The sequence below is a fragment of the Pleurodeles waltl genome, chromosome 9 (genome assembly GCF_031143425.1).
Source record: "Pleurodeles waltl isolate 20211129_DDA chromosome 9, aPleWal1.hap1.20221129, whole genome shotgun sequence".
Lineage (NCBI taxonomy): Eukaryota > Metazoa > Chordata > Amphibia > Caudata > Salamandridae > Pleurodeles > Pleurodeles waltl.
Window position 1 is genome coordinate 806,001,322 of NC_090448.1, and position 144,179 is coordinate 806,145,500.

Sequence of the window (144,179 nt, forward strand, 5' to 3'; positions counted from 1 at the left end):
TCCTATTTTTAGATGTATAAACTATTCGGGGGTTATATTGATGGGAAGCGTGCACACAACAACTAATTTTTCTCAGCCGAATTAATAGCTTCTTACACTTTTCGAATTATACTTGGCAAGGAGCAGGTGTTCTAATCTAACACTGCTCCATTGGATGTCAGCACTTCCAAAAGATTTGAAGCTTGGGGAACAGGTGGATTTTGAGCTTTGTGTTTTTCATGCAAAAGTATAAACAATTAATTACACGAGGAACACAATGATGCTTACGTATGTTATCCAATAGACAATATTACCACCATTTGCAATCGATTCTAGGTAGTGAAGTCGACAATGTTTCGACCCCTAACAAATCATGGGATCATCATCAGGACATACTATTATGCCTGAGAGAAGAATAACGAAATTGTAAACCTAGAATGGCACAAGTTCCTAGGAACACAAAGCCCAAAGGAAGAACCAGAATGGCAATTAGGACCTGACAAGGTCAAAGTCTGCAAGGAGCCATCAGCATTCAAGAAGTAAAGGGAGAATTCCCAAGATCACCAGGTGTCATAATGCAGTATTAAACTTTTAGAAAAATGCTACTGAGGCGCACTGATATACCTGTTGAAACAGTCCACAAACCTGAATATGCAACACAATTTTTCATATTTAAATGTTCTGAACAATGGTGCTTATCTATAGGGAATTCTTTCCCTCTGCCCTGGCACACAATTAGCTGCCTAGCACTAATGCAGGCACCCTTGCACCATGTTGCAAGGGTGCCTGTGTTGCATGCAGGATTGTTTTTGTGCAGGAAACGGGCAGAATGCAGTCCACATAAAAAGAGAAAAAAGAGAGGATAAAAACAACGGTTTCTCCTCGTTACACCTCCCCTGGGAGGCTTAATGTTTTAGTGCTTCCCCAGCTTTACATGATTAAGTACATCTGGGGCATCGTCAACACCCATGAGTGTTGCGTGGGAAAACACACCACAATGCCCATGAAATGCCTTCCTGGTGTAGAGTAAGGCAACACACCGACTTGCGCTGCTTTTTCTTACTCCATATCTCTGAGGCCATTTAAAGCTGTGTAAGGTGGCTTTGCAATGCCTCATAGATATGGTTGAGATGTTTGAGCCATCAGAGCATCTGCAAAGGTGACACTGCTGCTGCACAAACCTCTCATAAATAAGCCACAATCTTCTTAGTAGCAAAAACGGAAAAAAACACATTTTGCCTCATGTTTTGAATTAATACACCACTTTCGTGTCATTTTATCAGTTAGTAACAAATTAAAAATAAGCAAAAGAATTGTCATGCCAATTAGGGTAAATAAATAAAAATTGGAAAATGATTACAAAGATACCTTTCATTTTTGCCTGCTTTAAACGCCAATGAGATACTATTCCAGAAACGGAAACCCTGAGCCCAGTATCTCTTCCTCTAGTGTACAACTAGAATCAATTTGGACTCTATGAATCAATTCATTCTTCAAAAATAAGAGCTGTGATCACATTTTACAGTAACTACTTTAGGGGAGCCGAAGTTATTGTTCACAAAGTTTATGCCAGTTAGAGCAGCAAATATCTGATTATTTTGGGACCTGGTCGTGTGCATATTTTACGATATTATTTTCAGGTATGGCATGGCAGCATAGCTGCCTGCAATGGCCTCTTGTTACTAATTATTTGCAGTACATATGGTGGGGAGAGGCTTTGTCTTTGCTCAGAGAAGAATATCTCGCTCTCCTGGTGATATTGGCTGCTTGGAGTATCATTCCGCGTCCCATGGAGTGCTTGATTTGAAATTTGGGAAGGACCATTTTACATCAGAAAAGTACATAGAATAATCACAAATTAATTTCCTTAGCTTATAGATGCAATTTATACAGAAAGCAAAAAAAAAAATCGAAGCAGCAGAACTCAGAATGTAGGCAAGAAACAATGTTGCTCATTTTTAGGTCGAGCGTTAGCGTTCAACATGTTGTATACTTTTAAGTATACTTATACTGTGGGTTCAAGTGATTTCATTTGTTGGTTCCAGTGACCTTTAAAATACTTGCTTGCTACTGATTAGTTCTGCCTCTTTGTTGTGCCTTTTTCTCTTTGGGAGTAGCACAAAGTACTGTAGAATTACACTATGTACTGTTTATCTCTTCTGTAAGGGATTTTTTTTTTAGTATTTGCCTGTTTGTCTTACACTGTGGGTGTGTGTTAAGTCCCTCCTCCCCACCAGCTCCCTCTGTAAACATAAAACAAACAGCAGAGGGGGGCTTATCCAGGGCCAGCTCACCCTCGCTCTCTTTCTCTTGTTATTTTCAGTCTGTGTGGCTAGAAAAGACCAGTCAGTAATTTACAACACTAGGAGCTCTAACTCGAGCAAACACAAGACCATTGCATTCCAAATGCTTGTTTTTATTGCTTTTTAAACATTGAAGTTTTTGTGTGTTTCAGTAACTTGCTTTTTGGGTAAATATTAACATTTATCGGCTTGGTAGCAGGATGAAAGCTACATTGTATTTATAGGTATGTTCATATGGTGTTCAATGTGAGTTATTGGCATTAGGTAGGCTGCATGGTGATTTAATTTTATTTATTGCAAAACCAGTTACAAACCTAAGCAAAACAACACATGCCATAAAATAAAGTTCACTTTTTAACACACAGCAAAGCTCATAAATTATTTAATGTTCAATACAATGTGGAAATTTATAAAGTGAATACTTTCTTTTGAAATAATCTCTTTAATATGTAGCAGGCTGGAATACGTTTTCTTCTTAACAACTTAAAAGCTTGGGAAGTAGCGTTGTGTGCTAGTGTGAAGCTCAGCATCTGCGCATTCGGCCGTATCACTCACCGTCTTTCTGAAAAAAACATTCACAGATGCTGGTTCTAACAAATCTTTACGTCTGGCTGTTTAAATTCTCTCTTTCTTCATGAATAGCTGTCTGCTACTTTAACACATTGACAGACTATTTAACTTTTTCACACCATTCCATATGTAGATGCAGGGCTGCTTTAGCGCTGGTGTTGCCTTGTGTGACAGTGTTTTTTGGTGCCCCTCCACCCCATGACTAACTCCTTAGAATTCCTTACTACCACTGGGCAAATGAGCCCCTCATTTTTCTTCAGCCCCAATTTCACATACATTTATTTGTTTTAAAGCACTTGTAAAATATGGCTTTAATAATCCACTCAGTTATTTACATAAAATATTGTTCTGTTCTTTGCAGCAGGCACGTTAACTCTCTAGACTACTGTATGGTGAGTTATAGCTGCTTTGTACAAAACTCCCATCTTTTTCCTTAGCAGGAACATTGACCGCAAGAGGTATCTTGATACTTGAATTGTTTCCTGAAGGCTGAACGCAAACAGAACTTTTAAACAGGTGCTTTAAAATCGCACATTTTGTAAGTTGTTTCTAAACTCAGCACCTCCTTGAGGTTAGCGCCCCCAAATCGAGGCTCACCACACGGTGTGGCTGCACCACTAGCACCGCTATGTAGCCGAGCCTGCGTAAATTCACTTTTAAATGCAATGTTGATTTTTTTATTGCTTTTTAAACATGGACATATTTGTGTGTTTCAGTAACTTGCCTTTTGGGTAAATATTAACATTTATCGGCTTTGTAGCAGGAAGAGAGATATTTGTATTTATAGGTATGTTTATATGGTGTTCAAAGTTAGTTATTGGCATTCGGTAGGCTGCGTGGTGATTTAACTTTATTTATTTATAGCAAAACTGGTTACAAACCTAAGCAAAACAACACGTGCCATAAAATAAAGTGCCATTGTTTATCACACAACAAAGCATATAAATTATTTAATGTTGAATGCAACGTGGAAGTTTATAAAGCAAATGCTTTCTTTTGAAATAATCTCTTTCTTATGTAGCGTGCTGGAATACGTTTTCTTCTTAACAACTTGAAAGCTTGGAAATTAGCATTGTGTGCTAGTGTCAAGCTTAGCATCTGTGCATTCGTCCATATCACTCACCGTCTTTCTGAAATAAACATTCACAGGTGCTGGTTCTGACAAAGATCCAAATCTTTACGTCTGGCTGTTTAAATTCTCTCTTTCTTCATGAATAGCTGTCTGCTACTTTAACACTTTGACAGACTATTTAACTGTTTCACACCACTCCATATGTAGATGCAGGGCTGCTTTAGCGCTGGTGTTGCATTGTGCGACAGTGTTTTTTCGGTGCTTCCCCACCCCATGACTAACTCCTTAGAATTCCTTACTACCACTGGGCAAATGAGCCCCTCATTTTTCTTTAACCCCAATTTCACATACATTTATTTGTTTTAAAGCACTTGTAAAATATGGCTTTAATAATCCACTCAGTTATTTACATAAAATATCATTCTGTTCTTTGCAGCAGGCACATTAGCTCTCTACGCTACTGTATGGCGAGTTATAGCTGCTTTGTACAAAACTCCCATCTTTTTCCTTAGCAGGAACATTATTCACAAGAGGAATCTTGATACTTTAATTGTTTCCTGAAGGCTGGACGCAAACAAAGCTTTTTAACAGGTGCTTTAAAATCACATGTTTTGTAAGTTATTGCTAAACACAGCGTCTCCTTGAGGTTAGCGTCCCCAAATCGAGGCTCGTCACCCGGTGCGGCCTCACCACTTGCACTGCTATAAAGCCAGCTCTGCGTAAATGTATTATTAACTTTTTAAACATATATATATATATATATATATATATATATATATATATATATATATATATATATATATATTAAGAGAGACCCCAAAATAGTAATATAAAAGAAGAAAAAAAACATTAACAACATTTTCTGTTTCAACTGCAGATAAAGGAGGGTAAATAGAAATGCTTTAGTTATATACAGGGCTACTAGATTTTTATGGCAACAAGGACCTCAGTGTGTAACGGAGTTGATCAATTTATATGTAAAAAAAAGTCCACTCATGCATTTACAACACCAATTGCTCTAACTCAAAAACATGAGAGACCTATTGCATTACAAATGCTTGTTGTATTTAGTCGTGAGTAAATAAACTACAAATGTGTAGAAGCATGGCTCGATTTGATAACTTTAGGCAAGTGCCCAACGTTACTACTTATATTGATGGTTTTTTTAACTTTAAATTGTATTATACAGGTTTACATTTAAATTCAGTATAATATTCTGCCTCTGCAACTTATGCTGACAATGCTCTCGGTACATAGGGCCAGATGTAGCAATGTCAGAATTTGCGATTCTGAAATTGCGAGTCGGTGCGACTCGCAATTTCAGAATCGCAAATCCTGATGCAGAACGGTGTCTCAGACAGCGTCTGTGATTCACTATGGGGTCGCAAAGACCCACCTCATTAATATTAATGAGGTTGGTCGCATTTTGCGACCCCATAGCGAGTCCCTGCACTCACAGGGATGGTGGCCTGCTGAAGTCAGCAGACCTCCATGTCTGTGACTGCTTTTTAAATAAAGCAGTTTTTTTATTTTTATTTTGCAGCCCGTTTTCCTTAAAGGAAAACGAGTTGCAAAATAAAAAAAATAACGAAACCGTTTGGTTTCGGTTTTTCAGAGTAGGCAGTGGTCCATTGGACCACTGCCTGCTCTGAAAAATCCTTTTTGGCAACATTCAGAAAGGTGAAGGGGTCCCATGGGGACCCCTTCCCTTTTGCGAATGGGTTACCACCAGTGTGACACTGGTGGTAACTGCAAATTGATTTGCCACCGCATTCACGGTCACAAAGCAATTCTGCATTGCAATGCGAGTCGCAAATAGGAAGGGAACACCCCTTCCTATTTGCGAGTCGCATTCACAATTTGCGAGTCGGTACCGACTCGCAAATTGTGAATGTGCACCGCAAAAGGCTTTTTGCATGGCGCAAACTGCGATTTTCGCAGTTTGCACCATGCAAACAGCTTTCTACATCTGGCCCATAATTACTTACTTTAAGGACACATCGCTTACTACTAAAGTGGTGGCTACTTAGCCCACAGTTGGAAAAGAAAAACTCCAAAGTGCCTCCAAAGTAGCTTCTCTTGTAGAGAAATGAAAGTACGTGGACTGGAGGTGGTTCGTGGTTTAGATGAATCCGAATCCAAATCACATGATGCATTTTCGTGTATTTTATTTGTAACACTCAAACATGCAAGGCCATGTCATGCTTCGGGGTGCATCAGATTTTCTCGGCCCATTGACGACTATTCAAAATACTATGTCGGTTTATTTTTATTTTCTCCCATTGTTACAATGGTGAAGTAAAGGGGTTGGATCCTTTTAAATTCTACGGCCCATATTTATACTTTTTGACGCTAAACTGCGCTAACGCAGTTTAGCGTCAAAAAATTTTGCGCCGTCTAACGCCATTCTGAAGCGCCATGCGGGCGCCGTATTTATGGAATGGCGTTAGACGGCGCAATCAGACCGGCGCTGCCTGATGTGCGTGGAAAAAAACCACGTAGACCAGGCAGCTCCGGCGTTGGTAAAAAATGACGTTAGGGCGTCTTAAAATGGCGCAAGTCAGGTTGACGCTAAAAAATCGTCTTAACCCGATTTGCGCCATTTTTTCGACGCCCAGACGCCATTTCATGACTCCTGTCTTAGTAAAGACAGGAGTCATGCCCCCTTGCCCAATGGCCATGCCCAGGGGACTTGTGTCCCCTGGGCATGGTCATTGGGCATAGTGGCATGTAGGGGGGCACAAATAAGGCCCCCCTATGCCACCAAAAAAAAAAAAATATAAAAAAAATTATACTTTCCTGAACTTACCTGTACTTCACTGGGATGGGTCCCTCCATCCTTGGGTGTCCTCCTGGGGTGGGCAGGGGTGGCAGGGGGGGTCCCTGGGGGCAGGGGAGGGCACCTGTGGGCTCATTCTGAGCCCACAGGTCCCTTAACGCCTACCCTGACCCAGGCGTTAAATTCAGGCACAAATGCAGGTTTTTTTGACCCGCCACCTCCCGGGCGTGATTTTTGCCCGGGAGTATAAATACGACGCATTTGCATCGCCGTCATTTTTTTAGACGGGAACGCCTTCCTTGCATCTCATTAACGCAAGGAAGGCGTTCACGCTAAAAAATTACGCTCTTTCTTCATACTTTGGCGCTAGACGCGTCTAACGCCAAAGTATAAATATGGCGTTAGTTTTGCGCCGAATTTGCGTCGAAAAAACGACGCTAATTCGGCGCAAACGGAGTATAAATACGGGCCTACGTATCTTTGAAACTTTTCTAGCCATGTTTCCTAGTATTGGGGCGCCCTCCAGCGGCAACGTTTGATATTTCCCTGCCTGAACCCACGTAGGTGGTTTGAATGCATTGATGGAAAGAAAATTTTATTGTTGGCGAAAGCGTTCAGATAAAAATTACACCAAATGAACGCAAGTTTTAGTTTAGATAGTTGAGGTGAGTAAAACGAGCTAATCCCTGATTCTCCTGTGTCCTAATCGTATACACTTTTTTGCTTAGTGTTTTTTATTTTTTTCTATTTTGAGCCCTGATTAAAAAAACCTAAGTATGGCTAAAAACATGATCTGTGTCTGGTGAGACATTGGAGTTTACTGTTCCTTAAATATTTTTAGATTGGATTTTCCTTCTTAGGTTGTTTTGTATTTTAATTTCACTCCAGTTTAAATGTTTACGCCATTTTAATCACTCTGCAGTAGTGCCAAATTAGGGCCCCACCAACGCTACCATGTGTGCACTGAATTTAAAATACGGGGCACCATGGTGGTAGTCAGGGGACTAGCATCATGATTTTTTATGTTAGTCCGCCACTTTGCAGGACTAACGTAAAATAATTTGACACTAATCCTGCAAAGCACCCAGAGGCCCATTGAACACAAATGGAGCTCCCTGCTAAACGCCTGCCTTAGCAGACGTTAAAAATGCTGATAAAAATGGCACAAAGGGACCTCATAGATTCCTTTACGCCATTTTTATGGCTCCCCTAGTGCCCCCCTTTCATACATTATGCCTGGTGCAGGCATAATGTGGCGCAAGGGGTTACAAAGTGGGGCAATGTAAGTATTGAGTCACTCTGTAAATGTGTCTCAGAGTTTTTGCCCTTCCAATAAAAGACAATGGCCCTCACTTCATTCTGCTTGCATGTACTTGTGTGATTATGTATGCATATGTCATCATGCATGTGCATTTTTCTTTTTCTGATGTGTATTGTGCTTTTTTGCTTTCCTAGCTCTGTTGCTCAACCAAATATGAGTGAACCTGCGTTTTTCTGTTTTTGACATCATCATTTGCTAGAAAAGATTAAACCTTTGTTTTCTGTCTCTGATTTTCATGATTTCACCTAAGCCCTATGTCTCATGAATGGCTACTATTTATTTCTTCTTGGTTTAACCACTTCTTTTACATTTGCTCTCCAGGCTTTGTCCCAATCTGACATGTAGGTCTTATCTTGGACACTGAGGCTCGATTACATGGGGGGGCATGGCTTGTGCACAGAGGGGAATGGCAGTAGGTTAACTGAGCTCCGCACCAAGTCGTAGGCCTTTTCATCAGGTGCTACATAAATATTGATTTCCCTCATACCAGAAGTGAGGGGAATGTTGCGGAGGTTGCCATTGTGAATTCCAGCATATTTTTAGCTCCCTGCATTGCCTCATTTGGCCGTGAAGTTTGAGGTTTTCACCAATGCATCTTTCTTTCACAGGCGCAGCGGCCATCTTATCAACACAAATGCTCCCTTTGATGTTTCCCCACATTGCGCCTCATGTATTCCAGGAATTAATCATGAGCACACGGTCATTCCAACTAACATTTTACTGTCTTTTCTTCTGCTGTTGAGGTTTGACAATTTTTGATCGTTGTCTCACACTTCTGCTATGTGATTTTTTTAAATTTTCTGCTTTTGCCTGCTTCTCCATATCTGGTTGCCTAACTTTGAGTTCATGACATATATTATTGCATCTGGCTTGTTCCTTCTTCATGCCAGACTACGTTTATGGAGAAAACACGCAAGCTCAAACTAAATAAAAAAATGCCATTTGTTCCCATGGCACCCATTCCTCTACTGACGTCATGGCTTCAGCGATACCCAGAAAAACATATATATTAAAATCTCAACCAGCTGGCTCATTTAAATGACTTAAGCAAGAACCGCCATCTCTAGAAAGATCTTCGCCGATATCCATGTAGATTTCACTTGAACAAATTTGCGCTTTGCATCCTTTTGTAGAATAAACTAATACTAGAATACAAGCATTTTATCTGCAAAATGGTCTGCTATGAATTTTCATCTTATAGAATCTGAGCAGCATATCAGTGACCTTCAAGATAAATCCTCGAAAATATCTTCTCTGCTGCAAAAATGCAAGCTCTTCAAAAACACGCTGAAGATTTAGAAAGGAGAAATTGCCTTAATAATCATCACATTTATGGTCTCCTGGAGAAGGCTGAAGAGAAGGATCCTGTCCCTTTATTTGCTAACTTCTTACCACAGCTTTTGAATCTGCCCAAGTCTTTTGCCCTCAATATTTTTAAGGGCCCATAGGCTTGGCAGCAGGTCTCATATGCCTACTCCTTAACTTAAATGCAGAGGCATTATTATCTTGTTCCTAGAATATATTTTTCTCCTCAAGGTTATACAAATACAAAAAAAAAATTGCTCTGGCCCTAAGCTCTTCGTCACACAGGATGTTGCTAAACTAACAGCAGATAGACAGCAGGATTTCCTTTCTCTTCACCCAGCATTGTGATCCTTGGCACATTTTGGCCTTCTTCACCCCTGTACTTTTAAAGTCACCTAGAAAGAACAATTTTACACCTTTGAGGACCCTTCAGACGACCTGAGGAAATTCCTGAAGGCAAACTCTACAACTTCCATAAAAATTGCTGTTTCTCCTATTTGAAACATTATACTTTTGTTTCATTCACATTGTTTCTTACTGTCTTCTAACTAATCTATTTCTTCTTGTCTCATTTTAAGCATGTATTGTCTTGTTTCACCCCATACCATCACTTCATCACTAATGTTTCTGGCCTTCTGTGCTGTGTGGTGCTCTGAATCTCATCCTTATGATGTGCCATACCAACCCCTACCCTGATGTTTTAATACCCACAGATACATTGTTCAGTCATAACGTTTGTGGATTGTGCTGTCTTTTGTTGCTACTTCTATTTCTTCCTTTCCTTTTCCCCCTTTCCTTTTATTCCATTACTGGACTTTCCCTTTCCCCTCTTTTTCTCCCTTTTCTTTATATACCTCTACTTTTCCTTTTCCTTATCTTTCCCAGTTATCTTGTACCGATTTTTGGTCTGTTTATTATCTTATCTTGAACAGTTGTTCACATTCAGTTATAACTTGGAATGTTAGGGGTTTAAATCACCATATTAATAGACAAAGAGTTATTTTTCACAAAATAAAATATAAACCGGATTTAGTACTTCTCCAGGAAACCCATCTCACAGACCCAGAGGCATAGAAACTGTAACAATCCATTGATGGTAAGGTACTTGTGTAGGAGGTTGGCCTGGTTTGTAGTGGGTACCTATGGTACTTACACCTTCCACCAGGTGCAGATATCCATTATTAGTGAACTGCAGGCAGTGTCTAGAAGCCAGGCTGTCTAGAGGTAGCTGTAGGCAGAGCAGCCAAGACTGAACTAGGAGACATGCAAAGCTCTTGCAATACCATTGTAGTCACACAGTACTCACACACAAGATAGACAATACTCAGTGTTACCAAAACTAAAGGTACATTAATTCAGTGACACAAGACCAAAAATATCTTAGAGGCTACACTCCCTTAGGAGGTATGTAAATCCACATAAAATATACACTAGTAACCAAAATCAGGTAAGTACACAGTCACAAAATAGTGCAAATTGTGAAACTCACAATAGGTTGCAATGGGCCGAGGGGCGACACAAACCACATACTAAAATAGTGGAATGTGAATGTCGGTTTACCACCGAGGGAAGTCTAGTGTGTAGAGGGGTGCTGGGAGTGTAAGAAAACACCAAAGGTAAGTAAAATACCCCACCCAGAACCCAGAAAAGCTTGAGTAAAGAACAGCAAGTTTCCTAAAACACACTAGAAGTTGTGGTAGAAGACAGTGCAAGAACTAGAAGAGACTGCAAGACACCAACGATGGATTCCAGGACCTGAAGACCTGTGGAAGAAGGAGACCAGGTCCAAGAAGCACAGCGGAGTCCAGGGAGAACAGGAGACCCTGCTAACCCAGATGAAGGTGCAAAAGGAGAACCACCAGTGAGAAGACACAGTCAGTATTGAACCAAAGAAGATAGATGCAGGTTCCTGGTTGGTGCAGAAGATGTCCCACGCTATATGGATGAATGCAGTCTGGTTTGCGTCGCTGGATTCTGCCAACAAGCCTTGGTAAACACAACACTTGCATTTCGCAAAAAATGGCACTGACCGGGCCGAGGAAGGATCAGGTCGACTCTACGCAGGAGGGGGAGACAGAAGGGGCACTCAGCAACTCAGACAGCCCTCAGAAGAGCAGGCAGTGTGCACAGGAATCCCACAGCACGGGGACAAAGGAGTTGTAAATGGCGGTTGTTGCAGCACTACACAAATGGATCCCTCACCCCCGGGGAACAACTCACGGAGCTGAGCATCACAGGATAGAATGCTGGGGACCTGGGCTACACTGTACAAAAAGTATTTCTTGGAGAAGCACACAGAAGCCCTAGGAGCTGCAAAACATGTGTTGCACAGGGGTACTGACTGTCACGGGGAGGCAAGCTCTTAACTCCACCAAATTTGGACACCTGGACCTATGGAAAGTCAGGGCCACTTAAGTCCTCCGTCTGTGTTCTAGAATCCACGCTGGTCATCAGTAGAGGGGACCCAGAGTACCAGTCATCACTGTAGAGAGGTGCCTGCTGAAGCAGGGAAGTGACTCCATCACTTCACTGGACATTCTTCTGGTGCAGAATGAATACAGGCAGTCCTCAGAGCATGCACAACCTGGAAACTGCTGCGGTTGCTGGCAGGAGCTGAAATTACAGAGTTGCAGTAGCCTTCTTGGATACTTTGTTGCAGTCACAGTGTTCCTGGTTCCGACGCTCAAAAGCTGAAGCAGTGGATGTAGAGGAGTCCTGGTGTAGTCTTGCAAACCGAATCTCAGGAAACACCCACAGGAGAGACCCTAAATAGCCCTCAGAGGGGGATTGGTCACCTAACCAGGTATGGACCTATCAGGATGGGTCTCTGACGTCACCTGCTGGCACTGGCCACTCAGATGCTCCCAGAGATCCCAGACCATCCTGAAAACAAGATGGCAGAACCCAGGGACACTCTGGAGGAGCTCTGGGCACCACACCTGGGGCGGTGATGGACAGGGGGAGTGACTTGTCCAGTTTCGTGCCAGAGCAAGGACTGGGGGACCTTCAAAGTGCTTTCAGAGGCTCTGGGAGGAAACCCCTCCCATGCCTGTAACACCTGTTTCCAAAGGGAGAGGGTGTAACAACCCTCACCTAAAGGAAATGCTTCGTACTGCCTTCCTGGGATTGAGCTGCTCAAGCCCCAGGAGGGCAGAAGCCTGTCTGTGAGGTGGAAGCAGCTGTGGCTGCAGTGAAAACCTCAGAAGACAGGTATGGCAGTAGTGGGGGTACATGGTGGAACTCCCAGGGTGCATGGAATTGCCCCCCAATACCAGAATCAGATTGGGGGTATAATTACTCAATCCTAGGCACCTCAAACGGCCATATTTGGAGTTACCATTGTGAAGCTACATATATGTGTTGACCTATATGTAGTGCACACTTGGAATGGTGTTCCCGCACTCACGAAGTCTGGGAAAATGGGCCTGGATGACATGGAGGTGCCTCTGCTAGAGCAGGGGTGTCCTCATTCACAGGTACTATGCACCTAGCCTTCAGGGTCTAAAGGTTAGATATAGAGGTGACTTATAATGACCTGGTGCAGTGAAAATGGCTGTGAAAAAGTGCTTACACTATTTCACTCAGGCTGCAATGGCAGTCCTGAAGAAGTGTTTATATGAGCTCCTTATGGGTGGCAAAAGAAATGCTGCAGCCCATAAGGATCTCCTGGAACCTAGGTACCATATACTATGGACTTATAAGGGGGGTCCAGTATGCCAATTTGGAGTGGAATACTGGGTTACCAGTATGTAAGTACGGATTAGGAATCAGAGAGAGCATAAGCACTGGAGTTCTGGTTGGCAGGACTCCAGTGACACAGTCAAGCATACTGACAATACAGTAAAACATACTGTAGGCCACAAACTATGAGCCCTGGTGTCCTGACTAGCAGGAACCCAGTGAGGCAGTAAAAACACACTCACAAACACTGACAAAGAGGCCCAAAATGGAGGTAACCATGCTAGAAAGAGGCTACTTTCTCACAAATTGTCTCCCCAACTCTACATAACAATAACAGTGTTATTTTTTGCAATACACATCTTGATATCTCTGTTCTTTCACAGGAAACAATCTCATGTGGTAGATGGATTTCCATTAAACTATTTATTAACAAAATACCTAGTACTGTTTTTGATGTTTATGCTCCGTTTGGAGCATACACTGATTTTTTTGTACTGGACTGATCTTGAGAAAAAATGCCTTCAGTTTATTGATGAAAATGTTCTTTTAGGTGGATATTGCAGTTAAATATGTGACCCATTTCATGATAAACAATCAAACATCAAAATCATTCCAAATAACATGCACAAACAGTTTTTTCCTTTATTTCTCATAGAGCCCTGATTGACTCCGGGATATTAGCTCTTCCTCAGCACGAAAGTATACATTCTTCTCTCCTGCTTGTAATTCCCTTACCAGATTAGACTATATATTTGTTAGTAAACCTCTATTTCTTAATCTTATTAAAGAACATATTAAACCCAATTTACTATTAGACCATGCACTAGTAATAGCAGATTTTGATTTATTCCCCCCTCAACCACCCTGCAATTGATGAAGATTTAATAATTTTTTACACTCAGACACAAGCTTTTCCTCCTCTTTACCAACATTTATTTTTCCAGACATCAAAATCCTCCTTTACAACCCCTACTCCTTTGGGATACCTTTAAAGCCACAGCATGAGGCTTCATTATTGCTTACATTGCCAAATAAAAGAAAGCCTCCCTTGCCCCAACATACCACTTTGTTATCTGATGTTAAGAAATTAGAACACAAGTACGACACTTCCCAATCCAAAGATGTTTTGCAAGATTTAATTGCTGCTAAAATACATTTTACATTACTAATTACTTGTTATAAAGCAGCTCTAAATATTACAGAAGTCTTAATAAAATGGGCAAACTTTTGGCTAACTATCTTAAAGTTGGGGAAGATCGCCAGAAAATTAATTCTCTACAATTTCCCAGAAGTACTTAAATTTATCAAGATTCAAATATCCTTTAAGAGTTTTTACAAATCACTTTATAGTCCAGAAATTAACCCAGATGAAAATGGCATTGATTCTTTCTTTTCCTCAGTTCATAAACACCCTAACTCTAACTTGGATTTCTCCAGTTTAGATCAGGACTCTTCTGGAAATCAGCACAGCTTTATCTTCATTAAAAAAAAAGGTAAATCACCCAGTACAGATGTTTTTTCTGTTTAATTTTACTGTCATTTTTCCACCTTTTTAATACCAAGATTACTCACCCTTTCTTCAGCCCTTTCTGTTTCTCCTTCTTCCAAAGGTACTTTCTTAGAATCAACAATCTGCCTTATTCCTAAATCAGTTAAATATACCACCTTATGTTAGCACTATGGACCCATTTCCTTGGTTAATGTTTGTAGAAATGGGTTCTTTGGTTGGCAGTCAGGTTACCCTCTGTCCAAGCAAGGACCCTCACTCTAGTCAGGGTAAGTCTCACACAATCCAAATTATCCTGTGCCCACCCTCTGGTAGTTTGGCATTGAGCAGTCAGGCTTAACTTAGAAGGCAATGTGTAAAGTATTTGTGCAATAAATCATGCAATAACACAGTATAGCACCACAAAAATACACCACAGTGTTTAGACAAATATATAATATTTATCTGATAAGATGCAGGTCCAAACAATTAAAATGCAATAGATATATGTTGAGATATCACTGTAAAAGTGATATAAAGTGTCTTTAGTCTTTTAGAAGCAATAAATGTCTCCTTCAAGCACAAAGTACCTGGTTTGTGTTCAGAATCTCTGCAAAGAACCGCAGAGGAGGGGATGAGTGAAAAACAAGGAGGTGTGCGTCAATTTCTCGGGACGCACACGGTGATGCATCGTTTAGTTTTCACGCAGGGACGGCTGTGCATCAATTTCCGGTGCCCGGTCGTGGATCCTCTTCAGGTTGCGGGGTCTTTGGGCACCCCAGGGATGATGCATGGATTTCCAGGGCTGATTGGACAAAGTCACAGGGGCTGCGACGATCCGGTGGGCGTTGCATGGAAATTTCTACCACACGGCAGATGCTGCGTCGATTCCTCTCTGGAAGTTGGGCTACGTCGGTCCGGCTCAGCTGTGCGTTGATTCAGTGGCCCGTGAGTCTAATTTCTGGTTGCTATGCTGCCGCTGCGTTTCTCTCGTTGCGAAGTCGGGCTGTGTCGTTCCAGTTCAGCGTGATGTGAATTTTTCACTGAGGTGCAGGCTGTGCGTCGTTTCTGGCAGGCTGTGCGTTGATTTTCGCTGCACCAGGAGTCCTTCTTGTAGAAATGAAGTCTTTTTGGTCCTGAGACTTCAGGAAACAGGAGGCAAGCTCTATCGTTTCCCTCGGAGAACACTTCTCACCACAGCCTGAGAGAGGCAAGGCAGCAGGGCAACAGCAAGGCAGCAGTCCTTCACAGAAAGCAGTCAGGTGAGTCCCTTTGGGCAGCCAGGCAGATTTTCTTGGCAGGATACAGGTTCTGGTTCAGGTTCTCGTCTCCAGGAAGTATTTTGTCAGGTAGAGTATCTACCTCTGAAGTGTCTAAATTGGTAGGGTCAGAGACCCTGTTCAAATACCCAAATGTGCCTTTGAAGTGGGGGAGACTTCAAAGAGTGGCTTAGGAGTGCACAAGGTCCCCTTTCAGTTTTATCCTGCCTGCCAGTCTCCCTGTAGGGGGTGTGGCAGTCCTTTGTGTGAAGGCAGGGTACTGTCCTTTAACATGTAAGTGCCAAGCCCTCCACCCTCCCAGCTCAGGAAGACCTAGTCAAATTACAGATGTATGCAACTGAGGCTGAGTATCCTGTGTTTGGGGTGTGTGAGTGAATGCACAAGGGAGCTATCAACTAAACCTAGGCAGATGTGGATTGGAATGCACAGAAGGATTTAAGTGTAGAGAAATGTTCACTTTCTAATAGTAGCATTTATAAAATAGTGATATAAAATCCAACTTCACCTTTAAGCAGGATTTTGTATCGCCATTCTGGCCATAGTAAATATGACCTACCTACTCCTTTCAGATCAGGATCTACCACTCAAACAGTATATGAGGGTAGCCCCAATGCTATCCTATGAAAGGAGCAGGCATCATTAGTGTAAAAATGAATTTAGGAGCTTTACACTACCAGGACATATAGAACACACATGTTTATGTCCTGCCTTTTACCTACACAGCACCCTGCCCTATGGGCTACCTAGGGCCTACCTTAGGGGTAACGTCTATGTAGAAAAAGGGGAGTTTAAGGCTTGGCAAGTACTTTTAAATGGCAAGTCGAAGTGGCAGTGAATCTGCACACAGGCACTGCGGAGGCAGGCCTGAGACATGGTTAGGGAGCTGCTTATGTGTGGCGGCACAACCAGTGCTGCAGCCCACTAGTAGCATTTAATTTACAGGCCAAGGGCACATGTAGTGCACTTGACTAGGGACTTATAAGTAAATTAAATAAGCCAATTGGGTATGAGCCAATGTTACCATGTTTTAAGGAGAGAGCATATGCACTTTAGCACTGGTTAGCAGTGGTAAAGTGTGCAGAGTCCTAAAGCCAGCAAAAATGAGGTCAGAAAAAGAGAAGGAGGAAGGCAAAAAGTTCAGGGGTGACCCTGCAGAAAGGCCATTCCCAACAATATTGACTATAACATTTTTCTCCTAACTCTATGTATTGAATCTCTCTTGCCTCACTTAATTGAACCAAACAAGAAGGCTTTTTCAAAGGCCGTATGGGCCCAGATAACACCAGAATATTCTTTAACACTTTAAGCAAAGCTCCAAACATAGATTATCCTCTTGCGGCCATTACTATTGACACCAAAATAGAATTTGATGTGATTAATTGGCCATTAATGCTTGAAGCTTTGCAATAGCATGGTTTTAGCTTAACACCTCTTTCTTTAATTTCTATTCTTTATGAGTCCCCGATGGCTTCAGAATTGGTTAATGGCATATCTTCAAAATAATTGTTTCTTCATAGAGGTGCATGGCAAGGTTGACCTATGTTCCTATTATAACTCCTTCTTGCCCTAGAACAGTTTCTTGCTAGAATCAAACAAAATACCCAGGAATATGGTTCCCTAATTCCATTACCTCCTGTGTCATCCTTAATCTTAAAGACCTTTGGATCCAAATTGAAACCTTACTTTCTTCTTGGTCACCTCTCTTAGTTTCCTGGTGGGTTTGATTGGATTCATTTAAATGATGATTTCTCCTATAATTCTTTAGACCTTATCTATGATGCCCATTCGTATTAAGGATGTGCGAAACTCGTGGAGTTGTAGTCTGCGGAATTCAATGGAGTTAGAAAAAAACTCTGTGAAATTCCACAGAGTTCCACCCATGTTGTAACCGCCAGCACAAAACACAGATGGCTTTCACTATCGTTGCTGAAGCAATTCTCTCGTTCTTTCTCAAGGTGAAAACAGGGATAGGCGAGGAAATGTAACATTTACAGAGGCAAATGCCAGAAATGTAGATAGTATGGAAGGAAAGTGGATGAGAAAGGCCGCCTCTTTGAAAACAGTGCTTTGTGTTTGTGAGAAAGTAGCCTCTTTCTAGCATGGTTACCCCCATCTTTGGCCTGTTTGTCAGTGTTTGTCATTGTGTTTTTACTGTCTCACTGGGATCCTGATAGTCAGGACCCCAGTGCTCATAGTTTGGCAGCCTATATGTCAGTGTGTTTTACTGTGTTGTTAGTATGCTTGACTGTGTCACTGGAGTCCTGGTAACCAGAACTCCAGTGCTCATGCTCTCTCTGTTTTTGAAAAATTATTAATAGGCGCAGTCAAGATTAAATGTTGTTCATCGAATGGTTATAAATTACAATCTATACGGTACTGTTGCAGTACCATATTGACTGTATTTCTATTCAAAAGAAACGCGGACAGACAGGAATATATAGAAATATTTCTGTATTTCTGGTAATGGAAAACTGTGATACTAATCTCACAATAATGGGTTTACCACAGGGGTGTAGGAGACACTAAATTTCTGGGGGGGGACAGGGACAACCTTGAGGCAGGCCCCCTGCACAAAGTTTGCACCTAGAACGGTTCCGGGGGGGGAGGGTTGTAGGGGATATGGACTGGGGGCGTTGGTGTTATGGGAAATGGGGGGAGGATACGCTCCCATATGGAGGGACCTACCCCAGGGCCACTTAGCCAGAGGGGCGGATCCGGGTCTGGGACTTATCGGGGCCAGTCATGATCTCATCTGCAGTCACTGAAGTGGAAATGCAGCAACCAAATTTAGATAACATTAGCAAATCAGATTTATTAGCACTTCTGTTAAGGCCAGACATCGACACATGTAAATTAAGCTGTAAATATGATGAGGTTACTGTGTATAAATGTTTTAAGTGATTATTGATCTTAATTTGCTGTTTCACAAATAAAATACAGTCAGTGGTTTACGACCCCTAACCCAAGAAGTGTGTTTTATTGACTAAAACGTTGTAATGGGACATTGGGAGGGAAAACTCTGGGATGGATGGGAAGCCTCAGCAGTACCTTGCCATATTAGGAGAGAGAAAGAGGGTTGAGAGGTTAGTGACAGGCCTGGCTGTAGGAAAGTACCATCTTGCCTGGCATGTTACCCCCATTTTTCCTTGTGTGTCAGTTTGTTTTTGCCTGTCTCACAGGGATCCTGCTAGCCAGGACCTCAGTGCTCATAGTTTATTGCCTGAATGTGTGTCCCTGTGTAGTGACTAACTGTGTCACTGAGGCTCTGCTAATCAGAACCTCAGTGCTTATGCTCTCTCTGCCTTTAAAATTGCACCATAGGCTAGTGACCATTTTCACCAATTCTAATTGGCACACTGGAACACCCTTATAATTCCCTAGTAAATGGTACCCAGGGTATTGGGGTTCCAGGAGATCCCTATGAGTTGCAACATTTCTTTTGCCACCCATAGGGAGCTCAGACAAATCTTACACAGGACTGCCACTGCAGCCTGAGTGAAATAACGTCCATGTTATTTCACAGCCATTTTACACTGCACTTAAGTAACTTTTAAGTCACCTATATGTCTAACCCTCACTTAGTGAAGGTTAGGTGCAAAGTTACTAAGTGTGAGGACACCTTGGCACTATCCAAGGTGCCCCCACATAGTTCAGGGCAATTTCCCCGAACTTTGTGAGTGCGGGGACACCATTACACGTGTGCACTACATATAGGTCAATACCTATATGTAGCTTCACAATGGTAACTCCGGATATGGCCATGTAACATTTCTAAGATCATTGAATTGCCCCCCATGCCAAAACTGGTATTGGGATGCCAATCCCATGCATCCTGGGTGCTCCAGCATGGACCCCGGAACTGAAAAACCAGCTCTCTGGAGTTTTCACTGCAGCTACCGCTGCTGCCAACCCACAGACAGGATTCTGCCCTACTGGGGTCTGGGCAGCCCAGTCCCAGGAAGGCAGCACAAAGAATTTCCTCTGAGAGAGGGTGTTACACACACTCCCTTTGGAAATAGGTGTTAAGGGCTGGGGAGGAGAAGCCTCCCCCAGCCTCTGGAAATGCTTTGAAGGGCACAGATGGTGCCCTCCTTGCTTAAGCCTGTCTACACCAGTTCAGGGATCCCCAATCCCCTGCTCTGGCGCAAAACTGGACAAAAGAAAGGGGAGTGACCACTCCCCTGTCCATCACCACCCCAAGGGTGGTGCCCAGAGCTCCTCCAGTGTGTCCCAGACCTCTTCCATTTTAAATGCAGAGGTGTGAGGGCACAATGGAGACCTCTGAGTGGCCAATGCCAGCAGATGACGTCAGAGACCCCTCCTGATAGGTGCTTACCTGACTAGGTGGCCAATCCTTCTCTGAGGGCTATTTGGGTCACTCCTGTGGGCTTTTCCTCAGATAACGACGTCCAAGAATGCACCAGCGTTCCTCTGCATCTCCCTCTTCGACTTCTACCAAGGATCGACCGCAGACTGCTCCAGGATGCCTGCAAGACTGCAACAAAGTAGCAAGAAGACTACCAGCAACATTGTAGCACCTAATCCTGCCGGCTTTCTCAACTGTTTCCTGGTGGTGCATGCTCTGGCGGCTGTCTTCCTTCACCATGCACTGGAAGACAAGAAGAAATCTCCTGTGGGTTTACTGAATCTTCCCCCTGCTAACCCAGGCACCAAACTTCTGCTCCACCCGTCCTTTGGGTCCCCTCTCATCATGACGAGCGTGGTCCCTGGAACACAGGAGCTGGATCCAAGTGACCCCGACAGTCCAGTGGTCCATCTGTCCAAATTTGGCGGAGGTAAGTCCTTGCCTCCCCACGCCAGACAGTAATCCTGTGTATGGCGTGAACTGCAGCTGCTAGGGCTTCTGTGCACTTTTGCAAGGAATCCTTCGTGCAGAGCGCAGCCCAGGTCCCCAGCACTCCATCCTGCATTGCTCAACTTGCTGAGTTGACCACTGGCTTTGTGGGACCGTCCTATGTAGTGTTGAGACGACTGCCGTGCTCAGTTTTCCAGGAATCCGTCTTCAGAGCTTTGCAGTCAGTTGTGGTCTTTGCAGAATCTCCTATCACGACTTTAGTGTGTTTCTGAGGAAATAGGGTAACTTTACTCCTACTTTTCAGGGTCTTGGGGTGGGGTATCTTGGACACCCTTAGTGCTTTCTTACACTCCAAGCAACCCTCTACACACTACCCTAGGCCTGGGGTCCCTAAGTGGTTCGAATTCCACTTTCTTAGTATATGGTTTGTGTTGCCCTTAGGCCTATTGCATCCTATTGTATTCTACAGTGTTTGCATTATGTTTCTAACTGTTTACTTGCCTGATTTTGCTTTGTGTGTATATTTTGTGTATTTTACTTACCTCCTAAGGGAGTATATCCTCTGAGATATTTTGGTACATTGTCACTAAACTAAAGTACCTTTATTTTTAGTAACTCTGAGTATTGTGATTCTTATGATACAGTGCTATATGATATAAGTGGTATAGTAGGAGCTTTGCATGTCTCCTAGTTCAGCCTAAGCTGTTCTGCTATAGCTACCTCTATCCGCCTAAGCTGCTAGAACACTACTAATCTACTAATAAGGGATAACTGGGTCTGGTACAAGGTGTAAGTACCATCAGGTACCCACTATACGCCAGGCCAGCCTCCTACACTGGCCAGCCAGAATAACTAGGCATCACTCAAATATGATTGATCAAGACGCCCCCTATGTCACTTGTGAAGCCATTTGTTTTACTAGAGTCTGTGTGACCCTATGTTGTTTATCAGGTCCCGTTCTGCCTGTGAGCATTAGGACTTCTATAAGGTCTAAAGCAGTGTGCCAGGCACAGTGCCTCTGACTGTAAGGTCCTTTGGTGAATGCCAGGTAGTGTCAGGCTGCCTTGCACCACCTGCCTGTGAAACCTTCTATGTCCTGTGCTGCCTGCTAAGTAATGTGCATCTTCCTTGTTAACTGGTGCTTGGCAGGCATTTCCTGGCAGGCTCTGCTCCACTGGTTGAGCCCTTCCTGCTTGTCAGGCGGTGGGAGACTGTGTTCTGGAGCCTGGCGATGATGTCCTTAAAAGGCAGCGCTGCCTGCTGAGCCCAGTGCTTCCAGTCGAGTCCTGTGCAGCCTACAATTCCCTGTCTGGTGGGCCCTTTACTGCATGTTAGGCAGCGACAAGCTCTGTGCTGCTGTCTGCCTGTGAAGTCCTAAGAGGCCTGTGCTGCCTGCTGGGCGCAGTGCTTCCTGTCAATTCCTGTGCTGCCTTCCATGCACTGTGCTGCCTGTTGTGAGCTTTCTTTCTAGTCAAGCGGTGTCAATCTCTGGGTCCCCACCTGCCTATGAAGTCCAGTAAGGCCTATGATTGCTGCTGGGTCCTTGTCTGACCATCAAGTGGCAGTCTCTGTCCTGCCGCCTTCCTATGAACTGTTGTGCTGTCTGACAGGGCCGGCCATAGCGCTGGTGGCACCCTGTGTGACAGTGTTTGTTGGCGCCCCCTCAATGACCACCTCCACCACAGATTACCTCACTACCATCCATCATCACTCTCTCTCAGATGCATTTCATTAGTTTTATAGCACCAGTCATACAGGGAAACATCACTTACAAGGTAATCAATGCAATGCAATGCATTGACCACGCTGCTATTACCAGACATATGGGTCTAGCACGCATGCCTTTACCACACAGGTCTTTACCATGCATATGCGTGGTTACAGCATAGAGAGCAGTCTAGCTGTCTGGGTAGAAAAGGAAGGAGTAGAGGAGAGAGAGGTAAGTAGGGCTGGGTTTGGGGTAGGAGGTTGGGGTAGTTTTTAGGACAAGGTGGGGTAGGTGTTGGAGTTCAGGATGAGAGCGTGGGTTCAGGGTAGTTTTAGGATAGTGCAGGGTAGGTTTTAGGGTAAAGGGTGTAGGGTCGAGTAGCTTTTAGGACAGTGTGGGGGTAGGGTTTAGGGTACAGGGTGGGGGTAATGCAGTTTTTAGGACAGAGAGGGGTAAAGATTTAGGGTTCAGGGTGGGGGTAGGGGCATCAAGGTAGTTTTTAGGGCAGTTCAGGGTAGGTTTTAGGGTTCAGGGTGGGGTGGGGGCCGGGGTAGTTTTAAGGACAGGGCAGGGTTACTGTGAGAAAGTAGCCTCTTTCTAGCATGATTACCCTCCCTTTTGGACTGTTTGTGAGTGTGTGTCAGTGTGTTTTTACTGTGTCAGTGTGTTTTTACTGTGACACTGGGATCCTGCCAGCCAGGACTCCAGTGCTCATAGATGAAAACCTGTATGTCCGTGTGTTTTGCCTGTCTCACTGAGATCCTGCTAGCCAGGACCCCAGTGCTCATAGTTTGTGGCCTAATGTGTGTGTTGTCAGCAGTGCTTAACTGTGTCACTGGGGATCTGCTAACCATAACCTCAGTGCTTCTGCTCTCTCTGCTTCTAAATATATCACTATAGGCTACTGACTTCATTTACCAATTCCAATTGACACACTGGACCCCTCTTATAATCCCCTAGTATATGGTACCTAGGTACCCAGGGAATTGGAGTTCCAGGAGATCCTTATAGGCTGCAGCATTTCTTTTCGCCACCCATAAGGAGCTTAGACAAACCCTTTCACACAACTGCCACTGCAGCCTGCATAAAATAGTGCACACACTATTTCAAAGCCATTTTCACTGCACTTAAGTAACTTATAAGTCACCTATATGTCTAGCCTTCATTTACTGAAGGCTAGGTGCAAAGTTACTAAGTGTGAGGGCTCCCTTGCACTAGCAAGGTGCTCCCACACTGTCAGGGCCAATTCCCCGGACCTTGTGAGTGCAGGGACGCCATTACACGCATGTACTACATATAGGTCAATACCCATATGTAGCTTCACAAAGGTAACTCCGAATATGGCCATGTGAGGTGTCTAAGATCATGGAATTGTCCCCCCCCCCCCATTCCAAATTTGATATTGGGGAGGCAATTCCATGCATCCTGGGGGCTCCACCATGGACCCCCAGTACTGCCAAACCATCTCTCTGAGGCTTGCACTGCAGCTCCACCTGCTGTCACCTCACATACAGGGTTCTGCACTCCTGGGGTCAGGGCAGCTCAGTCCCAGGAAGGCAGAACAAAGCATTTACTTTGGGAGGAGGGTGTTATACCCTATCCCTTGGGAAATAGGTGTTACAGGCTTGGAAGGGGTAGCCTCACCCAGTCTCTGGAAATGCTTTGAAGGGCCCAGATGGTGTACTCCTTGTAGAAGCCAGTCTACACCAGTTCAGGGAACCCCAGTCCCTGCTCTGGCATGAAACTGGACAAAGGAAAGGGGAGTGACCACTTCCCTGTCCATCACCACCTCAGGGGTTGTGCCCAGAGCTCCTCCAGTGTGCCCCAGACTTTAGACATCTTGTTTTCCAAGGTGTGAGACACTATGGAGGCCTCTGAGTGGCCAGTGCCAGCAGGTGACGTCAGAGACCCCTCCTGATAGGTCCATACCTGATACGGTAGCCAATCCCCCTCTCAGGGCTATTTAGGGTCTCTCCTGTGGGTTTCTCTTCAGACTCTGCTTGCAAGTTTCCATCAGGAACCCTCTGCACTTACTACTTCATCCTCTGACCTCAGATCAGCCACAGACTGCCCCAGTAACTGCTGTAACAGCAACAAATTATCCAGAAGGGCTACTTTGACTTTGTAACTTCAGCTCCAGCCAGCGAATGCAACAGCTTCCCTGCACCAGAAGGACTGAAAAAATCTCCCTTGGAGTGATGAAGTGACTTCCTTGCTCCAGCAGGCACTTTCTAAGAAGATGACCAGTTCTTTTGGACTCCTCTCCTGATGATGAGCATGATCCTTGGAACACAGGTGGTGGACCCCTTCAACACAGACTGTCCTAAGGTCCTGATGTCCAAATTTGGAGGAGGTAAGAGCTTGCCTTCCCTGTTTGTGACAGTATTCCTGTCTACTGCGTCATCTTCACCTCCTGAGGCCTCTGTGCACTATTTGCAAGAACCCTTCATGCACAGCCTGGCTCAGGTCCCCAGCACTCTATCCTGTGATGCGTAGCTCGCTGAGTTGTTCTCCGGTGGCGCGGGACTTTCTTTTATAGTGCTGCAACAACCGCAATTAGCACCTTCTTTGTCCCCATGTCCTGAGACCTCCATGGGTGCTGCCTCCAGTTTTGGGAGCCCCCTCTACCTCCTCAGTCCAAAGTGAGGCCCCCAGGTCCCTCTTGGGTCCAGCCAGCGCCATTTTGATGCAATCTGTGACTTTGCTTGAACCAAGGCTTGTTAGACGAATCCAGCGCCGAAACTCACCTGCATCCAACATCTCTATCTGGGACATCCATTGCATCATGCAGGAACCCGCAGCCATTTTCCTTGGTGCTCTTCTGCAGTCCTCTTCCAACCAGAGACTCCTCTTTTGCACCTTCTTCTAGGTTGGCAGGTCTCTTGTCCTTCCTGGAATCTTCTGCGACTTCTGCACTTTGTCACCTCTCTTTACAGGTCTTCAGGTCCAGGAATCCACCATTTGTTGTTTACAGTTTTGCTTGGTTCTTGCAATAACTCTAACCATGACTTGTAGTGTGTCCTAAGGAAACTTGCAGTACTTTACTCCTACTTTCCTGGGCTCTGGGGTGGGGTATTTTACCCATGTTTGTGGTTTTCTTACTCTCCCAGCGATTCTCTACCGACTACACTTGTCTAGGGGGCAATTCTTGACTCACATTCCACTTTCTCAGTATATGCTTTGTGTTGCCCCTAAACCTATTTTCTGCTATTGCATTCTATAGTATTTCCTATTGTTTTGCACTATCCTATGACTATTTACTTACCTTATTTTGGTGTCTAGTGTATATATTGTGTATAATACTTACCTCCAGAAGGAGTACTGTCTCTAAGATATTTTTGCCCTTGTGTCACTAAAATAAACTACCTTTATTTTTGGTAACACTGAGTATTGTTTTTACTTGTGTATAAGTACTGTGTAACTATAAGTGGTATTGCAGGAGCTTTGTATGTCTCCTAGTTCAGCCTAAGCTGCTCTGCTATAACTACCTCTATCAGCCTAAGCTGCTAGAACACTACTACATTTCACTAATAAGGAATATCTGGATCTGGTATAAGATATAAATACCCAAGGTACCCACTACAAACCAGGCTAGCCTCCTACATTGGCGGTGCAGTTGTGGGATAATTACTTGCAATTGCTTTACCAATTTGATACTAGTGCTTTTCACAAGAAAGGCTTGCTCCAATACTTAGAGCTATAGATAATTGTACGTAGAAGTAATTTCTAAAAAGTTCTTTAAACTTTGGAAAAGTTTTTTAAAGTTTCTGAAAAGTTTCTACTTTTCTCTAAAAAGTTAGGCCTGCCAGTCTACTAACTTTTTACTCTTTTTCCTAAAACTCTTTTTCTTTCAACATGTCTACTGTAGAAGCTACCCCTAGAGTTGTGAAGACAACATATGAGAATCTAAACTTTAAAAGTTTGAGGGGTCTCTGCATTGAAAGGAGTTTAGGGATTGGAAAGAACCCCAATATGGAATTCCTTTTAAATCTTCTCCTGAAGGATGACCAGGAACTTAGCAGGACATTGAGGAAGATTCCAACCAGGCAGGCTCAGAGGAGCGTTCTGATAATCTTGGGGAGGGTCCTTCCACTGATCTTTCTGACAACAAACCCACTAGTGTAACTGGGAGTGGTAAGAGTTCACACACTTGTAGGACTCCCTTCACACCCAGAGGCCAGGTCACTAGGGTGGCTCCAGTTAGGGAAATATCAGCCTCTGCCAATTCCAAATGTTACCTCTGTATCAGAAGCATCCCACACTTGTAACCCTGAGGACCAGTCCCTAGATAGGAAACTCAGAAAGCTGAGGTTATGGGAGGCCAGACTGAGGCTACAGCACCAACAGTTGGCCTTATACAGGGAATCCCTGGCTGCGGAAAGGGAAAGGCAGGGGTTGGGGTTAGTTCTTCATGGTGGCAGCAGCAGTTTCTGAAATTCTAGTGTTAGGGAACAAACATTTGATTCCAGAAATCTGCACAAAGGTATCCCCCCTTACAAAGATGGGAATGACATCTACAAGTGGTTTGCTGCACTGAAGAGGGCCTGTAAAGTTCAGAGTGTCCCTCAGGTTCAGTGGGCTGCTATCCTGTGGCTATCTTTCACTGGCAAGGGGAGAGACAGACTGCATATTGTCAGAGTCTTCATCAGGCCCACAAAAATCCTCTGGGGGTGGTGGGTCCAAATCCTCTTCACACAATCATAAAAAGCCATGGTGTTATCTCTGTAAAGCTAAAGGTCATTGGGCGAGTGACCCCACTTGTCCAAAAAGAAACACCAAACCTCAAACTACAAATAGCCAGTCAAAGGGTGTAGCTGGGCTCACTTTTGGCAATGTAGTGGGGGTTGGTATAGTTAGGGAGACCACTGAGGCTGTTTTACTCTCTGATGGGAGCATTGACCTTGCCACCTTAGTTGCTTGTCCTCTTAATATGGATAAGTACAAGCAACTACACATAATCAATGGTGTTCAGGTTGAGGCCTACAGGGACACAGGTGCCAGTGTCACGATTGTGATGGAAAAACTGTTAGTCCCTGAGCAACACCTACTTGGTCATCAGTACCAAGTGACAGACGCCCATAACAATACTGTTAGACACCCCACAGCTGTTGTAAATCTCCAATGGGGGGGGTGGGTTACTGGTCCAAAGAAAGATGTGATATCCACTGACTTACCTATAGAGTGTCTCTTAGGAAATGATTTGGAGAATTCGGCTTGGGCTGAAGTGGAGTGGGAGGCCGATGCAGCAATGCTGGGAATTCCAGGGCATATCTTTACTCTTACCAGGACTCAGCCCAAGAAGCAAAGAGGACAGGGAAACTTGGATCCTGGAAAAATGGACCAAGTGCTCCCAAAAACTAGGGGTAGAAAGGGCAAACCCTTGTCCACTATCCCTCACTCCACAGATGATTCCCTTTTTGATGAGAAGGAGTCTTCTCCCTGTGCAGAACCTACACCAGAGAAGCTTGAAGCTGACAAAGCTGAGCTTTTGGATGCCGGGGGCCTGCCAGGGAGGAACTGAGTATGGCACAGCAGACCTGTCCCACAGTAGAGGGTCTCAAACAGCAAGCTGTCAAACAGCAGAATGGGGGTGTCAATGACAGCCACAGAGTTTACTGGGAGAATAATCTCCTCTATACTGAAGCAAGAGACCCTAAACCTGGTGCTACCAGGAGACTGGTCATTCCCCTCCAGTATAGGGAATTCCTCCTAACTCTAGCTCATGACATACACTTGGCTGGACATTTGGGGCAAAGTAAAACATGGGACAGACTTGTTCCCCATTTTTACTGGCCCCATATGTCAGAGGACACAAAGGAGTTTTGTCACTCCTGCGTCACCTGCCAAGCCAGTGGCAAGACTGGTGACACCCCAAAGGCCCCTTTAATCCCACTGACAGTGGTTGGGGTGCCCTTTGAGAGGGTAGGGTTGACATTGTTGGACCCCTTGACCCTCCAACAGCTTCTGGAAATAGATTCATCCTTGTTGTAGTAGACCATGCCACAAGGTATCCAGAAGCTGTCCCCTTAAGGACCACTACAGAACCTGCAGTGGCAAAGGCCCTCCTGGGAATATTTTCCAGGGTGGGTTTCCCTAAGGAAGTTGTATCAGACAGAGGTAAAAACTTCGGCCCGTATTTATACTCCGTTTGCGCCGAATTAGCGTCGTTTTTTCGACGCAAATTCGGCGCAAAACTAACGCCATATTTATACTTTGGCGTTAGATGCGTCTAGCGCCAAAGTATGGGCAAATAGCGTCATTTTTTTGCGTGAACACCTTCCTTGCGTTAATGAGATGCAAGGAAGGCGTTCCCGTCTAAAAAAATGGCGGCGACGCAAATGCGTCGTATTTATACTCCCGGGCAAAAATCACGCCCGGGAGGTGGCGGGTCAAAAAACCCCGCATTTGCGCCACTATTTAACGCCTGGGTCAGGGTAGGCGTTAAGGGGCCTGTGGGCTCAAAATGAGCCCACAGGTGCCCTCCCCTGCCCCCAGGGACCCCCCCTGCCACCCCTGCCCACCCCAGGAGGACACCCAAGGATGGAGGGACCCACCCCAGGGACATTCAGGTAAGTTCAGGTAAGTATAATTTTTTACATTTTTTTTTTTTTTTGGGGTGGCATAGGGGGGCCTTATTTGTGCCCCCCTACATGCCACTATGCCCAATGACCATGCCCAGGGGACATAAGTCCCCTGGGCATGGCCATTGGGCAAGGGGGCATGACTCCTGTCTTTACTAAGACAGGAGTCATTTAAATGGCGTCTGGGCGTCGAAAATAATGGCGCAAATCGGGTTGAGGCGCTTTTTTTGCCTCAACCTGACTTGCCCCATTTTAAGACGCCCTAACGCCATTTTCCCCCTACGCCGGCGCTGCCTGGTCTACGTGGTTTTTTTCCACGCACACCAGGCAGCGCCGGTCTGCTAGCGCCGGCTAACGCCATTCCATAAATACGGCGCCCGCATGGCGCTTCAGAATGGCTTTAGACGGCGCTAAATTTTTTGACGCTAAACTGCGTTAGCGCAGTTTAGCGTCAAAAAGTATAAATATGGGCCTTCATGTCTGCATACCTCAAGGCAAAAAATCACCCCCCTTTATCATCTACAAACAAATGGATTGGTGGAGAGGTTTAATAAAACTCTCAAAGGCATGATCATGGAACTCTCTGAGAAACTCAGAAGGAGATGGGATGTTCTCTTGCCATGCCTCCTTTTGGCCTACAAGGAGGTACCCAAAAAGGAGTGGGCTACAGCCCCTTTGAACTTCTCTTTGGTCACCCTGTTAGGAGTCCCCTTGCTCTTGTGAAGGAGGGTTGGGAGTAACCGTTAAAGCCTCCTAAAGAAGACATTGTGGACTATGTACTTGGTCTAAGATCTAGAATGGCTGAGTACATGAAAAAGGCCACTAAAAACCTTCAGGCCAGCCAAGAGCTCTAAAAGCAATGGCATGACCAGAAGGCTGTCCTGACAGAGTACCAACCAAGACAGAAGGTGTGGGTATTGGAGCCTATGGCCCCAAGAGCACTCCAGGACAAATTGAGTGGATCCCATCTCATTATGGAGAAGAAAGTGAGGTCACCTATCTGGTGGACCTGGGCTCTGCCAGAAGTCCCCTTAGGGTGCTTCATATCAATCACCTTAGACCTTACTATGATAGGGTTGACTTAACCCTGCTGATGGCCACAGATGAGGGGCAGGAAGAAGAGAGTGACCCTCTCCCTTACCTCTTCTCTAACACTGAAGCTGATGGCTTAGTGGAGGGAGTGGTGCTTGCAGACTGCCTCACTGCTGAGCAGAGGGAGGACTGCAAAATCTCCTAGGACAGTTTTCTGACCTCTTTTCTCTCATACCTGGTACAACTACCTGGTGTGAACACTCAATTGATACTGCAGACAGTGTATCTGTCAAGAGTAAAATTTACAGGCAGCCTGGCCATGTCAGAGATTGCATTAAAATTGAGGTACAGAAAATGTTGAATCTAGGAGTTATTGAGCCCTCTGATAGCCGCTGGGCCAGCTGTAGGAGACTTCCCTGGTTTGTGGTGGGTACCTAGGGTAATTACACCTTACACCAGGTCCAGTTATCCCTTACTAGTGAATACAGTAGTGTTCTAGCAGCTTAGGCTGATAGAGGTAGCTATAGCAGAGCAGCTTAGGCTGAACTAGGAGACATGCAAAGCTCCTGCAGTACCACTTTTAGTTACACAGTACTTATACACAAGTAAAGACAATCCTCAGTGTTACCACACATAAAGGTACTTTAATTTAGTGACACAAGGCCAAAAATATCTTAGAGGCAATATTCCTTCTGGGGGTAAATACTATACACAATATATACACTAGACACCAAAATAAGTTAAGTAATTAGACATAGGATAGTGCAAACAATAGGAAATGCTGTAGAATGCAAAGAGAGAAAATAGGTCAAGGGGCAACACAAACCATATACTAAGAAAGTGGAAAGGGAATCACAAATTCCCCCCTAGACAAGTGTAGGGTGTACAGAATTGCTGGGAGAGTAAGAATACAGCAAAGGTAACTACAATACCCCACCCCAGAGCCCAGGAAAGTAGGGGTAAAGTACTTCAAGTTTCCTTAAGACACACTACAAGTCGTGATTAGAGTTATTGCAAGAACCAAGCAAGACTGCAAATAAAAAATGGTGGATTCCTGGACCTCAAGACCTGCAAAGGAAGGAGACCAAGTCCAGAAGTCGGAAGAAGTTCCAGGAAGGACAGGAGCCCCTGCTAACCCAGAAGAGGGTGCAAAAGATGTGTCCTTGGTCGTACGAAGACTGCAGAAATGCACCCAAGGAAGATGTTAGTGGGTTCCTGCATCATGCAATGGATGTCCCACAAAGAGATGCTGGATGCAGGTGAGTTTTGGTGCTGATTTGTCCAACAAGCCTTGGTTCCAGCAAAGTCACATTTTGCATCAAAGTGGCGCTGTCTGGACCCAGGAGGGACCTGGGGGCCTCAATTCTGCTTGAGGTGGAAGACGGGGCTCTCAGCAATTCAGAGAGCCCTCAGTCGACCATACAGCACCTACGGAAGTCCCAGGACACAGGGACAAAGGAGCTGCAAAATGTGGTTGGTGCAGTACTACAAAGGAAGCTCCCATGCCGCCGGAGGTCAACTCAGCGAGTGGAGCGTCACAGGATAGCGTGCTGGGGACCTGGGTCAGGCTGTGCATGAAGGAATTTTGTAAATAGTGCACAGAGGTCTCAGGAGGTGAAGGAGAGGCAGTGCACAGGGGTACTCTCATACTCAGAGAAGGCAAGCTCTTACCTCCTCCAAATTGAGACAGCAGGACCTCAGGACAGTCTGTGTCAAAGGGGTCCACCACCTGTGTTCCAAGGAGCATGCTCGTCACCAGGAGAGGAGTCCAAGAGACCTAGTCGTCAACTTTGAAGGTGCCTGCGTGAGCAGGAAAAGTGACTCCGTCACTCCAAGGGAGATCCCTTCAATCCTTCTGGTGCAGGGTGAAGACAGGGAGTCCCCAGAGCATGCACACCGTGGAAACTGTTGCAGTTGCTGGCTGGAGCTGAAGTTGCAGAGGAAAAGTAGCCCTTCTGGATATTTTGTTGCTGTTACAGGGGTTCCTGGATCAGTCTGTGATTGATCCGAGGTCAGAGGATGAAGTAGTAGTTGCAGAGGATTCCTGCTGGAAACTTGCAAGTAAAATCTGAAGAGAACCCACAGGAGAGACCCTAAATAGCCCTGAGGGGGGGGGGGGCTACCTTATCAGGTATGGACCTATCAGGAGAGGTCTCTGACATCATCTGCTGGCACTGGCCACTCAGAGGCCTCCAGAGTGCCTCACACCTTGCAAAGCAAGATGGCTGAAGTCTGGGACACACTGGAGGAGCTCTGGGCACCACCCCTAGGGTGGTGATGGAAGGGAGAATGGTCAGTCACCTTTCCTTTGTCCAGTTTCACACCAGAACAGGGACAAGGGGTCCGTGAACCGGTGTAGACTGGCTTATGCAAGGAGGGCACCATCTGTGCCCTTCAAAGCATTTCCAGAGGCTGGGGGAGGCTACCCCTCCCAAGCCTGTAACACCTATTTCAAAAGGGAGAGGGTGTAACACCCTCAACCCAAAGGAAATGTTTTTGTAATACCTTCTTGGGAGTGAGCTGCTCAAACCCCAGAAGGGCAGAACCCTGTCTGTGAGGTGGCAGCAGCTGTAGCTGCTTTGCAAGCCTCAGGGAGGTGGTTTGGCAGTACTGAGGGTCCATAGTGGAGCCCTGTAGGAGGCTGGCCTGGCTTGTAGTAGGTACCAGAGGTACTTACACCTTGTGCCAGGTCCAGTTATCCCTTATTAGTGTAGAAGAGGTGTTTCTAGCAGCTTAGGCTGATAGAAGGTAGCTATGGCAAAGCAGCTTAGGCTGAACTAGGAGACATGTAAAGCTCCTACTATACCACTTGTATCATATGCACAATATCATAAGAAAACACAATACACAGAGGTACTTTATTTGTATGACAATATGCCAAAAGTATCTCAGTGAGTACCCTCAGTAAGAGGATAAGATATATACACAAGATATATGTACACAAACCAAAATTAGGTAAGTAATAGCAAGAAAAGTAATGCAAACAGTGTAGAATCACAATAGATTGCAATAGGAGCACATAGGTATAGGGGCAACACAAACCCTATATACTCCAAAAGTGGAATGCGAACCACGAATGGACCCCAGACCTATGTGAGCTTGTAGAGGGTCGCTGGGACTGTAAGAAAATAGTGAGGGTTAGAAAAATACCCCACCCCGAGACCCTGAAAAGTAGATGTAAAGTGCACCTACTACCCCCAGAGAGCACAGAAGACATGATGGGGGATTCTGCAGGAAGAACAAACCCCAGCAATGCAACAACAGTGAATTTCTGGACCAGAGTACCTGTAAGACAAGGGGACCAAGTCCAATAGACGCGACAGTGTTGAGAGAGGGCAGGAGCCCAGGAGATGCCAGCTGAAGGTGCAAAGAAGCTGCCACCGGTTGGAAGAAGCTTGGAGTTCTGCAAGAAAGAAGAGGACTAGGGACTTCTCATTTGGATGACGGATGTCCCACGTCGCGATGAAGCCTGCAGAGGTGTTCCTGGTGCAAAAAGACCACAAACAAGCCTTGCTAGCTGCAAGGGTCGCAGTAGAGGTTTTTGGGCACTGCTGTGGCCAAGGAGGGACCAGGATGTCGGCACTTGGAGGAGGAGACAGAGGGGGCACCCAGCAACTCAGGGAGTCCTCACAGGAGCAGGCAGCACCCGCAGACGTACCCCATCAGGCACTTAGAAGAAAAGTGAACCGGAGTCCATGCAAAGTCACAAAAGGGAGTTCCACGACGCCGGAGGTCAGAAGGTTGTGCACTGCAGGATGGAGTGCCGGGGACCCAGGCTTGGCTGTGCACAAAGGAAATCCTGGAAGAGTGCACAGGAGCCGGAGCAGTTGCAAATCACACGGTGCACAGCTTTGCAGTCTAGCGTTGGGAGGCAAGGACTTACCTGCACCAAACTTGGTCTGAAGAGTCACTGGACTTTGGGAGTCACTTAAACAGTGTTGCTGTGTTCCAGGGACCACACTCGTCAGGATGAGAGGGGACCCAGAGGACCAGTGTTGCAGTCTTTTGGTGCCTGCGTTAGCAGGGGGAAGATTCCATCGACCTTAGAGAAATTCCTTCAGAGCTTCTGGTGCAGGCTGAAGGCAGGCTACCCCCAGAGCATGCACCACCTGGAAACAGTTGAGAAAGCCAGCAGGATTAGGCGCTACAATGTTGGTGGTAGTCGTCTTGCTACTTTATTGTGATTTTGCACGCGTCCTGAGCAGTCAGCGGTCGATCCTTTGGTAGAAGGTGAAGAGGGAGATGCAGAGGAACTCTGGTGAGCTCTTGCATTCGTTATCTGAAGAATTCCCCAAAGCAGAGACCCTAAATAGCCAGAAAAGGAGGTTTGGCTACCAGGTTAGGAGGATTGCCTACCATGAGAGGTAAGAGCGTATCAGAAGGAGCCTCTGATGTCACCTGCTGGCACTGGCCACTCAGAGCAGTCCAGTGTGCCCCCAACACCTCTGGTCTGGGACACACTGGAGGAGCTCTGGGCACCTCCCCTGGGAGGTGCAGGTCAGGGGAGTTGTCACTCCCCTTTCCTTTGTCCAGTTTCACGCCAGAGCAGGGCTGGGGGATCCCTGAACCGGTGTAGACTGGCTTATGCAGAGATGGGCACCATCTGTGCCCATCAAAGCATTTCCAGAGGCTGGGGGAGGCTACTCCTCCCAGCCCTTCACACCTATTTCCAAAGGGAGAGGGTGTAACACCCTCTCTCAGTGGAAATCCTTTGTTCTGCCTTCCTGGGCCAGGGCTGCCTGAACCCCAGGAGGGCAGAAACCTGTCTGAGGGGTTGGCAGTAGCAGCAGCTGCAGTGGAGACCCCGGAAAGGCAGTTTGGCAGTACCCGGGTACTATGCTAGAGACCCGGGGGATCATGGAATTGTCCCCCCAATTCCATGATCTTAGACATGTTACATGGCCATGTTCGGAGTTACCATTGTGACGCTATACATATGTATAGTGCACGCGTGTAATGGTGTCCCCGCACTTACAAAGTCTGGGGAATTTGCCCTGAACGATTTAGGGGCACCATGGCTAGTGCCAGGGTGCCCACACACTAAGTAACTTTGCACCCAACCTTCACCAGGTGAAGGTTAGACATATACGTGACTTATAAGTTACTTAAGTGCAGTGGTAAATGGCTGTGAAATAACGTGGACGTTATTTCACGCAGGCTGCACTGACAGGCCTGTGTAAGAATTGTCAGAGCTCCCTATGGGCGGCAAAAGAAATGCTGCAGCCCGTAGGGATCTCCTGGAACCCCACTACCCTGGGTACCTAAGTACCATATACTAGGGAATTATATGGGTGTACCAGTATGCCAATGTGAATTGGTAAATTTAGTCACTAGCCAGTTAGGCATCACACAGGGAACACATATGGACCTCAAACTTATGAGCACTGGGGTCCTGGCTAGCAGGATCCCAGTGACACATAACAAACATACTTACGACATAGGGTTTTCACTATGAGCACTGGGCCCTGGCTAGCAGGATCCCAGTGAGACAGTAAAAACACCATGACATATACTCACAAACAGACTAAAAGTGGGGGTAACAAGGCTAGAGAGAGGCTGCTTTCCTACAAGCTCCCAAGATGCATGGAATTAGCTCCCCAATCCCAGATTAGGAATGGGGGGACAATTCCATGATCTTAGACACCTAACATGGCCATATTCGGAGTTACCATTGTGAAGCTACATATAGGTATTGACCTATATGTAGGGCAAACGTTAATGGTGTCCCCGCACTCACAAAGTCCCGTGAATTGGCCCTGAATTATGTTATGTAGGGGTGCCTCTGCTAGTGGAAGGGTGCCCTCACACTTAGTAACTTTGCACCTAACCTTCAGCAAGTGAAGGTTAGACATATAGGTGACTTATATGTTACTTAAGTGCAGATAAAATGGCTGTGAAATAGTGTGTGCACTATTTCACGCAGATTGCAATGGCAGGCCTGTGGAAGGGTTTGTCTGAGTTCCTTATGGGTGGCAAACTAAATGCTGCAGCCTATAATGTTCTCCTGGAACCCCACTGCCCTGGGTACCTAGGTACCATATACTAGGGACATAAATGGGTGGTCCAGTGTGCCAATTGAAATTGGTAAACGAAGTCACTAGCATATTGTGACAAATTTAAAAGCAGAGAGAGCATAAGCACTGACGTTCTGGTTAGCAGAGCCTCAGTGACACAGTCAAGCACTACTGACAACACACACATTAGGCCACAAACTGTGAGCACTGGGATCCTGGCTAGCAGGATCCTACTGAGACAGGCAAAAAACACTGACATATAGGGTTTTTACTATGAGCACTGGGATCCTGGCTAGCAGGATCCCAGTGACACCGTAAAAACACACTGACATACACTCACAAACAGGCCAAAAGTGGGGGTAACCATGCTAGAAAGAGACTACTTTCTGATACTATTGGACTGAGGTTTTAGGGTTACTGTTGTTATTGGCTGTCAGGGTTAGGGTTGTGGTTGGTACTGGGGCTAGGGTGCTTATTGGTCTAAAGTTTTTAGGGATTCTGCTGTGATTGGCTGTCAGGGCTAGGGTTGTGATTGATACTGGGGCCCGTGTTCCTATCGGTCTAAAGCTTTTAGGGTTACTGTTGTGATTGACAGTCAGGGCTAGGGCTGTGATTGGTACTGGGGCTAGTGTTATTGGCTATCAGGGCTAGGGTTGTGATTGGTTAATAGGGCCAGGTCTCCCATTGGCTCTAGGGTTTAGGGTTAGAAATCCGATTGGTTAGGGTTAGGGATAGGGTTCCATTGGCCAATAGGGCTATTTAAGCCTAGGGTTCAGGGCATCTCAGCTCGGGTATCAAGGCTAAGGGCAGAGAGGAAAACAGGAGGTGCCTGTTTGGGCCTATTCAGACTGGTTTGTGCCTAGGGCCAGAAGTGCTGCCCAGTTTTCCATTTACCAGAAAGGACTTTATTCCCTCCACATCCTCCAACAGCCAAACACAATATCAGCAAAGGCATCAAACTCATGCACCACAAACAAACCTCATACAGATTTCAATGTCTCAACAACAACCACAAAACACCACATACCACATCTATACACATATCCACTATAACTACAACATTATGACACCTGCATTCTCACTCTGTCCATTATCACTAACACATCCACACATCATGCACACAACAGAAAGACACATTATACATAACTTCCATCTATTGAGTCACACACTCCCTGTTCATACAAACTACCAGCACTATCGTATATTTACTCCTAACAGACCCTTTTTTATCATGACAAATTCTATACTCAGCCTTCCTTCATACAAAATACCAAAACCCTCCTCATCTTTTTACCGATTACACAAACCATAAAATCCTTACACTCCAATCCACCACACACATTACCTCTAATAATGATCAAATCTAACACAAACACTCTTAACTTTTGTCCATCCGCTCTTACTCACAACATACACTCTTCTCCAAAACAGATCACCACCCATGTACTATTCAAACACTACTCACCAGAAATAACTCACATACAAATCATTCACAGAAAACTACTACATCAACATCTCTTCTCACTACTCCACAAAAATAAAACAAACTACACACATCAGCACATCAAAATAACATAAACTTTCATTATACTTTTCATCACACCCACGCCCACCCTCATGACTACACAAATAATATAAATCCTGACCAATTTTTACTCCATAATTTTCACTCTTCACAAACGTCTACCACATACACCCCAACACAGCAACATTCATACACCTGCCTCTCATCCATTGCACAATTTAGAGCCTTAGGTTATGATCCAAATGCTCCTTCACCAGCCTTAACCCATACTCCTTCCACCCTAAACAGACGCAAACAAAATAAAGAACATGCCATTCTTAACAGCTTCACATTCCCCTGTCTATTACACAACAAGGCTACTATATAAAAAAGAACTAAACTCATCAAGTCACTCTCAGCCACCAAGTGCACCACCGACACAAACAGACCCAACAAAATGCGTCCTAAGCCTGCTGGACGAGGAATTCAATATAGAAAAACAACACTATTGTGACCCTCGTACAGTTATCACAACTAATAACACCCCTGCTACAAGCTCAAAATATACTGCTCACCCTTCTCCAAAACTAAGAGACACCTCCACCAAAACTCATTTTCTAAACTGCCTGCTCATAACTGCTCAATCACTCTAAAAAAGTAAGCACCACATCTACGACCTGCTCACTGACACACAACCTGGCTTACTATTCATAACAGAATCATGGTTGGAAGATGACATGGCCCCAGTGTTGCATGAAGCCGTTCCTTCGGGCTATCAAATCATCACACAAAACCACATAGGCAAAATAGGAGGTGGACTAGCTATTATATTCAAACAACAAATACATCTCAGCAAAACAGAAAACATTTCCATACAAGGTTGTGAGGCCCTCATCACCAGATGCAACCCTACACCAACTACCTCCTGTAACTTTCTCCTCCGTTACAGACCTCTGTCTAACAATTCAACATTCCCAGACACATTTCTAGACACTGTTTCAAACCTTTTAACATTATACTACAACCTATGCATTCTTGGGGACCTAAATATTTGGTTTGACAAACCCAATATGACTCATTCAAAAACTATAACTACTGGCCTAGTCACACTGAACCTACATCAGATTGTACACAATCCCACACACATCGCCGGACACATCCTAGATTTAATTTTGTGAACCCAGAACTACTTACTGTTAAAACCATCACGCCAGTTGAATGCTCAGACCACCATTTGGTAACTTTCCAACATAAAACATCACAAATGAACACACCCAAGACCACCTTACCTACATCCATCTATCGACCATGGAACAAACTCAATTTTGAAGACTTAGAAACACAACTAACAGCCAACACAGATCTAGACACAATAAATGCTGTTCACAAACTTTATGAGTGGCTACAGGAAGCATTCAATAGCATAATACCACTAAACAAAAACTACACAGGGTTAAAGAAAACCAACATCTTGATGAAACACAGAACTAAAAAAGATAAAACAACAAATCAGAAGGCTGAAATGAACCTGGCTCAAAACAAACAACAATCAAGACAAAAGTCACCTACACAAATTTAACAGAATATACAAATCATCACTCAAAAAAGCTAAAAAGGTACCACTCAGACAGAATTCAAAATGCTAAATCTGCAAATAAATATATTTTTTAAAAGTTCTCAATGAATTTGGAAAACCTAAATGCATGGAAGGAACTCATCCCATTACTCAAGAATTCACAAACAAACTGACAAATCATTACACAACTAAGTCAAACACATTGAACTCCTACTTAAAGCAAAGGAAAACCACCAGCACCAACCCATTTACTAAAATCTCCTTCAAGAGTAAGCTAACCCAGCCTCTGCACTCCTTCAGACAAATATCACAAAGTGAATTTATGGATTTGGTCAAAGCAAGCAGGCCTTCCGACCCTTGTCAAGCACACATCTTCAAGAATATTATGTTGTCTACTTCTGCTACCATACCAGTAAAAAGAATCATCAATTATTCTTTAACTAAGGGAACCTTTCCTGAAGACCTTAAAATGGCATACATGTGTCTGTTATTAAAGAAAACAAACCTAGACCCACATGACCCTAAAAACTACAGACCAATTGTAAATGGACCTTTCCTATATAAACTGATAAAAATAGCAGCATTCACCCAGCTGTCACAATTCGTTGAAGATAACTCCATACTTTGAGACTACCAAACTGGATTTTGCCCAGGAAAAGGCACTGAATCTACACTCATCGCAACCTGGGATGACCTTAAAAACACAGTTGACTGACTGCAATGGAGTTGCTGCACTACTTCTCTTGGACCTCCCAGCTGCCTTTTAGACTTCTGACCAAGACACCCTAATTCAAAGACTCTACAAAGCTGGCATAGAAGGAACTGTCTCAGCTGGATCTTTTCCTACCTTCAAAACAGAACAAATGTCATCTATTCTCCTCTTTTCTCATCCAAACCCTACATCACAACAGCAGGGGTCCCTCAAGAATCAATCATCTCACCTATGCTTTTCAACATCTACATGATCTCATTACCAGAATTGATCAATAAATTTCAACTCACATGCCTCAACTATGCAGACGACACACAAATACCCGGTAAATTGGAATGCTGCTAAGACATTGGAAACTCACAAATCTTCAGTTGCCTCAGAGTCATTGATCAGTGGATGACTTGGAACCATCCGAAACTGAATGCTTCCAAAACAGAAATACTCACATGTGTCGACCGGAAACAATTATGACCCACTGCGTGCCTGATGATCTAGGACCAGCTCCACAGGTATATAAGGAAGCTTAAAACCTTGGAATTACCATGGACTCCAATTAACAGTGAGTGGACAAATGAGCACGCTCAACCTTGATCACCTTGAAAGCTCTAAGACGCATTTTCCCCCACCTTGGATTTCCACATAATGTCCAGGCTTCTATCTCTCTTGCACTACCTAAACTAGATTATGCCAATGGTCTCTACCATGGATCATCTCTATCTATTATGAAAAAATTACAACGTATTCAGAACTCGGCTGCCAGACTACTATTACATGTACGCCATAAGCCCACATCTTCCCTGCCTTGACAGTACTACATTGGTTACTGGTTGCCAGAAGATCCACTTCCAAGCTGCCTTGTATCTCCCACAAAGCAATTCATGGAACAAAACCACTTTTCATCAGGAAAAAAAATCAACAAATACATTCAACAAAGAAACCTCCGCTCCAGATTGGCACTCTGCCTTAAAACAGCACCATACAAGAAAAGGACTAAAGGTGGTACATTCTTCTCTGTTAAAGAAACCTAACTATTGAATTAAATACCCCCAAATATCAGATCCACGAATGACTATCTTGTCTTCAGAAGGCTACTCAAGAGTTGTCTCTTTCCTTTATAACCACCAAATCAAAACAGCAATGCACTGCATATCCCTGTGTCGGTAAACATTTATAATCTGATTATGTGTATATCTCTAGATATGTGCATTTCTTTAAGAAATATGTAATATTACTATTTCATAATAATAAAAGATATACATACTCTTTAAGTCTGTTTAACAAAATATACAGTTACTCAGGGTTAAATGTATAAATGTGTGTATGTGTGTGTGGGTGTGCATGTGTGTGTATGTATATATGTGTGTGTTGGACCTGGCCCTTTTGGCGGGTTCATCCCCTGACTTTTTGCCTCCTTCATCCTACTTTTTCTGACCTCTTGCTGTTGGCCCTAAGACTGTTAGCACTTTACCACTGCTGATCAGTGCTAAAGTGCAGGTGCTCTCCCTTCTAAAGTTGGTATGATTGGCTTATACATAATTGACATATTTAATTTACGTGTAAGTCCCTTGTACTGTGGTATTCCTATACCCAGTGCCTGTAAATGAAATGCTACTAGTGGGCCTGCAGTGCTGCTTGCGCCTCCCACTGAAGTAGCCTCTCAAACCTGTCTCAGGTGAGCGGGTCACCAACAGACACCTCCTTTTGGTGTTTCACCACAGCGGCCTGAGGTTGCAAGTCGTGGGTCTCTCCCCTTGTGGGGGACCTGCCACCGAGGACCCCAGTGGGGCCAGAAGAGCTACTGTGCCCCGACAAGCCGTGAGGAGCACTTGACCCCTCACAATGGATGGAGGGGGTGCAGGGAGGCAAAGCAGCATCCCAGAGCCTCATGTCACCACCGGCTGGGAAGTTGAGTCGACCTCCTAGGCCCGAACGGGCTTACGGGCCGGACCGCCACGTTAGTTTGGAAGCACACGGCCTCATTAATCCACCAGGAGGCTTGTTGGCACTAAAGGTGGCCCCGTGTGAGGAGCGGGGCTGCCTCTTGTGTGGGTGCAGGCGCTATCAAACATTACACCCTTTGCGTGCAACTTCAGGGGCTTGGATAGCTGGGGGCCTTTTTTTGGGGAGCGAAGAGCTCCCCGATCGGGACAAGGACATCCCTGGTGTCATTTAGGGCACGGAAGCTCTAGCTGTTAGGTGGACCTAAGCTCCTGGGAACCAGTGTATCTTTTTATGTGCACAACAGGGCAATCTGCTGATAATCCATGCCACTGATGCTTGTATAATGATATGTCCTCATGTCTTACCCTGTGTTTATTGATGTTCCTTTTATGGGCATTCGAGATGATTTTATGTCATGTGAATCTTGTGGTAATGGGTTCCCGTGGCCCAGGCATTTATGCTAATATGTGTTCATGACTTAACACATATTTCCCAATGTTCCTGATATGGGCATTTATGATGCTTCCATAACAAGTTAATTTGTTTAGTAATGTGATTCCTGACAACTGCTTATGTTGCAGAATAATAAGTAACGTGTGTTATGTATGACTACTGCTGGTTTGTGCAGAGTAATTATTGTGTAACGCTCTGACAACGCCTTGGGTAGCATGGTATTACTGACAAGTTGTGTTTGGTCTAATAATGTTGTGTACAATACAGTTTAGTTTTTATATAACTTGATGTTGTGTTTCCTTTCTGGTGGGGATAGTGTGTTGTGTGTGTTGTGCAAAAGCTTTATACATTGCCTCTGGGATAGGCCTGACTGCTCATGCCAAGACCAAGGGAGTGAGCAGGGGTTATCTTGGAGGTGTAACTCCCTTGCCCTGACTACAGTGGGTGGGTTCTGCCTGGCTTAGGTGCATACCCTAACCAACCAGAAAAACCAATTTCTAACAGTGTGCATATATGCATATATAAGTATGTATACATCATATGTATGTGTATATGTGTGTGTGTGTAGAATATATATATATATATATATATATATATATATATATATATATATATATTTATGTATATTATTCTATGCTTAACATGTTCATAGGTCATTGCATGGTTCCTAGATAGGTTGTTAGATTAGATACTTATGAATACCTGCTTTCATTTTATCTATCACAATGAGCAAATGTTATCTTAACTATTTTATCAGCAAGCATTTCGCAATTGAAAATTGAGGAAAAATAAAATGTTAGAGAAGTACACAGATAAAATAACTTCAAATATTGCAAATCTTGAAAGTGTGTGTTTATACAACACAACTTTAAATCTCAAAATATTATATCCAGTATTATATTGCTTACACATATATTCCCTTACTACATATTTACTTATCTATTTATTTATTACTTTAGTTCTACTGTACAAGAGGTAAAAGAATAATAATCTCTCATCGTAAGCTTTCCTCTATCTCCTCATCACCTTATACCTCTATCAATCTATCCTCCATCCCCACTCTCTGACTCATCCCAAAACCATTCTACTACTGTGATCTCCATTACAGCCATGCCTGGACCCTTCCCTCCTCTATCACTTCTGGCTCATCTCAAACCTCAGTTTACTACTATGATCTCCCAAACAACCCTACCAAATTCTCTGTCACTAATCTCACCTTTGACTCATCAAAAACCCCTTCTACTACTATGATCTCCCCAGCCCCTTTCTGCAAACTCTTCTCTACTCCATCTCTCCTTTACTCATCCCAAGCCTCATCCTGTTACAATAACCCCCCAATAAACACTTCTGGATTCGTCCCTCCTCTATCCCTCCATTATTCTTTTCAAACCTACTAACAAACTCACATGTCCTGCGCTCAAATGAACTCATACTAATACTGTTCTCATATTTCCCTTTACAAATCCACCATTAATCCTTTTGGGTTCCAGAGTAGCGTGCTAATTGCTAAAAAGTGCTTTGACGGCTTGTCAGGGGTAGTAAGCGCTATAAAAAAACAATTGCAATTACAATAGTCTCAGGTGATCGTTTTCACATGTAAGTATGATTATTCTTCTGCCGTTGTTGTGGTTGCTGTGTAAAAGGAAGTACTCTTCATTATAAGTAGTGGTTAGATGTGCTGGACTTTGGAATTCTTCACATAGTCTAGTGGCTACAGGACTTTGACTTGTGACTTTTTAGTACTTAATCATAGTCTTTTCACATAGGAATTGCTAGTAGCTGACTTGTCCTGTGCTCAGGTTTTTTGAGGAGTATGGGTCTGCTATATTTCTGTTAAATTTGGGTGGTGGCTGTGTTCTCAGATATTAATTACAATATAATTTTTTTCTTCTAACCCTTCTAGAACAAGAATTTGCATAATATGTAATACCTTTCCAATTCACATTCTCAGTGATTATATTTTCCTTGCTGCATGTGTAGCCCGTATAGGACAGCAAATGTTTGCTTTTCTGTGATGTGATATATATATAACTCTTTCTGTCATTCAGTCTGAAAGAAGCATACTTTTCAACGTAATTATTTTGTTAAAAACTTTTATTTTGTTTACCAATATAATTTAAACATGCTTTAAAAATATTTTACATTTTATACTTACATATGTGATTTTGTTTTAAGTTGCACTTGATTTTCTCCTATTTCTTTTTGATGTTGTTGAAATATGGCTCAGGTAGGTGTTCCTTTTATGTTAGTGAGAAAATGTTTGTTTTAGTTACATGGTAAAATACAGTTTGGTTTGTTTTGGGAGTGGTGTGGTTTACGTTTCAAGTTTAATGTATAAATGTTGTTTTATTTTTATAACTGTTTTTATTTCAGTTGTTCTGAAAGCCCCTTTGTCCAGATTCAAGAGTGCAGCGATGGATCTTTCGGTGTGTGGTGCTTCATGTTTGCTGAAGGCCTTCTGTAGCATCTAAGGTTTGGTATGCACAAGAAAAGAGAGAGTTTATTAATTGATTTATAGATTTACATTTTAAAATTGTCAGGTTTGATTGAAGTTCATGTATTTTTTCTACCTACTTGTGAAGGTGTCATGTGTTGTTGTTGAAGTCTTCTTTATAACTTTTCATTGTTCAGTCTAGCAGTGTGAATTTGGTTTGCAGTTAAGTTCTTCAGGATATTCTTAGTAAGAAAACATTTGGGGATCAACACAAGCCACACCTCCATGGACTTCCCTGGGTGCTAGTTTGAAAAAATGTTTGGGATTGATACGTTTCCCCACTTGGTTGCCAATCCCATGACTAATTAGTACGCCTACCACAGTTATCATTATCGGCACAATACATTTTGGGCACTTCCCTGTCACAGGCACTTGGCCTACCCACACAAATGAGGTGGCATTTTAACCCAGAGACTTAAGGAAACTGTGGGTGGTAGGACATTTGTGCTGGCCCAGGTTCCCACTACTTTCGCACTAATAAATGTGAGGAAAATGTGTCTTTTTAGCAAAATTTGAGGTTTGCAGGAGATTGTGGGCAAAAAAACACTAGGGGGATCAACACATATCACACTTTTCTGTATTCTCCTGCATGTCTAGTTTTCAGAAATGTCTGGAATTGGTCAGTTTTCTTAGATGGAAGCAGAGACTGGGACCAAAAACAAGTGTCTTCCCTGCAAAACCAGGTTGTTTTGTGAAAGATAATTTTGATGCCTCCACAATACGTGTTGGTCCCTTCCCTGCCGCGGGTACTTGGCCCACCCACACAAGTGAGGCACCGTTTTTCTTGGGGGAATGCTGGATGGTAGTAAATTTGTGGCTGCTCACAGATTTCAGGACTTTTCTTCACAGACATGCAGCGAAAATGTTTTTTTTAGGCAAAGTTTGAAATTTGCACTGGATTCGGGGTAAAACACCTTCTGAGATCCATGCAAGTCACCCCCACCTTGGACTCCCCCAGGTGTCTGTTTTTCAAAAATGTGTAGATTTGGTGGGTTTCCCTAAGTTCCGGCTGAGCTGGTGCCCAAAATCCACAGCTACTCACATTGCAAAAAACATAGGCGGTCATTCTGACCCTGGCGGTTGAAAACCGCCAGGGCAGAGTGCCGCGGAAGCACCGCCAACAGGCTGGCGGTGCTTCATGGGCAATTCTGACCGCGGCAGTAAAGCCGCGGTCAGAAAGGGCAACCAGCGGTTTCCCGCCGGTTTAACCCTGCCCCAAAGAATCCTCCATGGCGGCGCTGCTCGCAGCACCGCCATGGGGATTCCGACCCCCTTCCCGCCATCCTGGTCCTGGCGGTAAAAACCGCCAGGAACAGGATGGCGGGAATGGGTGTCGTGGGGCCCCTGGGGGCCCCTGCACTGCCCATGCCACAGGCATGGGCAGTGCAGGGGCCCCCTAACAGGGCCCCATAATGATTTTCAGTGTCTGCCTAGCAGACACTGAAAATCGCGACGGGTGCCACTGCACCCGTCGCACACCAGCAACTCCGCCGGCTCCATTCGGAGCTGGCTTCATCGTTGTTGGGGCTTTCCCACTGGGCGGGCGGGCGGCCTTTTGTCGGTCGCCCGCCCGCCCAGCGGGAAAGTCAGAATGACCGCCGCAGTCATTTGACCGCGGTGCGGTCTTCTGGCGGTCTCCGCCCGGCGGGCGGCGCCCGCCGGGGTCGGAATGACCCCCATATTGTTTTTCGGTGGACAAACATGATGTGTCTGCTTTGGGTTTGGCACCCTTTTTTGGTGCAGGCATTTGGCCCACCCTCACAAGTATGGTACAGTTTTCTTGGGAGATTTGGGGGAATGTTTGGTGGTAGAGAATGTGGTGCTGCCAGCAGATTTAAGGACTTTATCTCACAGAAATGCAAGGAAAATGTGTTTTGGACAAAGTTTCAACTTTACAGAGCATTCTGGGTAAAACAAATCTTGGACTCCCTCAGGTGTCCAGTTTTAAAAAATGTGCAGGTTTGGTAGGGTTTTAATATGGCGAGCTGAGTCTGGGCCACACATTTGTCAATGGAAAAAATGTGATGTGTCTATGTTGCATTAGGTGCCCTTTCGTGTTCCGGACACTTGGCCTACCCAAACAAATGAGGCACCAATTTTCTTTGGAGACTTAGGGAAACACTGCATCGTAGGAAATGTGCCTAGTAGCAGATTCTAGAACTTTTCCTCACAAAAATGTAAGGCAAATGTGTTTTTAGATGCAAAGTTTGAACTTTGCAGGGGATTCTGGATAAAAAAAAACCTGATGAGAGCGAAGCAAGTGTCCCCACCCTAGACTTCCCCGAGTGTCTGGTTTTCAAAAATGTGCTGCTTTGGTGGGTTTCCCTAGGTGCTGGCTGAGCTAGGGCCCTAAATCTACAGCTAGCCACCTTGTTAAAAAAACATGCATTCTGTTGGGTGATATATGATATCACCTAAGTCACATTTTTGGGCGTTTGTTTCACAGGCGCAAAGCCTGGTCAGACAAGTAGGGTACCATTTTATTGGGAGATGTGGAAATACAGAATAGTAGAACATTTGTTATAACCTATAGTTTGTGCCTTTCAAATGTAAGCAAGTGTGTAACACAGAAGACATTTTACAAACTGCCCTTTGAAACACATGCCAGCATGGGAACCCATAAATTCAAAGGTGTACAAACAACCACTGCCCCTAAACTCAGTATTTGGTGCATATTTAAAATAAATACAGTTTTCCTCCATACCCTTTTTCCATTCTTTATAATTTACCATATGAACTGCTGTATAGTCGGTACACAATGAAAATAAATTGTAAGGTGCAGCTCGGTTGTTGGCTCCTGGTACCTCAGGATCTTAGAGAACCAATAAGCCCTATATATCCCAACAACCAGAAGGGTCAAGCAGATGTAACGGTATATTGCTTTAAAAAATCTACATTGATAAGAAGTTATAGATGAAAACAAAGACACAAATGGCAGTTTTTTTCATCTCAATGTCAATATTGTTTTTTTCAACTGTTACTTTTTATAGGAAAACCGTGAAGGATCTACACATATGGGGCCAGATGTAGCAAAGTTGGGAATTGCGACTTGCAATTTGCGAGTCGGAGCGACTCGCAAATTGCAAGTCGCAATTTCCAATGCAGAACGGTGTCTCAGACACCGTCTGCGACTCGCTATGGGGTCGCAATGACCCACCTCATTAATATTCATGAGGTGGGTCGCAAATTGCGGCCCCATAGCGAGTCTAGGCACTCGCAAACATGGAGGCCTGCTGTAGTCAGCAGACCTCCATGTTCGTGACTGCTTTTAAATAAAGCAGTTTTTATTTTTTAAGTGTAGCCGGTTTTCCTTAAAGGAAAACGAGCTGCACTTAAAAAAAAATCCGAAACCTTTAGTTTCGGGTTTTTTTCAGGGCAGGTAGTGGTCCCTTGGACCACTACCTACCCTGAAAAAATATTTGTGGGTCCATTCACAAAGTGGAAGGGGTCCCATGGGGACCCCTTCCAATTTGCGAGTGGGTTACCATCCACTTGAAGTGGATGGTAACTGCGACACCATTTGCGACCGCATATGCGGTCGCAAATGGTATTGCATACCACTCCGAATCGCAAATAGGAAGGGAACACCCCTTCCTATTTGCGATTCTGAAATGCATATTGCGAGTCGGTACCGACTCGCAATATGCATTTCTGCATAGGGAAACGCGATTAGCGAGTCGCAAATGGCTATTTTTGCCGTTTGCGAGTCGCTATCCGTTTCCTGCATCTGGCCCATGATGCCTTGCTGAATTTAGATTTTTGTCTAGTTTTCAGAAATGTATAGCACTCCGGGATCCACCATGGGTTTCATAACTGTTTCCATCACAAACTTGAAAGAGGTAGAAAGAAAGCACAAAAATAGGAAGAATGGGCTATATCCTAGTAAAATGCCAAACTTTTGTTAAAACATTTTTTCAAGTTTGACTGTTCCAGAAAGCTGGGAAGATGGTGACTTTAGCATAGCAAACCTTTCATTGATGCCATTTGCAGGAAAAAAACAACTGCTTTCTTCTACAGCGTTTTTTCAAATTTTTTCCAAAACCACCCAATTTAGCTATACTTCGGCTAATTTCTCAGTCCCCTCTAGGGGAATCTACAAACCCTGGGTACCTTCAGACTCCCCAGGATGTTGGAAAAAAAGGACACAAGTTGGGCATGGATAGCTTATGTGGACAAAAAGTTATGGAGGCTGAAGCGGGAACTACCTCAAAGAGCCCAAAAAGTCTTAGCACTGGTGTGGGTGGGGGGGGGAGGTCAACGTTTACCAGCAAAAGAGTTTATTAGGTTCATATTTCTAACTATTTTACAACAACTTTTATTGGCTATGTTGTGTGTTATTTTAATTGTTTCAGTTATTACCTTTTTATGGGATGCAAATCAGTGTTTATATTTTAATTTTAAATATGTGTATTTGTAGGATATTGTATTATTAATACATTTTAAATGTTACATTATTTTAGTTACATTTAATGTGTGTTGTATTATTTATTTTCTTGTAATAATGCTTGTTTTTCAAATGTATGTATTTTTATTAGTAAATGTATTGTGGATAGATATGGTTATTCAAGAATAACTTTGTGATTTTTTTTAGTTGTCCTCATTCGCCGTCAGATAGAGTAAAATGGCAAAGGGGAGAGACTGTTGCCACCGGAGGGAAAAAACTGCTGAATTAACCCATAGGAAACGGTGAAAAACCGACACTCAGGTACTCTATAAAAATATGGCTTAATTATAGGACTCAAGGTCTGAGCTATCATCTTTCCAAGTTGTAGAATGAGACCAGAGCTCTTCCGCCCTCTTACTTTCATTAAACTCAAAATCCAGCTTACATACTTTATTCACTGTTCTCAACCAGGTGCCCAAAGTAGGGGATTTTATCTGCAGTCAACTCATGCAAATCTCTCTCCTGACCAGAAATCATGAAAAAGTCAGATTTGTTTAGATCTGAGAGATAACTTAGCCAAGCTGGGCATCAATTCCAAAAGGAATTAAAAGAAACTTTACCTTAATTTAGCTGTGCACAATTGCTGATAATGTACCGCTGATTTCCTTCCAAAAACTGCACAGACTTGGGCAGGAAAAAAACATATGTATGTAATTGTTTTTTCTTCCTCACACGGGTTTCAGCATGGTGTGACCACTTTGGTAAATTTAACCATCTTCCTAGGGGTTGGATAGATTTTATGAAACATAAACAAATGATTCCTTCTGAGGGCAGACAGCTTAACAGTTGAGTAGAGAAGAGGCAAGGCCACTTGCCCTTCCTCCAGTTGCTCCTCTGCTGAAAAACAGCCCTCCACGTTTATCAATTTCCGTTACAATATGGAAACTTCCTTTGCAAAAGGCTTAGAGTCAAGCATTTTCTCATTGAATTGCCCACACTCCCAGCTGCCGCACCTTTGCTTTGACCCATATGGAACTCAATGCTGATATTCATACCAAAATAGAGTGCTCTTAGTTTTCTCCTGTTTGGCCTCTCATCAGATCAAACCAGTGCCTGCCCACAGCTGTACCTAGGACCTAATACCTAGGTTAATCTGTGGTAAATTTAGCTAAAGGGGGTGGTTACCAGGCATACTCAGAATAGTAGTGTATACCTAGGATTTTCCAAATAGTGTGCCAGACATCCACGAGAGCCTGCAGTATCTTCAATCTCACCTTCTTGAAAGATCTAGGATCACAATATTTAAATAGGAAAGCATCCAGCCCAACCGAGCCCAGCATAGCAGCATATACCACTCCACCACTGGAATCATCAGGACTAGATAACAACACTGTGGAATTCCTGAATTGAAAGGAGATGTGGTACAATAAATCATCTGGGAATGAAACGCCCCCTTTGTCTAATTTCCTTCCTAGTTTCTTCAAGCTAAGTCTAGATCCCTTGGATGCCCAGATTAAACTCTGTTCTGCTGGGAGATCTAGTGTACAGGATGATATCTTCGGCATGTAGGGTAATGTGATTCACAAATTCCTGATACTCAAAGGGCAAAATCTTGGTGTGTGCTGTGAAAGTCTGAGCTAGGGATTCGATGTATAGGTCAAAAAGTAAAGGGGAACCGGGCATCCCTGTTGAGTTCCCTTTTGGTTATTTATTCTCCTGGTCAGATTACCATTTACCAAAATCTGTGCTGATAGTGCTGTATATAGTGTTTATTGTGTTTTCATTGCTTCTATAAATGCTGCTGGGAGACCAACAGCCACTAAAACGTCCCACAGGTAGGCCCAACAGACCCCGTTGAAGGTTTTGGCTGGATCTTTGGGAACTACATCCAGAGGGTCTGAGTTTGTGGTGGCCATGTCAATTTATGATATTAACAAATGGGTATGGTCATGCAGATGACTTGCTGGCACAATTCTCTTCTGGTCTGGATGTATTATTTTACCTACTACCATAGAAAGACTTCTAGCTAAGATTCCATTAAAGACCTTATAATCATAGTTCAGCATGGAAAGTGGCTTATAGAGAAAGGAAGGGATGGTCAGGGAGTCTGTAAGAAATAGCTAGAGGACTAATGGCTATAGGGATCCTGACCTGGAATGTGAAAGGCCACCAGACTAATCAAAGGTTCATCAGTCAGTATGTGCAGGATAGTTGTGCTTAGATTATAATTTTGCAAGAAATTCACCTGACCAGCTCTGAGTGTAAGGCCCTTTTTAGCAGTCAAAGTTGAGTGTATCAGGTGGTATGTTCAGAACAATAATTCTCAACTAATGGAGTCTCCCACGTTGTGAAAACACAGGTATAAATACAAGGGACTGTAGAATAGATTGCTTGGGTAGATGGGTTATGGGTAAATTGAGCTTGGGCCAGAGTATGTTTACATGTGTAGAGTTTTATGGACCTAATTGGGATGGTAGTAATCTGGGTGAGAATTTATTAGATTGTTCTTCTCCAGTAGTGATTGGGGGGATTTCCAGCTTGAGTGAAGAACCTGGTAGGTCCTTTAGGAGGCAAGCAGTGGGCCACAGCAGAAAAAGGAAGGCCATGAAGAACCCTATGTACAACTTCTTCTTGTCTGATGTGTAGCATAAGACAAGAAGAAGTTGTACATAGGGTTCTTCATGGCCTTCCTTTTTCTGCTGTGGCCCACTGCTTGCCTCCTAAAGGACCTACCAGGTTCTTCACTCAAGCTGGAAATCCCCCCAATCACTACTGGAGAAGAACAATCTAATAAATTCTCACCCAGATTACTACCATCCCAATTAGGTCCATAAAACTCTACACATGTAAACATACTCTGGCCCAAGCTCAATTTACCCATAAAGAAGCTGGAATCCAAAAAGATTATGGCTCTCATTAAAACCCTGGCGGTCGGTGTTAAAGCGGCGGTAATACTGACAACAGTCCGGCGGTAAAAAAATGGAATCACAACCATGGCGGAAACCGCCAACATAGACAGCCACTTTAACACTCCGACCACCACAGCGGTAGAAACAAACACTGCAGCGGTAACCGCCAACAGACAGGCGGAAGACAAGGTTCCGCCCACTGTATTGCAAGAGGCCTATCCTCCACCTTTTCCAGGGCGGTACCAACAACATCAAAAGCACGGCAGAAACAGTGTTCTGAAGGGAAACGACTCACCTCTCGACACTCAAGGAAGAACCAAGACACCATGGAGCCCGAGTTACAGGTCCTGCCCATGTTGCTTTACCTCCTCTTGTATCAGGAGCAGCAAAGATGCCGGCGACGACCACGGTGAGTACTGCACCTAGCACACAGGGGAAGGAGGGAGGGAAAAGAGATTGACACACACACGCAACACCCCCACCCTCACCCACAACACCATACACACAAATACATGCAACAACATTACATATATACCCCGTCACCCCCTGGAAGAACGCAAGGACAAAAGAAAATGATTGTAACAAGTGTAATCATTGAAAAATCAGATAGGCCAAATTTAAATATCAGTATATACAAATATGTACACCAACTACACAAGTCCGGATGTGAATTAAATCATTGTCTGTGGATCAGTGTCCCAAAGTGCATGGGCGAAACCCACACAAGATACCGGACTCGAAACGGAGAGAACACTGCAGGGGCATCAGATGGAAAATAAATAGGCACCTCAGGGGGAGGGGGGGCACCTCAGTCGGATTAACAGACGACGCCCCTGCTCTTAGAGGGGGCTCCATGCCCACTGATTAGTCCTGGGGAGTGCAAAGCCACAGTCTCACAAGTCTCTCCAGTGGGTGGTTTGCCCACTTCTTTACCCTGGGGAGTGCAAAGCCACAGTCTCTCAAGTCTCTCAAGTGGGTGGTCTGCTCACTGCTTTATCCTGGGGAGTGCAAAGCCACAGTCTCTCAAGTCTCTCCACTGAGTGGTTTGCCCACTGCTTTATCCTGGGGAGTGCAAATCCACAGTCTCTCAAGTGGATGTGATTCTCCACTGGTTCTGGAGGGGGCATTGTGCCCAGAGTGCTTCATCCTGCCAAGGACTGAGGTAGTGGATGTGATTCTCCACTGGTTCTGGAGGGGGCATTGTGCCCAGAGTGCTCCATCCTGCCAAAGACTGAGGTAGTGGATGTGATTATCTACTGGTTCTGGAAGGGGCTTTGTGCCCAGAGTGCTTCACATGCAGTGTGGCAGGTCCCATTCCCTCACCTGGGTGTGTGTGACAGGAGATTGCCTGGGAACAGGTAGCATGATACTAGATGGAGGCAGAGACACACTCCACCCTGCTGCGACTTTGCCTGCCACATGCAGGTACAAACAGTGTTGGGTGTCGTGCCTCAAGTACGCTGTGCAGGGTCCAAGACGTCTCCTGCAGCCTCGGATGGCTGCCCACTGAGGAGGATAGCCATGTCATCTGTGGTGGCACTGTCTGAGCACGTCACGGGGCTGGTGGCGGTGGTTGCAGCGGTGTCTGTGATAGAGGTGCTGGTGGTGGTGCATGTGTCTGCACCTGTGGAGGGACACAGCAGGACGTCTCCTGCAGCCCCGGATGGCTGCCCACTGGGGATGATGCTGGGGACTGTTGCTGAGGCAGCAGACGTGCAGGTGGCGGTGTCCACCGCCATACAGGTTGACATTCTGGTTGACAGAAGGGGTGACTCTGGTCCCTCAGCCGGAGCCTCTGTGCCCTGTCCTGACCTGCTCTTCGCATTGTGTCCCTTCCCCATCTTTGTTTTCGCTGCTGGTCTCTTGGCACTGTCCCCTTTTGGCTTGGAGGAGCCCTGGCTTGGTGGTTGGTGCGGCTTCTCCCTCCGGCATGTGGGCACCTTCTTCACCTTGGCAGGTGGCGAAATGGCCTGCTTCTTGGCATCGCTAGGTGGCACACTGGCAGCCCTGATGGGTGCCGCCCACGATGTGACCGGACTTGCTGAGACGACTGTGCTGGATGATTTGGTGGCCGAGGTGCTGGGCTGGGACCTGGACAGCCTGGCCCTAGGCAAAGGAGGGAGGGGGGAGGTGTAGGGAAGAGGTCAATGTTAGCCAGGAAGAGTTTCTTAGACACAATGGGAAGGGAAGATGGAGGGGTTTTGGGAGTGGAGGAAGAGGCAGTGATTGTAGGAGGTGTACATCTGCTGAATTTGGGTGAAGGTGCATGGGCCGGAGGCTGTTGTGAGGTGGATGGCTGTTGGGTGGGTGTGTGCCTGCGTTTATGTACTTTGGGAGGAGGGCTGATAGACACACTGGGAGAGGACACAGAGGATGTGTGCATGGTAGTGGGGGTGGTGATTGCACATGAGCGGTGTGTGGTGATGGGCGTGGTGGTGATGGAGGTAGTGGATGAAGATGTAGTGCATGCAGGTGTGAGTGGAGACTAGACAGGGAGGGAGGACGAGGACGTGGAGGAGGGGGCCACAGTGGAGGCAGTGGATGTTGGTGTGTCTGCATGGGGATGGTGCTTTTGTGAGTGCCTGTGGGATGTGTGGTGCTTATGTTTGCCATGTCCACTCTTGTGTGTTGATGACCGTGCATGCTGGTCTGATGGTGTGCTTGGGATAGGCTGAGGTACTGGGTAGAGGAAGCTGGAGGGGGGCGGCTGGACACAGGGACAATGGCTGCCATCAGTGCTGAGGCCAGAGCCTGAAATGCTCTCTGTTGGGCCGCCACGCCAGAACGAATGCCCTCCAGGTATGCATTTGTTTGCTGCAAATGCCTCTCAACACCCTGGATGGCATTCGAAATGGTTGATTGCCCAACAGTGAGGGATCTCAGGAGGTCAAAAGCCTCCTCACTGAGGGCAGCAGGGCTGACTGGGGCAGCGCCTGAGGTGGCTGGCACAAAGGAGATGCCCACCCTCCTGAGTGAGCGAGCACGGGAAACTCGATGAGGGGCTGCTGGGAGGGGGGTGCTGGTAGAGGGGGTGGCAGCTGTACCTGTTGATGCGGGGGGCACAGAGGTGCCCACCACCGCAAGGGAGCTCCCATCAGAGGAGGAGTCGCTGGTGTCTCCTCCTGTCCCCGCCGTGGAGCTCCCCTCGCCCTCCGTCCCACTGGTGCCTTCGGACTCCGCTACTTCACCCTCCAGGCCCATGTGGGATGCAGCTCCCTCCTGCTTCGGTGCCACTGCTCCTCCACCAGATTATTCTAATGCACACAAGGACAGGGTGACAAAACAAAAAGGGGGGGAAGACAGAGGAGACACATGGTCAATGTCTGCAACACCACTACTGTTGGCGGACACAACACACATGGAGCTGCCCTATGCACTAAGCCATTCACTAACAGGGCAGGGGAAAAGCACATGCCCATGGGGGACTCTGTCTAGACCCATTTCATGCACAGCTGGAACCCATAGGAGCCTGACTAGGTGTAGAGGGCAAATACCACCTTTGGGGTTGGACTGGGAATGAGGCTGCAAATCAATGGATCTACCTTTGCGTGTCTGCCCTGGCATAGGGGAACCCACAGCCCACCTCCCCCACCCAGACACCTCGTCAAGCATGCAGAGTCAGCTGAATGAGAGTGTACTCACCCCTTGTGGGTGCTGTGATGCCCTCAAGCGCCCATCTAACTCAGGATATGCCACCGCCAGGATTCGGTACATCAGGGGGGGTCATGGTGCAACAGGCACCCCTTCCACGTTGGGAGGCCATCCCCAGATGGGCCTCCGCCGTCTTCTTGCTCCAGGGGCGCAGGTCCTCCCATCTTTTCCGGCAGTGGGTGCTCCGTCTATGGTAGACCCCCAGGGTCCGCACTTCCTTGGCGATGGCATGCCAAATACCCTTCTTCTGGTGGGCGCTGATCTAGAGGAATAGTGAAGTAAAATGTATGTTACTCCCCCATACATTTCTTCCCAAACATTGACCACAAACATCCCACCCTGTCCCAGAAAAATATACACACACCATCCTCACATGCTGGCCTGTCCCCCCGTCTCTTCCATCCACGACACTCCATACAATCATGTGCCATCCACCATGCACACAGTTTACTCACCTGTTTGTCTGGAGGACCGTAGAGTTGCGTGCACTGGGGGAGGACCCCATCCACCAGTTTCTCCAACTCCTCCGCAGTGAAGGCAGGGGCCCTTTCCCCAGACACTGTAGCCATTTTCGCTTCCAGACGCAGGTCACAGCAGCACTTGCAGTGTAGGTCCTCTCCTGTTGAAGGTCAGGTATCAAGTGAAGGAACAGATAGAAAATGGCAGTCACGTCCGCAGCGGTGCGTACCGTCACTGCCGGCATACATCGTCATTGGCTCCTGGAACCCATAGGGCCCAATGATAACCAATGCTGAATTGCGCAGCGGTCTTCGACCGCCTACTGCGACGCTGCACAACGCCAGTGCAGTTACCTCATTTCCCCTTGTCCTACCTTACAGGTCAGGCAACCGCCATTTCAGGGGGCCACATGTCAGGCCAACTAACTGCGTCACACCAATTTAGGCCAGGAATATGGACAGACAAAGGCACATAGAGAAAACTTTACGATTGTGCTAAACAGCCTTGTGAAACCTATGTGGTGTATGACCCTCTGCTCACCGTTATCCTCCATAGGGCACGTACGCTGGGGCAGGTGATGAGATGGCAGCATCCTCCAGTGTACAGACCCATGGTGGACCTGTCAACAATGGAAGACAGACACATCATTATCACTTACAGACTTGATCGTGCAACAATCCAGGAACTGTGTGCCCAGTTGGAGCCAGACCTGATGTCAGCTATCTGCGATCCCACAGGAATCCCCCCTCTAGTGCAGGTCCTGCCAGTGCTCCATTTCCTGGCTAGTGGGTCTTTTCAAACAACAGTAGCCATGGCATCAGGGATGTCACAGCCAATGTTCTCTAACGTCCAGAGTGTTATCTGCCCTGCTGAAACACATGCGCAGCTACATCGTTTTCCCTCAGGTGGAGGATCTGCCCACAGTGAAAGGTGACTTTTATACCCTGGGACATATCCCCAACATCATTGGTGCCATTGATGGTACACATGTGGCATTTGTTCCCCACCCCGCAGGAATGAACAGGTGTACAGAAACTGGAAAAGTTACAATTCAATGAATGTGCAGATGGTGTGTTTGGCAGACTAGTACATCTCCCATGTGAATGCCAAGTATCCAGGCTCTATGCATGACACTTACATTTTGAGGAATAGCAGCATCCCTTATGTGATGGGGCAACTCCAGAGGCACCGTGTGTGGCTAATAGGTGAGCCCAAGGTCCCCACACAGTTTGATTTGCTGTCTGGGCATGGGAGATTCCCTAATGTTTAGAGGATGTCTGACAGTTGTCCCTCGAAATTTGCAGGTGACTCTGGTTACCCCAACCTGTCATGGCTACTGACCCCAGTGAGGAATCCCAGGACAAGGGCAGAGGAACGCTACAATGAGGCACATGGGTGAACTAGGAGGATAATAGAGCGTACCTTCGGCCTCCTGAAGGCCATATTCCGGTGCCTCCATCTGACAGGTGGATCCCTGTACTACTCACCGAAGAAGGTGTGCCAGATCATCGTGACCTGCTGTATGTTGCACAACCTGACTTTGTGACGCCAGGTGCCTTTTCTGCAGGAGGATGTGCCTTATGGTGGTCTTGTGGCAGCTGTGGAGCCTGTGGACAGTGAAGAAGAGGAGGCAGAAGAAGAAGATGTAGACAACCGTAACAACATCATCATGCAATACTTCCAGTGAGACACAGGTAAGAGGATGGCACTGCTTCCCACATCTCATACTATTGTAGGACTTGGCATAAATCTTCCTTTTTACCTCTGTGTATGGACCCTGACTTGTCACTTAGGCTTTCCATTTCGCAGATCTAGGTCCCACTTTGTGCCCTCTGCCATGTTTACTGCTGGCCAACAACTGTGTAACATTGGTGTGTGAACAAGTACATTGGCATTGCTGTATTTCAGAGAGGTTGCAATTGCACAATTGTGAAAGCACAGACTGACTCCAGATTGATTTGTGATTCAAGGGTGTTTATTTCTGTGCTAATAAGTGGAGAGGTGTGTGAAATGGGCTGGGGTGATGGTGGAGGAATGTGCATGGTAGAGTCCAGTCTCTTGGTCTCACAGGTGCATTGTCGAAAGGGGCATAGGAAGGGGAGCAATGGCAGTTTAAGGTGGGCACGGTGACAAAGTGGGACAGAAGGGTGACATTCAGGAGGGTCTTATTTCCTGGCGGGGGTCTTGGCAATGTTCTCTATCTTTAATCCTGGATCTCAGGGACCCTTTGCGGGTGGATTTGCTTCTGCAGGGGGTGGGCTGCTGGTGGCCTGTTGTTCCTGTGGCGGTGCCTCCTGTCCACTAGCACCGGCAGAGGTGGAGGGCTGTTCATCATCCAGGCTAGTGTCAGGGGCCCGTTTATGTGCCACTGTGTCCCTCATGGTCTTGACAAGATCTGCCAGCACCCCTGCAATGGTGAAAAGGGTGGTGTTAATGGACTTCAAGTCCTCCCTTATCCCAAGGTAGTGTTCCTCCTGCAGTCGCTTAGTCTCCTGAAACTTGCCCAGTACCGTGCCCATGGGAATGGTGGTATGCTCCCTTGATGTTGGAGAGTGCCTCGTGGAGTGTCGGTTCCCTGGGCCTGTCCTCCCCCTGTCGCACAGCAGTCCTCTCAGCTTCCCTAGTATCCTGTGCCTCTGTCCCTTGAACCGTGTGCCCACTGCCACTGACCCCAGGTCCCTGATTGTCTTGGGTTGTTGGGTTTGCCTGGGTTCCCTGTAGTGGTGGACACACTGCTGATTGACGTGTCCTGGGGACAGTGGCATGGGCCCGCTGGGTGGGTGATGTGGTGGTGTTTCCTGAGGGGATCCCTCAGGAAACACCACCACTGTGGTGGCTTGTGACAGTGGCAGGGGAACTGACTGTCCAGAGGTCCCCGATGGGCCGGGCTGGTCATCTAGATCCAGCCGTGCAGAACTGCTGTCATCACTGATGGCCTCTTCTGTGGGGGGACTGGATATGTCTGGCACCTCCTGTCCGGTGATGTTGGGTATGGGTCCTGTTGGGGTGTAAATGCATAGTTTTAGTATCTGTGAGTGCCATCTTGTGCACTGGGTGAGGTACCCTCTATTTCTGTGCTTGCATTATTGTGTTTGCCCTTTTGTGATAGTTGGTTTGGGGTCTGTGTGGGTATCTGTACTGGACATGCTTTGGTGATGGGGGTCCATGCATGGGTGTTGCATTCAGGGCCTTGGTATTGGGATGTGTGGATTGATAGTGGGGCATATGTGAGGTGTTGGAGTGATGGGGGTGAGGGTGGGGGTATGTGATGGCATGCAGGTGGGGTGGGGGGATTTGGTAAATAAGATATGACTTACCAGAGTCCAGTCCTCCTGCTACTCCTTCGAGGCCCTCAGGATGCAGTTTTGCCAAGACTTGCTCCTCCCATGTTGTTAGATGTGGGGGAGGAGGTGGGGGTCCACCGCCAGTCCTCTGTACAGCAATCTGGTGTCTGGATACCACTGAACGCACCTTCCCCCGTAGGTCATTCCACCTCTTCCTGATATCATCCCGTGTTCTTGGATGCTGTCCCACTGCATTGACCCTGTCCATGATTCTCTGCCATAGCTCCATCTTCCTAGCAATGGAGGTGTGCTGCACCTGTGATCTGAAAAGCTGTGGCTCTACCCGGATGATTTCCTCCATGACCCTGAGCTTCTCCTCAGAAAACCTGGGGTGTCTTCGAGGTGCCATGATGTTGTGTGGTTGATGTGTGAGGTGCTGTTTATTGTGCTGTGTGATGTGTTGTGTTGGTGTGTGTTGTTTGAGGTGCGTAGATGTTGTATGAGTGATGGTGTTGTGTGCCTGTGGATGCTGGTGTTGTGTTTGCTATTATCTCTCTCTCAGCTTTTTCAAAAAAAGTCATTGTAAGGGTTTTTTGGGTAATGTGGGTGTGTAATTTATAGTGTTGTGAGTGTGTGGTGTGTGTATGTGTAACAGGTGTGTGTATTTGGAATTGTCCAATGTGGTTGTGTTTTGTAAATGTGTGTATATTTTGAGCGCAGCGGTATGTACCTCCAATGGATTACTGTGGTTGTAAGACTGCCGCGTTGATTCGTGAGTCGTGATAGTGTGGGCGTATTCTCGTTGGCGTGACGGTGTAGGTTTTGGTATCGCCAGTTTATCACTGACCTTTGGTGTGGCGCACTTGTGTGGGTGTCTGTATTGTGGCGGATTCCGAGATGTGGGTCATAATACCTGTAGCAGAATTCCACCTCCACAACGGTATGTTGGTGGCCTTCAGCACGGCGGAAGGCAGGATTTACCGTCAGGGTTGTAACGAGGGCCTATATCTTCTTTAGAAAAAGATGTCATAGTTTCACTGGGCTAGATTATTTTTAGGTAGCTAGATCAGTATTATTCGAGGTCAAGGCAATTAAGCACATCTCCGCACATTGCTCTGCTCATTCAGACTAAACCAAGGTAAACAGTGAACTGAACAGTACTTTTAGATACAGAGGCACTGCAGGAATTAAGGGAGGAAAGTAGGCAGTATTTCAGTAGTAATCTTGAAACTGCTTTCCTGAGAATTGTGTGAGATGCATGCAAGGTGGTAGCCCGAAGCATCATCTACAAGCAGGGGTCTATGAAGGGGAGAAATGTGAGTGAGGCCGATAAGATCTTTGGGGAAGTAATCATGGTGCAAAAGTCAAAGAAAAAGAGGTGGAGGTGGCTGAGCATAGGCTGCTCGGAAATGTGAGGATTTTATGCAGGTAATAGAGAGAAGGAAAAGAGAGAAATGCAAAGCGAACAAGCTGGCACACATTGAGTACGAGAAGAGGAGTGGAAGTTACTTGCTTGGAAGGCAAGACAAGTCAGAGGACGGAACTATACTGAGGCACTAATAGAAGACGAGGAGGGGAATATTTCAGTAAATCCAGATCAGATAGAAGCTTGTATTAGAATTGTCTAAAGAACTGTACATGGAGACAAATATTTTTAAGCCAGCAGTTCTCAACCTGTGCACCGCGGCATCCCGGTGCACTGTCAAGACTAGCTAGGGGCGCCTTGAACAGATGCACACCTTAGCTCATTCCTGCCCCTGCGTACAGTAGTTGCGTGTGCATGTTTCATTTGCAGTGCCTCAACAGGGGTAGCAGGCACCATATATAAATGCAATTTAAACACCTAAAAGTCTGATCCTCTAAATGGTGATTGGCTGCTCGATCACCTTAGTAACAGAATACTGTGTTCTGCAGGGGCGGCTCCTCCATAAGGGCGGAGGGACCCCACGCGCCAGTGCACAGCACTCCCCGTCACTGCACATGTATGTTTGGTTGTCCGTCTCGGGCTGGCCAAACACACATGCGCACATGGAGAGAGCCTGCACTGGCTCCCAGTCTGACTTGAGCGCCTTGGCTGGGCGCTCCCAGCCAATTGTGACGCTGCTCAGAGCAGCCTCAGGATTGGCCGCAGGGCAGGCTGGGAGCCTGTGCCTGTGTGCAGCAGAGGAGCGGCACGGCACGACAGAGGAGTTACTTTTTTTTTGTATTTAATTTTTATGTCCCCCCTCCGCACGCCACCCTGCCCTTTCTGCACCCCACAAACTGCCACTGGTGTTCTGGTCATGTGCAAGGGTCACAAATGGGGTTCTCTTAGCAGCACTTCAGTGGCCAATATGGTTTGTCTCTCAAGGCCTTTCATTAACTGTAGCCCATAAGCGGTCCAAAGTATAACTAAGTGACCCTTTTTAGGGAAGTTTTCAATGATAGGAGGACGTTTCGTGTTCCTGTACCCATAGAACACATGTGCGGTGCTCGTTCATAGCCTCTAAGCGTGCATAGCACAGAGTACTTCATTCATCTCCTTTATACAGGTCAGCACAGAACGCAAAACGTCCATACACTTCACCTGTTTTCTGCTCACAAGACACAAACGCTGGATCCCTTAATCATATGTATTTACTACACTGCTTTTTTCTAGGCACTGCTACCTAATTACACAAGGAAACAAGTGAAAACGTGTCTCCCACTATGTTCAGTCCCTCCCGGCACATGGGTTAAATTTACTGAAATTTGGTGAAATCTAGGGGACTGTCCCCACAAATACAGTGTGCCAGGTCACCCTACCCAACCTGCACACAGAAGCCCAAAATATGGTACATTACTCGGAACCACCTCTACCCTCCTCTGAACTAACACCAATCTAGCACAAAGCAGTTGAAAAATCTATGTTATACAATTCCTATTATTCCGACATGTGCAATACGATAAAGGCCACTTTCCCATCCCACCTGCACATAGACAAGACACCCTCCTTTCTGAAACTCTATGCGTGTACACACGGTGCAACATTTCACCCCCAGCTCTGTGTTTGAACAAACCACACTTTACATTCCACTTGCCCCCTAGTCCTCACTTGTGTACCAATACAGGCTCCTGACAGCATCACTCCTGTAGCACTCCTCCAGTGAGCATGTGCACCAACAGCCGACCTGCTTCTCAGTGTGCACCTTACAAAACAGCAGCATCACACCCCCGGCTTCTAGATTTGATTAACACGCTTGTTAGAAATGGGGTCTCTAGCTGGCAGTGGTTTGCACCCTGTCCAAGTAGGGACCCTCACTCTAGTCAGGGTAAGGAAGTTACACAGCTAAGATAACCCCTGAACACCCACTTGGTAGCTTGGCATAAGCAGTTAGGCGTATCTCAGAGGCAATGTGTAAAGTATTTGAACACACACAGTAACACACAGTGAAAACACCACAAAAGTACTCAACACCACTTTAGAAAAATAGCCAATATTTATCTGCGGGAAGCAAGAAAAAATGATACAAATCCAACATACACAAGCAAAGATACTAAATTTTAAATATTAAATCTCAGTAAAGCATTCAGAAACACAATAGCTCCAACTAGGGCTATTACGACATCTTGACAGAGTTGTTCCCTACAGTCCAACCCCACTTGCGAGGGAGTGCGGGCTGGTTACTGAATCGCACAGACCCCAGGTACAGTACCTTTGTAAAGTGAGGAAACAAAGGTGTTGTACAGCGTCTGGGAGGTGAGGTGTTGCTGGAGCTGGTGCAGTATCAGTTCCTTACTGCTACTGTGGAGGTGATGCTTCCATTCCTTCCTGCTACGCGGGAGAGGGTGAGGTGTTGGTTCCTTACAGTTGCAGTGGAGGTGATGCAGCATCGGTGGTAAGGTATAGGTTCCTTATGATCTGATGAGGTTCAATAAATCCATCAGGTCAAGATACGAGGGGTCGACTTCATGGTTTTGCAATCACACCGTGGGGCTACAGGTGCTGTGACAGAGTTGTAGTTAGGGGTAATGGATGTTGATGACATAGCACTCGGGACTCATGCTGTGGTGGTACTTCAGAGATGTTGTAGCAGAGTTGGGCCTCCTGCGTCAGTTGCTGTCATTGCACTCAGCAATGACTACAGCTCCAATGCAGGCAGCAGCATTGGGTCCGACAGCGGCGCCTGTTCAGAAGTTGCTCTGGAGTCGATATACTTGTTTTTTCTTGGTTACACCAGAACTTACTACCAAGGGCCAGGGAACTGGATTTAGCATTACTTGGCAAGTCAGGACTCTCAGCAGGAGAGCCCATGTGCTGGAAGAAGAAGTCTTTGATATCCCTGATACTTCTATCAGGAGGCAAACTCAGTCGAAGCCATTGGAGAACTTTTGGGAGCAGGATGTAGAAAGCAAAGTCCAGTCCTTTCACTTCCAGGACAGAAGCAGCAGGCCAGCTCAGCAAAGCAACAGGCAGAGTGACAGTCTCCCCAATCGCATCTAGCTCTTCTTCCTGGCAGAATGTCCTCAGTCCAAAGGGATTCTGAAGTCTCAGAGGTCAAATACTTACACTAATTTCTACCTTTGAAGTGGGCAAACTTCAATGGAAAGTCTTTGTAGTGCACAAAACCCTGCCTTTCATCTGCCCTGGTCCCAGACACACTCCAGGGGGTTGGAGACTGCTTTGTGTAGAATTAATTTACAAACAGTCCAACCGTCATCCTGACCCAGGCGTGTATTCCACAGCCAGGCAGAGGTATAGAATGGTTAAGGAAGAAAATGCCCACTTTCTAAAAGTGGCATTTTCAAACTTATAATTTAAAAAATAACTTCACCAAAATATGTTTTTTTTTAAAATTGTGAGATCAGAGACCTCAAACTCCACATCTCTGTCTGCTCCCAATGAGAAATTTAACTTGAAAGATATTTCAAGGCAATCCCCATGTTACCCTATGGGAGAAATAGGCCTTGCAATAGTGAAAACCAAATTTAGCAGTATTTCACTATTAAGATATGTAAAACACACCAGTACATGCCCTACCTTTTAAATACACTGCACCCTACCTATGGGGCTGCCTTGGGCCTAACTTAGGTGTTAAACCAGTCAGCCTTAGGGTGGTCTTCACCCAAACTTTTTGCCTGCTTGCCTCCATTTTGTCTGAATTTTGGCTCTGTTGGCCTTAGGACTCGGTACACTTTACCACGGCTAACCAGTGCTAAAGTGCATGTGCTCACTCCTCTAAACATGGTTTGATTGGCATATACCTGCTTGGCATATTTATGTTATATGTAAGTCCCTTGTAGAGTGGTATACCATATACCCAGTGCCTGTAAATGAAATGCTACCAGTGGGCCTGCAGCACTTATTGTGCAACCCACTTAAGTGGCACCTTAAAACTTGTCCCAGGCCTGCCATCACAGCCTCTGAAAGCAGTGTCCCACTGCCATGTTGACTTGGCATTTAAAACCCTTTGCAAAGCTTTAAACTCACCTTTTATTACATGTAAGTCACCCCTAAGGTAGGCCCTAAGTAACCCACAGGGCAGGGTGCTATGTAAATAAAAGTAGGACAGGTATATATTAGTTTTACATGTCCTAGTATTGAAAAACTCCCAAATTTGTTTTCTCACTACTGAGAGGTCTACCCCTCCCATAGGTTAAAATTGGGGATTCCTTATCAAAATTAGTTGTATTTCCTAAACCAGAGGTGGTATATATGTCATGTTTGGTACCTATGCACTTGCAATGATAAACCCTTGTTAATGGTAAAGTCGGATGTATAATAACAAGTTTGAAAATGCCACTTTTAAAAGTTTGTAATTTCCTGCCCTTAGCCCTCTGTGCCTGTAACCTGCCTTAGGTCCCTTGACTGGGTATAACTGACAGTTGGGGTATTGTGAATTCATCCCAGACAGTCACACAATAGAGGAATTAGGAGAGTCTGAATGAGCCATTACCAGACTGGATGGGGGGCAGAGCTAATCCAGACCCATTTGCAGCTGAAGAGGCTGGGCTCTGCCACCACACATAGGCTTAACGACCCTGTATTGTTTACGCAGCCACATAGAAGCCAGGGCAGGGGAGGTAGGAAATTCCTGGAACTTCAGAGAGCCCTTCTGGAAACTTCTCCAAGCTTCTAGGAGCAGGGCACTACAGTATAAAAAGAGCACTGTTAGACCAGCTCCTTAGTTCACCACTGGACCTGTGTAAGGACTCTCAGAGGACTGCCTGCTGCTGTGACCTGCTGTGTACTCTGCCAGATTGCTGCCGGAAGCACTGCTTTGCTGTCTGGAGCCTGCTTGGGACTTTTAGAGACTACCCCTGCTACAGAGCCCTGCATCTCCACCTATACCCAGTGCTCCACAAGTGACTCCAGGGTTAGTTCAGCTGGTCTCCTGTTTTGATCCACAGGGACATAACAGGATTCAACCATCTTAAACCCGCACCTAAACCCAGCCTGAGTGAGTCTTGCACCCCTAAGAGGTCTCCTCCCACTTCTGGACCCTTGGTTGTGGTGCTAAAGGTGCCCCGGTGGCAATTTTCTAAAAGTGAGGACTTGCTATTTTGAACCTTAAACTTTAAAAATCATAATTCTGGTTCTACTAATTGGATTGTGATGGTTTTGGTGTCAAATTATTTATTAAAATGTACTCTATGTTACTATTTGTGTGCTTCATAAATTCTTTACATATTGCCTCTAAGTTAAGCCTAACTGTTTTTTGCAGCAAGCTACCCAGGGTTAAGTACAGGGTGATTTAGTGGCTTTTTCTGGTTCACCTGCAAGGAACTGTGGTTGATGCGTGAACAGGGCTCACACTCCAGTCAACTAGGAACTCAATTCCTCATACTCAGGTCTTAACATTCACAGATGTGCTTATGCATGGTAGTAGCTGCATTGTACATGGGCTTTCTAATTTTAAACTGTCTGATTTATGCCATGTAAATGTTTTAATTAACTATTTATTTATCTCTGGTAAACAAACAATTTGAATTAGTTAACTGTAAGGTGGTGATATTTTTATAATTAATCTTATTTTGGCAATAATATGGCGAGTCGCTATTATTTTCAACATTATTCAGTCATGAAGCTGTGCAGGAGGTCAGACAGGGATCTGGAGAAGAAGATAAGAAGCCATATCTGAATCATTAGGTCAGCCAGTGCTCTAGCAGCAAAGCCAACAAAGCTTAGAATGAAAAGAATAATGATCCCTAACAGTATCCCAAGCTACTGAGTTCCATGCAGCCGGACTTTGGTACAGTCCTCTCTGTCCAATTAATCTTGGCATAAAAGTTCAGAAAATGTCACTAAGCCAGGTACATGTCAAGTGGCTCCATCAGCTACTTCTATCTTTTTAGCCAACTGCCCATTCTTTCAGTGTCAAAGAGCAAAGCTGCAAGTCCCAAAATCAAATTTGGTCCTGACTAAAAAGCAGTAATGGTTAAAGGTTCTTGCACAGCGTTGTTAGGGACAAAGCATGCATGCATCTACTCTTAATTTATATAAAAATCTCATCGATTTTATAGCCACTACATTGTTAGTAGGGAAATTAATTTCACCCACATCTTTTCCAAATATCACTCTTAGCTTTTCCCACAATATGGAATGTAAAGGTTACTGACCATACATAAGCACTTCCAAAAGGCTGCAGCGTTATTAAAATGTATTAAAAGGCTAATGTATGAAATGTCGTCATCATCATCAAAATACTTTATTCGGCTCAAAAGAGCCATAAAAGACATGATCAATTACAAACATTATACTCAAAAAGAAGAATTAATAAATACAAATAAATAAGAGTGTCACATATAAAAACAGATTAAAACGATTAATAACAGTTACAAATTCGAATAGCAGCATTTATTAAATTTAGCACCGCCTCTATTGTCTCTACCCAGGTCCTGTAAATAAGAAAAGGCAAGATGACAACGCTTAATACCCATGGAGAGAGGGACAACTGTTGGAATGTAAAGGTTACTGACCTTACATAAGCACTTCCAAAGGGCTGCAGCTTTGTTAAAATGTATTAAAAGGCTAATGTATGAAATGTGTCTAACTACAGCATGATAATTGATGTATTTTTCTTGTGATGAAGTGTCACTCAAAGTGTTCCCCAAAACACATTGAAGTATCACACATAAGCTGATTGCAAACATCAGAATGCCATGCATAAGTAGTCTGAAACCTTGGCAGCTATATATGTGGCACAAGAGGTAGAAAAATGACACTCAATTGTGTTTCTTTTGTCTCATATTCTTCAACATTACCCAGGCCCCAACAATTTGTTTGTTCTTCGCCAACTTAGTTTGATCATAATATTTTTTCATTTTATCCTGTGATTTCTCTATTTTTAATCTAAGTTTCATCATATCAATCTGTTTTTGTCCATTTCTAGAGGGTGACTTTTCTTCTAACTAGCCTGGAACCAAACCAGTAAGAGCAGCTCTCCCCCTCAACAAGAATACATTGAGAAACCAGAAACACTTTGAGGGGTATTATGATATGTCTATACTTTGTTCTACACAAATACTTCCACTTTCATACCACAGGTCAAATGTGTGTGAATTCCTTCTTTCAGTAATCTATTTACCCTCTCAACAGCTCCATTAAAATTCAGACTACATAATGCAACAGTGTAATGTCTGATCCCTTTGTTCTTGAGAAAATATTTTTTTTTTTCAGAAACTAATTGAACACACTTATCAGTTACCAGCTTGTGAGGATGACCACCCTTTACAAAGACTCTGTTTAAAAACTCTATAGCAACTTGCATGCTTATTGCTATTATAAACTCATAATAAACCCATTTAGTATAATAATCAGTAAGTACTATCATGTACTTTAAACATCTGGCAAAATTGAAAAGGGTCCAGAAAAATATAATGCTACTTTACTCCAGGGACAATCAGGTAAAGGAGTAAGCACTACATGTTTCCCTCACTTTCCAATTTTTGTTGGATAGCAAACACTTCACATTTGTCAACATAATCCTTCACATTTTTATCCATATAGGGCCACCAAAAATGACGGTAGGAGGCTGGCCTGGTTTGTAGTGAGTACCTGAGGTACTTACACCTTATACCATGTCCAGTTATCCCTTATTAGTGAAATGTAGGCAGTGTTCTAGCAGCTTAGGCTGTCTAGGGGTAGCTGTAGGAGAGCAGCCAAGGCTTAACTAGGACACATGCAAAGCTCCTGCAATACCACTATAGTCACACAGTACTTATACACAATAAAAGACAATACTCAGTGTCACCAAAAATAAAGGTAATTTATTTTAGTGACACAAGGCCAAAAATATCTTGGAGACTATACTCCTTCTGGAGGTATGTATTATACACAATATATATAGTAGTAACCAAAATCAGGTAAGTAAAGAGTCATAGGATAGTGCAAACAGTACAAAATACAATAGATTGCAATGGGCCTAGGGGCAACACAAACCATATACTAAAATAGTGGAATGCAATTCACGAATTCCCCCCAGGCAAGTGCAGTGTGTAGAGGGGCGCTGGGAGTGGAGGAAAACACCAAAGGTAAGTAAAGTACCTGACCCCAGAGCCCAGGAAAGTAGAGTAGAGTACAGCACATTTCCTCAGGACACACTACAAGTCGTGATCAGAGTTTGCAAAAACAAAAGCAAGACGGCAAACAACAAACAATCGATTCTTGGACCTGAAGACCTGTGGAGAGAGGAGACCAAGTCCAGAGGTCGAAGAAGAGTCCAGGAAGGACAGAAGCCCCTGCCAACCTAGAAGACGGCACAAAAGTGGATTCTCCAGTAAGAAGAAAAGTACAGAAGAGCACCAAAGAAAATGGTTGCGGGTTACTGCTTGGTGCAGGTGATGTCCCACGTCGAGTTGTTGGATGCAGGCTGTTTGCATCGCTGGATTCCGCCAACAAGCCTTGGTTTAAGCATGTATGTGATTTGTGTCAAAAAGGAGCTGCCTGGGGGTCTCAACTCGGACTTAGGAGACAGAAGGGGCTCTCAACACTGCAGAGAGCCCATAGAAGACCAGGCGGCACCCACAGGAGTCCCAGAACATGGGGACAATGAGATGCAAAGTGTGGTCATCGCAGCACTACACAGAGAGGTCCCACGCCGCTGGAGAACAACGCAGTGAGTTGTGCATCACAGGATAGAGTGCTGGGGAACTGGGCTTCACTGTGCACAAAGGATTCTTGGAAGAAGTGCACAGAAGCCCAAGGAGCTGGAGAAGACGCGATGCACAGGGGTACTGTGGCAAACCGGGAAGGCAATCTCTTACCACCACCAAATTTGGACAGCTGTACCCTTTGGACAGTCTGGGTCACTTCGGTCCTCCACCTGAGTTCCAGGGCGGATGCTCGTCGTCAGGGGAGGAGTCCCAGAGTACTGGTCGTCGTCGCAGGAGGGTGCCCCCAGAAACAGGAAAGTGACTCCATCACTCCACGGGAGATTCCTTCAGTTCTTATTGAGCAGGATGAAGACAGGCAGTCCTCGGAGTGTGCACATCTTGGAATCTGTTGCAAATGCTGGCTGGAGCTGAAGTTGCAGGTCACAGGAGTCGACCTGGATACTTTGTTGCAGTTACAGCGGTTCTGGAGAAGTCTGCGGTTCATCCAACGGTCAGAAGCTGAAGCAGAGTACGTAGAGGATTCCTGGAAGAGTCCTGTAAGCTGAATCTGAGGAAACACCCAGAGGAGAAACCCTAAATAGCCCTGAGAGAGGGATTGGCTACCTACCCAGTTATTCACCTATCAGGAGAGGTCTCTGATGTCACTTGCTGGCACTGGCCACTTAGAGGTCTCCAGAGTGTCGCTACACCTTGGAATCCAAGATGGCTAACACCAGGGACACACTGGGGAGCTCAGGGCACCACCCCTGGGATGGTGATGGATAGGGCAGTGGTCACTCCCCTTTCCTTTGTCCAGTGTCGCACCTCAGCAGGGACTGGGGGTCCCTGAACCGGTGAAGACTGGCCAATGCAAGGAGGTCACCATCTGTGCCATTCAACGCATTTCCAGAGGCTCTGGGAGGCTACCCTTCCTAAGCCTGTAACACCTATTTCCAAAAGGAGAGGGTGTAACACAGTCCTCCCAAAGGAAATGCACTGTTCTGCCTTCTTGGGATTGAGCTGCACAGAGAGGTACTTTTACCTCTGGGAGTCCAGCTGTGGTAGCTGAGGGCTCCCTTTGTAAAGTTTCCACCCCAGGAGAAGGTTCTCCCACCACTGAAATGGTATCCTTAGTGGTAGGGTGGGGAAGGGATACTTTGATACCCTTTGTACCTGTTGGTGGCGAGGGATCTTGACATTTCAGGACTTTTTCTCTCCTTTGCTTTTTCATTTCACCTGAAATGAGAGGAAGCAATTCCTCAGGGATACCCAGCATGGATGCATGGGTCCTAAACTCTACCTCAGCCCCACGTGAGGCCTCTAGGTAATTCCCTAAGAGTCAGTCTACAGGTAAGCTAAGTGACACCACGACCTGCTTTGGGCCAGTAACCCCACCCCAACTAACATGAACTGCAGCTAAGGGGAGATACTGAGTGGAGTTATTGACATCAGTAACCTGGTACTTCTGTCCAAGGAGATGTTGTGCAGGTGACACCAAGTTTTCAGTCACCAAAGTGATACTAGCACCTGTGTCCCTCTAGGCCTGGGCCTCAACACCATTTATTACAATTGATTGCTTGTACTTGTCCATGTTAAGGGGGCAAGTAGCCAAGGTGGTCAGGCTAATGCCACCAGGTGTGACAGAAACTATCTTGGGAGTGTCTACCCTAGTTTCTATGATGGACCCAAAAGTGAACCCAACTACACCCTTTGTTTGACTATTACCACTACTGCTAGGGGCACTAGAGCTTGATGTATTAGTGGTGGTAGGCTCAGGGGCTTTGCCGAGGCAGGACTTATCCCCTGGCCTATGGCCTTTACCACTACACACATAGCACCAGGGCTTATTAATACGTGCAGACTGAGAACAAGAGGAAGATGATTTTTCCCCATCCCGAGAAGAGTGTTTTGGACCTGAAGAAGGATCTTTGTGCATACTTTTATCCCCATGCTGATCCTGAGATTTTTCACCATCTTTCTTCTTTTCTTTTTCACCCCCTTTAGGAAAGTACCATCATTCTTGGCATGTTACCCCCAATTTCTACTGTTTGTCAGTATGTTTTGCCTGTCTCACTGGGATACTGCTGGTCAGGACCCCAGTGCTCATAGTTTGTGGCCTAATGTGTGCGTTGTCAGTAGTGCTTAACTGTCTCACTGAAGTTCTGCTAACCAGAACTTCAGTGCTTATGCTCTCTCTACTTCCAAATTAGTCACTATAGTTGAGTGACTTCATTTACCAATTCCAATTGGCACAATGGACTCCCCTTATAAGTCCCTTGTATATGGTAACTAGGTACCTAGAGCATTGGGATTCGAAGAGATCCTTATGAGCTGCAGCATTTCTTTTGCCACCCATAAGATGCTCCGACAAACCTCTTCACAAGACTGCCACTGCAGTCTGCGTGAAATAGTGCACACACTATTTCACAACCATTTTCACTGCACTTAAGTAACTTACAAGTCACCTATAGGTCTAACCTTCATTTACTGAAGGCTAGGTGCAAAGTTACTAAGTGTGAGGGCACCCTTGCACTAGCAAAGGTGCCCCCACTCTGTCCAGGGCCAATCCCTAGACTTTGTGTGTGTGGGGATACCATTACATGCGTGCACTACATCTAGGTCAATACCTATATGTAGCTTCACAATGGTAACTCCAAATATGGCCATGTAAGGTGTCTAAGATCATGGCATTGTTCCCCCATTCCAAATATGGTATTGGGGGGCCAATCCCATGCATCCTGGGGGCTCCACCATGGACCCCCGTACTGCCAAGCCTGCTCGCTGAGGCTTGCACTGCAGCTACAGCTGCTGCCACCTCACAGGCAACGTTCTGCCCTCCTGGGGTCCGAGCAGCTCAGTCCCAGGAAAGCAGAACAAAACATTTCCTTTGGGAGAAGGGTGCTACACCCTCTCCCTTTGGAAATAGGTGTTATAGGCTTGGGAGGGGTAGCCTCCCAGAGCCTCTGGAAATGCTTTGAAGGGCACAGATGGTGCCCTCCTTGCATAAGCCAGTCTACACCGGTTCAGGGACCCCAAGTCCCTGCTCTGGCACGAAATTGGACAAAGGAAAGGGGAGTGACTACTCCCCTGTCAGAGCTCCTCCAATGTGTCCCTGGCATTAGCTATCTTGTTTTCCGAGGTGTGGGAACACTCTAGAGATCTCTTGGTGGCCAGTGCCATCAGGTGAACAAGGCCACCCTCCTACATCCCCTGTATGAGCTTTTCTGCTCATCCTTGTTCGGACCCATTTTTCTGCCTTCTTTCCCAATTCTTGGGGAGAGGTCAGATCTGAGGCCACAAGATATTGGTGCAGGAAATCAGACACACAATTGTTAAGAATATGCTCTTTCAAAATCAGATTGTATAATTTTCCATAGTCAGCCACCTTGCTGCCATTCAACCAACCTACTATGGCCGTCACTGAACAGTCTTCAAAGTATATCCAATCCTGTGAAGACTCTTTTCTGTTTTCTATGAACTTGATTCTATATTGTTCAGTGGTTAAGCCTAAGTCATCCAAGAGTGCACTTTTCAGAACACTGCATCTGTCTGCGTCATCTCTGACAATAAGGAGTCTATCTCTCCCCTTGCCAGTGAAAGGCAACCCACGGATAGCAGCCTACTGTGCCTGAAGGACCCTCTGAACTTTACAGGCCCTCTCAAGTGCAGCAAACCACTTGTTAATGTCATCCCCATCCTTGTAAGGGGGGACAATCTTGTGCAGGCTACTGGAATCAAATGTGTATTCTCTAACACTGGAGTTTCTGAAACTACTGCTGCTGCTCCCACCATGGGGAACTAACCCCTGTCTTTCCCTTTCCACAGCCAGGAATTCCCTGTCTAAGGCCAACTGCTGCTGCTGTAGCCTCAGTCTGGCCTCCTCCAACCTCAGCATTCTGAATTCCCTATCTAGTGACTGATCCTCAGGGTTGGATGTGTGGGACACTTCTGATACAGAAATGACATGGGAATGAGCAGAGGATGATCTTTCCCTAACTTGAGTTACTCTAGTGACCTGGCCTCTAGGTGTGAAGGGTGCCCTGCCTCTGTGTGTCCACTTCCCACTACCAGCTGCACCAGGAGATTTGTATATGGAAAGATCTGGGAAGGACCTTCCCCTTGATCTTCAGAATGCTCCCCTGAATCTACCTGGGTGGGATCTCCCTTTACCTCCCCTTCTGAATCTACCTGACCAGTAGGATGTTCCTGGTCATCTTGCAAGAGGAGATTCAAGAAACATTCCTTGTTGGGGTTCTTCCCAATCTCTAAACTTCTTTCTAAGCAAAGACCCCTCAGACTTTGAAATTCAAGCTTTCATAAGTGGTATTCACAACCCTGGGGGTAGCCTCTACAACGAACATAGTGAAAGAAAGAGGTTAGGGAAAAGAGTAAAACGTTAGCAAACTATTTGACCTACCTTTTTGGAGAAAAGAAAAAACTTTTCAGAATCTTTGAAAACTTTTTAGAAAGTTTGAAATAATTTTTAGAGAGTGAAAAATGACTGCTAGGTACAATCGTATAGAGCTCAAAGTATTGGAGTACACTTTTCGTGTGAAAAGCACCAGTAACAAAATGGTAAAGCAATTGCAAGTACTTATCCCACCGCTGCACCAACCAATGTAGTAGGCTGGCCTGGTTTGTAGGGGGTACCTGAGGTACTTACACCTTATACCAGGTCCAATTATCCCTTATTAGTGAAATGTAGGCAGTGTTCTACCAACTTAGGCTGTCTAGAGGTAGCTGTAGCAGAGCAGCTTAGGCTGAACTAGGAGACATGCAAAGCTCCTGCAATACCACTATAGTTATACAGTACTTATACACAATAAAAGATGATACTCAGTGTTACCAAAAATAAAGGTACTTTATTTTAGTGATACAATACCAAAAATATCTTAGAGGCAATACTCCTTCTGGAGGTAAGTATTATACACCATATACACCAGTCACCTAAATCAGGTAAGTAAACAGTCATAGAGTAGTGCAAACAGTACAAAATACAATAGATTGCAATGGGCCTGGGGGTAACACAAACCATATACTAAAATAGTGGAGTGCAAATCACAAATTCCCCACCTAGGCAGGTGTAGTGTGTAGAGGGGCGCTGGAAGTGGAGGAAAACACCAAAGGTAAGTAAAGTACCCCACCCTAGATCCCAGGAAAGCAGGAGTAAAGTACAGCAAGTTTCCTCAGGACACACTGCAAGTCGTGATAAGAGATTTTGCAAGAACCAAGCAAGACTGCAAGCAATCAACAATGGATTCCTGGACCTGAAGACCTGTAGAGAGAGGAGACCAAGTCCAGAAGTTGAAGAAGAGTCCAGGAAGGACAGAAGCCCCTGCCAACCTAGAAGATGGGGCAAAAGTGGATTCTCCGGTCAGAAGAAAAGTGCAAAAGAGCACCAAAGAAGATGGCTGCGGGTTCCTGCTTGGTGCAGGTGTGTCCCACGTCGAGAAGATGGATGCAGGCTGTTTGCATCACTGGATTCCGCCAACAAGCCTTGGTTTAGCAAGTATGCAGTTTGCGTCAAAAAGGAGCTGCCTGGACCCATGAGGGACCTCTGGGTCTCAACTCAGACTGAGGAGACAGAGACGGCTCACAGCACTGCAGAGAGCCCACAGAAGAGGAGGCAGCACCCACGGGAGTCCTAGAACATGGGAAAAAAGAAGATGCAAAGTGTGGTAGTCGCAGCAGTACACAAGGAGGTCCAACGCCGCCGGAGAACAAGTCAGTCAGTTGTGCATCGCAGGATGAAGTGCTGGGGACCTGGGCTACACTGTGCACAAAGGATTCTTGGAAGAAGTGCACAAAAGCCCAAGGAGCTGGAGAAGACGCGGTTCACAGGGTCAGCTGGACCTTTGGACAGTCTGGGTCACTTCGGTCCACCACAGGTGTTCCAGAGAGCACGCTCATCGTCAGGAGAGGAGTCCCAGAGTACCAGTCATCATCGCAGAAGGGTGGCTGCAGAAGCAGGGAAGTGACTCTGTCACTCCACTGCAGATTCCTTTGGTTCTTCTGGTGCAGGATGAAGACAGGCAGTCCTCAGAGAGTGCACACTTTGGAAACTGTTGCATATGCTGTCTGGAGCTGAAGTTGCAGGTCACAGGAGTCATCCTGGATACTTTGTTACAGTTACAGCAGTTCCAGGAGCAGGCTGCGGTTGATCCGATGGTCAGAAGCTAAAGCAGAGGATGGAGAGTATTCCTGGAGGAGTCTTGCAAGCTGAATCTGAGGAAAAACCCAGAGGAGAGACCCTAAATAGCCCTGAGAGGGGAACTGGCTACCTACCCAGGTATGCACCTATCAGGAAGGGTCTCTGGCGTCACCTGCTGGCACTGGCCAGTCAGAGGTCTCCAGAGTGTCCGCACACTTTGGAATCCCAGATGGCTAATGCCAGGAACACACTGGAGGAGCTCTAGGCACCACCCCTGGGGTGGTGATAGACAGGGGAGTGGTCACTGTGAGAAAGTAGCCTCTTTCAAGCATGGTTACCCCCACTTTTGGCCTGTTTGTGAGTGTGTGTCAGTGTGTTTTTACTGTGTCACTAGGATCCTGCTAGCCAGGACCCCAGTGCTCATAGTGAAAACCCTATATGTCAGTGTGTTTTGCCTGTCTCACTGGGATCCTGCTAGCCAGGACCCCAGTGCTCATAGTTTGTGGCCTAATGTGTGTGTTGTCAGTAGTGCTGAACTGTGCCACTGAGGCTCTGCTAACCAGAACTTCAGTGCTTATGCTCTCTCTGGTTTAGAATTTGTGACTATAGGCTAGTGACTTCATTTACCAATTTTAATTGGCACACTGGACCCCCCTTATAAGTCCCTAGTATATGGTGCCTGGGTTCCCGTGGCATTGGGTTCCAATGGGCTGCATCATTTCTTTTGCCACCCTTGAAGAGCTCAGACAAACCCTTATAAAGGCCTGCCATTGCAGCCTGCGATAAATAGTGCACATACTATTTCACAGCCATTTCCACTGCACTTAAGTAACTTATAAGTCACCTGTATGTCTAACCTTCTATTAATGAAGGCTAGGTGCAAAGTTACTGAGTGTGAGGGCACTCTTGCACTAGCAAAGGTGCCCCTACATAGTTCAGGGCCAATTCCAGGGACTTTGTGAGTGCGGGGACTCCATTACATGTGTGCACTACATATAGGTCAATACCTATATGTAGCTTCACAATGGTAACTCCAAATATGGCCATATAAGGTGTCTAAGATCATGGAATTGTCCCCCCATTCCAAATCTGGTATTGGGGAGCCGATTCCATTCATCCTGGGAGCTCCACCATGGACCTCTAGTACAGCCAAACCAGCTCTCTGAGGCTTGCAATGCAGCTACAGCTGCTGCCACCTCACAGACAGGGTTCTGCCCTTCTGTGGTCTGAGCAGCTCGGTCCCAGGAAGGCAGAACAAAGCATTTCCTTTGGGAGGAGGGTGTCACACCCTCTCCCTTTGGAAATAGATGTAATAGGCTGGGGGGCAGCCTTCCCCAGCCCCTGGAAATGCTTTGAAGGGCACAGATGGTGCCCTCCTTGTATAAGCCAGTCTACACCATTTCAGGGACCCCCAGTGTAGGAAAGTACCATCTTGCCTGGCATGTTACCCCCATTTTTATATGTCTGTAAGTTTGTTTTTGCCTCTCTCACTGGGATCCTGCTAGCCAGGACCCCAGTGCTCATAGTTTGTGGCCTGAATGTGTGTACCTGTGCAGTGACTAATTGTTTCACTGAGGCTCTGCTAACCATAACCTCAGTGCTTATGCTCTCTCTGCCTTTGAATTTTCACTATAGGCTAGTAACCATTTTTACCAATTCTAATTGGCACACTGGAACACCCCTATAATTCCCTAGTATATGGTACCTAGATACCCAGGGTATTGAGGTTCCAGGAGATCCCTAGGGACAGCAGCATTTCTTTTGCCACCCATAGGGAGCTCAGACAAATCTTACACAGGACTGCCACTGCAGCCTGAGTGAAATAACACACATGTTATTTCACAGCCATTTTCACTGCACTTAAGTAACTTATGAGTCACCTATATGTCTAACCTTCACTTGCTGAAGGTTAGGTGCAAAGTTACTAAGTGTGAGGGCATCCTTGCACTAGCAAAGGTGCCCCCACATAGTCCAGGGCCATTTCCCCAGACTTTGTGAGTGAGGGGACACCATTACAAGCGTGCACTACATATAGGCCTATACCTATACGTAGCTTCTCAATGGTAACTCCAAATATGGACATGTAACATGTCTAAGATCATGCGGTTGTCCCCACATGCCAAATCTGGTATTGGGGGGCCAATCCCATGCATCCCAGGGGCTCCACTATGGACCCTGGGTACTTCCAAACCAGCTCTCGGGAGTTTTCTCTGCAGCTACTGCTGCTGCCACCCCACAGACAGGGTTCTGCCCTCCTGGGATCTGGGCAGCCCAGTCCCAGGAAGGCAGAACAAAGAATTTCTTCTGAGAGAGGGTGTTACACCCTCTCTCTTTGGAAATAGGTGTTAAAGGCTGGGGAGGGGTAGCCTCCCCCAGCCTCTGGAAATGCTTTGAAGGGCACAGATGGTGTCCTCCTTGCATAAGCCAGTCTACACCGGTTTAGAGAACCTCCAGTCCCTGCTCTGGCACGAAACTGGACAAAGGAAAGGGCAGTGACCACTCCCCTGTCCACCACCACCACAGGGGTGGTGCCCAGAGCTCCTCCAGTGTGTCCCAGACCTCTGCCATCTTGGATCCAGAGGTGTGAGGGCACTCTGGAGGCCTCCGAGTGGCCAGTGCCAGCAGGTGATGTCAGAGACCCCTCCTGATAGGTGCTTTCCTGACTAGGTGGCCAATCTTCCTCTGAGGGTTATTTAGGGTCTCTCCAGTGGGCTTTTCCTCAGATAACGACTTGCAAGAATTCACCAGAGTTCCTCTGCGTCTCCCTCTTCAACTTCTGCCAGGATTGACTGCTGACTGCTCCAGGACGCCTGCAAAACTGCAACAAAGTAGCAAGAAGACTACCAGCGACATTGTAGCACCTAATCCTGCTGGCTTTCTTGACTGTTTCCTGGTGGTGCATGCTTTGGGGGCTGCCTGCCTTCATCCAGCACTGGAAGCTACGAAGATATCTCCCGAGGGTCAACTGAATCTTTCCCCTGCTCCAGCAGGCACCAAACTTCAGCATCACTGGTACTCTGGGACCCCTCTTATCCTGATGAGCGTGGCCCCTCGAACACATGTGGTGAACCAAAGTGACTCAGACTGTCCCGTGGTCCAACTGTCCAAATGTGGAGGAGGTAAGTCCCTGCCTCCCCTCTCCAGACAGTAATCCTGTGCACTTCATGAACTGCAGCTACTAGGGTTTCTGTGCACATTTCCAAGGAATCCTTCATGCACAGCCAAGCCCAGGTCCTCAGCACTCAGTTCTGCAAAGCTCAGCTCCTGGAGTTGATCTCCGACTTCATGGGACCCTCTTTTGCAGTGTTGAGACGATTGCCATGTTCAGACTTCTTGAACCTGTGTTCAAGGACTTCGAGGTGTGCTACCTTCTTTTGCATGGGCTCTCTACATTGCTGAGGGTCCCCTCTGTCTCCTCTCCCAAGTGAAAACATCCTGGTCCTTCCTGGGCAGGGGCAGCACCCTTTTTCTCAAAAAGCTTCTCTTGCAGCTAGCAAAGCTTGTTAGCAGTCTTTTGCCAAAGAAACAATTCTGCATACTCCAGCACTCTGTGAGACATCTTCTGCATAAAGGAGAAGTTCCTAGCATCTTTCGTTGTTGCAGAGCCTTCAGCTTCTTCCATCCGGAGGCAGCCATTTTGCACCTTCATCCGGGGTTTAGTGGGCTCCTGCTCCCCCGGACACTTTCACAACTCTTGGACTTGGTCCCCTTCCTTTGAACATCCTCAGGTCCAGGAATCCATCTTCGGTGCTTTGCAGTCTGTTGTGGTCTTTGCAAAATCCTCCATCACGAGTTTAGTGTTTTTCTGGGGAAATAGTAGTACTTTACTCCTACTTTCCAGGGTCTTGGAGTAAGGTATCTTGGACACCCGTAGTGTTTTCTTACACTCCCAGCGACCCTCCACACACTACACTAGCCTAGGGGTCCATTCGTGGTTCGTATTCCACTTTCTTAGTATATTGTTTGTGTTGCCCCTAGGTCTATTGCATCCTATTGTATTCTACAGTGTTTGCACTACTTTCTGACTGTTTTACTTACCTGATTTTGGATTGTGTGTATATTTTGTGTATTTTACTTACCTCCTAAGAGAGTATATCTTCTGAGATATTTTTGGCACATTGTCACTAAAATAAAGTACCTTTATTTTTAGTAACCCTGAGTATTGTTTTTCTTATAATATAGTATCTATGTGACATAAGTGGTATAATAGAAGCTTTGCATGTCTCCTAGTTCAGCCTAAGCTGCTCTGCTATAGCTACCTCTATCAGCCTAACCTGCTAGAATACTACTAATCTACTAATAAGGGATAACTGGACCTGGCACAAGGTGTAGGTACCATCAGGTACCCACTATAAGCCAGTCCAGCCTCCTACATTGGTGGTGCAGCGGTAGGATAAGTACTTGTAACTCCTTTACCACTTTGTCATTTGTGCTTTTCATAAGAAAACCATATACTAAATACTTAGAAATATACACTGTTAACCTAAACATTGTAACTTTCTCTCTTAAAACTTTCTAAAAAGTTTCAGAAAAGTTTGAAAAAGTTTTTCTCTTTTCTTTAAAAGTTTTCTAAACTTTTTCTCTCTCCTCTAAACTCTTTCTTACAACTATGTCTGTAGTAGAGGCCACTCCCAAAGTTGTACAGACAACGTATGACAATTTAAACTTTAAAAGTTTGAGGGGTCTCTGTATAGAAAGAAGTTTAGGGATTGGTATGAACCCTACCAAAGATCTTCTCCTTTGTCTTTTGCTTGAAAGTGACCAGAACCAGTCTGGTCAAACCCAAGATCAGGAGGTAGAGGAGGAGGGTACCCAGATAGAATCAGGGGAGGGCCTTGAGGACTCTGGCGAGGGTACTTACAAAGACCTTTCAACTAACAGGTCATCTAGTGAAGCTGGTAGTGGGAGGGGGTCACACACTAGTAGGGCACCTTTCACTCCAAAAGGCCAGGTAACTAGAGTTCAGCTAGTTAGAGATAGGTCCACTTCTGGCAATTTCCACATCACCTCTGTGTCAGAGAATTCCCAAGCCTCCCACCCTGAGGATAACACCCTAGACAGGGAACAAATAAAGCTGAGGTTGGAAGAGGCCAGACTGAAGCTGAGACAGCAGCTGTTGGCCTTAGACAGGGAGTCTCCAGATGTAGAGAGGGAAAGACAGAAGTTGGGATTAGTTCCCTATGGTGGCAGCAGCAGTGTTCTTGACAGTCATCCTGTTAGAGAAACAGGTTCAAGAAACCTGCACAAAATTGTCCCCCCTTACAAGGAGGGGGATGACATAAAGAGGTGGTTTCTGCACTTGAGAGGGCCTGTATGGTACAGTTGGTCCCTCAAAGGAAGTGGGCTGCTATCCTGTGGCTATCTTTCACTGGCAAAGGTAGGGGATAGACTCCTTACTGCCAGGGAGAGTGATGACAACAACTACAACGTTTTGAAAGATGCACTCTTAGATGGATTTGGCTTAACCACTGAACAATACAGGATAAAGTTCAGAGATACCCGAAAAGAGTCCTCTCAAGACTGGACAGACTTTGTAGACTGTTCAGTGAAGGTCTTGGAGGGATGGTTACATGGCTGTAAGGTGACTGACTATGACAGCCTATATAATGTTATTTTGAGAGAGCATATTTTGAATAATTGTGTGTCTGACTTGTTGCATCAGTACTTGGTAGACTCAGATCTGACCTCTCCCCAAGAATTGGGAAAGAAGGCAGACAAATGAGTCAGAACAAGAGTGAGCAGAAAAGCTCATACAGGTGGTGACAAGGATGGAAAGAAGAAGGATGGTAAGTCTTCTGACAAGGGTGGGGACAAAGATAAAAATAATTCTGAGTCTTCATCAGGCCCACAAAAATCCTCTGGGGGAGGTGGGTCCAAATCCTATTCAAAGAATCAAAAGAACCCATGGTGTTATTTATGTAAAAGAAAAGGCCACTGGGCAAGTGATTCTACTTGTCCAAAGAAAAACACCAAGGCTCCCACTACCACAACCCCAACTGCGTCCTCTAGTGCCCCTAGTAATAGCAGTGGTGGTGGGAAGAATACTACAAATAGCCAATCAAATAGTGTAGCTGGGCTCACCATTGGTAGTGTAGTTGGGGTTGGTCTTCTTAGGGAGACCACAGAGGCTGTTTTAGTCTCTGATGATGGTATTGACTTTGCCACCTTGGTTGCTTGTTCCCTGAATATGGTACAAGCAACTTCCCCTAATAAATGGTGTCGAGATTGAGGTCTACAGGGACACAGGAGCCAGTGTCACTATGGTGATTGAAAAACTGGTTCACCCTGACCAATACCAACTTGGTCAGCAGTACCAAGTGACCGATGCTCATAACAACACTCTTAGCCACCCCATGGTTGTTGTGAATCTCAACTGGGGGGGTTACTGGTCAAAAGAAAGTTAGTTGTGGTAGCCACTGATTTACCTGTAGACTGCTTACTAAACAATGATTTGGAGACATCAGCTTGGGCTGAATTAGAGTTGGAGGCTCATGCAGCAATGCTGGGCATTCCAGGGCATATATTTGCTCTCACAAGGGCTCAGGCCCAGAAGCAAGGAGGGCAGGGAAACTTGGATCCTGGAAAAATGGACCAAGTGCTGCCAAAAGCTGGGGGTAGAAAGGGTAAATCCTTGCCCACTATCCCTCCCTCTCCAGAAGATTCCCCTTTTGAGGAAGAGGAATCCTCTCCCTGTGCAGACCCTACACCAGATGAGCAGGCAGCAGACACTGCTTAGCTTTTGGGTGCAGGGGCGCCTGCTAGGGAAGAGCTGAGTGTGGCACAGCAGACCTATCCCACACTAGAGGGTTTAAGATGGCAAGCTATCAAACTGCAGAATGGGGATATCACTGATAGCCATAAAGTCTATTGGGAAGATAACTTCCTCTACACCGAGTCAAGGGACTCTAAACCTGGAGCTGCCAGCAGAATGATCATCCCTTTGCAGTATATGGAGTTTCTTCTGACTTTGGCTCATAATATTCCTTTGGCTGGGCATTTGGGCTAGAGTAAAACTTGGGACAAACTTGTTCCATTGTTTCACTGGCCTCATATGTCAGAGGACACCAAGGAGTTTGTCGCTCCTGTGTGACCAGCCAAGCCAGTGGCAAGACTGGTGGCATACCTAAGCCCCCCTTAATTCCACTTCCACTGGTTGGGGTGCCCTATGAGAGGGTTGGGGTTGACATTGTTTGCCCCCTTGACGCTCCAACAGCTTCAGGCAATAGATTTATCTTTGTGGTAGTGGACCATGCCACTAGATATCCTGAAGCTATACCCTTAAGGACCACTACAGCTCCTGCAGTGGCAAAAGCCCTCCTGGGAATATTTTCCAGAGTGGGTTTCCCTAAGGAAGTGATGTCAGAAAGAGGTAGTAACTTCATGTCTTCATACCTCAAAGCTATGTGGAAGGAGTGTGGTGTAATTTACAAGTTCACTACTCCTTATCATCCACAGATAAATGGTCTGGTTGAGAGCTTTAATAAAACTCTCAAAGGCATGGTCATGGGACTCCCTGAAAAACTCAGGAGGAGATGGGATGTCCTGTTGCCATTCCTCATTTTTGCTTATAGGGAGGTACCCCAAAAAGGAGTGGTATTTAGCCCCATTGAACTCCTCTTTGGGCACCCTGTAAGAGGTCCCCTTGCTCTTGTGAAAGGGGGTTGGGAACAACCTTTAAAAGCTCCCAAGCAAGACATTGTGGATTATCTACTTGGCCTCAGATCAAGGATTGCTGAGTACATGAAAAAGGCCAGTAAAAACCTTCAGGCCAGCCAAGAACTCCAAAAGCAATGGCATGACCATAAGGCTGTCCTGACTCAGTACCACCCAGGACAGAAGGTGTGGGTATTGGAGCCTGTGGCCCCAAGAGCACTCCAAGACAAATGGAGTGGACCCCATCTCATTGTGGAGAAAAAAGGTGAGGTCACCTACTTGGTGGACCTGGGCACTGCCAGAAGCCCCCTTAGGGTGCTTCATATCAACTGCCTTAAACCTTACTATGATAGGGCTGATTTAACCCTACTCATGGCCACAGATGAGGGGCAGGAGGAAGAGAATGACTTTTTCCCTGACCTCTTCTCTAACACTGTGGCTGATGGCTTAGTGGAAGGAATAGTGCTTGCAGACTGCCTCATTGCAGAGCAGAGGGAGGACTGCAAAAACCTCCTAGGACAATTTTCTGGCCTCTTTTCCCTCATACCTGGTACAACTACCTGGTGTGAACATACAATTGATACTGGAGACGGTTTGCCTGTCAAAAGTAATATTTATAGGCAGCCTGACCATGTCAGAGATTGCATTAAATGTGAGGCACAGAAAATGTCAGACCTGGGAGTTATTGAGCCCTCTGATAGCCCCTGGGCAAGCCCAGTAGTGCTTGTATACAAACCTCATTGCAAAGAAGGAAAGAGAGAAATGTGGTTTTGCGTGGACTATAGAGGACTTAATACTGTAACCAAAACTGATGGGCACTGTCAGAAAGTCCCCTTAGGGTGCTTCATGTCAATCGCCTGAAACCTTATTCTGACAGGGCTGAATTAACCCTGCTGATGGCCACTGATGAGGGGCAGGAAGAAGGGAGTGACCTTCTCCCTGACCTTTTCTCCACCACTGAAGCTGATGGCTTAGTGGAGGGAGTTGTGCTTGTAGGTTGCCTTACTGCTGAGTAGACGGACAACTGCATCAATCTCTTAGATCAGTTCTCTGACCACTTCTTACTGATTCCAGGTACAACTACCTGGTGTGAGCACACAATTAATACTGGAGACAGTTTACCTGTCAAGTGTAACATTTATAGACAGCCTGACCATGTCAGAGACTGCATTAAACAAGAGGTGCAGAAAATGTTGGATCTGTGAGTGATGGAACCTTCTGAAAGACCAAGGGCTAACCCAGTGGTGCTTGTCCCCAAACCTCACAGTAAAGATGGTAAAAAGGAAATGCAGTTGTGTGTGGACTATAGAGGCCTCAATCAAGTAACCAAACTGATGCTCACCCTATACCCAGGGCAGATGAGCTCATAGATACACTGGCATCTGCCGAGTATCTAAGCACCTTTGCCTTAACTGCAAGGTATTGGCAGATTAAGTTGTCAGAAGATGCTAAACCTAAAACAGCATTTTCACCCAGTTCACTGTTATGCTCTTTGGATTGAAAAATGCACCTGCCACTTTTCAGATGTTGGTGAATACAGTCCTACAAGGATTGGAAGCCTTTAGTGCAGCATATCTAGATGATATAGCAGTCTTTAGATCCACCTGGGATGATCACCTGGTCCACCTGTGGAAAGTTTTGGAGGCCCTGCAAAAGGCAAGCCTCACTATCAAGGCTTCAAAGTGCCTGATAGGGCAGGGGAAAGTTGTTTATCTGGGCCACCTGGTAGGTGGGGAACAGATTGCACCACTGCAGGGGAAGATCCAAACCACTATGGAATGGGCTCCCCCTACAACTCAAACCCAGGCGGGAGCCTTCTTAAGGCTCACGGGGTACTATAGGAGGTTCATTAAGAACTATGGCACCATAGCTGCCCCTCTTAATCACCTCACATCCAAAAAGATGCCTAAAAAGCTATTATGGACACCTAGCTGTTAAAAGACTTTTAATGAGCTCAAACAGGCCATGTGCTCTGCACCTGTCCTAAAAAGCCCTTGTTACTCCAACAAAATTCATAGTCCAGACTGATGCTTCTGAATTAGGGGTATGGGCAGTTCTATCACAGCTTTACACTGAGGGCCAGGATCAACCTGTTGCTTTTATCACCAGGAGGTTGACCCCTAGAGAAAAGCGTTGGTCTGCCATAGAGAAGGAGGCCTTTGCTGTGGTCTGGACCCTGAAAAAGTTGAGATCATACCTCTTTGGTACTCGCTTTATTGTTCAGACAGACCATAAACCTCTATTATGGCTTAAACAAATGAAAGGTGAAAACCCTAAATTGTTGAGGTGGTCCATCTCCCTAAAGGGAATGGACTATACAGTGGAACATAGACCTGGGAGTACCCACTCCAATGCAGATGGACTCTCCAGATATTTCCACTTAGACAATGAAGACTCATCTGGGCAAGGTTAGCCTTATTGTCCCTCGTTTGTGGGAGGGGGGTTGTGTAGGAAAGTACCATCTTGCCTGGCATGTTACCCCCATTTTTACATATATGTACGTTTGTTTTTGCCTGTCTCACTGGGATCCTGCTAGCCAGGACCCCACTGCTCATGGTTTGTGGCCTGAATGTGTGTACCTGTGTAGTGACTAACTGTGTCGCTGAGGTTCTGCTAATCAGAACCTCAGTGCTTATGCTCTCTCTGCCTTTAAAATTGTCACCATAGGCTAGTGACCATTTTTACCAATTCTAATTGGCACACTGGAACACCCTTATGATTCCCTAGTATATGGTACCTAGGTACCCAGCGTATTGGGGTTCCAGGAGATCCCTATGGGCTGAAGCATTTATTTTGCCACCCATAGGGAGCTCAGACAAATCTTACACAGGACTGCCACAGCAGCCTGAGTGAAATAAAGCACACGTTATTTCACAGCCATTTTCACGGCACTTAAGTAACTTATAAGTCACCTATATGTCTAACTTTCACTTGCTGAAGGTTATGTTCAAAGTTACTAAGTGTGAGGGCACTCTTCCACTAGCAAAGGTGTCCCAATATAGTCCAGGGCCATTTCTCCAGAGAGTGCAGGGACACCATTACACGCGTGCACTACATATAGGTCAATACCTATATGGAGCTTCACAATGGTAACTCTGAATATGTCCATGTAACATGTCTAAGATCTTGGTATTGTCCCCCCATGTCAAATCTGGTATTGGGGTGCCAATTCCAAGCAACCCCGGGGCTCCACTATGGACCCCGGGTACTGCTAAACCAGCTTTCTGGGGTTTTCTCTACAGCTACCGCTGCTGCCAACCCACAGACAGGGTTCCGCCCTCCTGGGGTCTGTGCAGCCCAGTCTCAGGAAGGTAGAACAAAGAATTTCCTCTGAGAGAGGGTGTTAAATCCTCTACCTTTGAAAATAGGTGTCGAAGACTGGGGAGGGATAGCCTCTCCCAGTCTCTGGAAATGCTTTGAAGGGCACAGACGGTGCCCTCCTTGCATAAGCCAGTCTACACCGGTTCAGGGAACCCCTAGTCCCTGCTCTGGTGCGAAACTGGACAAAGGAAAAGGGAGTGACCACTCCCCTGTCCATCACCACCCCAGGGGTGGTGCCCAGAGCTCCTCTAGTGTGTCCCAGACCTTTCCCATCTTGGATCCTGAGATGTGAGGGCACTCTGGAGGTCTCTGAATGGCCAGTGCCAGTAGGTGACGTCAGAGACCCCTCCTGATAGGTGTTTACCTGACTAGGTGGCCATTCCTCCTCTGAGGGCTATTTAGGGTCTCTTCAGTGGGCTTTTCCTCAGATAACGACTTGCAAGAATTCACCAGAGTTCCTCTGCATCTCCCTCTTTGACTTCTGCCAAGGATCGACCGCTGACTGCTCCAGGAAGCCTGCAAAACTACAACGAAGTAGCAAGAAGACTACCAGCGACATTGTATTGCTTAATCCTGCTGGCTTTCTCGACTGTTTCCTTGTGGTGCATGCTTTGGGGGCTGTCTGCCTTCACCCTGCACTGGAAGCCACAAAGAAATCTCCTGTGGGTTGACTGAATCTTCCCCCTGCACCAGCATGCACCATACTTCAGTGTCACCGGTATTCTGGGACCCCTCTCATCCTGACGAGCATGGCCTCTGGAACAAAGGTGGTACACCCAAGTGACACAGACTGCCAGTGGTCCAACTGTCTAAATTTGGAGGAGGTAAGTCCTTGCCTCCCCTCTCCAGACAGTAATCCTGTGCACTGTGTGAACTGCAGCTACTAGGGCTTCTGTGCACATTTCCAAGGAATCCTTCATGCACAGCCAAGTCCAGGCCCTCAGCACTCAGTCCTGCAATGCTCAGCTCCCGGAGTTGATCTCCGACTTCGTGGGACCCTCTTTTGCAGTGTTGAGATGACCGCCATGTTCAGACTTTTTGAACCCATGTTCAAGGACTTCTGCAGGTGCTGCCTTCTTATGCATGGGCTCTCTGTGTTGCTGAGGGCCCCTTCTGTCTCCTCTCCCAAGTGGCGACATCCTGGTCCTTCCTGAGCCCAGGCAGCACCCTTTTTCTTCAACCGCAACTCTTGCAGCTAGCAAGGCTTGTTTGCATTCTTTTGCCAAAGAAACAACTCTGTAACCTTGTGACGGGCTGGACTCTGCTCGCCCGCACTCCGCTCCTGCTTGTGCTGACTCTGCCCCTGGTGCTCTGAGGTTCCCTGATCGTGATTGGTGGAAGAACCAGCAGTGGCGATGCCGTGACACTTCAAAACTACTGCGGCAGACTTCCATGGCGTTCAAAGCCTTGGAGGAACTCCCAGGAGAGGAGGAAAGCGTTGTGAACCTTTTCGAGGAAGAAGAAACACCCAGCAACCGAGACGTGAAGGTGAAGGACCAGGATCGGAAGTCGCCACAGAGTAGGAGACGGCGGTCTCCTACAAGCCCTGAGGCTGCAGACGAAAGACGAGCGTCCGGAGAACCTGTTCCAGGCAACCGGGGAGACGAGTCGCTGCATCCCGCCACACTTCAGGAGAAGCGTGGCCGTTCAGGTACGTGGGACTACGTCCCTGAACGAGTGTGCGAGTGAGAGACAGAGGGCATAAGGAGGGAGGTCGGAAAGTGTGGAACAGCGGGAGGGGAGGGAAAACAAAAACGAGGACTCATAAACAATACGAGAACGGAGGAAAGGAGGGGGGCTGGAACAGAGTAAACGGACAAATATAAGAAGGGAAGGTGAGGAAGGAAACGATTATAATACGTGCCAGAGTCCTCGTAGAGAATCCAAAACAAAGGCCAGCAAATCCATGCGTAGGTCCACATACTAGGACAATAGAAAGGATAGGAGTAAAAACACTGAAGAAAGACAATCACCTGTTATTTATTACGAAATGATTGTAATAAGACGAACAGAGAGTCAGGGGGAAAGAAAAGGATATAAAGACTAAACCAAGTTAGGTGGCATGTACACTTACTGCTGTCTCCTCTTCTCTCCACATGCACTTCCCGGGAGTGACCTGTGAACCAAGGAGACAGAAACGAAGAGTGAAGATAGAATCTCAAGACAATCCCCACCCTCAAGTCATACAACCAAATACTCACCTGGTTTCTCCTACATCTTCAAATTTCAATAAACATAAACCTTTCTTCAGCTTACTGCGGTCTAGAGTGCTTTATATCCAACTACCCGCTCACAAGTGGTGTCAGAAGTGGGATTTCCAAACCTAGAAACGAATCCACAACTATGGAAGAGAAGGCAACTATGGCAAATGTCATAGCCCAGTTGGCTGAGGGGCAAAGACATCTTCAGTTGATATGGGAACAGCTAATGAAAGAAGCCAAAGAGGAACGGGAGGCATTGCAAACAGCGCTAAAAAGCCAGGCGACGATTATGGCTAATAACCAACTGGTTCATGAAACAGCATTGGGTAAACTTACCGACACCATCGCCCATACAAAAGTACACCCCACAGTTCCAAGCAGTGTGTTACAACGATACCAGGACTCCGAAGACCCCGACTCTTTCTTCACGAACTTTGAAAGAGTGGCCAGTACTGCTAATTGGCCTGAGGATAAATGGGGTCAATATATCGCTCCCCTACTCACTGGCCACTTGCAAACAACGTATCAAGCTATAAATCCGAGTGGGAACTTGCCATATAAAGACATAAAGAAAACTATCCTAGAAAGAGTGGGTTTGGACACTGAGAGTTATCGCACAAAGTTTAGGCAACTAAAATGGCAACACCAGGAAAATCCCCGTACCTTGTACTATAGAGTCCAACATTCAGCCAGGAGATGGTTGCAACCTACAGAGAGGACCAGAGAGGAAATGTTTGTTATAATAGTATTTGGATGCTTTACCTCCTACCACTCGGAACTGGGTCTGCCAGCATCCTGGACTTACAAATGAAACAGCAGTAGACCTTGCCTGTGCTTACCATAGAGGTTCTGATTTTCGGGCTACAGTTAGCCGGGCTCCTCCTCCTACGATCCGACCAATCCTTCCTAGGCTACAACAATCTCGGCCAGCCGGTGCCCATGGACCAGAAAGAACCCAAACAGGGGCCTGGGACCCTCTGGATATACAGGCTCTGGTCCTCAATGCTACAATTGCTCAGAGTGGGGCCATATAACCCGATATTGCCCACATAAAAAATATGTTGAGGAACCCATGGAGATAGGGCTGACAAAGGGGAGAGTATTCTGGACTGGAGGAGAAAAACCAAAGTATACCCTCCCTATCTTTGTCAATAACATAGAAAGATGGGCCCTAATCGACTCCGGATGTAGTCAGAGCGTGATCCGTAAGGATTTAGTGTTGCCAGGGCAGGAAGAACCCGGGTCCCAGGTTCTCATCACCTGTGTACATGGGGACCAACGATACTATCCCCGTGCCACGGTAAAAGTAAAGTGGAGAGAACAAATCGAGAATCTTCAGGTCGGGGTACTCTCCACCCTAGACAAAGACATAATCCTTGGGACTGATTATGAGGACTTCCCTTTAATATTAGAAAAAGCCGGGCAAGAACACCTTCTGAGGGGTTGGTGGGCGGAGGCGCCTAGTGATATCACCACTGAAGAACCCACACGGGAAAAGAATATCCTCAGCAGGAGACAAAAAAGAGAGCAACGACGGGCGTATATACAGCACTATACATCATTAGGCGACCCTGCTACAAGGGGAAAGATTTACACGATCACTGGGGATTTTCGACAGAATCAGAATGAGGACCCCACTTTAAAACATGCATGGCAACAGGCTGAGGCTGGGGCAGCAACAGGGGTAGGTCCCAGGTTCTTGATTCGTAATAACCTGTTATATAGAAATCCTACACCCACGAGAGGGAACGCCCTGCAGTTAGTAGTGCCTAAAAGTCACCGCCAACAAGTGTTACAATTAGCCCATGGGGATAACGGAGAAGGACATTTAGGGAGAGAGAAAACTGAGGAAGCAATCCTTAAACAATTTTATTGGCCAGGGGTTTATGGAGAAATAAGGAAGCATTGTTCAGAGTGCCCCAAATGCCAGTTGTATAACCCCTCTCCACAAAAACCCGCACCCCTACAACCTCTTCCGATTATTGACATTCCCTTTACCAGGGTTGGAATGGACCTTATCGGGCCCCTCACCCCTTCCACTCGAGGTAGACAATATGTTCTAGTCCTAGTGGACTATGCCACCCGCTATCCCGAGGCCATACGCCTTTCCAGTATACACACTAACGCTATCTCCCAGGCAATGATAGAGTTCTTTTCACGGGTGGGTTTTCCAAAAGAAATATTGACGGACCAAGGGACTCCTTTTATGTCTCGGTTAATGGCTGAAGTATGTCGTTTGCTTGGAGTAAAGCAAATCCGTACGTCGGTGTATCATCCTCAGACAGATGGGTTAGTGGAAAGATACAACAAAACCATTAAATCCTTGCTACGAAAGAGTATATCTGAGGCTGGTAAGGATTGGAAGAAAAAACTACCCCTGGTTTTGTATGCTATTCGTACCCATGTACAAGCCTCTTTAGGTCACAGCCCTTTTGAAATGCTGTTCGGTCGCCAACCACGCACACTGTTAGATATGTTAGCCGAACAGTGGGAGGACACGGAGGAAGAGGTAAAAGACCTCTTGACCTATACATGGTAATTAAGAGAGAACCTTCATACCGCATGGGAAGAGGCTCAAGCTACCTTACAGGAAGCTCAGAATAAACAGAAACAAAGCTATGACACCCGAAGCGCAGCGCGCACCTTAGCCGTAGGAGACAAAGCTCTAGTCCTACTCCCTAGCACTGAGAATAAATTACTGGCCAAATGGCAAGGACCATTTGAAGTAATAGCACAGATCAATCCCACCACCTATAAGTTGGCCATTCCCCAAGGAAATGGACGGGAACAGATCTATCACATTAACCTACTAAAAAAATGGTTAGAACCCATAGGAGGCAATACCATTCACTTTATTAACGCGGAGGTTACTGAGGATATCCCCTACCCCATGTTACCTCACCAGGGCCTACCTTGTCAGGCACAACCATGGATCAATTCCACTCTTGAAAGAGAGTACCACAAACAACTAACCCGCATAGTACAGCACAATCAAGATGTCTTCTCTAAATATCCTGGCAGAACCACCCTAGTCCAACATCCCATTTGACTGAAAATGAACACTGTCTCACGACAGCGTCCCTACCGTATTCCGGAAGCCAAACAAAAGGTAATTGAAGAGGAAGTCCAAGCCATGCTGGCAGCCGGTATAATAGAACCATCAGTCAGCCCATGGTGCTCGCCAGTCGTATTGGTACCCAAGCCAGACGGTAGCACCCAATTTTGTGTAGATTACAGGGCAGTTAACAACTTAACCTATTTCGATGCATATCCTATGCCTAGGATAGACGAGCTTATTGAGAGATTAGGCCAGGCTAAATTCCTCTCCACTCTGGATCTCACCAAAGGGTATTGGCAAATACCCTTGAGGAAGGGAGATAAAGAAAAGACAGCATTTGCCACCCCCTCGGGTTTATATCAGTTTACTGTCTTCCCTTTTGGACTACATGGGGCCCCTGCCACCTTCCATAGACTCATGGATGAAATCCTACGGCCCTTTAAGCAGTATGCTGCTGCCTATCTCGATGACATTGTTATTTACAGTAACACTTGGGAGGAACACTTGACACACCTAGATACTATATTACAAGCTCTTCGTAAGGCTCAGTTAACAGCCAATCCTGAGAAATGTAGACTTGGACTGACTAGTATCAAATACCTGGGGTATATTGTGGGGAATGGTCTAATTAGACCTCAAGTGGAAAAAATTGAAGCCATCTCACGAATGTCCTTCCCCAAGAGAAAGAAAGATATCAGAGCATTCCTGGGTTTGATTGGGTATTATAGACGTTTTTTTCCCCATTTCTCCACAGTAGCGGAACCCCTTACTGAGCTGCTCAAAAACGCATATCCCAATACCGTTGGTCCTCCCTCAGTATCTGCCTTGCAGAGCTTTGATAAGTTAAAAACAGCCCTCATGTCCGAACCTGTCCTTTGCTGTCCTGATTTTTGTAAACCTTTGTTTTAATGACTGATGCCTCTGACGTAGGTTTGGGAGCAGTGTTGACCCAACCACAGGATGATGATACCCTCCACCCCATTTTGTTTATCAGCAGGAAACTTCTACCACGGGAAATACATTATCCGACTATAGAGAAGGAATGTTTGGCGATTAAGTGGGCCATTGAATCCCTCCGGTATTATCTGTCCGGCAGGACATTTACTTTGATTACTGATCACGCTCCTCTGACTTGGCTTGCCCATGATAAGGACTCTAACTCTCGTGTTCTCCGCTGGTTCCTTTCCCTACAGCCTTTTTCCTTTCGGATACAGCATCTTCCGGGGAAACAATTGGTGGCCGCTGATTTTCTTTCCCGCTATCCGGTCTCTGAGCATCTCAACAGGCCGCTTTCTAGGGGGAGTGTATGTGACGGGCTGGACTCTGGTCGCCCGCACTCCGCTCCTGCTTGTGCTGACTCTGCCCTTGGTGCTCTGAGGTTCCCTGATCGTGATTGGTGGAAGAACTGGCAGCGGCGATGCGCTGACACTTCAAAACTACCGCGGCAGACTTCCATGGCGTTTAAAGCCTTGGAGGAACTCCCAGGAGAGGAGAAAAGCGTTGTGAACCTTTTCGAGAAAGAAGAAACACCCAGCAACCGAGACGTGAAGGTGAAGGACCAGGATCGGAAGTCGCCACAGAGTAGGAGACAGCGGTCTCCTACAAGCCCTGAGGCTGCAGACGAAAGACGAGCGTCCGGAGAACCTGTTCCAGGCAACCGGGGAGACGAGTGGCTGCATCCCGCCACACTTCAGGAGAAGCGTGGCCGTTCAGGTGCGTGGGACTACGTCCCTGAACGAGTGTGCGAGTGAGAGACAGAGGGCATAAGGAGGGAGGTCGGAAAGTGTGGAACAGCGGGAGGGGAGGGAAAACAAAAATGAGGACTCATAAACAATACGAGAACGGAGGAAAGGAGGGGGGCTGGAACAGAGTAAACGGACAAATATAAGAAGGGAAGGTGAGGAAGGAAACAATTATAATACGTGCCAGAGTCCTCGTAGAGAATCCAAAACAAAGGCCAGCAAATCCATGCGTAGGTCCACTTACTAGGACAATAGAAAGGATAGGAGTAAATACACTGAAGAAAGACAATCACCTGTTATTTATTACGAAATGATTGTAATAAGACGAACAGAGAGTCAGGGGGAAAGAAAAGGATATAAAGACTAAACCAAGTTAGGTGGCATGTACACTTACCGCTGTCTCCTCTTCTCTCCACATGCACTTCCCGGGAGTGACCTGTGAACCAAGGAGACAGAAACGAAGAGTGAAGATAGAATCTCAAGACAATCCCCACCCTCAAGTCATACAACCAAATACTCACCTGGTTTCTCCTACATCTTCAAATTTCAATAAACATAAACCTTTCTTCAGCTTACTGCGGTCTAGAGTGCTTTATATCCAACTACCCGCTCACAAACCTCCATCACTTTGTGGGACATCTTCTACATGAAGAAAAAGTTCCTAGCACCTTTTGTTGTTGCAGAATCTTCAGCTTCTTCCATCCAGAGGCAGCCATTTTGCACCCTCATTCAGGGTTTAGTGGGCTCCTGCCCCCCCTGGACACTTTCACGACTCTTGGACTTGGTCCCCTTCCTTTTCAGGTCCTCAGGTCCAGGAATCTGTCTTCAGTGCTTTGCAGTCTGTTGTGGTCTTTGCAAAATCCTCCATCACAAGTCTAGTGTGTTTCTGGGGAAATAGTTGTACTTTACTCCTACTTTCCAGGGTCTTGGGGTGGGATATCTTGGACACCCTTAGTGTTTTTGTACACTCCCAGCGACCCTCTACACACTACACTAGCCTAGGGGTTTATTCGTGGTTCGCATTCCACTTTCTTAGTATATGGTTTGTGTTGCCCCTAGGCCTAATGCATCCTATTGTATTCTACAGTGTTTCACCTACTTTCTGACTGTTTTACTTACCTGATTTTGGTTTGCGTGTATAGTTTGTGTATTTTACTTACCTCCTAATGGAGTATATCCTCTGAGATATTTTTGGCACATTGTCACTAAAATAAAGTACCTTTATTTTTAGTAACCTTGAGTATTGTGTTTCTTATGATATAATACCTATATGATATAAGGGGTATAGTAGACTCCTAGTTCAGCCTAAGCTGTTCTGCCATAGCTACCTCTATCAGCCTAAGCTGCTATAACTCTACTAATCTACTAATAAGGGATAACTGGACCTGGCACAAGGTGTAAGTACCATCAGGTACCCACTATAAGCCAGGCCAGCTTCCTACACCCAGTCCCTGCTCTGGCGAGAAACTGGACAAAGGAAAGGGGAGTGAAGTCTCCCCTGTACATCACCACCCCCAGGGTGGTGCCCAGAGCTCCTCCAGTGTGTCCCAGACTTCAGCTATCTTGTTTTCCAAGGTGTGGGGACACTCTGTAGGCCTCTGAGTGGCCAGTGCCAGCAGGTGACGTCAGAGACCCCTCTTGATAAGTCCATACCTGATAAGGTAGCCAATCCCCCTATCAGGGCTATTTATGGTCTCTCCTGTGGGTTTCTCTTCAGATTCTACTCGCAAGTTTCCAGCAAGAATCCTCTGCAACTACTACTCCATCCTCTGACCTCAGATCAACCGCAGACTACTCCAGGAACCATTGTAACAGCAACAAAGTATCCAGAAGTGCTACTTTTCCTCTGCAACTTCAACTCCAGCCAGCAACTGCAACAGTTTCCACAGTGTGCACGCTCTGGGGTCTCTCTGTCTTCACTATGCACCAGAAGGACTGAAGAAATCTCCTGTGAAGTGACAGAGTCACTTCCCTGCACACGCAGGCACCTTCTAAGTCGACGACCAGTTCTCTTGGACTTCTCTCCTGGCGACGAGCATGCTCCTTGGAACACAGAGGGTGGACCCCATCGACACAGACTGTCCTGAGGTCCTGCTGTCCCAATTTGGAGGAGGTAAGACCTTGCCTTCCCCGAAAACAACAGTACCGCTGTTCACAGCATCTTCTTCACCTCCTGAGGCCTCTGTGCAGTATTTGCAAAATTCCTTTGTGCACAGCCTGGCCGCGGTCCCCAGCACTCTATCCTGCATTGCTCAACTCGCTGAGTTGTTCTCCAACTGCGTGGGACCTTCCTTTGTAGTGCTGCACCAACTGCGTTTTGCACCTGTTTGTCACCATGTCCTGGGATTCCTGTGGGTGCTATCTGGTGTTCTGAAGGCTCTCTGAAGTGCTGAGAGACCCTTCTTCCTCCCCAGACAGAGTTGAGGCCCCCAGGTCTCCAGGTCCCTCCTGGGTCCAGATAGCAACAACTTGATGCAAAACGCGACTTTGCCAGAACTAAGGCTTGTTGGAAGAATCCAGCATCAAAACTCACCTGCATCCAACTTGCATCCATCTTCTTTCCGCTGGACATCCAGTGCATCATGCAGGAACCTGCTGACATCTTCCTAGGGTGCATTTCTGCAGGCTTCGTCCAACCAGGGACTCTTCTTTTGCACTCCCTTCTGGGTTGGCAGGGGCTCCTGTCCTTCCTGGAACTTCTTTTGACTTCTGGTCTTCAGGTCCAGGAGTCCACATTTGTTATTTGCAGTCTTGCTTGGTTCTTGCAATAACTCTAATCACGACTTGTAGTGTGTCCTAAGGAAACTTGCAGTACTTTACTCCTGCCTTTCTGGGCTCTGGGGTGGGGTAATTTACTTACCTTTACTGTATTCTTACTCTCCCAGTGATTCTCTACACACTACACTTGTCTAGGGGGGAATTTGTGATTTGCATTCCACTTTCTTAGTATATGGTTTGTGTTGCCCGTAGACCTATTCTCTCCCATTGCATTCTATAGGATTTCCTATTGTTTGCACTATCCTATGTCTAGTTACTTACCTTATTTTGGTGTCTAGTGTATATATTGTGTATAATATTTATCTCCAGAAGGAGTATAGCGTTTAAGATATTTTTGGCCTTGTGTCACCCAAATAAACTACCTTTATTTTTGGTAATACTGAACATTGTCTTTACTTGTGTAATAGTACTGCGTAACTATAAGTGGTATTGCAGGAGCTTTGCATGTCTCCTAGTGCAGACTAAGCTGCTCTGTTATAACTACCTCTATCAGCCTAAGCTGCTAGAACACTACTACATTTCACTAATAAGGGATAACTGGACTGGTGTAAGGTGGAAGTACCCAAGGTACCCACTACAAACCAGGCCAGCCTCCTACAGTCACTCGCCTTTCCTTTGTCCAGTTTCCTGGCAGAGCAGGGACTGGGGGTCCCTGAACTGGTGTAGACTGGCTTATGCAAGGAGGGCACCATCTGTGCCCTTCAAAGAATTTCCAGAGGCGCTGGGAGGCTACCCCTCCCAAGCCTGTAGCACCTATTTCCAAAGGGAGAGGGTGTAACACCCTCCTCCCAAAGGAAATGCACTGTTCTGCCTTCCTGGGATTGAGCTGCTCAGTCCCCAGGAGGCCAGAAACTTGTCCCTGAGGTGGCAGCAGCTGGGGCTGCAGTGAAAACCTCAGAGAGCTGGTTTGGCAGTACTGTAGGTCCATGGTGGAGCCTCCAGGGTGCATGGGATTGGCCCGCAATACCAAATTTGGAATGGGGGACAATATCATGATCGTAGACCTCACATGGCCATATTCAGAGTTACCATTGTGAAGCTTCATATAGGTATTGACATATATGTAGTGCCCACGTGTAATGGTATCCCCGCACTCATCAAGTCTGGGTAATTTGCCCTGGACAACGTGGTGGCATCTTTGCTAGTTCACGGGTGCCCTTACACACAGTAATTTTGCACCTAGCCTTCAGTAAATGAAGGTTAGACATAAAGGTGACTTAGAAGTTACTTATGTGCAGTGAAAATGGCTGTGAAATAGTGTGTGCACTATTTCACTCAGGCTGCAGTGGCAGTCCTGAACAAAGGTTTGTCTGAGCTCCTTATGTGTGGCAAAAGAAATGCTGCAGCCCATAAGGATCTAATGGAACCCCAATGCCCTAGGTACATAGGTACCACAGATTAGGGACTTATAAGGGGGTCCAGAGCGCCAATTAGAATTGGAATATGGAGTCAGTAAACTATAGTTACAAATTTGGTAAGTAGAGAGAGCATAAGCACTGGAGGTCTAGTTAGCAGAACTTCAGTGAAACAGTTAGGCATACTGACAGCTCACACATAGGCCACAAACTATGAGCATTGGGGTCCTGGCTAGCAGGATCCCAGTGAGACAGGCAAAACACACTGACAAATAGGGTTTTAACTATGAGCACTGGGGTCCTTGATAGCTGGATCCCAGTGAGACAGTAAAAACACACTGACAAACACTCACAGACAGGCCAAAAAATGGGTGTAATCATGCTAGAAAGATGCTACTTTCTCACATCATGAAGTCCCCTACTTTATTGCATTTCTTGCATGTTTTTCCTTGTTCTGGACATGTAATATTATTACCCATATGGTAGTATGAACCACACCTGAAACATACATCACTGTGAAATACTACATTATTTCCTTTCGCGCCATCTTGAATTTTTTGAACCACACTCACATTTACACTCTCTCACTTGTCACAGACACCTGCCTTCTCCAGAATTTTCAAAGATTGAATAGAACATTTAGGCCGTCATTACAACATTGGCGGTAAATGCCGCTTACCACCGTGCAGAAGACCGACAACACACCGCTGAGGCAGCGGAATTCCACTACAGCTATCCGACCCACAGCTCGGAATCTGCCATAATACAGACACCCACACAAGTCCGCCACACCAAAGGTCAGTGATAAACTGGCGAAAACAAAACCTCCACCGACACGCCAACAGGAATACGCCCACACTATCACCACTCATGAATCCACGCGGCGGTCTTTCAACCGCGGTATTCCATTGGCAGTACACACCGCCGCGCTCAAAATACGCAGACATTTACAAAACACAACCACATTGGACAAATCCAAATACACACACCTGATACACACACCACTCCCACACACCCAATCCACTATAAAAAACACACCCACATCACCCACAAACCCTTACTACCAAACATTCCGAACGAAGGCCAGAGAGAGACACCACCAGAAACAATACTAGCATCCACAGCCACACAACATCATCACTCACACAACATAGACGCACCTCAAACAACACACAACAACACATCCCCTCACACATCACAACACACACCACCTCACACATCACCCACACCACATCATGGCACCACAGCGACACCCCAGGTTCTCTGAGGAGGAGCTCAGGGTCATGGTGGAGGAAATCGTCCGGGTAGAGCCACAGCTATTCGGATCACAGGTGCAGCACACCTCCATTGCTAGGAAGATGGAGCTATGGTGCAGAATCGTCGACAGGGTCAACGCAGTGGGACAGCATCCAAGAACTAGGGATGACATCAGGAAGAGGTGGAACGACCTACGGGGGAAGGTGCGTTCCTTGGTCTCAAGACACCAGCTTGCAGTACAGAGGACTGACGGTGGACCCCCACCTCTTCCCCCACAACTAACAACATGGGAGGAGCACGTCTTGGCAATACTGCATCCTGAGGGCCTCACAGGAGTAGCAGGAGGAATGGACTCTGGTAAGTCAACTCTTAACTATTATATCCCCCACCCTACCTGCATGCTATCACATACCCTCACCCTCACCCCCATCACCCCAACACCTCACATATGTCCCACTATTGCATCCCACCCATCCCAACACCAAGCCCTGCATGCAACACCAAAGCAGGGACACCCATCACCAAAGCATGTCCACTACAGATACCCACCCAGACCCCAAACCAAATATCACACAAGGACCAAGACAAGAATGCAAGCACTGGAGTACAGGGTCACTCACCCATTGCACACAATGGCACACACAGATGCAATAATCATGCCTTTACACCCCTGAAGGACCCCTACCCAACGTCACCGGACAGGAGATTCCAGACATATCCAGTCCCCCCACAGAAGAGGCCCACAGTGATGACAGCATCTCTGCACAACTGGATCAAGATGACCAGCCCGGCCCATCTGGGACCTCGGGACAGTCGGTTCCCCTGACACTGGCACATGCCACCACAGAGCCTCCCCCCTCAGGAAGCACCACCACAGTACCCACCCAGCGGGCCCATCCCTCTGTCCCCAAGACACGTCAAGCAGCAGTGTGTCCACCACTACCGGGAACCCATGCAAACCCACCACCCCAAGAAAATCAGGGACCTGGGGGCAGTGGCAGTGGGCACACGGTTCAGGGGACAGAGGAACAGGAAAACAGGGGAACTGGGAGGACAGCTGTGTGACGGGGGAGGACAGGCCCAGGGAACCCACTCTCCACGAGGCCCTCTCCAACATCATGGGAGCGTACCATCATTCCCAGGAGACAATGGCAACGATACTGGCAAACTTTCAGGAGACCCTGCGGCTGCAGGAGGAACATTATTTGGGGTTCAGGGAGGAACTCAAGTCCATCAACACCACCCAGGTCACCATTGTAGGGGTGCTGAAGGACCTTGTCAATGCCAGGAGGGGCACTGTGGCACAACCAGGGGCCCCTGACACTAGCCTGGATGATGAACAGCCCTCCACCTCCACCGGCGCTAGTGGACAGGAGGCACCGCCACAGGACCACGACACCAGCACCCCACCCCCTGCAGATGGCGAGCCACCCTGCAAACGGTCCCTGAGCTCCAGGAACAAGACAGAGAACATTGCCAAGACCCCGCCAGGAAATGAGACCCCCCCTGAATATCACCCTTCTGTCCCACTTTGTCACACTGTCTATCCTTCAACTGCCCTTGCTCCACTTTCTATGCCCCTTTGGACAATGCACCTGTGAAACAAATAGACTGGACTCAGCCACGGACATTCCTCCACCATCACCCCTGCCCATTTTACAAGCCCCTCCACTTATTTGCACAGAAAAAAACACACATCAATCACAAAACAGTCTGGAGTCAGTCTGTGCTTTCACTAATGTGTAATTGCAATAACTATGGAATATAGCAATGTCAATTTAATTGTCCACATACCGATGAAACACAGCTGTAGGTCTGGAGGAAATATAGCAGAGGGCACAAAGTGGGACCCACATCTGTTAAATGGAAAGTCAAAGTGACAAGTCAGGGTCCATACACTGGGTGCAAATGACAGACTTCTGATAGCTCAAACAATAGTATGAGATATGTGAGGCAGTGACATCTTCTTACCTGTGTCCCACTGGAAGTATTGCTGGATAACGTTGTTTCTGTTGTCGATATCCTCTTCTTCTGCCTCCTCTTCTTCACAGTCCACAGGCTCCACACCTGCCACAAGACCTCCAGCTGGACCATCCTCCTGCAGAAAAGGCACCTGTCATCGCAAAGCCAGGTTATGCAGCATACAGCAGGCCACGATGATCTGGCAGACCTTCTTTGGTGAGTAGTAGAGAGAACCACCTCTCATATGGAGGCAATGGAACCTGGCCTTCAGGAGGCCGAAGGTCCGTTCGATCACCCTCTTAGTTCCTCCATGTGCCTCATTGTAGCGTTCCTCTGCCCTTGTCCTGGGATTTCTCACAGGGGTCAGTAGCCATGACAGGTTGGGGTACCCAGAGTCACTTGCAAATTTAGAGGGACAACTGTTAGACACACACTAACCCGTAGGGACAACCCCATACCCAGACGCCTATTCACACTGTATAGGGTCCTTGTTCTCACCCATTAGCCACACACGGTGCCTCTGTAGTTGCCCCATCACAGAAGGGATGCTGCTATTCCTCAGAATGTAAGCTTCATGCACTGAGCCAGGAAATTTGGCATTCACATGGGAGATGTACTGGTCGGCCAAACACACCATCTGCACATTCATCGAATGATAGCTTTTCCGGTTTCTGTACACCTGTTCACTCCTGCGTGGGGGTACCAAGGCCACGTGTGTCCCATCAATGGCACCTATGATGTTGGGGATATGTCCCAGGGCATAGAAATCACCTTTCACTGTAGGCAAATCCTCCACCTGAGGGAAAACGCATGTGTTTCAGCAGGGCAGACAACACTCTGGACAGCACGTTAGATAACATTGGCTGGGACATCCCTGATGCAATGGCCACTGTTGTTTGAAAAGACCCACTTGCCAGGAAATGGAGTACTGACAGGACCTGCACTAGAGGGGGTATCCCTGTGGGATGGCGGATAGCTGACATCAGTTCTGGCTCCAACTGGGCACACAGTTCATGGATTGTTGCACGATCAAGTCTGTAGGTGACTATTACGTGTCTCTTTTCCATTGTCGACAGGTCCACCAGCGGTCTGTACACCGGGGGATGCCGCCATCTCATCACCTGCCCCAGCGGACGTGCCCTATGGAGGAGAACAGCGAGCAGAGAGTCAGCCTACACTGAGGTATCACAAAATGTCATTTGCACACATTTACTAATCTGCAATGTGCCTGTTACTGTATGTATGCAAGGTCTAGATAGGTGTGGCACAGTTATTATTAATGCCATGTGGCCCCTTGAAATGGCGGCTGCCTGACCTTTAAGGTGGGACAAGTGGATATGAGGTAACTGCGCTGGCAGTCTACACCGTTGCGGTAGGCGGTCGAAGACCGCGGCGCAATGCTGCATTGGTTAAGATTGGACCCTATGGGTCCGAGGAGCCAATGACGATGTACGCCGGCGGTGACGGTACGCACCGCCGCGGACGTGACCGCCATTTTCTGTCTGTTCACTCACTTGATACCTGACCTTCAACAGGAGGGGACCTACACTGCAAGTGCTGCTGTGACCTCAGTCTGGAAGCAACGATGGCTCATGTGCCTGGGGAAAGGGCCCCTGTCTTCACTTCGGAGGAGTTGGAGAAATTAGTGGATGGGGTCCCCCCCCAGTACACACAACTGTACGGTCCTCCAGACAAACAGGTGCGTACACTGTGAGCATGCTGCATGGGCATTGCCTGTTTGGAGTGATGTGGATGGAAGATACATGGGGGGGACTGAGGCCTGCATGAGCGGACGGTGAGTGAATGTACATCAGGGAAAGGGTGGGAACGAGGGCCAATGAGTATGATGGTGCGGACGGGTAAAGATCTTCCTTTTCCCCTGTACTATTCCTCTAGGTCAGCTCCTACCAGAAGAAGGATATTTGGCGTGCCATCGCCAAGGACGTCTGGACCCTGGGGGTCCACCACAGACGGAGCACCCACTACTGGAAAAGATGGGAGGACATTCACCGCTGGAGCAAGAAGACGGCTAGGCCCAGATGGGGATGGCCTCCCAACGTGGGAGGGGTGCCTGTCGCACCATGACCCCCCTGATGTTCCGGATCCTGGCAGTGGCCTAAACGGAGTACAGTCGCATTCATCTGACTCTGCGCGCATTATGAGGTGTCTGGGTGGGGGAGGTGGGCAGTGGGTTCTCCTAGGCCAGGGCGAGCTTGGTAGGCAAGGTCCCTTGAGAGGCAGGTTCAGTGGAATCCCAACCTCACTAGAGGTTAGTGCCATCTACACCTAGTGAGGCTCCTGTGACTTCCATGTGTGCATCAATCGGGCTTAGGCCTTGTACCCCATGGGCATGTGAATAATCTAGGAACTATAAGTGCATGGCATAGTGCAGAGGGCTGCTGTTTCTGTAGTGTCCGCCAACAGTAGTTGTGTTGCATGCACTGAACATGTCTTTCTTCTGTCTTTCCCCCCCACTTTTTGTGGTCTCCCTGTTCTTGTGTGTAATAGCATCATCAGGCGGAGGAGCAGTGGCACCGGAGCAGGAGGGAGCTGCATCCCACTTGGCCATAGGAGGGAAATACAACGGAGTCAGAAGCCACAAGTGGGACGGAGGGCGAGGGGAGCTCCACGGCGGGGACACGAGGTGACAGCAGTGAGAGCGACTCCTCCTCTGATGGGAGCTCCCTTGCGGTGGCGGGCCCCTCTGTGCCCCCGCATCAACAGGTACAGCCGCCACCCCACCACTAGCACCGCCCTCCCAGCAGCCCCTCAGCGTGTGTCCCGTGTCCACTCACCCTGGAGGGTGGGCATCTCCTTCGCCCGAGGCACCTCAGGCCCTGTCCCAGTCAGCCCTGCTGCCCTCAGTGAGGAGGCTATTAACCTCCTGAGATCCCTCACTGTTGGGCAGTCTACCATTCTGAATGCCATCTAGGGTGATGAGAGGCATTTGCAACAAACAAATGCATACCTGGAGGGCATTCATTCTGGCCAGGCAGCTCAACAGAGAGCATTTCAGGCTCTGGCCTCAGCACTGATGGCAGCCATTGTCCCTGTGTCCAGCCTCCCCCCTCCAACTTCCTCCACCCAGCCCCAATCCCCTGTACCTCAGCCTATCCCAAGCACACCATCAGACCAGCATGCACACACCTCAACACACAAAAGTGGCTCAGGCAACCATAAGCACCACACATCCCACAGGCACTCACACAAGCATCATACCTATGCACTGCCTCCACTGTGTCCCCCTCCTCCACGTCTCCCTCCGCCCTTCCTCCCAGTCTTGTCTCCACTCACACCGGCATGCACTACATCTTCAGCCACTACCTCCATCACCAGCACGCCCATCACCACACACCGCTCACGTGCATTCACCACCCCCACTACCATTCACACATCCCCTGTGTCCTCTCCCAGTGTGTCAGTGAGCCCTCCACCCAAAGTACACAAACACAGGCACCCACCCACCCAACAGCCATCCACCTCACAACAGCCTCCAGCCCATGCACCTTCACCCAAATTCAGCAGACGTACACCTCCTACAACCACTACCTCTTCACCACTCCCAAACCCCCTCCATCTATCCATCCCAGTGTGTCCCAAAAACTTTTCCTGGCTAATACTCACCTCTTCCCTACACCTCCCCCCCGTCTGTCCCCTAGGGCCAGGCTTTCCATGTCCCAACCCAGCACCTCAGCCGCCACATCCCCAGGCACAGTAGTGCCAGCAACTGCGGACTATTGGAGTGCGCCAACCATCATGGCTGCCAGTGTGCCACGAGCGAGGGCAAGGACATTCCGCCACCTGCCAAGCTAAAAAAGTTGCCCACATCCCACAGGGAGAAGCAGAAAACACCTGCCTCCAAGGGGTCAGGGAAAATGAAAGGGGATAGTGGCAAGACAGCTGCGCCATCATCAAAGGTGGGGAAGGGCCAGAAACTGGAGGGCAGGTCAGGAGAGGGCATGTTGGCACCGACTGAGGGACCAGTGTCAACCTTCTTTCTACGTCGACGCCAACCTGTATGGCGGAGGAGACCGGCACCGCCACCTGCACTGCCACCTGCACTGCAGCCAGCCCCGCTGCCACAGAGCCCGCTGCCACAGAGCCTGCAACCAGCACCACCACCACAGAGCCCGCAACCAGCACCGCCTCCACAGAGCCCGCCACAGGCACTGCTGTCTCAGAGCCCGCCGCCAGCACCGCTGCCACAGAGCCAGCCGCCAGCACCGCTGCCACAGAGCCCGCCGCAAGCACCGTTGCCACAGAGTCCGCCGCAGGCACCGCCGCGACTGACACCACCGTAAGCACAGCCGCAAGCACCGCCAGCGGCCCGCGACATCCTGAGCCAGTGGCACCACCGCAGACATGGCTGCCATCCCCAGTGGTCAGTCGTCCGAGGCTGGTGGTGAGCTCCAGGAGCCTGGGCAGCTTCCATGAAGCATCACTTTCAGTGGAGAAAGACATCCACTACCTCAGTCCTTGGCAGGATGAAGAACTCTGGGCACCATGCCCCCTCCAGAACCAGTGGAGTATCACATCCACTACCTCAGTCCTTGGCAGGAGGAAGCTCTCTAGGCACAAGGCGCCCTCCAGAACCAGTGGAGACTGTTATCCACTTGAGAGACTGTGGCTTTGCACTCCTCAGGATGAAGAAGTGGGCAACCCACCCACTAAAAAGACTTGAGAGACTGTGGCTTTGCACTCCCCAGGATGAAGCAGTGGGCAACCCACCCACTGAAAAGACTTGAGAGACTGCAGCTTTGCACTCCCCAGGATAAAGCAGTGGGCAACCCACCCACCGAAAAGACTTGTGAGACTGTGGCTTTGCACTCCCCAGAATGAATCAGTGGGCAACACACCCACTGAAAAGACTTGAGAGACTGTGGCTTTGCATTCCCAAGAATACATCAATGGACATGGAGCCCCCTCGTGGAGCAGTGGCGCTGTGCATTCATCAGGCTGAGGTGCCTCCCCTCCCCCTCCCCCTGAGGTGCCTGTTTCATTTCGATCTAATGCCCCTGCAGTGTTCTCTCTGTTTCCAGTCAGGTATCTAGTGTGGGCCTCGCCCATGTATTTTGGGCCAGTGGTCCACGGACAATGATTTGTGCACTATCCGGACTTGTGTATTTGGTGTACATAATTGTATATACTGGATTTGGAGTTTTGACTACTGGATTTTTATTGATTACAATCGTTCGAATCATTTCCTTTTGTCCTTGCGTTATTCAAGGGGGGGTGCGAGGGTGTAAATGTAATGTTGTGGCATGTATTTGTGTGTATGTTGTTGTGGGTGAGAGTGGGGGTGGGGGTGTTGCGTGTGTGTGTCACTCTCATTTTCCTCCCCCCTCCCCTGTGTTGTAGGTGCAGTACTCACCGTGGTTGTCGCCGCCGTCGTTGGAGCTCCTGATAGAGGAACAGGAAGACCATCACCGGGAGGATCTGCAGTTCTGGCTCCATGGCGTCCTGGTTCCTCATGGGGTGTGGAGAGGTGAGTGATTTTCCCTTTTGTGTACTGTTTCCGCTGTGTTTTTATTCGCGTTGGTTACGCCCCGGAAAAGGTGTCGGATTGCCGCGTTGTTATAGGGTGGGCGGTACATTGTGTTCCGCCTGTCTGTTGGCAGTTACCGCCGTGCTGTTTGTTTGTACCGCCGTGGCAGTCAGAGTGTTAAAGTGGCTGTCTATGTTGGTGGTTTCCGTCGTGGTCATGATTCCATTTATTTTCCGCCGGCCTGTTGACGGTATTACCGCTGCTTTAACACTGACCGGCAGGGTTGTAATAAGGGCCATAATCCCCTTTGCAATTTTTATTGTTTGTTCCAAAGTAGGATTTGTACATGACAATAGATGCTCCTGTACTTTTTTACTTGACAATTCAATACAATTTGATTCCTAAGATATTGATCAATTGCATTATGAAATTTACACGTACTAGCTAATAATCTTAATGCAGCTACATATTGATCAATAGATTCTCTGGTGTCTTGCTTGCGAGAATAAAAAGGAAAACTCTCTAACAGAAAGCTGAGTTCTTCTGAAAAATGCTGTAGTAGTCTTTTCCCTGCCTCAATGAAGACATTCCAATCGCAGAATCACTTGAACCCCCCCTCTGTGTTTGTATGTCTTGTAAATGGACAAAAACCTTTTGTCTTTCATTACTCAAACAGCTAGATAATAAGGTAAACTTTCTATTTGGTGAATATCCACTAGTATCCCTAGCCTCCAGATAGACTTCAAATGCTCGAAACCACCTTTTCCATTTTAATGCTGGTTTCTCTGGGCTAGCCAAAAAGTGAGGCGGCTGTTTTACCTGCATGATAAACAAAACTATCAATAATATATTTTTTTTAATTATTTCAGGCGTGAAATGTTTTTACTAAACAAAATTTCTAATTTATTCCTTTTAGCTGTATGTTGACATCGGTTGCTGGAGAACATCATTAAATGAATAAAGCGTTCCTATTATTATAAGAAGAATTTAAATAATCTTGTGCATTGGATGTAACGCGTCTTTCTCAAAGCAGATTTTCTTGATGGCTCCCCATACGTTTCATGCAAACTTACTTATTTTTTAAATGTCCGTCTTCTCTGTGTCAAAGATTCCACCTGAATAGTCACACTGTTTGTCCGAAGATGAAATGTCACAACACTGCACGTTGCTATGTGCCCCAGAAGCTTCTTCCATTCTCAACGCTGCCTGACTATCACAATGCGTGCCTGGAGGTGACATGTCACAACACTGCTTCGGCTGCTTGCCACTTCCAGTGACAGCTCCTCCAGTGCCACTCATAATCGCCTCGATTCCATACAATCACAAGTGGTAGTCTCAGTACTTCGGAAGACGCCACTCCTTTGCCAATATCCCGCTTCACAAACACGATCAAAGGTGCCAGAATTGTCACCAACAACGCTGATTAGCCGCTTCTTTCTGCTCCAACACTCATCACCAAATATGTTGGGTCTAATGATCGATTTCCAGGTGAAAGGTAAGTTATCAAATAAGATATCTATTGTAGTTTGTTAGAAGAAAAAACAAGCTCATCATCTGGCATCCATGCAGTCTTGCTCTAACCGTCAACTGCCCAATAACTGCAGTAGTCTGAAATCAGAATGCATTTAACTAGAACATTCTAACATTTTAATAAAGCACACTACGTTTAAGGGATAAGTAAGTGAAACCTTTAGCATGTTCTATGGTACAACACAGGCCCACAGTAAAAAGAGTCAAAAGATAGCACGAAACAGATCCTTTTTTTGTTTGGTGTTTACTTTGTCATTTTTGACACACATAAAAATGTGTAACTTCGTAATATAACAGAAATGTAAACCTTCATTGCCCCGATCTGTGAGGAAACAGAATATACAATTTATGTTCATATAACCAACAGCCCTTATATGTCTTTTTTTATTTGCATTAAAAACATTTGAAATTTCAAAAGTGCTTTTGAGGTGAACCAATACAACCTGCAGCAGACAAGTGTCTCTATTTATTCTACCATCTTATTTCCATTTCTAATAATCTAATCAGTACATCTCTTCTCATCTTCATCTCTACCTCTCATTCTTTCATTGTCTCCTCTCCCTATCTGTTCCATCTCTTCTTTCTCAAACACCTCCATATTTTTTAACCGAATGAATTTTGTCCTTGCACATGTACTGATTAAAATCTGTATTTGTCTGATTAATTAAAATCAGTAAAAATTTCCTTCCAATTTTCTATATGTCTATCAAGTTATTTCAAAGTTCACAATTCATCCTCTCATATTAAAATATTTGGTTATCCACAGTGCAATGAACATGCCAGTTGCACCCCCATATTTTGTTATTTCTTTTACTCACCTCAATCTCTGCCCCAATCCCATTTCATCTCTACCTCTGTCATACCCATACCCACCCCCATCTTTAAAGTTTCCTATTCCTACTTGCTGCATACCCTCCTTTATCTGTTTCAATCTCATTTTCTTTTCACCTCTATTTAGCTCTTAGGGGTGCCGCACCACTTTTCGTGTGCCCCTTAGCGCCCCCCTAACACCACCATGTGTGCATAGAAGGGCAAACAGGTAGCACACATTATTTTTCGGATCCCCAGACCAACTACAAGGTCTCCATTGCTCTTTGGATGGTCTCCTGTATACATAATCAAACCTTAGTACATGTGTGGCAACTACTTACTACTACGTATGCATATCATACAAAGGCATTACTTTGTTTATATTGTCCCATGGTGGTTATGTTTGAGCTGCAAAGTTTCATAAAACTTTAACCCTTAACTTGAGAACGATGTGGTTGAGTGTTGAGTAGAGACCAAAACAGGTAATACATAAATGTGATAAAGGGTAGGTGATACAGATACAAAAGCATTTTATGTGAAATTTAATAGCCTGGGCTGATAAAATATGCAAGATAAAACATTTAGATGGACTAATAAGAGATGTGTCAGAACCTGTGATACTGGATGGGTTTATCCATAGTGTGCTACAGTGTTTCCAAAATGATAGTTATCAATCTTGAGTATCAGTTTCTTTTCTGTCACCTACAACACATTGACTTCTCCCCTCACATTACCGTGTGAGGTCTGCCACAACACCGCCACACTCTCTTAGAGCTTTGCACTGAGGTGATTTAATTGCCACTTATTTGCTTCTATTTCCCTCCTCAACTTTTTCTTGGAGGACCATTTGAAGTTTTGTCAGAATTTATCAGGTTACGCATCATTTGACTTGTGCCACTTTCACCCATATTATCATTTTGAGTGCCGTAATTATTCACAAGAAATCTGTTTAATTGTACTAAAGAACTTTGTGTTGGCTTTTCTGCTTTTTTTTCTCATAATCTTAACCTAGGCTAAAGGCACTTTCACCAGATGAAGCCATCAACATGTAAAGTGAAATATGTTGTTAATGGGTAGAGTTCGAATTCCATCTTCTATGCGTGAGGCTGGGTCATTTCACAGTCTTCAATTCTAAATCTGTCAAGTTATGAGATTATCTAAAAAAAAGAAGAGATGGTAAATTTGTTTAGTTTATTTTTTTTAAAACCACTGACATTGCCTTAGGGCAAATTTGTGGTCCTTGGGAGAATATACATGATTCAGTGGGTTATACTATGGTTGCTGTGAGCAATGCAGGTCTTACCCCTCAGAAATGTTATGTCTAGTTTTGATAATGTGGGCTTATTTCTGAAGGATAGGGAACACCTTTGACACCCACCCAGGCATTATTAGGGTCGCCTGATGTTCATTTGGTGGCTGCCAAAAGTCTTCTCTGCCACTGTTCCTCCTGCCTAGTCATTATAAAGTTAGACAACTTGCACTAAACCACGTGAGGGGAGGAACTATTACAATAATATTTGGAAGAGCAGAAGACAAGGGGGTTCAAGCGACCTGGCCAACTGTCTAAATGAGCATTGAGAGCAAGAGCCGGATGACCAGTTCTGTACTCAGAAGGATGTTTGAGGAGAACACAAATAAGGGGTGGGAGACACCAGTAGAACCAAGACGAGATCCAGAGACGTGAATAGTCCAAAGAAGATGCCACAGATAGACCCCAGAGATGGGAGAGGATACCCAATGATGCTTTCAGAAGTGGAGGAAGCAAGAGAAAAGGTGAGGTGCAACAACAAGACATTTGGAGGTGCACATGAGTCTTGTGGACAAACCTGAGAGCCCAGAAAGAAAAAGAAGAATTATATGGAAGGAAGTCAAATAAATTGTTAAGGTTGAGGCTCAAGGATAACCAGACAGTTAAATGTCATCATTGGAAATAACTATTGCTTTTGGTAAATATATATATATATATATATATATATATATATATATATATATATGTCACTAGACATTTACCAAATGCAATAGTTATTTCCAATGAAGACATTTAACTGTATATCTCACTAGATATTTACCAAAAGCAATAGTTATTTCCAATGAAGACATTTAACTGTATATATATTTAGGTCAGACTTTACACAGGAAGGAGAGTTTTAGTTTTGCTAACAACGTGATGCAGGTTGACAAATCTCAACAAAAGATTCCAAAAAATATTTCACACAGTTTGGCTCCATCCTGGAATGTTTTGGGTTGATCTATCAAGTGTTGGCTGAGAAAAAGGGGATGGGGGGGCCCCAAAATGCTTTTTTACCTATTCAATTTTCTTAGTGGATTTTAGACAACGCTACTGACATTAGTTTTTGAGAAATTAAGGTTCAAAACGTATCTGTTGCCTCAGGACGCCAGCAAATGTTTTGTGGAACTGTTGCAGAACAGAATGGAAAAATGCACATTCTCATTGGTCTAGACCACAAGATTCTAACTGGTATGAGCAATGTAAATGGCAGAAGCATAATGAAGAAAAATGTTGCGACTTTCATTTTGGGTTACAGTGATTCAGTTCCTGTGGCCTGAAAAAGAATAATAAAACACATATAGGAGGTAGTGTAGGGGTACCCTGATTTCCGTGCCTTTGTGGGTCTGGTTCAGATTTACAAAAAAAATGGGTTCCTGCAAATCTGCGGGAGTCTTGCTGGAACCAGTGTGGCCAACATGTGGTCTTGAGAACGACCGTGAGAATCCACAGGACAGGAAAAAAATAATCTGAAATAAAACAAAAAAACCTACGAAGCACAGCCTTAACTCTGTAAAGAGGCCTTTTCAAAAAGGCCAGACCCTCACCAAACCCTTGTCCTGCACAGAGGTCTTTTAGCCTAGGCCAATCCCTCACCAAAACCTAATATGCATCACCTTTTACCGTATACAGCTGTCTTCAAGTAGATGCCAGTTCCTCACCAAATCACACTACACACAGCATTTTGCCTATGTAGCAGTCTTCGTGGGGAGGCCAGTCCTTCACTGAACCCTACTACGCACAGCCTTCACCTTGTTCAGAGGTCTTCGCAAAGAGGCCAGTTCCTCACCAACCCCTACTATGCAAAGTGTTTGCCATTTACAAAGGCCTTTGAAAAGAGACCAGTCACTTACCAAACCCTACCAAGCACAGTCTACACTATGTATGCAGAAGGTGTATACAGCCCACACCCTCAATATACCTACGCCCCATTAGATGGGAAGTCCCTTCTCTACACAGCCTGCACTCTCTACACAGCTCTTCACAGACAGCCCATTCCCTCCACATGCTCAAGCTTCCATACATAGCCAAGATTTTAGCATGTACAGTTAAGTATGTTAGTAATGCTTAACCTTACATTGAAAACCCACAAAACTAAAGGTTAAAGTAACATTATAATTAGGGGTAACAATTTGCTACTTTAGGTTAAAGACATAAAAACATAGATATTCACAGAAAAAACATAGGTTGAAGTGACATCAGTAATGGCATCACTGATGTAAATTGAGATGTTTCAGTGATATAATCAATGATGTCATTGAACCTGTCATGGGTGATGTGATACGTCAGGTCATAAACAGTGCATGATGGGGGTATAATTTATGGTTAATTGAGTAAGCTATTATTGGCATGTTTCAGTGGTTCAAGATATTTAAAGTTATTTCTTGTTCATTTCAACTCCAAGAAATGTGTCTTCATTTTAGCTTTTTATAGAGCACTAACTATAATTTCAATTGAAAAAGAAACCCCTCATTTTGTTCATGTACTGCAGTTTCTGAAAAAGGAAATGCTGTCAGTTGTAAAACTTTGATTCCATCAAGATGAAGCTCAGGTGTGCCACACTTTTGTCACAGATACAGAATGTTGGCACTCTTGTTGGGAAATCAGTGTTCTGTGATCCCCCTTTTTTTAGCTCCACTTGATGGATTATTGTGAAACTTTCCATGAAGCAGCCAAAGTGGATGAATTTATTTGGAGGAAATGTTTTGTGCATATTTGTTGAGTACTGTCAAAGAAAACCAAAAAAATGCCCATCCTGTGGAATGTGTGACTTAACAATAATACATAAGTGTTTTCATGAAAAAGAAAGGAGTCCCACTCAGGAGAATGCAGTTTCACTATGCTTTATTCAACAAATGGCAACAGCTATAAATATTTCACAAAAATACCTCAGTCATGATTGGTTGGCAGCTTAGTTTTCTTTTTAACTCATGTAGCTTGTAAACATAGAAATAAATGTTGTTATGTTCACAAAATTTGAATATTTGAGTACATTCCACTAATTAATTATTCATTACATTAGTCATTGAAAAATGATAAATACATGTTGGAATGGTCTGGAAAACTGACCGTTAATGGATGTGGAAGAAACACAAATGCTGCACCTCATGCTCAACAAAGACACAATAAAAATATTAGAACCCAGTTTTTAAATCTGACCAAGAATAGTCACAAAATGTTCATCACAACATCAACAAGAATATTACATAGTGATAAAGCAGCGTCTCACATTAAGTCCCTTATTTTGATGCAAATGTCCCCACGCAGAAAAATACATTCTGCATCAGTGTCACCATTGGTTCATGCGCAACAAAGCCACAATGGGCAATAATGTCCAACTTAGAAAAATACGTTTCAAAAAACATTTCATTCTTTTTCAGTAACCTAAACTGAATTCCAAGAAGGCACATATGAATTCTGCAAAGATATTATAAAAATGAGTACAATATATATCCAAAACCAGCTTTAAAGATTTAGAAACAGCTACTTGTGCTAAAGAAGATAAGATCCATTTTTTTATAAATGTACAAATAATTCCACTTTAGTATTAAGACCAGATGGTTTTCAAGTATCCAAGTCTAATTAGAAAAGCTGGATTCCAATCTTCTTAATAACAACACCCTAATCAAGTAATATTTTACATGAAATTAAGATATGAAAGATTTCTAATCAGCATTTCTCAAGCACTGGACACAATTAGCGAGTAGTAGAAAATATTGGCAATGTAGTCTACAAGTACCTGACAGAGTGTAACTTATCTATAGGGAGATTCACCATAAGGGTAGACCTCGATAACAAAAAGAGGAGTCAGAGTGAGAGAAAAGTATAGGAGAGGGGTGGTGCAGTGTTTTAAGAGATGGTGTAAGCTCCACTTCAGTTAGTCCCACAGGGGAAAGGGTTGTCCAGTATATTCTAAGATCCCACCAACATTTAGAAGGGTGAGAAGAAAGAGGGAGAGTTAAAGTACAGATATGTATTCTGGTAAAATAGTAGGGGTGCAAGATTGTGATAGGTGGGGGATGACATGAAAAACTGAAATGTGGTACAGAACAGTAATCCCTTAGATAAGGGTGCTGTTGGAGTAAAATGGTGAAAGTATAACTATGCATAATAAGTTAGTTCTTCATTTCTAATCTAATTTTGAGGTCAGTATTGAGGAAGATTTCATTCAATGCAGTGTTTGAATTGTTACTACAAACCGGTCCTCTTCTCACAGTGTTAATTCCATAAATATGTTGTGCAGATAAATTAGCTTTGTAGTGCTCATTAAGTGTTTAACTAGTGTCCTTGAGATGTCCCTGATATTTATGGCTATGAGATGCTTTAAGATTCTCTTTTGGGGTCTGTATGTTGTGATTCACATGGTCACCTTAGAAGGAAAATCCAGAATTATGTCAGCTAATCTTTTGACCACTGCATGCCTTACACTCATTTTATGCCATGTAAAAGACTCCTGTGAGCATTGAAATGTGTGGAACAATATTGAGGAATACAACCCTCTGACTGGATAAAGGAATATTTGTGCAAGTGTTAGAGTGGAATTTTCTGGTAATGCTTTAGCGGTACATAAGTCAGCATTAGGTGACTTTATATTCACATTTAAAAGCCAAACTGAGATGAACTGATTTGTATTTTAAAGTGTACATGTTTTGACTGATGATGGACATTGTGCCTACCATAGGTGGGTAACATGTTTACCATGGCAAACGGTATGCCCACTTGAGTTTATTAAATGCTAACCTGATTTATAATGCTAACTGGTCCCTTTATGATAAATTATTACACATTGGGACTCGTTTTAGGCCAATGAATCTTTTGACCCTGTTGAGAGACACCTTAGGACGAGATAGCGTGGCCTGAACATAGACTATTATTATTATTAGCAGGTTATATGTTTTCCAAATTGGTGTTACAAAATTGTTTTGCATGAAGCCCAACATGCCAATGCTAATTAGAGGTTAGGTGAGGGGTTCACTAAAACTGACGCAAATCGAAAAATGACTGAATCTATGCTTTGTTGAACAATGCGCTGATATAACCTGCTAATACTCTAGACCTATGTGGACATCGAGATGTCTGTCTGTTGCTGGGCGAACTAAGCAATGCATGTCGCATGAGCTTTCTCTTTTAAGCTAGCCTTGCTTTACAAGCTGCCTGCCAGGGTTAATGTACTAAAGGTCATCCAACCATCTGCATATGTTTTTCAGGCCTGTACATCATTGAGTATCACACGATGAGGGCAGGCCTGTGGGAATAATAAAATGGATTCCTTAGCCAGTTTCCACAACACCATTCTGTATCAAAACTGTATCACTAGTCTGCACTGTATTTGTAACTTCTTTACTCTGTGTCTGGTTCCCAGGACCGGCACTAGTGCTTGGAGAAGTATCAGTTATGGCATATGGTGGCGGGCGATCATGTAACAACTGATTAAGAAGCTCTTCATCGTCTGAGCCATCTTCGTCTACCCAAGATCTCTGAGTCTCCTTAGGCTTATTAGAGCCCTTGTCTGTTTTACAGGTGGCTTTCTTTCCCTGTGTTTCATCTTCTTGTGTGATTGCCGGAAACAATGCAAGTCCGTCAACTATTCCCCTTCTCCACATTTTACTCTCATTGTCCCATCTAGCCTCGGCTAAAGTCTCCTCTGCCCTTTTCATCCTCCTCTCAAATTTTTGCTGTCTTTGTCGTATGGCCATTTAATTCCAGACTGCTAAAGCCTCATACTGAGCTGGTCTTGGAGGTGGTTTCTGCACACTTAACATCCACCTTAAATTCTCCAAAATTCTTGTATTGAACGTTCCATGCTCTGGAAACGCTAAACATCCCTCCTTCTCTGTTAATTTGCGCCACTGCTTCATCCACAGACATGGCGCGACTCCCTTTTCCTCCATTACTATATAAGCTGGAGTACCTTCCGGCGGTGTCGGCTCCCCTTCACTCGCCATAATGTATGCGTCTCCTTTCAGAGCGGTCCTCAAAGCTTTGAGAAAATTCATTTTTGCGTCTTTTATTTTGTTTTGAATTAATCTGAAAGTGACTTTAATTCCCAGAACACTCTTCACCTGCCTTTCTCAACCTATAGCCTCTCACGGACGGCTGCCAATCCGTGCGTGACCCCTTTCAGCAACTGACCTATCCCAGCGCGGCACCACTGACGTCACACTCACACACACTGCCGCTGACAAAGTCTTGCGGCTTGTCCTCCTTACACTGGATTCACACCAAACTAATCTAATATTGCGAGCACCTTTAACAACAACAACAACTCAAATTTGCCGGATTACTACAGGAAGGGTAACACATTTGCTTCAGAACTTTACAGAGATTTCACTTGAAGCCTCGGCCGCTACTCTCTCCTTCTCAGCCCCCACACTCGCAAGCAGAATCCGACCCGCAAATCCTACTCTTGACTTGTCAATGGTTTATTCTAGTGCACTATAGAACTAGCCAAATCTCCATTGAAGGTTTCATACGCACAATTTGACTCAAACTCGACTTGTCAACCACGCCAGATTGACCTATTAAACCGCACAAATTACAACATAAACCCAAGTGTCTCCTACACTTGTCAATATACTCCAGAGTCTTAGACCACAACGGGTCCGTACATCACCAACCAACCACGTGGATAATTTTTTTGCATAAAGCGCCACACTCATATGAAATACGCCGACTTCCCTACTCTCATACTGCGGAGTACGCCCACTCCTACTAAAACAACATTACTTGACCTAAAACCACACAAACTTCACAAAACTCCTGCAATATGCATAAGCTGAGCAAGCGCAAATTCTACACCACACCTGCTAAAACGCCGAGAACATACCCAACTCACTTAGGCAGGCTTCCGAGGTCCCAGGAAAGTCATGGGGAATTTAGAAACGCATCATATATCTACTTTGCATTATCTCAGAAAAACAATGTAAACAACAATACTCCGTCCTAGGGCCCAAACGGGCCTAAACCGTTGCTCTGCTACCAGAACTGCTAACGCCTCCCTTTATGATAAATTATTACACATTGGGACCCGTTTTAGGCCAATGAATCTTTTGACCCTGTTGAGAAACACCTTAGGACGAGATAGCTATTCAACATGTCAATTAATACGTCAATAATGTCATCAATATTTATCACAACAATGCATTTCACCTTAGTCAAAGACATTAATCAAACTCAAGACAACACCATGACCTTGCAGTCATGAATAACCACACCAGTTTAGTATGAATTTAGTGATATTTATTACCTATTCGTTACAATACTACTTGCAAGTTTATTAGTCTCAATACCAAGGAACACAATAGCATAATCACAACATGGTAACTCTGATAAGATTTAATCAAAGCAAGAATCACAAACATTAGAGCATAGCACGGCGTGAACATAGACTATTATTATTATTAGCAGAGTATATCAGCGCATTGTTCAACGAAGCATAGATTCAGTCATTTTTCCATTTGCGTCAGCTTTAGTGAACCCCTCAGCTAACCTCTAATTAGCATTGGTATGTTGGGCTTCATGCAAAACAATTTCGTAACAGCAATTTGGAAAACATCTAACTATGGCTCCTGTCAAAAGAAAAGCAGTTGGTAGCTAGAAAGGAAAAGCAAACAGACAATCACAATTTCATTGTTATATAGTTACCCTCCAGGTTTGGTCAGCACTCAGGCTCTGTCTTCGTCTTCAGGGCATATGTTGATTCGCCATCAAAAGATTCAGCTTCAGCAAAAGGGAAAAGGGCACTTCCCTCATAAGGAGGTAAAGTGTAAATGGGCAATCTAAGGCCAAGGATGGTTCTAGGTAAAATCAGCAAAGTCACTAGGCAAAGTGACAAAGTCTCTGGATCATATCAAATCGCATCAGCATCTCCCTAACTAACTAACTAATTTCCGTGTGTTAAGGGGTTTTATCCCTTTTCCGTTGTACATTCCCCTAAAATCTAATTGGACAAGGGGTTGCACCCCACTATCTATAACCAATTAAAAACACATTAAGTCATCAAATTTTTCACCCCATAACAGTTACCACGTATTTTATTGGTGCTTTTGATTGACGTCTTTAGCGGGTGGTATGTCCGGTATGATTTCATCGTCTTGTGGTCTTTTGCACATCTTCGGTCAGTGGCTCCATTGTCCGCACCGGTTTAGGCGACCTTGTTGATCTACACTGTTGCATTTAGCTAAAAATGTTACTTTAGGCAGGGTGAATTTCATGAGAACGGATCTACTACAGTTACATTCAGCTTCTAACTTTTGGAAAAAACAAGAGTTCATGTCCTTTAGCAAGTCAGCACACTGCACGTTAGAAAAATACATTTAATATGAGAGTCAGGCAGCTAGGCCTCGACTCATGCTAACTAAGGCCTACTGCTCCATTAGCAAGAATCTAATACATTTAGCCTTTCAACATTAATGTAAAATCACAATTTAATAAAACATTTCACCATTATTAGTCAGTTTCATTAGTCTCCGTGTACATTGGCGGCCACTCCCCGTGGTCACATTTCAAGTGCACGTTTTAGCAAAACATGTTAATACAGTTTCTATGCGACATTATTATACATTAGTTCAGAAACGTTTCATGTTAATATAGCTATGCTCTCTCAATAACAATGTTTTAGAATAATTAATCATTAGAGTGAATTAATATGATTAGAAAATTATTATGATTTATGTTGATTTATGTGAGTTATTACATTAAAGTTCCATTTGTGCAGAAAAATAAATGCACGTCTCGTTAATATTTAGTTTAATTCGTTAACAAGGATTGCAATTAATAATTGAAAAGCCTTACTTATTTTATGATATAGTATTAATGAGATAAATTCCTGAGTTTTTACAATCTGTATGTTTTATTGATGGTTGTATTAATTTAGTGAATTTCTTGTATTAGAATAGCTAGCCCTGAGGTTTCATATTCACAGCAGTAATGAAAAAGCTTATTCACTTCTTTCCCTTTAACCATATGAAAGGAGAGAACTGTCATGAGACATGGAAAGAACTGTCATGAGACATAGAAAGATTTTAGACGGTATCAACTAATGTACAGAGTTGTTAATTACTGCCGGTGTCTTAGGGAAGAAGAGATGATTTCATACCTGCCCTAAGAGAATCTGGAGATGTTGCAAAACTACTGGGCATTCTAAATTTCATTGGACTTTGTCATTTTACAACAAATGCTCCTACACAGTGGACCAACCAAATTTACATTTCTAGTTAAGTAGAGACATTTGAAACTTTTAGTCAGTCCCCTTCTTGCTTCTCATGCTGTTAAGCTCTCTTGCTCAGTTCCCACCTGATGTTAAGTCCTTCTTGCATTGCTAAATTGTCCCTTTGAATTTAATTGTGAATATGGCCTCTGCATGTTCCTGATATGCAGGTCATGCTCTGCATGTCTCCTGATGATGTTCCTGATGTATTCTGCTTAATCTGATGTATTTTGCCACTAATCCAGATCTGTATACTGTTTCTGGGAGAGGTATAAAATGTTGCAATGCTATTTTTCCCCTTGCCTATTTCGATTCGTTTAGCGTGCTGACAGCATTTTTCTTTTGACTTTGATTAGTTAGCCTAATTTAACCAGCGATAGATGATGTTTTCAAATTATTTTTGTCTTCTCTTTTGCTTTTGCCCACATGTGTTAGTCCACTACCACACAGCTTGTCCTAATTTGTGATAGCAGTAGAGAGAACCATCCCCACAAAATTTGATGAATTGATCTTTGAACTCAGATATTGACTGATGTCACTGTCTAAAGATTTGAAATGTGTTTCAGTTTCATAAATTATATCATTGCTTGTGTGTACAATTCTTCTGGATGTTTAATGGTATTGATGTTGAGTAGATTACACTTCTTTCACAGATAAGGCCAACCTTTGATTTTCATTTATCTTTATAACTTAGTGTTATGCGCTATTTACATGAGTTTGTGGTTGTAACATTTTTCATTGATTGGAGTTTTGTTTCCATGGCCAAATTGGTTATTTATGGTGTTTAAATTTGTTGTTGTATTGATTGAGATTTGGTTGAATGTGTTTGGTTTTACCACACTCTGCACTGGGTCCAAAGATCCCATCGACCTCAGTGCAAGCGTTTTCAAATCCTGACCTGGAGCGGAAAATGTGCTCTCACAAGCATTACTCTACGTGCTGGGATGGATGCACTAATGTTGAGTCATGGCTTTACATTTACACGAGAGGAAGAGGGATATATTTTGCCAACTGAAACTTGGCATTGTAAATATTCTTCACAATTATGAGTAAGGATATGCCAGAGAATAGGAACCTCATGCCTTGGAGATCGATGACAGCTTGTAACCACAGAGATGTCTCTGCCACAGAGAACAGAGATAGTGGGCATGGTTACTATTTCTGATGGATTCATCACCTGAGCAGAAGAGATCATAAACTGTTCAGAACATGATTATATACAATAGGAGGCAAAGTTTGTGAAGGGATAGTAGCAACCTAGGTGTAAGTTGAACTTTTGAAAGTTTTAAACCATTTCCTTATTCCAGGAACAACATTCGTGTTCAGAGGAGAGGCAGTCAAGATTCCCCAATCTGTCTGGGCTGTCTGCATAATTACTAACCTAAAGACCACATAGACAGAAGAAGCTGGTGATGCAACAGAAATTACTTAAAACCTTGCTGCATAGAGGGGAGCAAGAAAGAAATTGGCCACATTAAACTACTTGGCCTGGCACCAAAGAGGATGACTAGGGCACACCTTCAGTGCAGCAGAAAATTAGGGTAAGCCTGAAACTGCATCCTTTACAGAAGCACTGGAAGAGGTTTAGTAATTGATCAGGGTGACAGCTGCTGCCCAGCTGATCCTGGAATCAGACAAGGAGCCCTCAACTACAGAGCCCCATGCTTAGGATGAGGGGCTCATGCAAGAATGATCCCATGGAGGGGACAAGGGAAATGATGAGCAGAACATTGTAATTTTAATTGTAATTGTCTATAAATAGTGCCAACTATCCCCCATGAGCTGTTGAAGTGCTTCACGGTGAGTAGCACGCTACTCCAGAACCCAGGGTTAGTCGTTAATCTAGTGGCATGTGCACCTAAGAAAAATTGCATGCATTTACTCCAGTTACTTTGTGTTATATTAATACCTCATACGTGTGATCATTAATGGGGCTATGTGGCTTCAGGTGAATGGTTGGTGAGATAGATAGGATGTCAGAGATTAGGTAATCGAGCCAGGCAGGTTTGACACTGAGAGGAGCTATTCTCAGAAACGGAAGGTATTCAAAGGATGAAAGGTAAGAAGAAAGGTCACTCTGAACAAAAAGGAGAGGAATCAAGCAAGAGTAAGTTACGGTCAAATTCCATGCAAGGTTTAGGAGTATAGTGGAAGAAGGGTTTCTAGGATGGCAATCAACCAGAGAATGTAAGTTGCAGAAAGAAACATAATACATAGTGCTCCATGTCCAGGGCACGTAGGACAAATACACAATAATATGTACAGGCTTGGATTTAAGGGAGCCCCTTCAGCTACTGGTTGTGGCATTTTTAAGGTTGCAAATGGAGGGAACATACCATGTCAGCCAATCCTATACAATACTCAAGAACTAGGTCATCTGTGATATTCACAAGTGCAGCTGCTTGAAAAAAGAGAATTCTCAATGCTCTTCCAATCAATAATTTGTGTGGAGAGAGTCAGGCTTTCCTGCCTGGAGTGCTTCGAATGTTCATGATTATTGTGAGAAGTTGAGTTGTTGGTTGACTGGAGTATGAGTCCTGGTCAAGCAACAGCCAGAATCCCGTTGAGGGTGAACCACAAAAAGTCAATATTTTATGCTCCTGGAAGATGGGAGAAATTTCCATAAAGGTTCTCTGAAGTTCCTGGAGTTTCCTGCCTCCCCTGCCCAGGCTCCTAGCTAGCTGTACTGACAATACAGGGTCTTTAAGCCTATTGTGTGGTGGCAGAGCCCAGTCTATTCAGTTGCAAAAGGAGCTGTGCTTAGCTCCACCCCCCCCCATCAAGTCAAATCAAATCAATCTTTATTCGGTATACAAACAGTATGACTATAACAATACAACAAAGACAAAACACAGATAAAACCATGTAAAAAAATAGAAAAGGTAGTAAAACATAAACTACAAACAAAGCTATACAGACGTGGGACTATAATACAAACAGTAATCCCAAAACCACACTATTTCCCCACTGCTTGCCTAAGGCATACCATTGCAGAGATACTTAAAAATCATCAAACATATGTCCTCTGTTTGCAAAAGCTGTAGGTAGAATAGGGCTGGCCTGCATTGCCGGATATTTAAAAACTTCAGCAAAGGTAATAAAAAACATGTTCTCAGAACGGCATAAAGTTTGCAAAAAAACACAAAATGTAACATAGGCTGAGCAGTTGTCGAGTCACATGGGCAGGGCTCTAAAAAAGAATCATGAAAAGAGCAGTTTGGATAAACTATAGGAAGGCGCGCAATACTAAATCCGAACCTAATCAGATAAAAACGCTGGGTATGAGATAGTGGGAACTAAAGATATGGCTCCATAGTGTTGGAAGTAGCCAAGTGGAGATAACTCGCCACTCTCTGTTTTGCCTATTTCTTTGGCTCGCCTAATCCATTCTCTCATTACAAGAAGTCTTCCCTTAGTTGTTTTTTTGAGATATTTGTCAATAACAGAGTATTAGGGTAGCAGTCCTCTCTCTAATAGGGTAAACTGTTCCTTTACATAGTTGAGCCATTGAAGTTTGGAAGCCAAGTCAGAAGATTTGCACCATTAAGTATAGATTGCCTGCGCAAGGTTTCCTGTTTGACCCAATTTGCCCTCCATAATAACAAAGGCGCTAATTTAACATGATCCTCTAGCGGGCCAACCCCAGTTCAGAGTGGCATGTTGTAATGGTGAAGCTATTAGGGACTCAGAGAAGCTTCTTTAACAACTTGTTTTCAGCCACTTGCAGATTGAAAATTATAACAATTACCCCAGCACCAAATATTACTAATGAAAGGCATTTATCGTGATAGATGTTCAAGATTGCACCCAGTGTTTTTTTGCCCAATCTCCCAGCAAATCTAAAAAAGGCTTTAGTAACTTTCTCAAATTTGACCCTCTTAAATCTAATCAGATTGGTACAGGACCTATTAAAATCAGAGGGGATGCATAAATACATAAAAATACTAACATTTAGTAGTTTTCCTCATTTAAATACCAAGATTTAGACACTTGGGAAAATGGCCCAATGACCATTACATGGGATTTGGAAATGTTCATTTTTAATCCCAAACCATTCATGAACAAAAATAACCCATTTAACAGTTTTTGTAAACCTACATCTGTTCTAGATATTAAAACACAATCATCAGCATACAACAGAGCAGAAAGATTCCTGTGACCAGCTTTTGGAGGATCAGCCTTCACTCTACGAAGTTGCTTTTCTAGATCCTTTATATAGAGACAAAACAAAAATGGGGCCAAGATGCAGCCTTGCCTAGCGCCTCATTTAATATCAAAAGCGTCAGTAACCTAGCCATTATTTTTGTACTTTACCCTCGCTGTTACCCCGTCATGCATCTGAGCTACGAAATGGACCAAGGCCAAGTCAAGGCCTGTGACCCATATCAAGCATGATGGGCCACAGCTTCCCTCTGTCCACCCAATCAAAAGCAGCTGAAAGATCCATAAAACACAGATGGATACCATTCGTAAATGACCCTCTATGATGGGTAATCCTAAACTTGTTGTCTTTCTCCTCCTCTTTTTCTGACCTCATTTTTGTTGGCTTTAGGACTCTGGACACTTTACCACTGCTAACCAGTGTTAAAGTGCATGTGCTCTCTACCTAAAAACATGGTAACACTGGCTCATACCCAATTGGCATAATTAATTTACCTGTACGTCCCTAGTAATGTGGACTACCTGTGCCCAGGGCCTGTAAATGAAATGCTACTAGTGGGTCTGCAGCACTGATTGTGCCACCCACATTTAACCATGTCTGTGCCTGCCATTGAAGGCCTATGTGTTCAGTTTCATTGTCACTTCGACTTGGCATTTAGATCTACTTGCCAAGCCTTAAACTCACATTTTGCTACAAATAGGTCACCCCTAAGGTAGGCCCTGGGTAACCCATAGAGCAGAGCGCTATGTAAGTAAAAGGCAGGACATGTGCTTATGTGTTTTACATGTCCTGGTAGTGAACAATTCACCAATTCATTTTCCACTACTACTGAGGCCTGCTCCTCTTATAGACTAGCATTAAAACTCCACTCATATACTTTTAAGGAGTAGATTGTGATCTAGAAGGAGTAGCCCTGTCTTGTTTATTATTGTCAGAATGGTAATTGAAAATCATGCTTACTGGTGAATTTGGCTTTAACATTACTATTTTAGAAATGCCACTTTAAGAAAGTGGGCATTTCTCTGTACTTACAGCCCTGTCTCCAATACACATCTAGTCTGTGCTGGTTGACAGCTCTTCTTGTGCATCCCACCCCGGCAGCCATATACACAGGACACTCAGTCACATCTACATTCATCTGCATACTGAATGGGTTTCCCTGGGCAAGAAGGGTGGAGGGGCTCTTTCACACACTTCAAAGGCTAATGGCCTGCCTCACACAAAGGACTGATGACCCCCATAGGGATTCTTACTGACAGGACTGGGCGCAAAGGGGAACCACTCTTTGAAGTTACCCCCACTTCAAAGAAATTTTTGGGCAAATAAACTGGGTCTCTGAGCCCACCAAATCAGACACTTCTGGATCTACACCTACACTCTGTTAGAGGAACTGCCTGGCTGCCCAAAGGACTAATCTGGACTGCTTTGCTGAGAAGGACTGCTACCCTGCATGTTGCCATACTGCCCTGCTGGCCTCTGACTTTGAAGTAAGGAATCTGCCTGCACCAAAAGTGCTCTCCAAGGGTATGGATTAACCTTGCCTCCTGTTCTGAAGTCCCAAGGACAGCAAAGGCTTCATATACTGGCTTTTAGCTAGTTTTACAACTTCAGCGACGCCGGGTGCGACTTCAGCGATGCCAGCACCTATGCCGCAGTCTGCTCCCGCTCCATGGACATCGCTGCACGCAGTGACCGCGGCTTGCAATGCAAGTCTAATGTTGCCGCAACACTGCTGACATCATGCAGGGTCATCTTGGCACTGCAAAGTTGACACATCATGTCTTGATCAATCGGATCCATCGCCCCCGCCTGGTCACAAGGAACCGATGCATTGCCACCGACCCACAACCAGCTCACCCCGCAACTTGACGAAACCAAGGTCTTACCTTCCCTGCCTCACGGTACAGAACCGGTGTCTCATCTCCCCAGATGCCGTAAGGACTGACGCTGTACAGCCCCAGAGACGCCTCATCTCCCCGACTCTGTGCAAAGTCTTTGCTTCTTTGTTTTCAAAAGGTACTGTACCTGGGGTCCAGGCGACTCCGTGACTGGCACCTATGACGTTGGATTATTTGGAACGACTCCGTCAACAACACCATGATAGCCCCACTTGGAGCTATTGTGTTTCTAAGCACTTTACTGGGATTTAATTTTTAAAAATTCATAACTCGGTTTGTGTATATTGGATTTTCATTGTTTGAACCTTATTTTATTTGGATAAATATTATCTATTGTTGTAAACCTGTGTGGTGTATTTTTGTGGTGTTTTCACTGTGTTACTGTATGAGTTATTGCATTAATACCTTATACATTGCCTTCTAAGTTATGGTTGCCTGCTCTGTGCCAAGCTACCAGAGGGTGAGCACAGGATAATTTAGGTTGTGTTGTGACTTACCCTGACTAGAATTGTGGTTCCTACTTGGACAAGGGTGTATATCTCTGCCAACTGGAGACCCCAATTTCTAACAGATACTCCATCTGCTGCCCACAGTATACTTTGAAATTAGAAGGTGAAGATTGAGACATGGCTCCACTGTATAGATGCCTTGCCTGAATCCATATTGAACATCTGAAAAGCACCCCTTATTAGCTACCCCCATTTCTAGTCTCTCAAGAAGGATTCCCCCCATGAGTTTACACATTCGCTGTCCATGGGACCCAGACGTCATGATTGCTTAAAAAAAGTTCAAACAAGATTCCATCTGGGCCAAAGGCCTTGTTTCTCCTTGACCGGCTCAGAGCAGATGTCACCTCCCCATACGTTTGTGGATCTAAGAGCAGTTTTTCAAGGCTGTCCTATAAAATGGCATTTGATAAAGGACAATCCACTAGGCATGGATGTTGAGCTCTGCTTTGCTGGCGGAGCTAACAGAGTTATTGGCACTCGGTACTCCACTTGGAGCACTGAGTTTGACCAAAAACTCTGCTAGCCCCGCCAGTGGATCACAGCTCTTTGCGTGTGCACTGCAGCCCAGTTATGGGCCACACAGCACAAGCCAGACAGTCTGCACGTGCGCTGTGTGGCCCATAACTGGGTTGCAGTACACACTGTCTCCCCGATGTCGGCAGCATGGGGCTGCTGCCGGCACCAACTCCAGATCCAGGCCTTTCTCCGCCAGATGCCCAGGAGCAGAGGGCAGAGGGAGGCAGAGAGCCAGGCTGCTGGCAATGAGAACCCTGGGAGTACTTACCTGGTCCTGGTTTCTTTTCTTCTGTGAACACTGGTACACAAGAGGCCTGAAACAGCAGCTTTCTCTGCATACGTCCCTGGTCTGAATTCAGGCCTGAGACATAGTCAGCAAAGCTGCTGTTTCAGGCCTCTTTGTGCACCAGCCTGCCGCATGTGCAGTGCACATGGTCAGGCCGGCACATAAGAGGCCTGAAACTGCAGCTTTCACTGCCTTCAGCCCTGTCCTGAATGCACCCAAGCTCAGAAGCGCTAAGCAAGGTCGGACCTGGTTAACCAGGCCCCACCTTGCTTAGCTCTTCCATGATTGGGCAAATTCAGGACAGGGTGCCACTAGGGCTGGCAGCAGTGGCTCTCTGCTGCTCAAGGAACTCCACCTCAGCGGAATTCCATGGAGTTTTAAATCAACTCCACAGAATTCCACGGAGTGGAACTCCGTGAGCTCCACCCACCCCTGCTATCCACTTGCTCACTACTACAGTATAGGGTTGAGAAATACTCAACCCGATCTTGAGGAAGAATGTTAAAATTCATGGGAGCATTATGTTCATCATTGAACAAAGGATCATTAACTGTTTTCCAAACCGAGAGGGCATCTCTACTCATACTTGCTCTATGAAGTTTATCTCAAGTCTTTCTCACAATATCCTTTTTTTTCTGTAATATGGACTGTTTGTATTCATGTCTAAGGTGTGCCACCAACCCTTCGTCCCATGGAACCTGCTCCATTGCACCCAAGAAGGTTTCTATGAGTCTTAGAGCTGTTGTTATCAAACTACCACTGGCCTTTGGATTCAGCTATTTTCCCTTTTGAGGTTAAAACACCAGCAAGCGATTTACAGACTGATCGAAAGCGCTTAAAACCTCACTGGGGGAAGAGCGTCATTTGAACAGCCTAAAACTTGAATCCTCACTTACTTCAGTAATGCCGTATGAACAAGGGTAGAGTCAATTGTTTCCCACTTATGAGTAATTCCCTTATATTTGTCATATATTACAGGGGCAGTAGCCACACTGAGAGGAGCTGAGAAGACCTTACTGGGTAGTAGTCACTCAGCGTGTTATACAATATTCCAAAACGTATGGCCTGCAGCTTATAAGAACACGAGAGTGCAATAAAATCTAACAAGCTCCCTTTCCCTCTCCCCGGGTAGTATATATAATCTCAAGTAGGCTGTTCAATCAGATCCATAGTTAGATAAAGAGACAACCTGCACAACATTTATTTAAATAGATCGCCATGGGGCTATTTTAAAAATGGACGGGTCAGCGTCCCAATCAGGCACACCATAAACATTAGATTCTCTGATGCAGCACCACTTACAGTCAACATCATCCCCCCAGATAACAAAATAGTCAGTCGTGAGTTTTTCCAGTACGGAACTCAGAGTATTGTCAAACGAGATAGTCATGTCTACAGTTGTCTGAGAAAAGTTATTATGATAAAAAAGTTAACCATGACAAGAACTTGTTTGTCATCAAATAAGATGGTTACAACTTGAAAGTAGAGGGACTCTAAATAGATGTTAAGAAACCTCCTATTTGAGGTAGTAGAGATTAGGGTATGGAGCCCCTCTGTTGTGACAACCCCTTGACATTTCAGCAGGGATTTGAATAGAGTGAAACCCATCAATATAAGCCATCTCTCTCAACCAGGTCTCTTGCAGACACATATCATACCCCAAAACCAAACTAAGCCAGTCCTAATTTTTAACCTTATTTGCAATACCAGCCACATTCCACAACAAAGATTTAAAATCATGATGTTCTAACCTGACTGGTTGTCAAGAAGCCATAATGGGTACTGACAACTTTGCAGAAGTTGACACCCTGCTGGTGTGCATGCAAGAACCTTTGCTGCCACTGCTGCAGTGAGTGAGTGACGAGGTAGAGAGGTGGGGTGCTCAAGCAACCTTATAGGAGACCTCGCGATCAATTATGTATGCTGAACAGTGGTGGAATATGGGGCCAACACGAAGTGAACTCCACCAGAGTCACAGTAGGAGAACCCAAGCCATCTTTTAGTGGAAGATCCTGGTAGATTGATGTCAGTCAATTGACCTTTTCCACAGTAGCAAAGCAGTTGGATGTGGGGACTCTGAGAAAACTGGGCTGTCTACAGTGGCCTCCTAACATTTTGACCCCATTTTTTACTTTTTGCTGGTGTTGTCCTGACTCTGATGGTGCCCTGGGTACTGCTAACGAGTCCCAGGGCCTGTGCTCTGTGTAAAATGAGTATGCAAATTAGGCTAATTATAATTGGCTATGTCAACCTACCTATAGGTCCCTAGTATATGGTAGGGCATGTAGGTTTAGGGACCCCAGCATAGGTGGTGCCCCCATAGGTGCACTGCTGAGGTGTCCAGTGTCATTTTAAAGGCATGCCTGCCTTGTTGGCTGTTTTGAAATTAAAGTTACATGCAAATTCGACTTTGGAATTAAAAGTACTTCCAAAGTCTTAAACTACCTTACTTTTACATATAAGTCACCCCTAAGGTGTGCCCTAGGTTTGGGTGCAGTATAAGTATAGCAAGGACCTTATAAAATATGTTTTATAAGCCCTGGTGAGTAAAAATATCCAAAACTGTTTTTCCCTCATTGTGGTGAATTGGCTTCTTGGGCTAAAATGGGGAGGCTTTATTTTAATTGATAAAGTCCCCAAAGGAGCTAGAAATGGCAAGTTTAGTCTCAAACTGATTGTTATAATAAATGCAACAACTTGCCATTGTTGGATTTATTATAACTAGTTCAGTGATAGAGTTTTAGAACTCTTCCTAAAAGTTACCAGTTTCAGCTCTGTAGTGCCCTTCTCTGATTGGCCAGCCTCTGGCAGCCTGGCCAGGCTGCCTTGATGAGGTGTGAAGTGGCCTGGGCTGAAAGCAAAGGAAGTGCCTGGGGAAGAGATCTGCCTCAGCAGATGGTGGAACAGGATGGGGCGAGAGCAACCAAACTAGTCTTCTAAGGAATTGTTACTTGATGCTGGTGTAATCTAATGGGAGAACCTTGGCGCTCCAGGCTAAGAGGTATAAATCGAATTGTAGCACAATTAACACATGGTGCACCCTTGGAGGACCACACCCCTAATCCCCAACTGTGTTGCAAACCATACAGCTCATAACAATAAACAACAAGAAGCACTCGTATCTACACAATTAAACAAATAGTACAAAAATATCTGACATAGTCACTGTCTATGTCCAAAGGCGCAAAATAACATCCCATGTATTTCTGGAAATATGAAATGTACACACACAAATTGAAATGTGAAATAAACTTCAAGTATAGTGCCAAAATTTCCTGTGCTTTAATAACAGTGTCCAAATTCAGTTCAGTTGGTATTATCGAAGTTTATCATACGTCAAATTCCAATCTTTTCCATGGCCAAATATCAATGTCCCAAACCGTTCAAGCCTTTATTCAATGGCACTTGCCATGCATGATGTTCCAATTTTGACCCCACAACCAACACGTGTTTCTTCCGGGGATTGCTGGGTCTAGCAGGGGGGCAAGGATTTCCCCCACTTCAGTCTCCAGTTTATCCATCTTTTTCAACAGAAGCCATCAGAATGTGCATTACAGAAGCCCATAAAGGATCAGCGAAAGGAGGGTCTGTGGTGCTTACCCGTCCCGGAGCTTCAGCCACCCTCCAACTCTTCCACTTGCACTTAGTGGCAGGTGAATGTACCAATGCGGGAGGAGTAATAAAGCTTCACTCAGCCAGGAGAAGGAAGTCCCAGGGTGAGGCATCTCCAGAGCTGTAGTAGGACTGGACCTTTCCATGTCTATTGGATCCACAACAACAGATGCTGTATAGCATCATGGGAGAGAGGCTTCCCTCCTTGCTGGCCCATTCTCCTTAGGTCCTGGATTATGGGACAGAGAGTCCCTCAGTCCTCCAGAGAAATCAACACAGGTGAAAACAAATGGCCTGTATCAATGCTGCCAACCCGGGGCCCTTCTAAGAGTGGTTCCCAAACTACTGCCGACTCCAATAACAAAGGGAAAAGGAAACAAAGGGAGTCTATCATAAGGAATAAACGAACTCGTATTTCGAGCTCCCCTAATCCAGGCTTTGTTTCGGGTAATGATGATATTACAATTCCCCAAGAAAGTGCTAATGGTCGACCGGCAATCGATTATATAATGGATTCCATAAAAGAAGAGTTTACTAAGATGTTCCATCCTATAGTAGCCCATCTCCAAGCGATAGAGGAGAAATTGGAAAGGCTTATCAAGACCCAGTTGCCGGCTACTCCTCCTCAAGCAGACTCTCGATCTTATTCGTATCCCTCCCAGTTGAGTCAACCCTGCGTCAGTGATTGCAGACTTTCCGCACTATCGAGCAAGGGTTTTATCCTTCCTAAGAACCATGAGGGGGGGCTCACCTGATAGAGCGGTTATCATCTCAAAGGATAAGCATCCTAAGGTCTCTGCCCCTCTTTTAAAAGGATCTGTAGGACCAGCTCCTTGTAATGACTCAGCAACAAAAGTCTGTGCAGCTAATTTCACTCATGAGTATTTTGAGGCAGGCTCTTCGGAGACATTGCCGACTAACGGCGAGACTAGACCAAGAGCTTTACATCTCCCACCGGAATCATGCCCATACGTTCTTGTTATTACTGATGTCACCGAACTTAAAACCAACAGCCTGGAATCTTTTACCGATCTGAAAAACAAGGTCATACATTGGCTACATGTAAATGCTAGGTTTGCATTCTATATGGTACCCTCGATATTGATGGTGAGAAGGGTGAGGTGGGTGGGTTTGTTGGAGAAGCTAGGCATGGGGGACTGTATTGTTATCAATTTTAATTCACCAGCTCTTGTCCAGCAGCTCTCTTCAAATGCTCGCAGACCCTATCTGTCAGCAGGGGAAGTTTCCCTGTGTAGACTGCAAGTGTTCTATCCCCCTGCAGTCTCAGCTGCCAATAGTGAGTCGCTAATGGCGCATAGAGTTTACCCCTGTGCCAAGCCACAGTTTGCCCCCGAGTTAGGTCGCAGACCTTATTCATCTTCTCTCTCGAAGGTAGATTAACTAAGTGATTTACTACGGGGAGTAGGAACGAGTTGCTATGAGATTGAGCATATTGTATACCCAGTTTCTAGTGGACTTACTTCATTCATACCACCCACCCTGACAGATCCCTGCAATCTGGGAATTAGTGAGAGTATTGTCTCAGGAATCAGTGAGGAGGGGGGATCCTTTGCATTAAGCGCAGCCTGCAACCCTGGGTCTATTTCTCAGGTGATGTCACTGGATACTAATAGGATTGGCCCCAAACTCAGCGGGGTGAGTAACCTTCAGGGTAAGATAGAAAAGGGTTACGCTAGCCTGAGTAGCCCAGTTATGATCATGGGGGATACCAAGCTTTCTAGTTGTATTTGCCCTATTAGAGATGGTGAAGCAAGGCAAGGAAAAGCAGATGCACCTGATACAGTCCTTAGCTGGAACACAGCAGGGTTGGAGAACAAAATGCAAATTCCAGGATGGGGCCAATTTATAGATGAACATCAGATATGTCTTTTCCAAGAAACATGGGCATTGGGGCCTAAATATAGATCTGGCTTCAAAAGCTACTGGGCTGCAGCGTGTAAGACATCCCTTGGGAGACCCTCGGACGGGCTGCTTATATGGTTAAGCTGTTCTCTCAAGTGTCAGGTTGAAGTTGTAGATGTAGGCTGCCCTGATTTACAGGCCTTAATAGTATCGACCCTTAAGGAGAGACCTTTACTATTAATTAACATCTATAATTGGAGTGCGGGCAGTAATTATGAGTCCGACGCTTTGACCATACTGGACAGCCTCCTTCATAGCAGCACCCCATCCCATTTCATCTTAATCGCAGGGGACTTTAAGGTTACCTTTGAGCCCTATCCTCTGGTCCAAGAGTTATATAAAAAAGAGGATGCCTATTGGGGCATCCCCCAGCTAGTGTCAAGGAAAAGACCCAGAATGAATAGAATAGCGCACCAAGTTGCTGACATTACACTAACACATGGTCTCCGAGCTTGCAATGGTCGCTCCCGTTCAGATGTCAACTCTCACCACACTTTTAGACGTGGAGCTCTTAGGAGTCAGAATGATTACATTTTACTTGACATCCGACTATGGGGTCATATGATTGACATGAGGGTGCAAGAACATGAAGAAAGTGACAACGATCCACTGATCTTAAAGACCAGGGATCTGCTGCCTTCGCTTGAAGTCTCCCTCTCTAAAACATATGTACAACAGCTCGCTCTGACAAACAATAGACGTAATGTCAAATGGGAGTCTGTAAATACCTCCTCTGGTTCCCTTACATCAATATATAGTTTATTAGCAGACCAAATGGAGCATATGCTTTTGCATTTAGAGGATGGTGATGGGCTTGTAGCAGCTCATTCTGAACTGTTTAACTCTTTAAGGTATCTTTTCACAAAAGAGATTATTAGTAAACCTAGGAAAAAGTGCAGTGCAAGGTGGTTTAGTATTACTTGCAGGGAAGCCCAGCATAAGTTACTGAGAACCTTGAGAGGGGGCCATGCAGAGTATATAAGACTAGCAAGGAAGGACTACAAACAGGAATGTCGTAGGGCGCGCAGGAGTTGGGAGGAGGCCAGATGGGTAGCTATCCTGGAGACCTCAAAAGCTAACGATATCTCCAATTTTTGGAAATTGATAGCAGATGACAGTAGAGATTCATACCCCCTACCTGGCACCTCAATCCTCTCCTCAGTGTGGGCTGAGCACCTTGGTCAAGTATATGAAGGGTCACCCGAAGCTACCTTTAGGAACCCCGATGACAGTCTGACTTCCGGGGCCACCCCAATCAAATTCACTCTAGCCAAAACCAAAGCTGCAATAATCTCATTGAATTTGGGAAAGGCCCCGGTTACTGATAAGATCCCTGGTGACCTATATAAGACAAGACCTGATATTTGGGGCCCCACCTAAATTTTGTCTATAATGCAGTCACGGCAGGAGCACCTGTCCCACCCTCTTGGAAAGGAGCCAAGATAGTTCCCCTCTTCAAAAAAGGTAGTCCCAGTGATCCTGCCAACTACCGCCTGATATGTTTACTTGACAACTCCCCAAAACATTTTGCGAAGCAAGTTTTGTTCCATCTTGACGAATGGATTTCAGAGCCCGAAGCTATCTCTGATCTACAGGCAGGGTTTAGACCCGCAGTTAGTACCATAGATCAAGCCCTGAGGTTCCTAGCAGTCAAATGGAAGAATGTAGACTTAGGGGGGGGGGAAACTTGTATGTGGTTTTCATAGACCTCAGAGCTGCATTTGATTTGGTCCCTAGAAATGTGTTATGGTTAACACTATCCAATATGGGCGTTCCAAAAGGTCTCTTGAAACTTATTGTTCGACTGCACGAGAATACCTATGCACAAATTAGGTGTGGTAAGGACGGTGAACTGACAGACCGAGTAGCTATCAAAAGAGGAGTCAGACAAGGTTGTGTTCTAGCCCCTACCCTTTTTCTCTTATACATAAACAATTGTATTCAATATTTAGAGAACTGCATCAACGATTCGCCCAAGCTGGCTGGGAAGAAAATACTGTGTCTGCTATATGCGGACGACACTATCCTGCTAGCCAAATCATCGATGGGAATCCAAAATTTGGTAAATCAATTTTGTGTTTTCTGTAGAGACTATGGGCTGGATGTTAATGTCAAGAAAACAAAACTTATGTTATTCAGTGCCTCGAGAAAGAGATTATGTGCAAGAATAGTAATGAATTCAATTCCTCTGGAAAGAGTCTCAGAGTTCGATTATTTGGGCATTAGGCTATCGGAAACTGGCAGATGGGAGGCAGCCATTAGTAAAGGGGCACTAATTATAAGTCAAAGAGGTGGGGCATTAGTACGTAAGGCTAGAACTGTAGTGAGCCCCCCTTTTAATCCAATGACTGAGATTTATAAAATCCAAATTTGACCGCCACCCCAACAACTGCAAGCCAACCGCCATAACAGCCGCCACGATGAAAGAAGGCCGAGCCTTCCGGGGGGGGGGGCGCTTATGTAGCCCCCCACTGGCATGCTGCGGCTGGTACCGGTCTGGAGCTGACGCAGCAGAAACATTCACCTTCCCAAACTTCCGCCCCCATGCGGCCCTGTATGGAGTGGAACTCTGGGGTTTCTATTGTAGAGTGAATTGGATATTCTACAAACCAAAGAAAATAATTTTCTCAGATACGTATCCAGGTCAGGGAAGGGCACACCAATGATCCCTCTCAGACAGGACCTAGGATTAAACAGCATTAAAACCACAGCGGGTCTGACACTGCTTCTATACTGGATTCGATTATGGAAAACGGATGAACTTGAACCATTTAGGGTGGCAGTAAGAGATCTCATAATATCGTCACAGGGATGGGAACAAATCATTTGGTTGAGGGAGATGAAATATGCTTGGGTTAAGTTAGGTCTCCCCCACTTTTGGAAGTACCCCGAGTTGATCCCTGCTAACACTAGACAACTCGTCAAAGGAAGGTACTGGGACAAAATCAACGATTAGCTTTTTCACCATAAAGGGGTAGGCAGGCTAACAGTAGAGTTTTTGCAGATTAAACATGAACCCCGGCCCGAGAATTTCATGGACCTCCCTATACCCGCACGTGCCGGTGCCTTACTTCTTCAGTTAAGATATGGCACTTTACCTGTTAACAGCTTCAAGGCCCGCTGGTCGACAAGTAATCCCACTGCTGACAGGTGTATATATTGCCACCAATGAAAGGAAACACCCGAGCATGTGCTGTTCTTCTGTCCCCTATATAAGAGTCCCAGAGGGAGGTGGATCATCCCTTTGTGTAAAGTTCTACTATTGCAGGACCGTGCTAATGCTTTTAGAATATGCAAATATGATACATCCACACTGGTAGTAAGCTCAGTTTCCAAATATTCGTCTGCAGCTTGGTCCATTCGCCATAGGTTCACCCTAGCTCCGGGGCTATGAGCCAGGCAGGTATTCTTTTGCTTATGGATGGGGACTTTAATCAGATTTATTTAGTCCCTAGACGTGTCATATATTGTAACTTCGATGGGAATTTTACTTAACCAATGTGTGGATTTAAAAAATCTTTGGATTACTGGGGGGCTTCAGGATATTTTTTTTTTAATGTATGTTTTATCTCCAACTATTATTAATTAAGGGCCCTGGGGATTGAATGCAATTCAAAAGTGTGGACTATTTTAATATTTATTTATATAATCTAGTGTGAGAAGTTAAGGCCTTATTAATTGGCATAGCATCTTATAAATTACACTGATATGATAAGAAATGTACCAGTCCACAAATCGATTATGTCACCGGTTTTAGTTTCAGGGAACGCATTAATTGTATTTATTTGAACGATGGACACAAGTTTTTATCATTTCTATGTATGATTGTTTTACTGTATCCACAAATCGATCATCCTATTGGTTTTAGTTTTAAGGAAAGTATTAATTGTATTTATTTGAACGTTGGATATAAGTTTTTATCATTGTTATGTATGATCGTTTTATTGTATTCAAATGGTCTAAATTTCAGACCGAATAAATAAATTAAAAAACAGGCAATAACGAAGATGCAGTAAAGTTTCAATGGTTTTTATTTAACACAACTGCAATCTGCGATATGTTGCATGGGTTGCAATGATTAGGGTAATGAACAGTGCAAGAAACAGAATTGTAAAGACAAGAGTCATTTTTACAAAGACCCCCACCATCTTACAATAACATGAAAAGACATAAGGTGTGTAATATGTCCTAATAACCTATCATAATAGGCCTAACCTCCTACCTAAAGGAGAGTTGGGCATGTTAAACCTAATCTGCCAATGCCATGTCCATGAGAGGAGCCCCCAACCCTTGTTAACTTGGAATGAGGTCTCTATCTCAGACTCCGTAGGAACACGAAGACTGGGTCAGCGTCAAGACGACGTGCAGCATCGATATCAGTGATGGTGGCGATGCCCTCTGGTCGGAATCCCTCTGATTGTCTGTCTAAAGTGTGATATATTTATACAGATCTACTTGGACCCCTGACATAGGTGTGCTCCCAAACTATAGATAACAGACATGCTTGGGGCTGCAATTAATATAAACAATTCCCTCGAAAGCATAGAGAGGGAAAGTCCCTAAGCGTGAACACCCACTGTTTGCTTGTCTTTGCCACTTGATCTTGACACCTTAACGCGGTGGCAATGATAATGCAAAGCATAACAAGTGGTCTAACTATAAACAAGGCAGCCATCTTGAAGAAATTAAATAATTAATGGGCTAAGAAAGAGCAAGCTAAGTAGGTTAAAAGGCACTAGGTAACGGGGGCACGAGTCTGCAAGCCGAAGGCTAAGCTAACTCCTGTTGCCCCATTAAAACAAACTAGGATTCACTTCAGCAGGAGAGAGGCTTCCCTCCTTGCTGGCCCTTCCTCTTTGGGACCTGTATTATGGCGGCATTGACAATGCAGGACCATTAAGCCTGTTGTATGGTGTCAGAGCCCAACCTATACAGTTGTAAGTGGGTCTGTGTTTAGCTCCACCACCCCATCAAGTCATTCAACCGCCCATTCAGGGCCTGCTCATCCCCCTATTGTGTAACTGTCTAGGGTGAATTTACAAAGTCTCAACTGTCAGTTAGACCCAGTCATGTGACCTAAGGAAGACTCCAGGTACAGAGGGCTAAGAGTAGAAAAATGCCTACTTTTTAAAAGTGGCATTTTCAAGCTTGCAATGATAAATCCAGCATTAACCTTAACAAGGGCTTATCATTAGAAGTCCATAGATGCCAAACATGACATTAACCACATCTGGTTTAAGAATTATTTTAATAGGGAATCCCCAATGTTACCCTATGAGAGGGGTAGGCCTTGCAGTAGTGAGAAAACTATTTTTTACTACTTGGACATGTAAAACTAAAACATACATGTCCTCCCTTTTAATTACACAGCACCCTGCCCTATAGGCTACCTAGGGCATACCTTAGTGTAACTTACATGTAATAAAAGGGGAATTTAAAGATTTGCAAGGGGTTTTAAATGCCAAGTCAACATCGAAGTGGGACTGGTAGCATTTAATTTACAGGCCCTTGGTAACTCTACAAGGGACTTGTATGTAAATTAAATATGCCAATCAGGTGTATGCCAATCAAACCATGTTTAGTGGTGTGAGCACATGTAATTTAGTACTGGTTAGCAGTGGTAAAGTACACAGAGTCCGAAAGCCAACAGATCAAAAATCCAGCAAAAAGTAGGAGGAGGAAGGCAAAATGTTTTGGGGGTGACCGTGAAGAGAGGGCCATTTCCAGCAATTATCAATGGGAGTGAATCAGGCCAAATGAATAACATAGAAGTGCATGCCTTAGTTAGTTTTGCCCATACTATTCCATTGGCTTTGTTTAAAATGGCAGAGGCCTCTGCCCCATAACTGCAATGGAATCTCTGATCAGTCCATAAGGCGGTACATAGTGGCCGCATCACTTCATTCTTGAAGTGAGTTCCTTGGTCTGTTTCAAGATGGCACCTCAAACTGAGGGATCGATTCCCACAAAAGTAGCTTTGCAATGGTCAGACTATCACATCTTGTGGTCGGATAGGCCTCATTCCAGCTGAAAAAAAAGCACATGACAACTAGTATATACCTGAAATGATTGCATTGTGGCATTTCCAGAAAATCAATTTGGAGATGGTTAAAAGGACCATCAGACATTTCTATGTACCTCATTGTCACGCCAACTCTTTTTCCAACTTACTGCCTCGACATGTCCTGCACTGTTGACACAGATTCTCTGCCATGACTCATAAATGAGGATTGTATCAATAACTCTTGAAAGTCTGGAACATTTCAACTCAATCGAAATGGGTCGGGCCATGCATATGCCTCAGCATGGAGGGAAACATGGAGTCTGGGAGAACTGGTTTTCCTTCCCTGGATACCCAGATGTCACTGGCATCCTTCACCCAAACCCCTTTTTCACATTTAGCCTTTTCAAATTCAGGGCCTTAATGTTGCAGTTCTCTTAACTCAAAGAAAGTTCTGCACTGTGTTCAATTGCGTATTTGAGACTGTCCCTCCCTCCGCACTGCATAGTTCATCCAAGTTAAATGTGATGGACTCAATGGCACACTATTTAGTGACTTACTCCATGTATCGATTGCTTCTAGTGACACAGTCATCACCACTCTTGGGTGCAGCACACATCACAACAGCTATCTCCCTTGGCATTTGGAATGCATTCAACAAATCTGAGACATAGAACCCATTGCGGACAAGGAAACTGGATGCAGTCAGAAATACTCTGTGTGATCACTGTTGCCCAAAATGGTGCACCACGCAGAACCCATACTGGCTGTCAGTGTAAATGATGACTCTCAATCTATCAGAGGTGCAACCAGCTCTGGTGAGGGCATTCATGTCTGCTACTTGTGCCAAGATTATATGGCACAGGTGGAAGGCTTCCACAACTCTACTCAGGGTACAGAATGCATAAGCTGCTCTTTAAATGCTGAGTCTGTCCCTCAAAGGACCATCAACAAACAATGCATGATCATAGTTTGACCAGGGGCAAATCCAATATGTCAGTTCACGGATTGGTGCACAATTCGGTTACATTGATACAGCTGTGCTGAAACTCATACACACTATCTTCATCCGATGTGGTCAAAAGAATAGTGGGGCAGAGGGTGTGACTTCTCCTCAGTGAAATATTTTCTGCAGCTAGAATGATTCTCTCATAGCAGGTTAGGTGGCAATTAGTTAGATGCTATGTACATGTATGGATCATGAGGATCTCGATGGAATCAGGAACCATGACAATCATAGGGTGACTCATTAGGATACCATTGGTCTATTGGATACTCAGGCTAACCACTGCAACTGTTTTGAGACAACCAGGTAGTGCTGCAGCTATTGGAGCAATAGTAGCTGAAAGATAGGCAATGGGACATTTTGCCTCGCCATGAGTCTGTGTGAACAGAACTAGCACTCACTAATCTTGTTCATGACAGAACAACACACATGATTTGTTGTAGTATGGCATTCCAAGAGATGGTCACTGTACATCATATTTTTAAGCTTTTGGAAGGCTTCCATGCTATCATCATTCTTTGTTACTGGTTCACTGAAATCAGTGTGCATGAGCCTATGTAGGGACTTCACCACAAGGGAGAAATTGGGAATCCACGGTCTACAGTATCCGACCATTCCCAAAAACAATCTCACCTCTTTCTGTGTGGTAGGAAATGTAATTTTCAGAATAGTTTTGATGTGCTCGTGAGACACTCTCCTTGCTCTCTTCTCAATCTGATGTCCCAGGTATCTGACTTCCTTCTGGCAGTATTGTAATTTCTCTGGGGAGACCTTAAGATCATTATCATTATGACGGTTGATCAGAGCAATGGTGTCTTGTCTGATGACTTCCTTGGTCATTGACACCACAAGCAGGTTCTCAATATATTGAACTAAAGCAGAGCTACATGGCAACTGCAAGCTCTCTAGATTCTTCTTTAGGATCTGATTGAGGTATGAGCGACTTTCTATATACACTTGAGGAAGTCTGACATAGGCCAATGAGCATGATCCACTCATCTTCTGATAGAGTTTGGGAACAGGATCATGGCTGGGTTCAGTATTAAACTATAGCAAGGGATCACTATATTGTTAATTTTACATAGGTCCTGTACTATCCATTTCTTCCTATTCTCATCTTGCTCTTTTTGTATGTGAAATGTGGTTCCAATTAGGCAAGCCTGAACATTTCACAGTAGTATTGGTTACCAACATGACCTAGTAAGGCCCTCACCAATGTTCTTCTAGTCACGACTTGCAAATGTGTCTTTCGACGTGAACCCAGTCTCCAGGGTTCAAATCATTGCAGGGGCAATCTGGATAACTGGTGCTGCAATGTCAGCCCGGTGAGAGCTGGAACATACCATGTCAGCCAGTCCTTTACAATACTCAAATCCTTGGGCATCTGTGATATTGAAAAGAGACAATCCTCATTGGTTTTCCAGTCAATACTTTGTGTGGGCAGAGTCAGGTTTTCCTGCATGGAGTGCATTAAATGCTCTTGATTATTAATGAGAGTGCATCTGGCCAATTGAGAGACATAGAAGTGCAAGCTTTAGCTAGTTTTGCCTTTATCATTCTACTTACTTTCTCAACAATGCTGGATACTTTTGGCCTGTAACTGCAATTAATTCTCTGGTTAGTCTATAAGACGGTATATAATGGCTGCCTCACTTCATTTATGAAGTAAGTCCCTTGGTCTGACTCAAGATGATTTGGCATCCCAAACTCAGGGATTAATTCCCGCAAGAGTAGCTTGGCAACTGTCAGACTATCACTTTTCCTTCCGTGATAGGCCTCAACACAGCTGGAAAACAAGCACATGACAACTAGTATACTTCTGATTTGATTGCATTGTGGCACTTCCAGAAAATCTAATTGGAGACAGTTAAAAAGACCATCAGACTTTTCTTTGTGACTCATTGTCACACCAACTCTTTTTCCAACATTCTGCCTATGACACGTCACACACTGCTGACACAGATTCTTGGACATGACTTGAAGCTGAGGATTGTACCAATAACGCTTAAAAGTCTGGACCTTTTCATCTTAACCAAAATGGGTTGGGCCATGCATATGTCTCATCATTGTGGCCAACTTGGAAACTGGCAGAACCGCTTTTCCTTCCCAGGATACCCAGATGTCACTGGCAACCTTCACACAACTTGCTTTTTCACATTTAGCCTCTTCAAAATCAGGGACTTCATGTTGCAGTTCTCTCAACTCATTAAAGGTCTGCCCTCTTTTCAATTACATTTATGAGACTGTCTTTCCCTCTGCATAGTTCATCCAAATGAAATGTAATGGATTTGAGCAACTTCATCCATGTATAAATTCCTTCTTGTAACCAGTCATACCCCTTCTTGTATGCAGCACACTTCACAACAGCTATATCGCTTGGCAATTGGAACGCACTTGACAAATTTGAGAAATACAACCTATTGCAGACAGGTGGACTGGATGACCTCAGATATTCTTTGTGTGATGACTGTTGCCTGAAATCGTGCATCCTGCAGAACCCATACTTTCTGTTAGTGTAAATGATGGCCCAATCTATCAGAGGTGCAACAGGCTCTGCTGATGGCAATCACTGCAGCTACTTGTGCGAGGTTGCAAGGCACAGGTGGGAGGCTTCCACAACTCCACTCAGGGTACAGAAAGCATAAGCTGCTCTTTAAATGCTGCGTCTGTCTCTCAAACAAGAACCATCAACAAACAAGGTATGATCAGGATTTTGGCCAGGGGCACATCCAATATGTCTGGTCATGGTTTGGTGCACAATTCGGTTACATTGATACAGTTGTGGTTAAACTCATTCTCAGTATCTTCATCCGATGTGGTCAAAAGACTAGCAGGGCTGAGGGTGTTATATCTCCTCAATTACATATTTTCAGCAGCTAGAACGATTATCTAATAGCAGGTTAGGTGGCAATAAGTTAAATGCTGTGTACATGTATGGGTCATGAGGATCTCAATGAAATAAGGAACCATAACAATCATAGGGTGACCTATTATGATACTCCTGGTCTGTTGATACTCAGGCTAACTGTGGTAGCTGCTTTGAGACAACTAGGTAGTGCTGCAGCTAGTGGGTCAATGGTAGCTGAAAGATGGGCGATGGGATGTTTGGTCTCGCCATGAGTCAGTGTCAACACAGTTAACGCTCACCCATCTTGTTCATGAAAGAACAACACAAACTATGTGTTGTAGTCTAGCATTCCAACATTGGGTGCACTGCACATCAGGGCCCAGATTTACGATAAAGGGGTGGGTGTGTGCAGCAAGTCACTTTACTGTGCTGCACTGTGACACTTGGAAAGAGCAGGAATGTGTTTTAAGAATACAGTGCATTCCTGTCCTTTACTCCTGTGCTGGTGCACAATGGGCTGCCTAGCGCCAATGCAGGCTCCCTTGTACCATGGTAAATAACTAGAGAGTAGCAAGTTACTGCAATATTTTGTGTACTGCAAAATCTCATCAAGGAGCTTTGATTGCCAACAAAGTACACATTGTGGTATCTGAGAACTAACCTCAGGTCACAATCCATACACAAAGCAAGTGAGGAAACCTTCCATGTTTTCACTAACATGGTCATTCATACCATTATGCTCCCTATAAACTTGCATTAGTATCTAAAAGTATGCATGCACAAATTGTTTTGGTTGTTGTGTTGTCCTAACAATCTTGGTCCAATTCATCTCTCCCTTGGGAACCTTTGTTTTGAAGAGGGAAATAAATGCATCATGCTTGGCTTTCACCACTGGTGATGGTGTGTTTTATTGGCTACTCTTGTAGGTTCTTGAATGTGCCAATCTATGTCTTGTTTACATTCAGCCCACAAGTCTTTCAGGACCACCACTTCGAAAAGCACATTTATCTTGGAAATAGTAACAATCTGATCGATTTGGGTGTACCAATTATCTGGGTTCTCTCTCAGCTTTGGGAGGGAATTCATGAAGTGTACTCACGAGGAGGAAACATGCACTTAGGCTCCTCCCTGTACCTTTTTGAAAGGGTATTTTTGTATTGTTGCTTCTCTACTTTCCACCATTTCATTCCCTGTAAATTCTAATTTTCATTTTAACCTCTCTGTTGTACTTGCGTGTTTACCCTCGCGCACGGCCTCGCGACTAGAACCCCGATGGTGAAGGGGTTGCTAGGCGCTCAACGGCTGTGCGAGGGGACGCCGAGAGAGACGGTTGGGGGGACGGAGCGGCGAGCGGCGATGTCCTGGGGGCGCTCGAAGACTGGGAATTTGTTTATCCTTAAAAATGAAAATAAAAGCATTTTGAACTTACCGTGATCCTCGCCTACATCATTGTGGCGACGAGGTGGTCTGGTCTTCGAGTACTGCGGGCCCACGCATTAGCTGATGAGCAGCTATCTACATCGTCGCCTCCAGCGCCTGTCTCGGTGCCAGCAGGATCGTTAGTGGATCTCCTCCTACACAAAGACGGCAGGCGTTTCCTGCCATAAACCGTTTTTCTCCACTTCGTGGGAGGGGTTTCCTGCTCCGGTGTTTCTCCAACCAACCATGGAAATCACCTTTTGTGTTTTAGAGGTGGAGAGGTTACACAAATGAAGGTGAGACATTGCTAAATGAAGAGTTCGGTTCTGTTGTGCATCCGATGAATATTAAAAAAAAAAGTTAAGATTTAATATTTAAAAAGGAAAGGAACACTTTTACCCCCTGTGGACGCGTAAAGGTCACTTGCAACACATTCGAGGAGAAATGTATTTGTGATGCAACTATCTAGGAGGCAATAAGAGCTGGTTGTAATATTTATTTATCTTCTACTTACAAAAACATTTACAAAAAAGGGCGTTACGACTTTGTTTTTGTTCGCAGGAATATATATATATATATTTTTTTGGGTGCACCATGCAATCCGTTCTCCCTCCACCACCATTTCTAGAGAGCCCTGGTGAACCACATATAGCCTGGAAGCAATGGTATGATGCCTTTGAGACGTATTTAGGGGCGATAGGGGCCTCACGGTACAGACCAGAGCGCAAGAAGTGTCTTCTTCTGCATTCCATTGGCTTCGAAGGGAGGGCTATTTTTAAGCATCTACCGGACTTACAATCGGACGATGGTGAAATGGACGAGTACCAAGTAGCTGTGAAGAAAATGAGCGTCA